At 36.9% G+C, this 134,953-nt stretch overlaps 16 protein-coding genes across 17 annotated transcripts; 4 read left to right on the top strand and 12 right to left on the bottom strand.

The window, feature by feature from the left end:
• Window positions 1-1,966: 1,966 nt before the first annotated feature.
• On the bottom strand, window positions 1,967-2,644 carry LOC113769446 (germin-like protein 1-1). The gene has a single exon (XM_027313893.1). It carries the CDS (start codon window positions 2,642-2,644, stop codon window positions 1,967-1,969), a length of 678 nt encoding a protein of 225 aa, XP_027169694.1.
• Window positions 2,645-12,427: 9,783 nt separating this feature from the next.
• On the bottom strand, window positions 12,428-16,674 carry LOC113767319 (transcription factor bHLH79). Of its 2 annotated transcripts, none has more exons than XM_027311367.1 (6): window positions 16,061-16,674; window positions 15,403-15,609; window positions 15,253-15,318; window positions 14,824-14,892; window positions 14,671-14,742; window positions 12,428-12,832 (listed from the first exon to the last, which is right to left on the bottom strand). In XM_027311367.1, exons 1-6 carry the CDS (start codon window positions 16,349-16,351, stop codon window positions 12,713-12,715), a joined length of 825 nt encoding a protein of 274 aa, XP_027167168.1. In that variant the 5' UTR covers window positions 16,352-16,674; the 3' UTR covers window positions 12,428-12,712. The 2 variants fall into 2 exon arrangements, with proteins under 2 accessions (XP_027167168.1, XP_027167169.1); XM_027311368.1 differs by having other exon boundaries at window positions 16,112-16,673.
• A 2,401-nt stretch (window positions 16,675-19,075) lies between these two features.
• On the top strand, window positions 19,076-19,825 carry LOC113769445 (U-box domain-containing protein 40-like). The gene has a single exon (XM_027313891.1). The coding sequence runs from the start codon at window positions 19,076-19,078 to the stop codon at window positions 19,823-19,825; it is 750 nt and encodes a 249-aa protein (XP_027169692.1).
• Window positions 19,826-22,363: 2,538 nt separating this feature from the next.
• LOC113767408 lies at window positions 22,364-24,452 on the bottom strand. Its single transcript, XM_027311491.1, has 2 exons — window positions 23,173-24,452; window positions 22,364-22,967 (listed from the first exon to the last, which is right to left on the bottom strand). Exons 1-2 carry the CDS (start codon window positions 24,031-24,033, stop codon window positions 22,812-22,814), a joined length of 1,017 nt encoding a protein of 338 aa, XP_027167292.1. The 5' UTR covers window positions 24,034-24,452; the 3' UTR covers window positions 22,364-22,811.
• A 3,106-nt stretch (window positions 24,453-27,558) lies between these two features.
• LOC113768243 (probable WRKY transcription factor protein 1) lies at window positions 27,559-31,139 on the bottom strand (the record flags this gene model as incomplete). The annotated part of the gene is made up of 4 exons (XM_027312516.1): window positions 27,559-28,147; window positions 28,283-28,567; window positions 28,696-28,809; window positions 30,492-31,139. Coding segments are annotated over 4 exons (1,245 nt in total), but the record flags the coding sequence as incomplete, so codon positions are not given.
• A 757-nt stretch (window positions 31,140-31,896) lies between these two features.
• Window positions 31,897-33,802, bottom strand: LOC113769444 (transcription factor MYB35-like). The gene is made up of 3 exons (XM_027313890.1): window positions 33,661-33,802; window positions 33,391-33,520; window positions 31,897-32,704 (listed from the first exon to the last, which is right to left on the bottom strand). Exons 1-3 carry the CDS (start codon window positions 33,800-33,802, stop codon window positions 31,897-31,899), a joined length of 1,080 nt encoding a protein of 359 aa, XP_027169691.1.
• A 2,969-nt stretch (window positions 33,803-36,771) lies between these two features.
• LOC113769443 lies at window positions 36,772-38,840 on the bottom strand. Its single transcript, XM_027313889.1, has 3 exons — window positions 38,827-38,840; window positions 37,820-38,224; window positions 36,772-37,075 (listed from the first exon to the last, which is right to left on the bottom strand). Exons 1-3 carry the CDS (start codon window positions 38,838-38,840, stop codon window positions 36,772-36,774), a joined length of 723 nt encoding a protein of 240 aa, XP_027169690.1.
• An 8,888-nt stretch (window positions 38,841-47,728) lies between these two features.
• LOC113769539 (hydroxyproline O-galactosyltransferase GALT6-like) lies at window positions 47,729-51,775 on the top strand. The gene is made up of 7 exons (XM_027314010.1): window positions 47,729-48,900; window positions 49,260-49,492; window positions 49,566-49,856; window positions 49,957-50,085; window positions 50,165-50,338; window positions 50,886-50,993; window positions 51,196-51,775. Exons 1-7 carry the CDS (start codon window positions 48,021-48,023, stop codon window positions 51,403-51,405), a joined length of 2,025 nt encoding a protein of 674 aa, XP_027169811.1. The 5' UTR covers window positions 47,729-48,020; the 3' UTR covers window positions 51,406-51,775.
• Window positions 51,776-52,733: 958 nt separating this feature from the next.
• On the top strand, window positions 52,734-54,812 carry LOC113767680 (AAA-ATPase At3g28580-like). Its single transcript, XM_027311854.1, has one exon. The coding sequence runs from the start codon at window positions 52,934-52,936 to the stop codon at window positions 54,500-54,502; it is 1,569 nt and encodes a 522-aa protein (XP_027167655.1). The 5' UTR covers window positions 52,734-52,933; the 3' UTR covers window positions 54,503-54,812.
• Window positions 54,813-55,252: 440 nt separating this feature from the next.
• On the bottom strand, window positions 55,253-69,116 carry LOC113767679 (DDT domain-containing protein DDR4). Its single transcript, XM_027311853.1, has 12 exons — window positions 68,195-69,116; window positions 67,936-68,046; window positions 65,199-65,285; window positions 65,067-65,104; window positions 64,872-64,953; window positions 64,287-64,393; window positions 63,965-64,121; window positions 59,016-59,108; window positions 58,628-58,751; window positions 56,769-56,811; window positions 56,497-56,676; window positions 55,253-56,390 (listed from the first exon to the last, which is right to left on the bottom strand). Exons 1-12 carry the CDS (start codon window positions 68,855-68,857, stop codon window positions 55,625-55,627), a joined length of 2,451 nt encoding a protein of 816 aa, XP_027167654.1. The 5' UTR covers window positions 68,858-69,116; the 3' UTR covers window positions 55,253-55,624.
• Window positions 69,117-78,651: 9,535 nt separating this feature from the next.
• On the bottom strand, window positions 78,652-83,479 carry LOC113768624 (HIPL1 protein-like). Its single transcript, XM_027313061.1, has 7 exons — window positions 83,220-83,479; window positions 82,963-83,120; window positions 81,536-82,333; window positions 81,233-81,449; window positions 80,264-80,442; window positions 79,416-79,657; window positions 78,652-79,208 (listed from the first exon to the last, which is right to left on the bottom strand). The coding sequence occupies exons 1-7, from the start codon at window positions 83,314-83,316 to the stop codon at window positions 78,812-78,814; spliced, it is 2,088 nt and encodes a 695-aa protein (XP_027168862.1). The 5' UTR covers window positions 83,317-83,479; the 3' UTR covers window positions 78,652-78,811.
• A 4,363-nt stretch (window positions 83,480-87,842) lies between these two features.
• Window positions 87,843-96,326, bottom strand: LOC113768725 (protein EARLY FLOWERING 5). The gene is made up of 9 exons (XM_027313184.1): window positions 96,064-96,326; window positions 94,799-94,892; window positions 91,831-91,916; window positions 91,024-91,073; window positions 90,848-90,920; window positions 90,684-90,765; window positions 90,174-90,601; window positions 89,380-89,898; window positions 87,843-88,281 (listed from the first exon to the last, which is right to left on the bottom strand). Exons 1-9 carry the CDS (start codon window positions 96,142-96,144, stop codon window positions 88,066-88,068), a joined length of 1,629 nt encoding a protein of 542 aa, XP_027168985.1. The 5' UTR covers window positions 96,145-96,326; the 3' UTR covers window positions 87,843-88,065.
• Window positions 96,327-97,046: 720 nt separating this feature from the next.
• Window positions 97,047-102,850, bottom strand: LOC113767400 (protein NUCLEAR FUSION DEFECTIVE 4-like). Its single transcript, XM_027311481.1, has 2 exons — window positions 102,229-102,850; window positions 97,047-99,045 (listed from the first exon to the last, which is right to left on the bottom strand). Exons 1-2 carry the CDS (start codon window positions 102,715-102,717, stop codon window positions 97,843-97,845), a joined length of 1,692 nt encoding a protein of 563 aa, XP_027167282.1. The 5' UTR covers window positions 102,718-102,850; the 3' UTR covers window positions 97,047-97,842.
• A 2,983-nt stretch (window positions 102,851-105,833) lies between these two features.
• Window positions 105,834-111,902, bottom strand: LOC113768392 (protein NUCLEAR FUSION DEFECTIVE 4-like). The gene is made up of 2 exons (XM_027312732.1): window positions 111,309-111,902; window positions 105,834-107,462 (listed from the first exon to the last, which is right to left on the bottom strand). The coding sequence occupies exons 1-2, from the start codon at window positions 111,804-111,806 to the stop codon at window positions 106,266-106,268; spliced, it is 1,695 nt and encodes a 564-aa protein (XP_027168533.1). The 5' UTR covers window positions 111,807-111,902; the 3' UTR covers window positions 105,834-106,265.
• An 8,787-nt stretch (window positions 111,903-120,689) lies between these two features.
• On the top strand, window positions 120,690-133,928 carry LOC113767351 (zinc finger protein BRUTUS-like At1g74770). Its single transcript, XM_027311410.1, has 13 exons — window positions 120,690-121,083; window positions 121,968-122,186; window positions 123,384-123,578; window positions 123,651-124,000; window positions 124,428-124,659; window positions 124,891-126,551; window positions 127,250-127,468; window positions 127,557-127,694; window positions 129,107-129,341; window positions 129,422-129,481; window positions 130,604-130,675; window positions 130,771-130,884; window positions 133,841-133,928. Exons 1-12 carry the CDS (start codon window positions 120,802-120,804, stop codon window positions 130,870-130,872), a joined length of 3,765 nt encoding a protein of 1,254 aa, XP_027167211.1. The 5' UTR covers window positions 120,690-120,801; the 3' UTR covers window positions 130,873-130,884; window positions 133,841-133,928.
• On the bottom strand, window positions 133,428-134,931 carry LOC113767352 (LOB domain-containing protein 27). Its single transcript, XM_027311411.1, has 2 exons — window positions 133,652-134,931; window positions 133,428-133,531 (listed from the first exon to the last, which is right to left on the bottom strand). Exons 1-2 carry the CDS (start codon window positions 134,440-134,442, stop codon window positions 133,429-133,431), a joined length of 894 nt encoding a protein of 297 aa, XP_027167212.1. The 5' UTR covers window positions 134,443-134,931; the 3' UTR covers window position 133,428.
• Between the last annotated feature and the right edge of the window lie 22 nt (window positions 134,932-134,953).

Genomic DNA, 134,953 nt, shown 5'->3' with positions numbered 1-134,953 from the left:
GTACTGCTCCTTTTATTTACTTACTTATTTTTGGTAAATCCCTCTTCGTGTTTCTTTTTGTTTGTACGCATGAATTCTTTTTGTGGATTTGGTTTCTTTTCAATAGATTCTCTTTTCGTTTCTCGCAAAGCACATTTGGATGCATGACACGTGTCTTCATTTATTAATTTATTAACGAAGGTAAAATGATTAGTCAAATTTAAAATAATCATATCAGAGTATTGGTTTCAATTCCACTGGTACCTACCATATCTGTTGCTCTGTCACAATCAAAACCTCATTAATTATCACGGATTCACAGTCATAATCTTTAAACTGTTTGCCCCGTGACTCAAAATCTTAAAAATGTTGTTCTATCACTGATTCCACTGAGTCACAATCTAAAATTTTCCTCGTGATTTAACACACATGTTGTAATACGTTTTCATCCCTTTCTGATTTACTTTCTACTTATCACATAGTTTTGACCTATAGCCAGCTCCAGTCATTGGAAAAACCAGGAGCCATGCATATAGTATATAGCATATGTATTATGGCAGGTCATTCATCACATTCGCCCGCAGGTACACGTATTTTTAAGAGTTGTGCCAAGTCGATACTGTGACTATGTCCGCTCTTGCTACGTTGGAACTTGAAGAAGTGTTAAATTTTTTATGTTCAATCATCAACTTTTGATCCCTTATTCGGGGGCGGAGTTAGAAAAAATTTTCAGTAGGGGTAAAAGCAACTCTAAAATTTTTTGCCTACTCTTTTTTTAGTTTTTTAAGGAAAAAAAATACTCGCCAGCAAGTACAAAATGATGCATATATTTCATGAAAAATATCAAAAAACAAACTCAAAATTATTAATGTAATAATAATTTTATTTCAAAAGCAAACGAAACCATATACAATTGCTCATAACGAGTTTTCATATTTTGATAACGGTTTACAATCTTTTCATTTTGAACTTCACGAAGTATATTTTTCTTAATATAAGTAACTAAACAATTATTCATCCAAGTGTCTTCCATTTTATTTTGTAACCGATTCTTCACTATATTCATTATTGAAAAGACCCTTTATACGATAGCTGTAACAACAGGTAAAATCAAAGACAACTTTAAAAGCATATAAACCAATAGATACACAACTCCAAAGGGCACACTTGAAATTACATCAAATTTTTATAGGTATTATTGAAATTTAAGAGGGACAGTGGAGGCCTATAAACCAATATATATATATACAAAACTCCAGGGAGCACAATTGAAATTACATCAAATTTTTATAGGTATCATAGGAATTTAAGGGAGTCAGTAGGGGCCCATGCCCCCAGTGTAAATCCGCCACTGCCCTTATCTATTTCGAGTTTCAAATTGGTCCTTTGACAGCAGAAGGTATTAAATTTTGACCCTTTAATTTATTTTACCGTTAAAATTGATGGATCCAAGGGCAAATTTTGACTGATTTAACCGTAAAAATTAACCGAAGAATCAAAGTTTGACATTTTTATTATTGAAGGACCAATTTGAGATTTGAAATAGATAAGAGGCAAAAATTTGTCAATGGTACTAGTTTAGGGACTTCGTGGGTAATTTACCGGCTATAAAAACGCGATGTATCAATATACCTTAATGTATATATATTAGCATCCTTTAGATAGTTTATATAGCAATGACTTGTTAGGTCTCATGCAAAGAAGATTAAGAGTAACACATGTCCATTTGATGTAAAGCACACTCATTCCATCTTCAAGAAAAAAGAAAAAAGGTACAAACTTCACAATAAATTTATCCATACTTTCCATGTGGTGAGACGAGGATTATTTCATGACTACGAACATCTGACTCCTCGGATGTTTTATTTTATCCATCTGCAGATGGTTTATATATTGCAAAGAAAAGACCAGACTTTAGGGTGAATGATCAGAGTATCATTCTTGTTTGGTAGACGATAAGAAGCAACGGCAATTAATTATTTGGAGCTTATGGAATCAGCACAGAGGCCCTGGACTTGATGAGGTCGATGATAGTTTTATTCACATTGAATGCTGTTGTGAGCACTGGATCTGGAATCAAAGGCGTGGAAGCAAAGAGTGCGGGGGCTAGTTTCGAAATCCCTGGATTCTGACTGTTAAAGAAGGCATAAAATAGTGCGTTTCCCTTTCCAACATTAAGCTGAAAGTGCACTAAGCCTGGAGGAATCACGAACACTTGTCCTGCGGTCAGAATTTTCCAGTACAGGATATATGCAGTTGATACCCATCCCACAAACAGTTTCCCCTCCGTGACCAGGGACAACTCGGTAGCACGAGGGTGGATATGAGGTGGGTTTTCTCCTCCGGGATGAAATTGAACTCGGTTCATGGACATCCCCAAGGTGTTCAGCGCTGGAAATGCGAAGACGTCTACTTCAGTGAGGTTCACATTAAGGAAATCGAACACTGTTCCCAGTTTTTGCAGCCCATCAAAGAAGAAGTCGTTGGAAGTTACATTCTCTGGTTTTTTGCACGGAAACCCATTGACAAGCAACGGGGAGTTCAAATCCGCAACACAGAAATCCTGCAATGGACCAGGATCAGCACAATGGGAAGGCATTGGTAGCTGCACAAGTGACAAGAATGTCAGCCAAATGACGAGGTGAATAACATTGTAGGAAGCCATGTTTTGCATTTGCTAGCTAGAGGGTAAGTAGCCTAAGGTAATTGAGGTTTTGTATGCTTGCTAGGAATTAGCTTGTACGATGTGATATCCCAAGGAACGAGTATGGCGGTGTATTTATAGAAGAACTGAAGAAGAGGCCCTCGTGCATTGCATGGCACCAGTACTCTTGGTTAGGGTGCAAACGAGTAGAGTCGAATCAACTTTTGATCTAATCGAATCGAATCTTCAATTAATTTTATAAAACTCGAACTCGCACTCTAACTCGACGAGGCCAAAATATCGAGCTTGAGCTCCAGTTTAAAAAATAAAAATAAAAATAATTATTTTTTTAATAAATAATAAATTATTAAAAATATATATAATTTTATTATTAAAATAAAAATATATATATAATCGAACTCAGGAGTTAACGAATTTAATGTTTTTGAATTCAAGTTTGAATTCAAACTCGACTTCATTAGCTCGATCTCAACTCAAATTTGATATTAAGCGAGCTCGAGTCGAACATATATCCGAGCCCATCGCGAACGACATGGAGATCAGCCTTAGCCCTTAGGGTTGGGGACCCAAGTGACACATCCATGCACGGTGCTGGGCAGCTGTTAGTTGACGGAAAAGGAGGATCGGAAAACTATGCAGATGCGCCCACTCATTTTGTCTCTGCTATAGGCATAACTAGGGATGGGATTTAGGGGACGTGGGCATGGGCAGCCGCCCCCCAAAAAAAAAAGAAAAGGTTTAGGCTTTGCTTGGATTGCTATTTTCCGTAGAAAAATTTCGTCATTTTCCGTGAACACATTTTCCCATTACCTTTTTTCCTCACATACATCAAATCGCTACAGTAATTTTTCAATGAAAAATGACGGAAAATGCAATCCAAACGGGACCTTAGGTCTCGCAAAAATTTCCATAACTTATATATATATAGTCTTAATTTTAAAATCAACATGTTTATCATTGCCATTTTTAAGAATCAACTAATGAATCTCGTTTAATTTCTCTTTGTAAAACATGTCATCTATCAATTTAATTCTTAGTTTCCTTGTATTAGCATACGATGTACAATTAATCCAAAATTAATCTTGTTATGCAATTAGCATTTTGTATAACTGCTGAGTATCAACTAAGCAATCTTGTTTAATTTCTCTTCGTGAAAATGTCTTATAGCAATCCAACTCTTGGTTTTCTCGTACTCGTATAGGGGATTAGTATCACTTCAATGTTAGTATACAATTACTTAAGATAACTCTAAAATAGCAACTAAGAAAATGCTAATTTCTTCATTAGATGTGATTATTAGAACTTTGGAATAATAAATAACAAACGCGATACCAATAGGAAAACAAAAGACAAATAAAAGAAACCACAAATAGGCAAAAGAAAATTCAACCATAGATACAATTTTATTGCTAATAAATATTGACGTGAACTAAAAAATAGAGAAGTATTAGTAAAAATAAAATAAATGCCAAAAGTTTTGACTTTTGTTTTTCAAAAATTAATTTTTCAAATACAATAAAAAATTTTAAAAAATACTCTAAAAGGTAATCTAAAAATTAGTTTAAATTTTTTTAAAATTTTAAAAATATCTTAAAATATATTCTAGAAACTCTTCTATTCTTAAATATCCCAAAATATTTTCTGAAAATAACCCAAAATATAATCTAAAAACTCTGCTACAGCAAAATTTTTCAAAAACACCCCAAAAAACAACTGATTCAAACGGTTGTTAATCCTAACTCTTGTGTAATATTTTAATCTATTATTCAAATAATTATTCTTATTCAAACAGTTAAATACCAAGTTAATGAGGTGAACCTCAAGCAACATTATAATTTTTTTCTTTGCCAAACGATAACAGTGTATGTATTGCATAAAATAAGAAAGGTCTACATATTTGGAGCCAATTGCTTCTACATCATCTTTGGCTAATCTAACCAACCAAAGGAAGAAGGGATTGCTTACAAGAAATCTCACTAAGCAAGCTAATGGCAAACTTTGTCAAATGATGACCAACTGATCAATTACCCTCCCTTCTAACTTGTGTCAAAAAATTATTTATGGCGCACATTATATCTGGTACAAAGGAATTAAAATATTTTAAAAAAAGGGGTTCTCCCTCTCCCTGGCAACGATAGCAATTTGGAGGTAGAATTTTCAACATGGGCTGCTGTGTGTCCTAACTGATTGGATGTTTTGTGGTCCAAACTTCTGCTCCTTCCCAACGTCGCACGTCAAATCACAGCAGAAAAAGAGACTCCGCATTATTTGTGAATAATTTTACACAACATTTTTGAAAGCTACCCCGCTTTAAAAATTTTATGGTCAGAGCAGATGAACCAATTAAGTTGCAACACGGAAAAGCACTTTATACATAAAAAAGCTAACAATCTTTAACAAGTTGGCCGAAAAATTGTTATTAAATCATCCACAATCAGCAACGTTATTAAATGCAATTGTTTGGATAGTGTATTATTTGAAATAATTACTGTAGAACTTTTTGTGACGTGATGTATGTGAGATAAAAAGATAATTGAAAATATAAAAAGATGGATTGAGAAATGTGTTTATGATGCAAGCGAAATATAATTTGAAATATTTTTGCTATCCAAACACTCGAATCGGATAACGATTCGGCTGAATTGCTAGATTAAGAGTCAACTGGTTGGATGGATCGGATCGTTCTAAAAAATTCGTTGATATTGGCATGATGTCATAATTATTTTATATTGAAATTAAATTCCTGATTATATTACGTCAATTATAGAAAATGTTTCAAAAATATTAGACTTGCAATCAAATATACACCTAATAATTTTATATAAAAATCTAAATTCATGGCTAAATATGTCAATTCGCCAAAACTACTTGGAAAACTAAATTAATATAAGTTGGAATCACTGATGCTAAATTGATAAGATTATAGGGACGAAAACATCTTGATTTAGAGATCATTCAAGAAAGCGAGTGATTTTGGTATTTACACTAATTGGGCGGCGTTTTCTTATTCTTATTAATAAATGAAAGTGTTACAATTTAACTAATTCAAATTATATTTGGAGAAAAAAAGAAAGAAAATTTTGAGAATCGGATCAACCAATCAAAATCGGATCACTGGTTTAACCGATTTTTGACCAAAACAGTTTTGTACTACAAATCAATTCAAAAAAAAGGACAATTCACGATCGGACCGATCAAACCGACCGATTTGATCCGGGTCTAACAACACTGCAAACACGTACACAGAGACCATGACATGACAAATTAGAGTTTTTTTTTTTTTTTTGGCGAAACCCCGTACACGAGATGGGCAGCCAGCCCAGTTATGTTATTAATTTGAAAAAAGTAGGAAATTGAAGGGGACATAAACTTGACCTTCAAACAACCGATAAGTAAGGAAACAAGGAGAGTACTGTTCCCTTATCCTAGAAACTCGGATATATTATTGTAACCTATGCTATCTAAACGAACTAAAGGCTTCATTCTATGGGTTTAAAAGAAAAAAAAAAAGAAAAAAGGAGGCCGCCATGCCCTGTTAAAAAAATACTAATAAAAGTTGGCCGCCTTATTTACAAACTGGCCTCTGCTGTGTAGCAGGGACCTGAAAAAAACAAAGGCAGCCCACCTTGTCCAAAATAAAATAAAATAAAATAAAATAGACACTGCAGGCTATTTCAGATTAAAAAAAAAAATCCACTAACAAGAAAACCCCCTCTACTCAATCATTTTTTTTAAATTTTATTGTACCAATATTCAAGAAATTTGCTTTGTCTAGTAGCTTCTTCTAGTCCGTTCTCAACAAGAAGACAAAAGAAGATAATATTTTAATTACTACGTCATACTGGTATTATTGCTGCCACACAGCCAAGCCCAACATGACAAAAGCAATTGCAAATGCTCAATTATTAGAAAGGGGAGAGTCAATAAATTAGACAGCATATGGGACAAGATCACAAGAAAACTTCAAATTTTACTTCAGCTTGCAAACCTTTAGAGAAAAAACAAAAGCAATAGAAAACTCGAATTTAATTTGCTGCCAAATGAAGCCAGCAATTTTATCTGGCAAACTTGCTAGTTTCATCACTAAATTAGCCAGTTTATGACTATGGCTCTTAATTTCTCTCAAGAGTCCACGGTCGATTCAAACATGCTCAAGTGCATAGAAATCACTTGCATTCTAATCCATCATTTGTTATTTTTTTTGGGTTAGAATTTAGAGCATGAACTAAGAAATAACACTAGTAGTTACTATTGCAAAAAAAAGAAAGAATCATTATAGAGTTTTGTATTGAAGGATTGGAAATGATCTTAAATTCTTCATTCTTGATCTCTTTATTTATAAAACATACAAGTCTCCTAACATACAGGTGCTTATGATGCTTTGATTGAAGGGGGATTATTTTTATTTGCAAGTGCCTTGGTACAAGGTTGTTTGCCTCAAAGCCTTCATTCCTCATTTTGCTTATATTACTTGGTTAGTATAATTGTAGGGACAGATTCTCTCCTCTCACTAGACCGATCGAGTCTGGTGAAGCATTTTATTTTTTCCAACGTTCTCATCCACATACACATATATATAAGATTTGGATTAAAGAAATTCAAGCCTTGCGCCTAATTAGAGGAGAGCTCAATCCTGGTCCGGTGAGAATAATTGGTGGTGCAATCATTATTGTAATCGATGTTGATCATGCTCAAACGATTAGCAGATGATGATGATCTTGCAGGTTGTCACCAATTTGCGATAAGTCTTCTTTAGATCCTTCAGTAGTAGGGTAAAGGACGTCAGAGGTGATAAAAAATGGATTCGGGGCTAGAACGGTCGTCAGAGCAATCGTTCCGAAAGGTGCAACACCATTTGCACACGGTATAACATCATATGTACAACGTGTAACAATAGAACAAAGCGAGTAACACTAGAACAATATTTTTGTGGGTCTCACACGGCGTGAAAATCGAGTTACAAGAAGTGATCTGAGCCTGGCCTAATCATGACCGTGAACCTTTCGAAACAGTTGTCAGAGACAACCGTTCCAGCCCCTCCTCCATAAAAAATGGTGTGGCTTGTAGTAACTGAACATGTTGGAGTTGCGGGAGGGCAAACGGTACGGTGGAAAGCTGTGATAGTGAATCCTTTGCTGATCAGATCAATAATATAGCTTGAAAATGATTTCATGTCCTTATTTAAAGCAAATCTCTTGAGGGAGAAGTTCTCTTATGACATAGACGGAATTTTCCCTCAAAGTAAAAAAGAAATAACAAATGCAGCCATCAGAAAGTACTTAGTGGACAGCGTCATTGCATATGTCATTGGTATATATAAACTGTTGTGTGTTTAAAGATGCAAAATGACGAACTGGATCCCCCAATGATAAGTAGCTAATAGGAAAAGCTAATACATTGTTTAACAGCAAAGTCAAGTGCTTAGCCTGAACCCTTTTGGATCTTAATGAATTAAAACAAAATTATGACATGACTGGATTAATTTGTATACCAGCTCAGAACTTATACCGCCTTAGTTATGGCTCCATCAGAAGAAGGAGGTTCAATATTTGGGCAAAAACTGACCAACCTCAGCAATGCCTAACACCTAAACCAGATGATGAGCCTCCTTCTTGAACATTTTTTCCGATCATATTGGAATGATCACCCGCCAAGATCACCTTTAAATACATCCCCTTGTTTGATCTCTTGCAAGCCTACTTCTTTTAGTATAAATATTACTAGCAATTAACTAAGAAGTCAGCCTGTTGTCTCCCCTAGCAAAATAATTAAAAACATGCATGACCTCCCACAATGTTATTATCTGCTTTGGTAATTTTGTCACTCGTGCCATTATTGCATGCCTTCTGATTGTGCTGATCCAAGTCCAGTGCAGGATTACTGCGTTGCGGATCTGCAACTCCTGTGGTAAACTTAATACACTAAAAAGTCCCCCGTAATTTCAAAACGTACAACATGACATTTTATGTTTTGAACTAAATTATAAAGATGACGGAATCCGTTAAACTTAACGGAAATGACTTATTGGAATCTAAAAAAAAAAATTTTATACCTAATTTTTAACAAATATACCTGTTCTATCCCTTAAACCTCAATTCTGTCTATCTAGAGAATAAAACAAATGATTTTTTTGAACTGTCTTTTGTTTAATTATATCAGGACATTTTGGTCATTTCGTCCATTTCCGTTAAATTTAAAGGATTTCGTCACCTTTATAATTTAGTTTAAAGTATCGGGTATCATGTTGTACGTTTTGAAATTACGGAGAGTTTTTTTCTGTATATTAGGTTTACTACGATTTTTTTTTTGTTTTTTTACCCTTTTTATTATTATTATTATTATTACTTCTTTCCTATGTTAAGGCTTGTAGTTCCCCTTAGAACCAAAAAAAAAAAAAAAAAATTCTTTGAAGGCTGCAAGACTGGGGCAGCGAACTAAATATTCGACAGTCTCAACGTAGGACAGTCAATGAATCGCATCGAGTTCCTCCGTCACCCTCGTGCAACCGAGTCGTCCCTCGTCATGGAGGGGAGACTGTGAGTTGGCTGGGTATCAACGGTGAATGTTTTGTAGTGGAAATTACTTAAGTTGTGATCTTTCTGGTGAAGAGTTTGTGATCCCACCAGGATTAGTACTGCACCTCCAACTCAAAGTCGGGAAAGAAAATGCAGTACGTTTCTTCACTTCTTTTAACAGTCAGAATCCTGGGATTGATCAGATTATTGCACCAGCTTTATTCGAGTCTATGCCTTTGATTCCTGATCAACTGCTGTGCTAAAGCAGTATTCCACGTGAATGAAACTATCAATTGAGCTCATCAGGTCCCCAGATGATCTTGTTACGTACTAATAAAAAGACTAGCTAAAAATAAACCAGTAGTACTGCTACAATAATGTTATTAGGTGACAATTATCCATGATGCTGGTAAGGTAAGAGGAATGAAATATTGGTTAGAGTCTTGTAAGGTCTAAATCCAGTCTCTCCCACCCGATGAAATTGGTGGATGTGTTTACGGGTATGCCTTTATCTCCCTTGCGATAGCTTTAGAGTCTAGAAAAGATGAAAAATATGGAATAGATTAAAGAAGAAGACAGAGCATGAAGGAGAGGGGAAGAGAGAAACGGTCAAACACCAGATAGAAGGGAGAAAGAGTCCCAGGAAGAACGAGAGGACATTGTTTCGATGAACATCAGGAAGAAAGAAGTGTGAAAAAGATGAGATGGTGACAGATAGGAGAAAGTTAAGGGCATTAGGTTTTTTAGAAGGGCCACGTATCATGAGTAATTTTATAAATTCAAAAAATATATACAATATATTTAATTTTATAATCCTCTATTAGGCTCGTAAGTACTCTGAACTTGTAATCTTGGAACTCGAACTCGACTTGATTTGCTACTCGAGTATCTTGAACTCAAGTTCGATAAAATCAAGATGAGTTGAGTTTCTTCTGAATTGAGCATCGAGTTGCTTTCAAGTAGATTCGGTTCACTTACATTCCTAGTAATCATGCTTTATGATACATCACTATCAATAAAGTTATACCATATAAATAAAGCAATTCTTTCATGTTTAGTATCTACTAGACAAGTTACTAATTCTATTTTTCACCTATCTCAAAATTATCATAATTGGAAAAAAGTATATAGCTGAGTTTACGCATAATTGCTCTTTCACTTTCACTCACTTATATCTTGGAATCGTATTGGACCATATTGAGTATATTCCGTATTGGACCATGTTGATTTTTCTGAATTTTCTGTTTGTGCTTATCGATAAATATATCGTCGTCTTCTTGTCAGCTTTAAAGTCATGCCAATATACGGTCAACCAAGTTCAGTAGCAAGTACAACTACAACCAATTGCATCCACCGCTATACTTCACTTCTAAATCAAGCTCCTTACAACCGATTATCCCGCTTTCTATACTGTCCTGGTACGAGGGTATCTATGATCTTTTACCTGCTTAATATGTTTAGTTTATAGATGATCTTCTAAAAATAAGTACTGCTTCGAAAATAAAGGAGAAATTTCATGATCATCCTACCATAGTGAAAATTAGTTTAATTCAATGTATGGTAAGGTTTGTTGTTGATCTATCTATATATTTGTACCATTGAGTGGGTGGATCATAAACTTATGCCACCAATTCAACGGTTTTCCCTGCAAGAACCCTGCCACTGCATCTTCACACAGGACTTCTTCTTAATTTCATGGGTTCCAACAAAGTCTCGGAGCATTCAACGTTTACGGCGTCGATCAATGTCACTCACGCATGCAGATGTTTATGAGTTTCCAGGCCTCAACACTCTAGGACTGTCAACGAACCGAATCGTACGTGTTCCTAACATTTTTATTTTCCTCCTATTCAAGTTTTGCGCCAAGCCAAAGGAAGCTCTAAAAGGCCCTCCTTGACCACTAGCATGAGGTTCAAGAACCTAATGTAATACCTTCTTTCAATTCAAACATGATGTATCCTCTATGTGCAAGTGTCCACCCATGTTTTATATATATATATATATATATAACAATTTTCTAACTCACGAACAATGGATTACAATTTTCAACATCATCAACTTCTTCTTCTTTTTTATTTTTTTAATTTCTTATTTTTTTTGGGGTCAATACTTTTTTTTTTTTTTTGGTCAATCGTCATCCCTACTCCTACTCTATTCTAATCTAATTAGGGAGAGGCCCAACTGGATCTATGGGAAATCGATGGGAACAGAACTACCACCGGATCAGACAGATGCACCACACACCCGTCTGGATTTTTTGAAGAACCACAATGTGACAATTTGGTGGAAGGCAAGGTTCGAACCGTGAATCCTTTGCCTCCCACCCCATCAAAGCCTTTAGAGGCTTGGTGGTGGGGGCTGGTGGTTTTTTGGGGTCAATACTAGGAGACCTGGTAAATTAAGATTCTGCTAGTGCTAGTGCTAGTGCTAATGCTAGTACTAATATTCTTTGAAAGTGTCCTTGTTGCATGCATCTGTCTCGTCTCGTCAGTTAATCCTTGTTTCTGGGATTTCTTCACCTGCTCTCCCTCATGAAACGAAAAATTGAAAAGTTGATCCCCCCAAAAATGTCATTTGAAGAATTATACGGTACTACTTCTTAACCTGTTCACCACCGCGACAAAGTATTTCAACTAATAATTCCAGCAAGGTTAACCATCAGAGTGGCAAATGTGTTTGGACAGCTCAAGTTTACCTATTTCGTTTGTATCATAAACACATTTAGTATTTATTCCAAATAATACTCTATCCAAACACTATTGTATTCGACTGACTATGGCTGCTAAGCTGGTGTTCTACCAAATGCTGTTTCTCTCAGTTTTCTTGTGGCCTTATTCCCAGTCTGCTGATCCCGATCCACTACAGGATCCAAGACCCCACCTCTGTGAATGGTTTCTCTTGCAAGCCTGTCTCTGATGATGGACTCAGCAAAGAGGGAAATACTACTAATGCCTATGGAGTCAGCGTCGCGCAAGGAAATGTTTTTGCGTTTCCGGGGCTAAACACCCTGGGAATCTCCATGAATCGAGTTGACTTTGCTCCTGGAGTAGTAGTCATTGAGGGGAAAGTCCTTGTAGGTCTTGTGACCACTGGAAATGTATTCTACTCAGAAGTGTTAGACCTCAGGGCAGGCGTTTCATGTTTGTGATTCCCAGGGGGCAGAGTACCAGGAAATGTTTCTTCCATCACGGGGATTTGGGATCTAGGATTGTGCCACTTCAGATGCTGAATTTTCGTCGACTAATGAAAGAATTGCAGTAAGAGTCCATTGCATCTTCAGAGGATAACACATAAATTACACCACGTACTATTGCTACAATTTTGTCCTAGACGTCAATACAGGAACTAGTCGGATCAGACAGAGATCCAGTTTTCTAATTGGACATATGGGCATACTCACAGCAAGTTCAAGAATGTCCTTCAATCTGCGAAAGGGTTACATTAGGTGTAAAATTAAATAACTGAAAGTCTCCTTGATTTGATCAAAGACAATGAGCTGGAGGAATAAAATGCCTGCTCAACTTTCCTATTCACTGAAGAGCAGCTGTATTTGTCACGTTGCTCTTTCAAAGCTGCTACCGACCTGCATATGAAGCCATTCATCCGGAGCATATTCCCTTGGTGCTTGTTGGCCGAAGATCATTGCAGCAGCATCAAATTGTGGAGCTGCAAGCTGGAAAGCGGGATAACCGAATCAAAGAAATAACTCAAAAAGTTCTGAGGTATTACTGGACATGATGAACTTTTAAATGCATGAATAATAATCACTCACTAATCAACAATGGGCGTGGATCATATTTAGGGTAAGTCACATAAACCAGAACGAAGGTTACAACTGATAGATCTTAAAAACACATATATTTACACAAGACAAGGGGAAATGAAAGATGTAACACATGTTCAGCTGGCAGAAGCAAAACTGAAGCTAGCAACAGTGCTTAATCTCAATACAAAAAAGAGGTAGCTGTAACTGTATAAAATCAGCCAGAGGCTGTAAACAATGACTGCTGCAAATTCCTTCCAACAGAGCCATATCACCATTCTTGCACTAGTTATGCAAATACGTCACTGCATCTACACTCATGTGAAATGACGAGCAGTTCTGATGCATGTACTTGCTTTGGACAGAGCAGAATTGAAAGAAAAACCAAGGATAACTACACAAAACAAGGAAACAGAGGAGAGATAATATGGAAGCAGCAGGTACATATACTTGATAGGGGATGAAACATGAGGAGGAGGACCTAGCAGAAAAGGCATGACTCATTTGTTTTAAAGTTAAGCAGTCAAACATAGTTGTAGGCACCAGTACGAGAACATAAGAAGATAAAACTGCAAATTTAAGTCAAAATCCAAATACAGATGAACTTTTCTTTATCTACAGATGAATATTCACCTTCGAATCATAATCAAATGTTATAGAATAAGCTAAGAAGCTACAGTAATTGATCAGGAAATACCACTGTTACAACATCCTTACTTTGTGAAATTTAGTATATTTATGTAGCTTGATCACTCAGAAACCAATTGTAATTCACGTGGTACGTTGGGCCCCCAGTATATCATGTTTAGTCATTCATAAGATCTATATGTTGTAGCCAAATAATTGTTAAATATCAATTCCAGGAAGAAAAGAGTTAACTATGCTGATATAAAAACTACTACTAGTTCACCACCGGCATGGTGACTGCGGTGTCAATCATGGGACCATTTCCATCTTCTGAACAGGAACTCCAAGAGGAGTAATATTAACACAAGGACTATACCTTGTCATTCGAATTTCAGTAAGACATTGCTCACACTATGAAAGGCAATTAACTGTTTCCTTTTCTTTTTCTTACATGTTCACCAACCCGTCAGATTCCCAGAAGGACATAGAATATGTGAATCTGGAGTCAAATGCTTCCTCAAATCTTTCAAGTTTTTCCATGTGTACTTGCACTCCATAAAGAGTTGAGAAATTGCCACAGGCAAAATGGCACGCAACTCTTCATCGAAAAACGAAAAACTGCTATTTTGGAATAAAAAGGGACAAGAATAAACAAACAAGAACTTTTACTGAATTTAATTTTTTTTTGTTAAAAGACACGGATAAGGAACAAAAGGAATATGCATCTTTCTGTCAAACTACAACAGGATGCTGAACTGTTTGGTGGAGCGTGGAGCATAACTAACTTGTCACCTCTGCTTTTGATCCAAAATATGAATCTATATGTTATTTCGTTTTCGGTCAGTAGCTAGTCATCAGATCAAAACTCCACAAAGTGTACCATTTCATGATCCTATAACAGAAACATATTTCATTTTTAATGTAATTTACTACCAAGGACGTCCTCCCAAACACTCGATGAAACAGATTTCAACAGTTTCTCTGTTCATACTTATAACTAGTAAAAAAACAAAGCAGCAGCACCAAAATGACAGTAAGAAAAGAACTGACAATACAGATTGACTGATCAAGAAAGGATTAAAGGCGTTAAACTAGCTAGCATTTCAAGCTCTGTAACTTACTTCCTTGGAAGGAAATCCTTCTATGGCTGAGTTCATCCTTGAATTAACTGCTTCGAGCTTCATGGATAAAAACTTTGACATGCAATATATTAAGGACAGAATGAGATTCAAAATTTTGGATGTGAATTAAACACGGAAGACTTCAGTAACTACCTCAACTTGTCGCTGAAGTGACTGGATGTAGTTAATAATTTCATCAATTACTAGAGCTTTCCCAATTACCTGATCAATACATAATAGTGCATTAACTGGACAGAATTATTTTAAAGAACAAAAAAGTTCAAGTGGAACCCCTAAAACATGGAAGGATTAGTGTGAACTAAGGGCCTCTTCTCTTTTCCTCTTGCACTGTAGAGCTTAGGTAAAACAAAATTCCAGATAGCTAGTCCAACTGACATCAAAATTTCAACTTCCAAAGTGCAGAAAAGCTAAAAATCCATCGAGAAAATGCTGCAAAATATTTTTTGAAAGCTAAAAGCTGGTGAAAATGAGAAAAGACAACACTCTCCTGAAGTAATAAAGCACAAATTCCACAACAATTTTTGGTCTAATGCTATACACAAGAAGAATGCGGGTGCGGACCTTGTTACAGCCAGGAACCAAATCTTGAAGAATTTTCATCCGCTCACTGATCTTTTCTCTCCTAGCCTGATGAAAAACAGAGCTCAGTCATCAGAACTAATACTCGAAATGAATGGCCAACAAAACAAAGGTAAGCAAGGCGAGAATTACTCTCTCGGCAAGACTGTGGCTATCAGTAGCTTGACCCCTTCTGGCTCTGACATGGATATAGTCTTTAGGTGGCTGAGGGTTAGTATCGTCATGATCAGCAGGCTTGTTAGTAGTGTATGAGCTGGTCTGCGGTTCTGCTTTGGATTCATCAATTTGTTCTCCGATTCCTCCTTCTGATGCCTTCATCCGCTTTACATTTGCATTATTCTGTTGAGTAAAATCAGTATCACTCAACCAGTGGAAGAGAAATCTGGCTTCCAGGTTTAGTTATGGGGAGATAACAAAATCTCAATCACTTAAAAGAGTTAGAGATGAAACAAAAATTACAATTTTTTTTTTTAAAAAAAAGATTGGAAATGTTTTGGGATCAATATCTCCGTAGTAAAAGTATTTCTTTTGCAAGTAGAAATCTAGGAATGCCCATCAAGAAAAAACAGTAAAAGTGGAAATCTTAAAAAGATTTACTAGCATTTTGTATAAGAATCCAACATGCAAAAAAATGTGTCCATTGACCAAAATTGAGAGCAAGCATCAAAAAATGAACTTGAGAAATGGGAAAAAAAGAAGAATTGTTGCAGGTAGAATTGAAGTGGAGCAAAGCAAGATAACAGAGAAATCTATCCATCAACCGGGGGAAAAAAGGGATTTATATAATAACGGAATGAACGGCACAAGAAGCGGAAGCAAGAAGGTGATGTTGAGAAAGGACATGTTTGCGCTTGTTGGTGGCATTGGTGCGGCAAGCACTTAGGTCGGTGACGGTGGATTCCTCAAGGGAAAGCGCAGCAACAGGAGGAGGAGTGGCATGTGGTGGTGGCAAGGCGGGGGGCATTGGGAGACCCAAAACGGCAGGTGGTCCGATGGGGAAAGGCCAAAGGTCAGTGAGAGTGTAGGAGGAGGAAGCATGGGCAGGTGAAAAAGACGAGTGGCTGACGATTGGCGGATCCATTCACCCCCCGGGGGGCCTAACCAAACATTTACTGATCTAATTCGTTGAAAACTTCAACTTAACAAAGCAGCAGCAGCAGCAGCAGAATTTTGCACATATACATGTCAAAGAAATATGGGCAACATGAATGGTAGTACTAGTAACAGCAGCAGTAGTTGAGGAGGACGCAGGAGTAAGATGGAAAGTGAAATGGGGAAATGTAGTAGCAGTCGGACTGAAGTGAGTGGAAATTGAGGAGGAGGAGGTCAGAGAGATGGAGATGATGGGGGCCCCCGGGGGCTGTTGTCTGGTGATATTAAATAAAAATGATTCATCAATGAAAAAACTAAGTAATTTTGACCCCCCAAAACCAAAAGGCAGGAGTAGAGACTGTAGTGTACAGAGATGGAGTGGTAAACTACTAATTTACAAAACTGAAGACAGACCGAAGAAGGGAAAGTGAGACTTGAGAGAGACCGGTGAATTTGTGAGATTGTGGATCAACTACCGACTAACGGGCACACACTTGAGACTTTGGACGAGCGAGAGAGAGAGTAGTGTCATCACCATTCTTTTTTTTTTTTTCGGAGACGATAACTGTAGTATATTCTAATCTATTCTATATTAGGAGAAGAGAGGTCCAGAAATAATACGGAAGAGACTGAAGCATCACCGAATCAAACAGGTGCACTACTACACATCCATCTGAATTTTTTGAAGTAAATCCACATTTTTAATATGATAATTTGTGGAAGGCAAGATTAAAGGTTTGATGATGGCCACCAACCTTAGTTGAGCAGTGTCATCACCATTCGGCACTGACTGATGTACTGCTACTATTACCTTCTTCTACTCCCCACCGCAGTTGATTTCCTCTTTTTGGTATAAATTCCCTGTGTTTCGTGACTACATTAGACTTTGACACCCAACACAAGTTAGACAATTGACAAGGATGGGACACAGTAGGGATGTATTCGAATATCTTATTCGCTGTTAATGCAATGGCTGTATTGATGGATTATCTGTGAAAACTCTATAAGCAACTTATATTTCGTGACGGTGATCGAAGTCGAGCCAACGATTCATAAGAACTCTATAACTGGATTTTCCAAAAGAAGAAGACATGTTACCATTTTTTTGATGTTAGCAAACCGGACATCTTGATAGCGCAACTGAGGGCGTTTGCTACCAGATTCATAATGGTTGCGTTGATGTCAAAAAAATGGTTCAATGCAATTTTCATGTCATTCAGCTTATGCTTTTCTAGAGTCTGGAGACGAAATTTCAATGCCTAAAACTGGATTATTCTCTAACACTCGCTAAAATTAGTGCACGAAGTGGACCTTCATCATGGGCTCTTTTTTTATCAGCGCTGCCTAACATTGCCTGATTTCAACATGATTCTATTCTATGTGTAGTGAAGCAGGAGCATATTCAGTCACTGCAAAGTTCAAATTGAACCATGCCATAGATGGTAATATTGAGCATGTGGCTCTTGTTTGCTGGCAATTTTGGTTCAGCTTGAGAGTGACCAACTCCTCCTCCTCTAGTTTCTTTCCGGCCGGGGGGGTATCTTGCACATGCCCTCTACTTGTGGATTTGTTATGGAGCTCTTTTCACTGTCCTACATCTAACACTTTCCTTATCCCCATCAATCATATATATACATATATATATGGTCCACGACCTCTTTTCTTTTTTTTTTTTCTTAAGAAAGACACATATGCACCACCACCAACTAGGGGTGTACTCGAGCCGAGTCGAGCTCAAGTATTGCTATACTCGAGCTCGACTCGGCCTATATATAATTATATTCGAGCTCGAGTTCGATCGAGTCGGAGAATCTCAACTCGAGTATGACTCGAGAAAATCCTTAAAAGTTCGAGACTCGACTCGATAAGGCTCGACCTTGAATCGAGCCTTATCGAGTCGAGTAAACTGATCAATCGAGCTTTTTGAACAATCTTGTAAATTCAGTATAAATTATACCCATAACGATCATTTTATAATTATAATACATATATATTATTTAAATTATACTACTCGATTCGATGAGTAGCTCGCCCAACCAACAACAACCCTATTGTGTATGTGTGTGTGGACTCTGGAGGTCTGATGGAACTGTTTTTGTGGTTAAGCTTCAGATGACAGTAGTGTGATCATATAGCAATAGCATCGCCTTCCAAAGTAGTAAAAGCTTAATGCATGCATGCGCTAGCTACTCCAGTTACTTTTTGTCACAGCAAAAATTCTGCAGAAAAAATAGGAAAATTTGCCAAATTGGTCCCTAACATTTATCAAAAACACTTTTTTAGTCCCTAATATATAAAATCAGCCAAAATTGTCCTTCACATTTAAATTGTGATCCAATTTGGTCCTAATGCTCATTTTTGCTCCTTTCTCCGGCTAAAAATAGCACGCTCCTCTCATGTGGTCATATTTTCAAGGGCAAAAGTGGAAAACAAAAGCTTTACTCAACTGGCTAGTCTTTAACACTGTGTAGCAATTTGTGCACCGAGAGAGACAAAGAGAGAGAGAGATTCATCAGCTAGCAGTAGAATCTTATCATCATCATGTCCCCAATTGTAATAGCAATACAATTCCTCTTTCAAAGTTGATAAGATTACTGCTATCATCATTATCATCATCGGCAATACCTACCCGATTTGAAATCTCCCAATCGATCCGTAATATCCCTCACATATGAAAACCTTTTCAGGATCAAAACAGCAATGGAAAAGGGAGATGGGTAGTGGCGCCAAGCAGAAGCAGCTACCCAAGTGGAAAATCCACTTTGAGAAATCCCCAAAGCAAAAAATCCAACCTCCTCTGGAATTCGTCTGCCCCATCCCGGCTCCCTCATGGTTGACCCCATTATTGTCTCCTCCGGCCACTCCTTCGAGCGTAACTGCATCGATGCTTGCAAGTCCCTCAACTTCAGGCCCACCCACCTCGATAGCTCTGTTCCCGATTTCTCCACCCTCATCCCTAACCTCGCCCTCAAGTCCGCTGTTCTCAGCTGGTGCCATTTTACTCTCTTTACCCCTCCTCCCAAACCCTTCGAGTTCTGCTCGTACCTTATTGCTCGCTTCCCGTTCCCAACAGAAGCCTAATCATCAATTATCAAAGTTCTCTTCCCAAGAAACCGAGCTGACTCGGACGCCTAGTCAAGTTTCCGCCAGCTCCAAGGAATCCGTGACTGCCGCCACTGTCATCAACAGGCCCACCACTCCTCTACCTTTAACCACCCGCCCTTATTGTTGCTATTGTTCTTCGTCCTCCTCAGATATTGAGTCCTTGTGTCACTCTAGCTCCCTCGAAGAAGACAAGTTCATGACCAAGCTCCGAAGCTCTCAAGTGTTCGAGCAAGAGGAGGCTCTGCTTTCCCTCCGGAAACTAACCCAGACCCAGGAGGAATCCCGGGTGAATCTCTACACTGCGTGTCTACTCTCGGCTCTCCGGCCTCTGATCACCTCCAAATATGCTTCTGTTTAGGTGAACTCAGTCACCGTTGTGGTGAATCTGTCTTTAGAGAGTCGAAGCAAGATAAAGATAGTGAGGTCAGGGATCGTCCCCAGTGGATCTGGGATTTGTGTTTTCCAATTTTGCCCTTGAAAATATGACCACGTGAGAGGAGCGTGCTATTTTTAGCCGGAGAAAGGAGCAAAAACGAGCATTAGGACCAAATTGGATCACAATTTAAATGTGAAGGATAATTTTGGCTGATTTTATATGTTAGGGACTAAAAAAGTGTTTTTGGTAAATATTAGGGACCAATTTAGCAAATTTCCCGAAAATATATATATATAGCTCAAAAGACAGAGTGGATTCCCTGGCAAGCACTTTCTCGGAAGCGCCAAAAATCAGGCAATTCTTTCACACATATTCCTCTTATCGGAAAAAGATCTTAAAAGTGGCTGCTTGCTTAGATTCACAGATGATTATAATAAAATGCTTCTTCTGCTTCGCAATTGGCATCTATACTGTGGCTGGTACTTTAAATAGCTTCCAACCAAAGAGCAGATGCTATGCTCTTTGGTTGTGCTTTTTGGCTAAAGATCCCAAGTGCCTACTGGTTTCGGACTCTCCGCATACTCTGCCACATAAACCTCAATTAAAAGTCTCATCAAATTAGAAATTAGATGGAAAATATTTCACACCACCAAACAATCCCAAATGAGTAGGGGTTAGAGATTTTTTGCTAATCTCTTATTTTTAACCTTATCAAACCAAGTAAATCGCCATGCAACCGAAAGTTTGAACGACAGAAAATATAGGATTGAATTGATGATTTTTTTTGGGGGTTGGGGTTGAAATGGTTCCATTGCTCCGGTACATACAAATATTGGTAGTGATATGGAATTTGCATAGCCACCTGCCCAGCATAAAAAGAGGCAAAGTTCGAAGAATAAGAAAAAGAAGATCCTGGTCCAAAAATCTTTAGGGAGTGGCCAGCAAGTTTAAAAGCTATCCCCGACGGGCCGTGTCGTGTGAGCCCAACTGCTTCAATCGTCGTACTTGAACCAACTACACACTTTGTTTTGTTTGGAAGGTGGGGGACGGGGGGGGCCTGGTTCAAACTTTGGAATTGGAAAGGGAAATGGAATAATGGATAGAATGAGATTTTTGGTCAATTTCTCTCAATTTCGTCGGTAATCATAAATGGCCAAATTTTAAGATATGATTTCAATATTTCAATTCCCATTACACTAGACCAAGCGATCCCTTACTTTTCCCAGCCCATAACTTTTACTGCTACTCAGTTTCATTTCGGGATTTGATAAAAAATAAAAAATCTAAATTGAGAGCATGGTTCAAAGTCACGGTTGCAGTCCAGACAATTCCACATCGATCTCAGCATATTGATCACGATTTCAACGAGACGCAAATTTTAAAGCATTTAATATTCTAAAAATTGTGAATAATATTAAAAAATATGCTAAACAAAAATAATAAAAAAATTAACAAAAGAAAATCTATAAAATATAAATTTGCAAGTCAAATTAGGGTGACTCGGACCGACTCGACTGAGACTATTTGTATCGGAGACTTCTCAACCGTTTTCGACGGATCAAATATCTCGAAATCATCTCGTTCCAATATCATATCGGAGGAGTTCGTTCCAATGTCGTCTAGGTCTCAGCTGAGACTTTGAACCATGATTGAGAGAGACACAGATGATATTTGTGCGCGTGAGTGTGTACCTGTGTGTGTGTGTGTGTGTGTTAAAGCAAAAGAGAGAAAAATACATACTTTGCGTTATAGCATATCTGAGATTGTGTTGTATGTGAAAGAAAAATAACATATTTGATCAATTTAGAAAATTAAGTGAAGTAAAAAAAAAAATCACTTAAAATTTTGAAGACAAATGAAGGAGTAATTATTTTGAGTGAGAAGCAATTCTATTATCAAATATGCTTTTAATTCAAAAAGGTTCTGAATGAATTAATTTTCAACATTAAGTAAAATTAATTATCAAACAGGTAAAACTCCAATAGGAGTTCGTTCATTCATCAGTTCTCTTCCCCTCCAAAGTTCCAAAATGCGAAAAAAAAAAAGTTTCATATGATACTTTGGATGGATTCAGAATAGTAGTTGGGCCATTCCAACAGGGAACCATAGATGAAATGAGGCAACAACTAGCAAGAGATTAACCCAGGAAGGATACATAACAACTCCCTTTCCAAAAATATAATAGTAATAAATCTATGGAAAAGAAATGATCAGCAATGAGAGATTTTTTTTTGTTGGTGGGACTGGGGCTGTTTAAGGTGGGGTGTGGTTGGTTTGCGGCAAAACAGAAGGTACTAGTGGTACGTTTTATCTCAACTCTCAATAATGTCAAATTTTTTGCTTAAAGCAACAATTGTTCAGACTAAGAAATGAAAAGCACCACTCATTGATCTCCAAAGACCAGGGCAGGCAGGCAGGAAGGGGAATAGGGGAGGACCCTAGCTGACCTTACAAGAACTGTTTGTTCCAAGCCCTTCATTCATTCTTTTTGATGGTGGGATGCTAAGTTGCCAACCCGACATGGAACCAAGAACAAGAAATGCAGCCTCATATATCATCTCATCCTACACTTCGAATTTACTTAAATCACCATATGCTGTCCACAAAAATCAGCACTATCTTCAACAGTTTCACCGAAACCTACATAGAAGCATAGTAGAAGAGGTATACATATATGTTGATTGTTGGGCTATCTTAACAAGTTTTCTTGAGATACTACTAGTCAATGTACTAACATCTAAACAAAAACCCCCCACAAGTTTAGTGGAGTCGAAAGTATTTCTTTTTTGTGCTGTAACTACTTCAAAAAAGAGCCTACCGACAAGGTAACTAGTACGAGAGAAATATCCATGGGAGAAAAAGGCTGCTGACATTGTACAAAGTTGGAAGGGGGAGAAAAAGGCCTGCCTTTGTGAGTGCCGAATTTCCCCTATATAATAGTAAGAATAGTTTTCAACCTTCAAATCATTCAATCAGCTCTCTGTACAGTTGTTTTGAACAAGAGGATGTATAGTTTCTGATCCATTGAGAAGTACATGAAGCCACCTACTGAATGTGTCACAAAGGAACCAAAACTGGTCCCTACGATGCAGTGCCAGGCTGGTCCATAAACCCCATCAAATTCCTGCAAGCAAGAAAATCAGAACTGAGACTAACCAATTCAAGAACCAGCGTGCCTGCTGACTAGCAAGCGAATTGATCCCCCAAAAGGAAAAAAAAAAAAAAACAAACAAAAAAAAGGAAAGCCCCACATCACAGAAACCTAAACCAAAAAGCCCACAATGATTACTGATTGCTCTTTTGACAGATGCTATAGCAGGCAGGAGTACCTTTTTGAGGGTAAAAGCAAGAGTCTTGGAAGTGAATTTTTCCAAGCTATCACGAGCTTTTCTGGCACAATCGACAGCATGAATCTGCATAAAGGGCGGCATGTCAACAGCCACAACCTTGACGCCGGTGCAACAAAAGAAGTCAGCCAACTCAGCTTGCGAGCAGCAAAATGACTTCCTTCTGCCATTCACCGCAAGCGAAATACATGGTCTATTCATTTCACACGACGGCGTGGCTTGATTAGGTTTCTCCAATTCAAGACTCTTCGACATCAAGCCATACGCTTTCTTCACGCCTCTCCTCCCGTCATAGAACTCCTCCTCCTTTTTCTGGGCTGCTCCTTCTCTTGCTCCTGACGATGATTTCTTGATTCTAAGATTAGATTTATGGCCGTCTAATAAAGCCTTCTGAGCTGGAGGAGCATCAGCCAGGGGCTTTTTCTTCTTGACATTAACAAGAGAATACTTCCTGTTGTCCTTTTCTTTAACCTTGGTTTTCGTGCGGTAGCTTTCTTCATTTCCCGAGGCCAAATCAGCCGGTGCAGCTCCAGGATGAATTCTTCCGTGCTGGCTACTTGACTTGGTCAAAGCTACGCAGGAGCTGTCTAAAGCAGAGGAATCATCTCTGAGACCCTTTTCTTCTTCTTGATGAAAATGAGCGTGTGGATGTGAGGAGGCTTTTAAGGAAGCAAGAAACCTGTGATTCGCATACAACTTGGCGAAGTGGCTGGATATGTTTTTGATGGTGGTGGTCGTGGCGGTGGAGGAAGGGGAGGCAACAAGAATGGGATCCGGAGGAGGCATTTTTGAGGCGGCGGTGGTGGATTTTGTTGGGTGCTTTTTGAGGAGTGTGGGATCCATGGAGGATACTACTTTTGGCTTTTGGTTGCCTTAGTTAGAACTTAGAGCTGCTGCTGATGATGATATGTTGCACCTTTGGGTTTGAGTTTGAGAAGTGGCGTTTAGTTGTTGTTGTTTTGGGGGCTTTTTGCTGGAATTGTTGGGGTCCTAACTCCCCCCTAAGTCCTAGTAGGATAGTGCAATACTGCTATCAAATACTACTAAAAATATGATGATGAGGCTATTGGAAGAATATAGAGGCCGCTGGTCAGTATATGAAGAATGGGTAGAGTGGTAGGCTGGGATGATGAATGGATAGATGTAGTTTTCTTCTATCTACAAAAGAGAGGGAATGGAAGGGGATAGTGAACAGTTTTTGAGTTGGAGAAGTGAAGGATATATGGTGCGTTTTTGTTTTTGTGGGGAGTGGTGTTATTAGCGGCGGGGAGAGTAACGTAGATGTAGGAGTTTGGGGGTATATGCAACTGGATGGGAGCTTTGTGGTGAGCCTGCTGAGATGTGATTTACTTTTGTTGTATTGTGCGGCGAGTGCGGAGGACGAGGGGGTGGGTTCCCCTTGACTACGGAAAGGAATCATCTTTAGTAGTAACTCAAGGGTTTTCTCATTTCTGACTATAGCACGAAGTTTTCCTTAAAATTTTAAAAATTACATCTACATTCCCTACTTTTACTGTAATATGTTAAGTAAAAGAGGCGTGTTCGATAAAATTGAAGTTTGAAAATCGTAACATGAAATATGAAGTTTGAATTTATTAAATTGTTGAATTGTTAAATAGTAAATTTAATATTCTGAAGTGTGAATCCGTTAAATTACTGAATTATTAAATAGTGGTACATTTTAATATATATCATGTTAAGTAATGAGTGAAGTACGATCGCTTATTTTTTTTTAAACAAGTTTTGTCTAAGAGATTCAAAATGTCACCCATCTCATATGTTTTATAATGAATAATAATTTGATGATGCGTTGATATTTTAGTACTTGATTATTTGCTCAAATTTAATTATAATTAAGTTATATAATAAAATTTTTTTAAACCTACGGGTGCTCCCGCGAGAGAAGCGGGGCGGGGCGGGGGAAGCAGGGGGCGGGGGTTGGGGGAGGTGTCCCCCGCCCCATTGCCATCCCTAATCTGAACGTGTTAAATTTTGAAAACATTAAGTTAAAATCTTGAATTGGGTTTAAAAAAAAACGCTAAGATACCTTTATGTTAGAAAAAAAAAAGAAAGAAAGAGAGATGAAGAGCTCACTCATCACTTTCATTAATATTATAGCCATTGCAAACGCACCATCGCCCTACCTAACTCATCAATCAAGTCACTTCAATTCAATCCTGAAATTTCCACAATTTTGATTGACATGCTTTGGAAAAATCTTTTCTTCTTTTTTAAAATGTCACACTCCAAACTCCAATACAAGATAGTCAAACTCACCACCAATACTAACTACACTTACTGATACCAGAGCAAAACCGAAGACCAAATCCCCTAAATCATTAGCCAAACCACCACCACCTATAAGTCTGCAAATCAAAGAAACCCAAATGAAGCTTTTAATAATAGCAGATTTTTATTCCTTATTTTTGTTGCGCAATTGGCATAACAATAATATTATGTAACCCTCCTCAATCCATCTTTGTTTTTTAGCCATCACTTTTATTTTCTATTCTCTATCACTGCCATCCTTATCACATTCATCCAATTCAGTAAAGAAATTTGCTCTGACAACTTGTGATTTGGCAATTGTATTTGCAAAAAAATGGCGAGGAAAAAGCTCAAGTGGTACGATAACAAACGATTTTTGAACGGAAGAAAAGAGAGAAGTAGGCGTTGGTTGAGAACGGAAGACTGATTGTAGTTGTAGGCTTGTATGATTTTTCTTTTTTTTTTTTTTTGGAGTAGGAATTAATTATAAGCGAAGGAAGTTAGTATAATTATTCAAAATTGAGAGGTGTTGAATGAAATTGTTAGAAACCTCGTAGCATAGCATGTTTCTGAAATTATCCTTAGTAATTAGCCATCACACTTCACCAGACTAGACCAGAATAAAAATCTGATTTGGACGGGTGAGGAAAATTTTAAAGAATCCAATTTTTCTTTTTCTTTTTTTTTAAAAAAAGAAAATATTTGTTACGCATTATTTTCTCATTTCTCATATTGCCCTAGACTATCGTTACTAGTGAAGTGAGCATGATAAATGATAAATACAAACAACCGAGCTCAGGGTATAGACTAGACACTAATAAATGCAGGTAGGTAGAAGGGGCTTACATCTTTTAAAACCTCGCGTTTAAAACTGATGAAAATAAAAAGGGACAATATTGAAAGAGTTTTCCCTCCGTAAAGAGTCTGATTCGATTCAAACATGATTAGTCACACATTCGTTTTACACCATCAACTTTCTCCGCCTCCTCCTCCTCCCCCACATCTTATCTTCTTTTGTTGAATCCACCAAAGGTCCAAAGTAGTAGAAAGCTGTCGTCGTTCAGATAAATTACACTTGTTAGTAGCAAGAAAACCCATTTTTCTGCCTTAAAAGGGAATTCTTCTTAGAATAAACAAGACATCAAACAAGGCTAAATATAGATATGCACACAAACAAAAGTCAATAATTTAGTCTTTTCGGCAATAGTATAACAAATAGCTTTGAAAAAGAAAACGGAAAGACATAAATAAAGAGGACATATGTTGAAGATATATATATATATATATATATATATATTGAGGGGTGACTTTTGCTAATGAGTTCAAGATTTTGTTGTGCAGCCCATGTATATTTATATAGTGAGTTAGGCTTAGGCAGGAGGGGTGAAGGGTTGGGGGATTGTTTGGTTGTTGCTGTCGTCTCATTCATCTTTCCCCAACCCACAATGCACGTTTGGAAGATCTTTGAATACGCTCCAAATGATGAAACTGATGCTTGTTCAATAATGAGGCGGACAGTCTAGTCTTAGTCTACCTGATTGGTTTTGGCACCACACCCTACAGCTGGTGGCACCTCTTTCCCCTATGCTATTTGTCCGCTGTTGTTTGTGGCAAGCATGTGGTGTAATTCATAACTATTGTTCTGGGGGACGCATATCTATGAACTTAAAAGCTAATGAACATGAGAATATTTGCACCTTTATGATGCATGTCATCCTCTTTGAATTTGGTTGCATCATTCAAAGCCAGGCTGTAGTAGTCAAGACTACCCCAGGAGTCGAGACACTATAGGTAAGGTAAAGACGATAGATATGCCGAAAATTCTACGCCGGATATTCAAACTGCAATAGTTGCTGGAGTGGAAATTCAAAGGTCCGTACGGGGGACTGATAGAGAAATGCCACCGGCCAAATGATGAAGCCAATCACCATGTTCAACTTCTAACCCATGTCAACTTTCAAAATTAGTGGATATAATAACTAGGGAAGAACTTTTTCCCCCCACAACAATCCACTGTTATCATTAAAGAACCAATCAAGCAGTTTGTAGCACGACTGCATGGGGATTCTAACAGAAACCATCAATGCATTACAGGCACCCTAAATAAAAGCTCATAGGCACATCTGGGTTTCAGATTAGAGAAAAAGTCTAAAAGGAATTAGCAGACAACTCAAGCTGTATGCTTCGTAGCACAAAGACAGATTACATTACATGACCCTTTATTAAAGAGCTGTTAACTTTTTATTTATTATCTGATGCACACACATGGACACGCAGTCCTTAACTATACAATAGTGCAAACATTCATTTCAACCTCTCTCTGAACCAAAACTGGGTCATTGCAATACCTTCAATTAAACTACTCGGATACCAGAAATGCCACTGACAAAGGCGTAGTAACTTACTCAAGCTCTAAGAACATTAAAGACAGCATATTCTAAATAATGTCTTCATGCTGTCGATACCTCTCCAGTTTAACAGAATATTGCTTCTAATTCCACGGACTTGGGACCCTACTCTCTCTAAAAACTGACGTTCCGCCCGATGCAGCAGGAGAGGGAGAGGAGGCAACATAATTGGTCCCTGATACCGAAACGGTTGGCAAGTTTGAAGTCGGTCCCTGCTGACCGGTTGGCGCAAAGCGTGATGGACTGGAGACCCCTAAACTGGCTCTTGCAGGGTTCGGAACCTGATCCAAATTGTTGTAAACATTAAATGTCAAGAAACTGAACTCCAATAAAATAACCTTTGATGGATATAAAATCTGATAATGAGAGGCTTGAAAATTTCATAGAAGCTTTCTGAAACAGTAGTGACAACTTACCACATTATAAGCAGGCTTCTTGGGTTGAGAATCTGAAGAAGGGGAAGGGGAGCTGCTGCTCATACGAAGCAAATGGCGAGCATCGGGATTATGGTTCAACATGCCATCATTTTCCCCTCCGTCCACCTCACCGCCAAGGGTTCCATCTGAGCCAACTCTAGGAGTGTTAAGCCTAGTCATTGACCCGGTATCAGTTGGAATGTCTACTTGAAGTGGAACAGATGGGCAAACCGCCATGCCCTGTCCACTGCTTCGCCTCTTAAGTTCTTCTTCTGCATTTTGGATCTATTAAACACAATGGATAACAGCATATTCGATGAATATAAAGTCATACTCAAAAAGAAGTTTAAAATTGAAGAGTTTGATAATCCATCTAGAATATCATACAAGTGAAGAAAAGAACCTAGCATTACCTGTTTTAGCACCTGCACCAGACCATGCTTTTTTTCTTTCAAAATCTTTAGTTTCTCCTCAACCTCCTTCTTTCTTTTGTATTTATCACTTTCTTCATCCTCTTTGCTGGTTGTCTGTGAAAAATGAGAAAAAGAAAATGTTCAGCCAAAGTTAATCATGAATGGCAAGCACAAATAAGAGAAAAATAAGATCACTAGAGAAGTGTAATCCACATCAGGACGTCTAATAAACTGTCGGCCACCTTCATGTCACACAGTTGACCTTTAAAAGACTCATTTATAACTGGGTCCTATAAGAGGCACATATATGCAACAGTTACTCAAAAAATCTTGGAATGCACAACCTTTGACCAGCAGGGTCCATCTGCTTGAAAAACACTAAATCCCACCACCCATAAAGCTCTGTCAATTACATTTTTCCCCCTCCACAGCTACATAGCCAAGACAGTGTGTGCGCGCGCGCGTGTGTATATATGCACATATATGGGCCTTAACTAACTAGGCATTTATTAAGCTTATGAGCTAGACTCCGGAATACATTCAAGAAATACACTATCCAGCCAATTTTCTTTCCTTCTGAGCAAATGATAAAATATTCATACTTAGCCCTAACAAGCAATGGTACAATAATCTGCTACTTGCACACGATTCAACAACCAGATTAAAAATCTTGAATCTGAAGTTCCCATAATTACTTGAAATTGTTGAAAATTTTCTAGACAAGAGATTCTAAGGCAGACTAAGCAGATATCGTTAATAAATGTGCAATGGGAAGGTTAAACAATCATTTGAAACCAGGTACATGAGATGGAGAAAACTTCAATATCCATTGTGGTTTCTCACCATTGATCAAAATTCTAAATCAGACTTGAACTCGTAATCCCAGAAAAGATGTGCAAATCTTGAGAAATCGAAGTACGGAACGCAGGCAATCCCAATCTTACACCAGCTGATTCAAACCTCTGATTTTAAAAAGTACAAAGAGAAGCAGATTTTCCCATCAAAATGGTAATGCATCTATTAGAGTTTGCAAGTAAAATCTCCTGGTCATGTATTCTGTGCCTATGGATTACATTTGCTCTCAGTTATTAATTAGTATAGAGATAGAATCCTACACGGCAATGTTTGATAATTGGAATAGGGAGATGTAAGCATCTAATAGAGCTATTTAAGACACTTAGAGAACGAGGAAAAACAGATATTGAAGCATTGAAGAACAACAAAAAGAGAAGGTGAATGAGGATTGTTGAACTCAAAAAGATAGTCTCACTAAAAGCCTCATTCAATTGGAGCCTTAAGTGAAAAAATCCGTTTTTGTAAATCAGAACACACATTAAAAAGAAATGATTTTGGACGCATAACTGTTTACCAAAGCAATTGTCTCGACCAAGATGCCAATAGACAATCCTTTTCTCTCTTTACAGAAGTGAACCCAGATGTGGGTTCAAACACCAAATTTTTTCCGTGGTCACCAACATCCATGAATCAAGAAATCAAGTCATATGAAAGCGAACAGAAGTGCATTCTTTCGTCACAACAACATTCTCAGAATAATTCACGGGACATTATTGCTTTCACTGCAAAGAAAAAGAAGCCCATACACATATCATATCGACAAGAAAATAATCCAAAAAGGAAAAAAAAAGGAATAACTTGCAAGTATATTTTCATATCTTCGATAAGTTAAAGTTGCTGAAACATAGCGGAGTAGGCAAAATTAACTGAACGCATGAAAAATCATGAGATGCAACCGAGATCGACTAGCTCACAAATAGATAAAAAGGAACCCCAATTACCTGAGGTGCGGTAGGGTTGAGCAGCAGTGGTACCTCCTCCTGCTGCTGCTCATTCTTCTTCTCGTCCTCTTGTTCTGTGACCTCATGCTGCTGCTGCCCCTGTTCCACAGCAGCAGCAGCATTCAGGTCATTTTTCTCCAGGGCAACCTCATCAGATAATACTAGCGTTTCAGATGCGCCAGATCCGATTTGATCACCTACTAACCCTTCTTGTTCAACCCTGATCTCATCTTCGTCGTCGTCCTCCTCCTCCTCTTTATCATTAGGCGCCTCCTTCGTTTGAGCTATAATAATCTCAGCGCAAGCATTTTTATCGTTATTATTAACCATTTCATTGTCGCTGTCATTATTATTATCATTATTATTGTCATGAGCAGCACTTCTGAAATTAGGGTCAGGGTTAGGGTTAGGGGTCGGAGACAATTGGGGGAGGCGGGAGAGGGAGGCGCGGGAACGACGTCGGAGAAGGGTTTTGAAGTCTTTAAGGGAGATTTGGCGGGAAGGCATGAGCCATTTGCGAGGGACGTCGGTGGGAACCTTGTGGAGGTTCCCTTTGTACACCGCCGATATCGCCACCATCTTTTCTTCTCCCCCTTGCGACGGACTCTGTCTTTGTTTCTTTCTTTCTTCTTCAGGTGTTTGTAGCAGTTAAAAAGTTACTAGTACTAAATAGTAGTAATTGGCTTTCAAGAATTGGTGGCAATTATTTATCATTACTACTAAACATGAAATTGACATATTTGTAAAAATAGCATACACTATATTTTGATATTATAGAGACTAATTCTATTCACCAATATTATTATTTTTTTAAAAAAAAATTGTTGAAACACCTTTATTTTTTTTTTTTTTTTTTTTTTTTTTTTTGTCGACACTGGGGTGTTCGGGTCAAGACCCGAAGGCGGCCCGACTAATCCCCAGCGGCCTGAGAGGAGAGGCCCCATCCCCTCAAGCACGGTAACCCTGCACGACTCGAACCCCTGGCAAGCGCTCCTAAGGAGGCGTGCGCTGCCAGACGAGCTGCCCAGGAGGGGCTTGAAACACCTTTATGCACCATTGGTTTTTGTGATTTTTTTTTTTTGGTGGGGGTTGGGGGGGGGGGGGGGGTTAATGTAGAAATGCTCAAAATATGAAAATTGTTTAGTATTTGTATTAAAGTAGGTGCATGGCAGTTGATGACTTGCTCAACTATACATCAAGTTAAAGCTTTTCAGGATTTTCTATTGCTTCCAAAAAAAAAAAATCAAAAATCAAAAGATGTCACCAAGAATTATTGAAAGATCATATTATTAGCCCCTTATGGACTCGAAAGCAAGCAAGGGGTTTGAAATCAATCATCCTAACATGATTCATGCTACTCCTTGGAAATTTGCAAGGCACATATAATATGGTACGTATCATTGAGCTAGTAGTAAAATGGATCTTCCAAGAGGCCGTGGAAATCTGACAGCATTTCATTTTCACCTTCAAGCATTGCTTCAACAAATGAACCGCAGGAGATTGCTGAAGCTTCAACTGTCTTGGCTGATATATCCACTTCTTCTTCTTCTGCTGCAACAGAAAGTTTCATTTCTTTTGACTTCGGATCATAACTTAGTGGGAGCTTCATTTCGTTCTCTCTCTCCTCAGTATATGTGGTGGGCACAAAAGCGTCCTCAAGAAGAAAATCACACCAACTGAAGCTTGGAGATGCAACGGCTTGGTTGGTAGCTGAGGGCGGAGATTCCGGTGATGATGATGCAGATGATGAGTAGCATTCGGCAGGGATTTGGGCTGCAGTATTGGTGTAAGTTGAGGCTTCTGTAACCATTGTTATGGCCTGAAGCTGAGAAAGAAGTTCAAGGGACTGATTGCGGGCAGCCGAGATATGGCTGCAGTTGCTCATAAAATGGTGTTTGGATGGTTCCACTGCGAGTGGTGAAATTGTTGTTCCAAAATGGCTGTCAAAGTGCGAAGACCTCTCTGGAAGGCCACGAGATTGTTCAGATTTTAGCACAAATGCATTCTTTATGTCTCTGCTGAGACAGCCAGATCGATTTCTAGCTTTTGGGAAGCCGCCAAGGTTTCCATAGTCTGCAAGAATTTGGGAGAAGGGCCTATGAGTTACTGGATCAATTCCTATTGCAGAGAGCTTCTTCTTTAGCTTAGTGTTCCAGACGTTCTTCACATCATTATCGGTTCTCCCTGGAAGTTGTTGTGCTATTATCGGCCACCTGCACTGCAGAAATTACATGAGACACACACGCTCATGTTCCTTCCACCAGGCAAAAGTATCAAAACAATCGTAGCAGCTAAAAGCCAAACAAGTGATCACCAATACATTTGTTATTACGTAAACTTATAAAGCCAGCTCTGAGCAGGAGCTGAGACAATTCTGCCATTTTGTTCTAGAACTTATTCAGTTAGTGATGAAAGTTGATCAACTGCAGATATCCAAATCTTGTCATGTCAGTTTTGGCTTAAACCACAATGACCCAGAGATGACAATAGCTAAGATGACAAGGGTAGGTAAATATCAAAATCAGAATATGCATAGTCTGCATTGCCAGTCATATTTTTGGTAGAACCATAGGAAATTTTGGAAGTTGGATGTCAATCAGAAGATAGCATCCAGTATGCTGAGGAAATACTACTACTATATGAACAATGATGATTGGTAGAATCCAGTTCCTTCTCCAGACTGTTATATTATTAAGGGAAACAACTTAGTAGCAGGGAATCAGATTCGTGTTCTAGCCTGCCAGAATATTTACAGAGGAGCAGGGCAGGCATATATCCCAGCTAAAACTTCATTCCTGGGAAAAGTTACTAAACATATTTGGTAAGTCTGATCGGCATCATCAATGTAAAATATGACCTGCGAATGCAAATATTGACAATTTTTACGTATAGGACTCACCTGCTCCCTATTGCAGCATGGAGCTTAATGATTAAGTCTTCTTCCTCGGGTGTGAAGCTTCCATGCCCAGGATCGGGCCTTTGATTACCACTCCACCTTATCCTGCAACTCTTCCCACATCTCCTGGCTCCTGGTAAACACAATCATGCACAGAAGTACATTACTCATGAAACAAAACAAAATTCGATTAATTAATTATTCCATCATGAAGACTTTGATCCTTCTCCTTTGGTTCTCTTAAACAGCCACGTTAATCATTTATCACGGTACCTGACTTCTTCGGCATGGCTGCTGCCCAATTGCCTGTGCCTTGCTTTGGTGCATAGGCATGGGCCTTTGCATCCTCCTCTTCTGTCAAATGAACCTCCTTCATTTGCATCTTAATCTTGTCACAGTAAGGAGGCTTCACCATATCTTACATCTAGCAATCTATATAATATTGCAGGAAGGATTCATGGGGGACTGGCACTGAGCTATACGTGAAAGCAGTTTAAAAACGTTTCAATATAGCTGTTGACAAGAAAAGCAAGAAATGCGTGGGGGGACTCGCACTGAGCTAGCTATTTTCGCATGATCGGATGCATCCTCTATTTGTTATTAGTGAAAGACTCGAAATAACTCACTTGCACACGTACCTTGCACTCTTCGCCCAACGAGCTGCAGATCAGGTTCATTTTGGGTGATTAATTTGGTTAAATGTAGATTGAAACTGAGAACTAAATCATAATTGAGATCAAATTGCTCCTCACAAACAATCACGCGAAAGGAAGTGGACATTGGCATCGCTTTAAAAATGCTCACGAGTTTGATGATACTACTACTATAATCACATTCAACCAGTTAATTAAACAAACCTACCTACATGGGAAGGCCTTCATGAGCCTCAGAATCCACCGTTTTGGTGTGGTACGTACTCAACAGCAGGAGCTCTGTGCAAAGTTAACAATGCTCTTAACTTCGGCCTTGGAAGCTAATTATATCAAAGAGCATTACGGCTTTATTAGTTAAGTACATCCACCTATCCATTATCCTGGCTAACTCTTCAAGAATGATGTACAATGCTATTAGATAACTGGCTACGTATCAGGCAATTGAGGCCAATTAATAACCATATTTTTGCTGGGGAGATTATTTGCGCTGTGTTCGATGCCCTCCATGAGTGCAAGTTGCAATCTTTCTATGATTTCTTTGTTTTTCTCCTGTTAATTGGTACAGTTTTGAACGACAAACTCCACTCTGCAGCAGTGAGGTGAGGGGTTACAAAGGCAGTTCCAACTATCAGGGTCCTGTTTCGATTATGCATGTATGTTGTTGGAATGGAAAGGTGAGGTGCAGTTGTAGCAAATGGCTTTAACAAGGTTTATATACCGTAGTTTTCTTTGGACAAAACCAGTCTGATTTCTCAGATGGACAACAGGAAGAAAATGGCTATGGCATGTTGACACAGAAAGTAAATCAGGCTCTTCTTGGGCCCCAAAAATTTCCACCCCAAAATTTATACCCATTTAAAAGTAAGTTAATATTTAAACTCGATTTTTAGTGGATGTTAAACAGAAAATTTTGAATTTTCTACCAATCTGATAACAATAAAATGTCATTATTATTTCTTATCATACGACATGCGAAAAATAAAAAATAAAATAAAATAAAATTTGAAGTGAGTCATAAATGTTGTGTAATTAGATATATCCATACTCATTGATATAAATGGGTGACTCATTTTGATCTATTTATTAAAAGGGTGCAAATGAATTGATCCAATTATACCCATCATCTAATTATAACCGATCCAAACTCACACCATTTTGATGCTGGAAAACTAGCCTAGCTACCTAATCAATAACCATTCATGCTTTGTTGCACCCCATTTATAGCTGAACCCACCACGATGGACCTCAAATATGTATGTAAGAATATTTCCATACGACGTAAACTCCCAAGTGTGTGGAAATAGAAGTACTAGATTCCGAGTGTTGATACCACACGGTCTGGGCATGAACTATGAACTATGAACATGATGATATAGAGCAGAAAAATTTGGCCCAAAAATTAAGGTACGATGATTAATCATTTGCTCAAAAATCCGAAGACGAGCCCAAATATTTTTTTTTTTTTTTTTTGTGAGTACAAGAGTAATTTCATATTAATAATAATATATTAAAGAATTAAAATTAAAAAAATTCAATAAGGCTCGACGAACTTTCGAATCTTGTCATTGGATACTCGAACACGATTTGGTAGCCCTATTGAACTACTCGAATTCAACTCGAACTTGATCAACTTGAGTCCAAGTCAAATTTTTCACTGAACTGCTCTTGAGCAACTTGGTTCGATTGCAACCCTACAACCTTTGGTTAAAGCAATGCAGTAGATTGGAAACCGGACGGAAAAAGGCAAACAATGGAAAATTGACTAGTTGATCCGGTCTTCTTGAGCCTAGCAAGTACTTACTACTTAGAGATAGCAATTGTAACAGATGCAGGGCAGGCCATTCCTCGCAGGTACGATGATTAATCATTTGCTTAAAAATCCGAAGACAAGCCCAAAGACTTTTTTTTTTGTGGGTATATGGATAATTTCATAATAATAATAATATATTAAAAAATTAAAATTAAAAAATTCGATAAGACTCGACAAGTCTTCGAATCTTGTCATTGGATACTCGAACCCGATTTGATAAGGCTGTCGAACTACTCGAATTCGATTTGAACTTGATCAACTCGAGTTCAAGTTGAATTTTTCGCCGAACTGCTATCGGGCAGTTTGGTTCGATTGCAACCCTACGACGTTGGAAACCGGAACGAAAGAGGCAAATAATGGAAAATTGACTGGTTGATCCGGTCTTCTTGAGCCTAGTAGCCGTAGGTACGTACGATGATTCATCATCAATTCATCTGCTGCAAAAATCTGAAGATTAGATGGGCCCAAAGAATTTTTTTTCTTTTCAAATAAAAGTCCATACAACAACATTCAACAATAGAATAGAGAAAGAATCAAAGCGGTGTGAGCAGCAAATAGGCCATAAGACAGGTCAAAACGCAGGAGATGTGACAAATGCCAACTCAACTCCGAGTCGGAGATTCATACATAATATATTTTAGGGAAAATCGCCAATTTAGTCCCTAAACTTTTTTTTTTCGTCAATTTAGTCCCTATAAATTATTTATAGCCAATTTAATCCCTAAACTTATATTTCGATTCCAATCAAGGAACTTAGCGGCGGCGCCACCTCATAATTTCCATCGGCTTCCAGATCTAGGAACCCAGAAGGGGTATTTTAGGGACTTCCATATTTTTCATATTTCCCTTTGACTTTCATCTTATTTCTATATGGTCTTCACCTTCAACGACACCTCCCTCTCCTCTATCACATCAGAGCGTCTACTCCGGGCTATGCAGAGCGTCTACTCCGTCCTCTGCTCCCTCAACCTCCAGGACAAGGTCTCCATCACCACTGCCCACTCCCTCGCCGTCCTCCAGACCTCCTACCTCCCCTTCGCCTGCAGGTTCCACCCGGACCTCACCCCCTGCTTGACTGCCATCCTCAACTTCCATCTCAAGACCGGCTCCCCTTTCCTCATCAATGCCTACCCCTACTTCGCCTACAAGGCCAACCCCAAGCAGGTCCCTCTGGAGTTCGTCCTTTTCCAGCCCAACTCCGGGATCGTCGATCCCGCCACCCCTACTGTATTTATTCCAGTGTAAACAATTATAATAAACCCCAGTTTCCTCGAAACTTTGTAAAAAAATTAAAGAATTTCCATCTTTGCCTCCTCATCATCGGGATGAATTATGCAGAGTTATCTCCTTCAAAAGCTTGTTAAAGTGCTGGGAAGAAGATCAATGGGGTGCGTGCCATAGCTGCTTTGGCATTGTATAATGTATAGTTCTAATATATAGTATATCCAAAGCCTTACTCATCATTACGCACCACATACAATTTGTCTGGTGCTCAGCGAAGAAGGGCCGGCTTAGATTATGGGCGCACCAACTACGAATGCTTTGCAAAGTTGAATTCCTTCAGGATTCCGCTATAGGAAACCCGCAAGCGGGTTTCAGGCTATTTAACAAATTACTTAAAAAAAAAAATTTTTTTTTACATGCAAGCTGCGTTGAGTTGCACATGCCCATCGGAGGGCCCTAGGATGCCCAGCAAACCTCCCCTCTCATCCTCACCCTTCAGGTGAGGGTTTGAGAGTATGTGTTTGATATAAATAGAACAGAAACGCAGCTTTTAGTCATTTTACATAAGGGGGAAACCCGCAAGCGGGTTTCAGGCAGGCTATTTAACAAATTACTTAAAAAAAAAAAAAATTTACATGCAAGCTGCGTTCTTCAAAAGGGTATTTTCGTCTATTCACTCAGGAAACCCGCAAGCGGGTTTCAGGCAGGCTATTTAACAAATTACTTAAAAAAAAAAAAAATTTACATGCAAGCTGCGTTCTTCAAAAGGGTATTTTCGAGACCGGCTGGCCCTCCAAGGGGGACACCGACGAGGCCGGAGCCACTCCGGAGAATGCCAAGAAGTACAACGGCAACCTCATCAACAAGCTGGTGTGCGGGAAGAAGGGGACGCCCATGAGGCCCAACGCCGACTTGAACATCTATGTCTTCGCCCTTTTCAACGAGAACATGAAGTCCAGCCCAACCTCCGAGAGGAACTACGGCCTCTTCAAGCCGGATGACTCCTCGGCCTACTACATTGGCTTCAACAGCACCGGTCTCCTTTCCACTTCCTCCAATACCTCCACTACTCCTAGTAGTACTGGTAGTAGCAGCAGCAGCAGTAGTAGTGTTCCTCTTGGCTCCTCCTCCTCCTCCGGTAGCACCACTTCTTCCACAGCAGTAGTAGTATCATAAGATGAAAGTCAAAGAGAAATATGAAAAATATGGAAGTCCCTAAAATACCCCTTTTGGGTTCCTAGATTTGGAAGCCGATGGAAATTATGCGGTGGCGCCGCCGCTAAGCTCCTTGATTGGAATCGAAATATAAGTTTAGGGATTAAATTGGCTATAAATAATGTATAGGGACTAAATTGACGGAAAAAAAAGTTTAAGGACTAAATTGGCGATTTTCCCTATATTTTATTTTGTTGTTGCAAAGTATGCCGAAATCATTTACTACTACTTCGATCCTTTTTTTTATTATTTTTAAATGCTAGTAATATAATTTCCTTTCCTGGTTGGGAATAGAGGACATGTGGCACCCAGCGGTGACATACTTCTTGTCTCAGCAATTATTAAATTTAAGATTTCCCATAACCATTTTTATATCCACATCTACATAGATGATAAATGTGTGTGTGTTAGTATATTACTAAGCGACATTCTATTCATATAAAACTAGTAAGTAATACTTATTAAACTGCTCAGCTAATTTTCACCTGCATAATATCTTCAATTTATTATTAGTCCTAAAGGTTAATCGATAAGAACTCTGAAAGTTTCATATCTTCTGGATAATGTCCACCTCAAACTACTTGAATGAATCATAAATCTACACTTTGTTTTTCTTAACTCTACGAGTATGATTTGGCTGTTCAAGCATGTGCATGTTGCAATGTAGTAGTAGTGCTATCCAAGAAAAGGTAAAATAAAATACATTAAGCCAAGCCCCTTCAGTTTCAGCTAGGAGTGGCAATTTTCGACACGACCTGAAAACACGATACGAATCTAACACGAAATTAATGGGTTTGAGCTCAGGTTTTGCGGATTCAGGTCAGAATCGGGTCGAACTTGATAAACCCGAAAAGAAAACCGGTCGAATTCGGATCAACCTGTGGGTGACCCGATAACCCGTTTACGAATTAAAAATAATTTAATAAACATAAAAATTATTTTATCTAACTAAACTAAGTTATTCTTTTTTTTCCAAAGGCATTAATCACTTAATCCTAAATGAGTTTATTTAACTTGTGTGAAGTTGAAATTATTATATTTGGACAAATAATGTAGTATATTATTTTTTACTTTTACACTGTTTTAATTTATTTTATATTTGATTTGGGATAAAACACTTTTACGGTGTTTTAATTTATTTTAGATTTGGTTTGGGATTATTTATTTTAATTTTTATTACTTGATTATGTAATTAGTCTTGTGCAAAATTGGTTTTATTAGAAATTACCAGCGATAAATTAATAAATTAAAATTAAGTTTCGGGTCGACCCGTCAACCCGAAATTTTCGGGTTCGGGTCAAATATCTTGACCCCGTTTCGGGTTGACTGGTCAGGTTCGAGTCAGCGAATTTTCTGTTATACCTGGGTCTCAACCCGACCCACCAACTCGATTTGGACCCGATTGCCACCCATAGTTTCAGCTGTCTCTCTTTTTCCGCTTTTTTTTTAAATAACTCGAAACATGTTTCGGTTCGAGCCATTTGAATCCGAGCAAGTACACCAAACCAGAGTACATCGTCACGGTCCTACGCAATGTTTACCTGAGCGAGTCACGGGTGCTCCAGAAAGTAGTTTCGATTCCAAAACTTTTGTGTTCCAAAAAATCCGCACTACTTCTGAATCAACCTTGCGGGCGTCTCTTTTTTTTTTTTTTTTTTTTTCTTTTTTTTCCCTATTCTTGACAATGCATCAAACAACATTTAATTTTCGATGTGACTGAAATGAACTCCGTTGTATGAGTCTTCTTTCAAGTTTCAAGTAACTCAGCAATTGGCCTTTGACACCAAAATTGACCCTCCCACAGAGCTCAGACTGACTGACTTTCGTCGACGTCGTTGTTGGGTCCCCTCCTCCATTAAAAATCTGAGAACCCCAAACAACCCCAAAAAAAAAAAAAAAATTTGCATTTACTTCTATTCTATGAAGTATGAACCTCCATAAGAAAAATTTGCCTGAGTTTATATTCCTGGGCAGTCTCCAAGAAGTTAGGAATTAGATTTCAACCATTTGACTAGACAAGGGTGAAATTGTTTTTTATGAAAAAATTGCTCTGGCAATATCGCCACCCCCTTGCATGCCCTTGTAGTATCTGTGCCTGCAATTGATAGGTGTTAATAGTAAGTTAGTAACTCAATAATTTATCCAATACTAATATAAAAAAAAAAAAACCCCCTATTTGATGAGATAAGATGAATGTTGTTTCATTGAGGGATAAGTTTATGGTCATAGTATTTGTTAGGGAGAAACAACTCGAGAAAATCCATCAAAGAATCCAATATATAAGTCAGAAACTCAATTCTGATTCAAAAACTTAAACTATTATATTTCGAACACTTATTTACATATTAATCGCTCTTTTTTCATCTCTCAGACCAATGTGAAACATAATTCTTTACTCGTGAACCTAACAATATTTCCATGAATGCAAACTAATATCCCCACAAGACAAGAGTTCCACTTAAAAAAAACGATGCCAGAATAATACGAGGAAGTTGCTTAATGGAAACATCGATCCTCCATTTGGGAGTGTCTAGACTTTCTTTTAGTTGTGGCTGTTTTTGTATCTTCTGTTGAGTGCATAGTTTTCATCTGCATTTGTTGCAAGTAGCAATTGGATTTGGGGTAATAATCCTATAACCTAGGACGTAGTATTTGAATCCTCCCAAACGCATCATTACACAAAATACGTTAGCCCAGTACCTTTATTTATTTATTATTCGGCTCGACCAGCATTATTGTCTTGTTAATTAACTGACAAGGACCTCTTGGCCAGCTTGAAATTTTATAAATCAAGTTTGATCATCATGTTCATCAATTTTTTTTTTCTTCTTGTTATGTATTTTCAGCCACGTTATAGATGGTTGGAAACTGGATGGTAACTTACTCATCTTGCCATTCATATATATATACATATATGTATGTATGTATGTATGTTACAAAATATAGAGGAACTATAATTTTGTTCATGATCCAAAAAAGAAATCTAAAATCTAAAGAAAGCATTGAGCTTACTAAAAATCCACAAGCTATACATAAGAAGCTACTCTAACCAATTTCTCCAGTTCAAGGCGACAAGAGATTGAAATGTCTAGCATTGACGTGATTTCAACTGTGATCTTTGAATTCATGATATATATACAAAAGTTGAATATCAAATTTAACTTTTGCATACGTTTGCCCTTTTATCTTAAGAAAATATTGCGCAGCTGGCCAACTCCTTCGGCTGTTATTTTGAGTTGGATTTGATTGTAATGCGAGATTTGAGATGGGAATTAGCAATAATTTTAAAAAAAATTTGTACTGGTAGAATTTTTTTCCACACAAATTTTCTATTCTGTTCAATTTCTTTTACAAAGAGAAATCAATCTGCAGAGAATTCAATTCTTAATTTCTAAATGTCTACAGACCAATTATATAGTATACACAAAATTGTCAGCAATGATATTTTTTGGTGGCTCTATTTTTCTTTTGATCTTGAATTCTTGATAACCCAATTACAGGAAGACGAAGAAAGCCTTGAAGAATTCTTGATAGCCCAATTCTTGAATTCTTGATGTAGTACTATACTACTACTACATTTTTCTTCATGAAGCATTTGGAAGAATCTCTAGTACAGATACTCAAGTGACTTTAGTTTGTATGGTAATTACAAAATGCATCCAGAAAGAATACGTGATTCTTACTTTTTTGCCCCCTCATTGTTTAGTCGGAATATTCCATTACTAAAATTCTTTAATTCAGGTTAATATTATATTTCTACAACCGTTTATTCTTTTTTGCATGAACTATTATTAACTTGAAAACAAGTGTATCTATTTTGAGCTTTTGTTAGAATCTTACGATTTGAGGATCCTCATATTGTGACTTGCAAAAAGATCCGAAATAGGAGCATAATTTTGAAAACCATTTTTTATATATATTGCTTAGTATTAACTTTTTTTATACACTGATATAGTATAGTGTTTGTTTTTTACATCAGCGGCTACAAATATATGCTACATATGCATGATTTAACTTTTAAATTTGAATTCGTATTATATGACATGATCTAAATCTGTTAGTATAAAAAAAAATTACTCTATTCCTAAAAGAGTAAAATGCCTTTAACCTTTAGAAGCAATTGCTCTATGCTCATACAACTTTTTAAAATGAAAACATTGCTCTAATTTTAATGATTCTTGATCAACATATACCCAAATTTTAGAAACATTTTATTTTTTTTATTCCCCAACAAAATTTTCATTCTCTATTCCTTCTCCTTCTACTCTTCGTTTCTACACACTTCCCCTTCCACCAAACCCTTACTTTTCCTTGAACCCATCTCAAAAATAAAAATAAAATAAAATAAAACTAAACTAAACACCAGATATTAGCAAAACACCTAGTATTAGGTCATCAAAAAATCAAGGAGTCCAAAGTACAAAGAAGAAGATTATGTAAAAAGAAATACTGTGGAATTAAAAAACAAAAAACAAAAAGAGCATCCACACTTGAATGCCATTCTTGTGCAAAGTCGGCATAAACAAAAGTTTGGATGGGCAAAGCGCAACATTTCCCCGTATATAGTGCAATTAACCCATAAAATATAATCTTGGATTTCCTAAAATATATATATCCTTATACTATATAAGATTGAGTTTTGGTCAAAGAGGGAGCTGAATTTCAACCGCATGGGCGGAGGCAATTTAGAAATTTGAAAAAATGTGTTACTTTTTTCAAAGTTTTGATACAACTGATTGCAGCATGTGTTTGGGTGTTTTTACATTAAAACTCCCATGTTTGTACATTTAAAACTTGTATTTATAGACATATCTGGGTATTTGTGGAATGTGGGCTTATTTGTCGATCATTTGTGCATTTGGTCCAATTCATATAAGCGTGTGTTTTTATGCAATTACTGAAATGGGAATCAATGCTGTAATTGCTGTATAACTCCATTTCAATTATCTGAAACACTCATAATTGTATTAACACCTGCTTTGCTTTCCTATGTCTGAAGCTCAGCCGTTTAAAACAATTTCTCTATCAGCAATAAAACACTATTTACATCCCAATTAAATGACCAATAAATGTGGGTATGCTGCTGAGTTATTGTCTGAGCATCAGTTATGGCTCTTTTAATTCTGCCTCCTTCACATTCTTTGGTTTTCCCCTTTTGGCTTCCAAAACTGCTTTATTTTTTCAGCCTTTACACTCAGCATTTCATAATGGTTTTCAGTAGAAGTTATATTTCCTTAGTATTACTTAATATGCGCTGTTATCTTATGTTTATCTTCATTTACTTGCTCACCACAAACACATAAAAAATCCGCTTTAACCACATGTGCCAAACACCCGCGACATTCCTCCTAGTATATATAAATATTATATATATATATATATATATATATATATAATCTTGGGTTAGAGTAATAATAACGTTCATTCCCGTTTGCCACTCTCCACAGACGCAAGTTTTCATTAACGTGTGCTGATTGCTGACTATGATCAACCAACCACAAGCTTTAATTAATCTATGGTGACTATGAACTGAAGTCTGTGGTCAAACATCAATCAAATGCTATTACCAATTTTTGGAATAAGAAAAATGCAAAGCAATCGATTCATTCCATAACAATGCCATATTTAAAGGGAAATTATATCTTTTGGACCAAAAGTCATCACAAGTTAATGCAACATATATTACCATACTTGTCGTTTTTCCCTTTCTATTCGGTGATATAAGGCCGCTGATAAAAGACACTTCACATGTATTATTGACAAAAAAAATGCATATCCTTTCGTCCTGAATTCAAACACTTTCTATATCAATGTGAAATTGATGCCCCGAACTTATTCAATAATCAATGAAGTCTTGCTAAAGATGGCAACGGGTCGGGGTTGGGGCGGGGGACCGCTGCCTACAAATTCCCCCCCACCCCTTCCCCCGCCTTGTCCCCGCTTTTCCCACAGGGTTAATAAAAATTTATTATATAATTTTATTATAGTTAAATTTTAACAAATAATCAAGTACTAAAATATCAACACATCACCAAATTATTATTCATTGTAATTTCATAATTGAAACTTATAAAAACAATCAAACAAAAGTTATTTGAATACAATCCAACATGATGAAATAAATACAACTAAAGTAGTCAAGTTTTCACTTTTGGCACAAATACAATCACTAATTTATTATTGTGTTTATGCTTTGTTTTTGAGAAAAAAATGTTATTGTATTAAGTGTAATTAGGGATTTAGTATAAATGTATTAGTAAATTTAGTATAACCAATTAATAATTTGTATTAGTACACATATATAATTATTAGTATAATTGATAATATCAATTATATTACATGTGCTAATATACATTATATAATACACATAACTAATAATATCATTATCATAAGTTTGTAATTAATTATATTATATATTATATATAATTATATACATATATATTTTTTATATATTTATTTCTAAGCGGGGGGGAAAATCAATTAAGCATTGTTTCAACAAAAAAAAAAATTAAGCGTTGTTTTGTATTAGTATTTGAGACTTTCACGGCTCTAATAAAATACTATTTGTATTCTATCGTTTTAAATTTTAGGGATGCAGATTGAGTTTCGTACAATAGCTCATATTCCTTACATAACACTCGAATTGAAGGAAAAGTTCATTTACTTCACTGTCCAATTAACTTTGCAATCTGTTCTGTCGATATTTATTTGCTCTAAATATTGATGTATTTTTTTGAATTGTACCTCCTTTTTTTCTCATTTGTTAAACCCAACCCCGCCACCAATCCGACAATGGACCGGTTCAGTGGGTTTATGGTGCAAGTTGATCGGTTGAATCAAGTTGACCGGTTCAGCAGTATCACTTGTCAAAGAGTAGATGTTTGGTATACTGAGAAATCATCTTCGAGCATAGCAATCCCTCGCTGGCCATTTGGTTTAGTGGTCATCACCATTAAAGGTGATGCTGGAGGTCAGGGGTTCAATCCCTGCCTCCCACAAATTTGCCATAATTTGTGGCGGTCTTAATTGACCTTCATCGATGGAGTCTGTACTCACATCGAACCCCCTCCCCTTCCCCTTAGACTAGGCTAGATTAGGTTATAGGACATCTATCGTTTCGACAAAAAAAAAAAAAACCCTCGCTGCACATCTTTCAACTGTGTAGAATGAACAAGAGCTCATGACAATCACATAATGCTTTCGCTCTTATGCTCATCAATACCATTATTTTCTTTCTCTGCCATTTCTTTCTCGCAGCCCAGCAGATGAATAAAAGAAACCTGAGGCTAACACCAATCTTCCCTTCAAAATAAAAAACACCAAAATCTTTCAAGTTATCCAAAAGGAAGAATTTGGACAATATGATGTGTATATCTTTGACAAGTGCATAATGTCATTTTTTTCACTCCATTCTGAAAAAGAATCAGCCAAAAACAAAACATAAGAAATCTGGTAATCCTTTAAAATACAAACTATTGTGAATTTATCGGATAACAACCCACAAAACTAAAACAATTTGCATTTTTTGACACAATTTTATATGACATTCTCTCCACTGCCTAACATAGCTATCAATCAACCTGTAAAGACCTTCACAACTCCTCTTGAAAGAAGTTTGGTCCTTGCAATGAAAGTGAAGTTGGAGTTTGCATCTCTAACAGCCTCCTTAATTGCAACATTAGCAAATCAAAGAGTATGATGTGTAACAAGTATTACTCAAAGAGTTAATCCCATAATAAAGCACATGACATCATTACGAATACTATAGAATAAATAGAATGATCCATTAACACAAAAGAGTATTGTGATTTAGCGGTTGCTACTTAAGTTTGTTAGTTCCAGCATACTAGCAAAGTCATGAATTGTGTGTTCGAATTTTATTATCAAATACTAAGAAATTTTTTAAAAAAAATTGCTGGTTTTTAATTTATGAATTGTGTGTTCGAACCTTATTATCGAATATTAAGAAATTTTTTAAAAATTGCTGGTTTGTAATTGATGATCGGCAAATGGTTAACTTTTATATGAGAAGTCATGAATCGTGTATTCGAACCTTGCAACCCAATATTAAGAACTTTTTGCAAATTGTTGATTTTTTTTTTAATTTTTGACTGATGATAGTTAATATTTCAACAGAATACTTCTTGCAGTCCAACTCGCAACCCAATCCAATTAAGTGTACGGTTCATGTGGTTGGCCGATTGGATTGTCGGTTTAATCAAGTTTAATAGTAAAAATCTTTAAATAGTAAAAAATGAAATGAGCAAAGGTGTTTTCTACTTTTAACAGCTATTTTATTTGTTGACTTAACAGACTTAAAACCTGATAATTTAAAGTATCCTAAAAGTAGAGTTGACTTGTTGTCAAATGATCTCTCAATTGTGCGTACCAAACTTTTCTTTGGGCCTTCTTTTTTTTCTTTTTTTGAAGTCAGTGATATACATCACTTTTTGATCATAGTAGGGAGGGTCATGTTTGGGCACCGCAAATGCAAACACAGCAACAACACACACTACAACAACATACATTTAAAAGAGTATGATGTGTAACGGTTGGGTTGCATACAAATTGAATTGCTCACGAGCAGTTCGAGTCAAAACTCGACTCGAATTCGGTATTAATCGAATTCGAGTCGAGTTCGAACCGATCAAGTCGAACATGAGTTCGAATTGAAGTTTAAAAATACTTAATTTGCTAGATCACGGCTGACTCGATATATATATATATATATATTAATAGTGAAATTACATGTTTATTTTTAATATTTTATTATTTATTAAAAAATTATTATTTTATTTATTTTTAAAAATAAAATAATTATTTTTTAATTTTTTAAACTCAAGTTTGAACTTTATATTTAGAGCTCGTTGAGCTCGAATTTGCTGAAATTTACTCGAAACTTGTCTCGATTAAATTAAAATTCTATTCGACTTGATTCATTTGCGTCCATGGTAACAAGCACTGCTGAAAAAGTTTATCACCAAAACTATAAATTTGAAATCCGAGTAAGATTACGTGAAGTCCAGGTACAAAAGAGAATACAGATGATAAATAGGGTGGATATATATTCGATTACTTCAAAAAAAAAAACCATAAATAAGAGAATTGTGATGAATAATTACAAGATTAAGTAAGAAGTAAGAAGAAGAAGAGGCCATTCCAATTTGAATGGGTTTAAAGAGCAAAAGATAAAGTTGGCCAGTTTCCTCGTTACTGTAGTCCCACCGCCCTCGAAAGCCTCCAGCACTGCACACACACACGCAGCTTTTTTGTCCCACCCGAAGGAACTCTCTCTCTCTCTCTCTCTCTCTCTCTCCTTCTCATGCTCTTCTTCTCCTTCCCTTGTTCACTTCCTTTCTCTCTCTAAACTCCAGTTTTGTAATTTTGTGTTGATGACCTACCGCTCTCCCCTCCCCCCTAGCCCCACCCCCCAACGGGCAACCTCTCTTTCTCTCTCTCTCTCTCGCCTGGCCTGGCCTATTTAATTTTTTCTGTTGCTTTCCAAACTTGAAAGAGTTTCTTTCTTTTTTTCTTTTTTTGGCAAAAAATTTCCTTGCTTCCGCCATTTATTGGTTTCTGCTCTTTGGAAGCCTTGTTTTCTGGGTTTTCTCCGCATTCGTGATCCCCCATGCCGTTGATAACCCATTAAGGAAAAACAAAACACTTTGCTTTCTTCATCACTTCAACCCAGAGATTAAAACTAATTACAAAGAAGTAGAAGAAAAGATAGGATGAAGAGAGCAAAGTTGGACTTGTTCATGTCCTTGAGTCGGCAGAAGTCGGTGCAGATTTTGATTTTCATAGGGATTCTGTATATAGTTCTAGTGAGCTTGGAGGTCCCTTTTGTTTTCAAGACTGTGTCCCAAGAGGGAATTGGCGGAGGACCTCAATTCATACCCCAAAATGAAGAATTGAACTTGGAAGAAGAACAAGAATCTCCAATTCGCCCCGCTCTGGATTTTCGTCGGCTTCCCAGTAATACTAGTACTACTGCTAACGACGATTCCAAACCCGAAAGGAGGATTCAAGAATTCACTCATCCCTTGTCCACCTTCAATTTTGACGGTGCTGCAAACTCCACCCAGATACTCAAGTCTGCAAAAGAGGCTTATTCGCTGGGCAGACAGCTCTGGGACGATCTCTCCTCCAAATCGTGGGAGGATGGTAATAGTCTGAATCCGGCAGCTGCTTTGGACAAGAAGAACAGGACCAAAGAAGAAGCCTCCTCCTCCTCCTGCCCGCATTCGATATGGATGGCAGGGGATGAATTTTGGGAGAAAAAGGGGAGACTGATGGTGTTGCCCTGCGGGCTCACCCTGGGATCACATATAACCATTGTGGGCAAGCCCAAAAAGGCTCATGCCGAGCACGAGACTAGGATTTCGTTGCTCAGAGATGGGCAGTATGTGATGGTTTCGCAGTTTATGATGGAATTGCAGGGTTTAAAGGCTGTGGATGGAGAGGACCCTCCCCGAATTTTGCATTTCAATCCCCGGTTGAAAGGAGATTGGAGTGGAAAGCCCGTGATTGAGCAGAATACTTGTTACAGGATGCAGTGGGGGACCTCCCAACGCTGTGAAGGATGGAAGTCCAGGGTTGATGAGGAGACTGGTCAGTAATTTTTGAAATCCCACCTTCCCCCCCACCCCCAACATTTCTGAGTATATATTAGATTGCTGCTTTTTCTAGTATTTGATTTTTAAAATTGTTACCTGATTATAGCCGACTGATCTTGATTAGCTCTATGAGGTTGGGGAACTCATTAGACTGATTGGATTTCGGTATGGTGATCAGTCGTGTTCTGAGTGTCTATATTCCGTTTTCTCTGTTTTCCTAGAAGCCGTAAGGTCAATAGAAAAAAAGGCATATTTGCGTCGTTCTTGGGATTTGCTAATATATCTTTATCAATTGAGTGAATGTATTAATTCAGTGATATTAAACATAGGTACTATTTGGACATCTTTTTGCAGTTGATGGTCAGGTGAAATGTGAAAAGTGGATTAGAGACAATGACAATCACTCTGAGGAAACAAAAGCATCTTGGTGGTTAAACCGGTTGATAGGAAGAACAACGAAGGTCTCTTTCGATTGGCCTTTCCCATTTGCAGAGGACAAGCTGTTTGTTTTAACTGTAAGTGCTGGCTTGGAGGGTTATCATGTCAATGTGGATGGGAGGCATGTAACATCATTTCCTTATCGAACTGTAAGTTGCATGTTAGTGACATTTGTGTATAGGTTTTGTGGTAAATGTCAACCATTTATAAGGTTCTTAATAGGGTTTTGCGCTCGAGGATGCAACTGGATTGACTTTGAATGGGGACATTGACATACATTATATTGTTGCTGCTTCCTTGCCCACATCGCATCCTAGCTTTGCTCCACAGAGGCATCTAGATATGTCACCAATATGGAAGGCTCCACCTCTTCCAGATAGACCTGTCGATCTGTTTGTTGGTATACTTTCTGCAGGCAACCATTTCGCCGAGCGCATGGCTGTGAGGAAGTCTTGGATGCAGCATATGCTTATTAAATCTGCAAATGTTGTTGCTCGGTTTTTCGTGGCTCTGGTATGTCAATTAATTGTAGTATGTGTTGTAAATCCAATTCATAGTGTAGTGAAGCTAGCTTAGCCTGATGGTATTTGTTTGTTTTATGATGTCTGGACAGCATCCAAGAAAGGAAGTGAATGTGGAGTTAATGAAGGAAGCTGAGTTTTTTGGTGACATGGTCATGGTTCCTTACATGGATCATTATGACCTCGTTGTACTGAAAACAGTTGCCATCTGTGAATACGGGGTGAGTAGCATTTTGTGGAAGCCTTAATCTTTCAAGTTCCATTTTTACTCTGCTGTAAGCGTATCAGTTGCCTATTTAGGTTCGCAAAGCTGCTGCAAAGTATATCATGAAGTGTGATGATGACACATTTGTGAGAGTGGAAACAGTTCTTAAGGAAGCAAATAAGATGCCGGAGAATAGGAGTTTGTATATTGGCAACATCAACTACTACCATAAGCCCCTGCGGAGTGGGAAATGGGCAGTAACATACGAGGTGTGTTTCAACATCTGGTTTTATTTTCCATACGTGTGGTTCTTATTCAGTGTCATAACTCCTTGTTATTGGATGAGGGAAACTTTTGGAATTCATTCAGCTATAGTTAATTCTAATTGCAAGTTAAAGCCCTTGTGGTTTTGTGTAGCCTTAGATTGATCCAGTGGTTGACTAACGACTATGAAATCCGTAATTTTCTTTATCTAATTTAATGAAGCAATTTTATTTCATTCATTGGTGTAGAATTGCATTAAAGGGCATGCCACCTACAAGTTGGAAACACCGTTTTTGTGGAGATGCTGTAAATAATAATTTGACTAATTGGATATCTAGTGGTGTTTATAATCATGTTAAAAAGTTAAATCTCTGCCTAGAAATTGCAGATGATAATCATGATCTGTTAAGCCTGGTTACTTCTATCAAATTTTGGTGAAGTCTTAGTTCGCCTTGTTCTTTGAGATCTGCGTTGGAAGTGTCAATTTGTCAAGTTTTCATCTATACAATTAGGACGCTTTTATTACCAGTTTTGTCTCTTGGGATTGTGTAGGAGTGGCCAGAAGAAGTTTATCCACCTTATGCTAATGGTCCAGGCTACATTTTGTCATCAGACATTGCGAACTTCATTGTATCTGGTTTCGAGAAACAAAAATTAAGGGTAAAATACTACTGTCATTCCTCTTTCTCTTCCCCCCCACCCCTCCCCCTCTCTCTCTCCACACACGCCACATTTTTCACTTGCCACAACAGACACAGAGACGCCCAAACCACATGCTCACAAAAGCAGATATCGAGCTGATGAATTGCATTACTTTTATTGAGTTATAGCAGATGTGTTTAGCTAGTTCCTTGATGTGCAGTTGTTCAAGATGGAGGATGTGAGTATGGGGATGTGGGTTGAGAAATTCAATAGCTCCAGGACAGTGGACTATGTGCACAGCTTAAAGTTTTGCCAATTTGGATGCATAGAAGATTACTATACAGCTCACTACCAGTCTCCAAGGCAGATGATCTGCATGTGGCACAAATTGCAACAGCTCGGGAAGCCTCAGTGCTGCAACATGAGATGATGAAACTGTTGAGTTTTCGTTTCGGATGACGTGTGCAGCGGAGAATCTCGGGATGAACTGAGATGATGAAACAAGTTTTGCAGTCATATGATGATGTTTTGTAAATTTTGGGAGGCATGCTTTAGAAATGTCTAGAAGCCCATCTATATTCATTAATTTTTTTCCTGTATCTCTTTCTTTGTTTCTCCCCCACCCCTCCCAAAATATAATAGTTCCATCCGAGGATGGATTGCAATTGCAAAGGAGGCTGTTGTTGCATAGATAATGCAGGTATCTCAGTTGACATCTACTATACGCCTTCTACTGTAATTTACCATACCATAGAATTAGTTAGAATCGCAACCAGATTGCTTGGCTGAAGCCATCAAAACGGCGGCTTCTCTTTTGGAATTTTCCTTTTGAGCTAAAAGACGAGTATTTTGTCAGCGGTGATCAGTTCATCACTGGCAGGCTTCCTGGGAGGGTGGGAATGTGGATGTATGGGATGATGTTAGTGGGTGTATCATATGGAACGAAATTCATTCTGGTTGTTAATGAGCTTGTTTGTTGGTGTTACTCACAAGAAGAAGAAAATAAGTCGAAAATGTCGACGTGGGGTAGCCATGGTCGATGTTCTTGAGATGGACAGAACTTTTGTCCAGTCATAACGGAGAAAAAGATACGTTTAGAATACGGAAAAAGGAGCCCATCTACTTTTTTTTTTTTTTCCAAACGACAACAATGATTCCATCTATTTATCATATTTATTCTTCTCCGGCCAGTGGCACTGGCGAGGGACAGTCTATACTATATTATTAGGGGAGGAGGCGGACCTAAGAAGGCTCAGGGATAATTCGGAGAGAACTGAACCACCACCGACCGAATCAGACGGGTGCGATTTTTTGAAGCAAATCCACTTTTAATGTGGCAATCGGTGAGAAGGAGAAGAAATTTGAACATTTTGCAATTTGACATCGCATAGGCTTGTTAACATCGCACCTCGCCGGTGTGGATGTATGGTCAGAAACCTTAAGAGTTACTACAAGAAGAGCACTAACATGGAAAGATGATTCGTTAGCAAAAGGCACTATCTTATTATTGTGGGAGAAAATGACATTTTATTGAAGGAAAGATGAATTTTTTGCTTTCATCACACTATCTTGTCCCAATTAATTCATAGACGACAATGACATTTTGTCTAATCGTGGAATTGTGATTCAAAAGTGAGTAGATGATACCCTAAAGATATGAAAACACGCAGAGACATGGTGGCTAAAAGTTGCAGTTGCATTGTCCTGATTTATAGGGTCGGTCATATGCTGAAGAGTCTTCAAAACTTTTTTGTACCGATCCATACATACACAACACAACTCTGATGTCATCAGTCTTGTCACCTTTATTCATTCATTGCATTTTTTCCCCTTGGTTACGGATTTTTAGTCATCTTCGCTCAACTCACCCTCTTTTTTCTTGCATTGCTGCTGTATATATTATCTAGACCCCAAGAAGACCGAAAAAAAAAAAGCCATTAGAGGAGAATTAAGGAAGAATGAACACCTCCAAAATGATACCACCAATGAGGGTTCCAGAGCAGTGGGCAGGTGCTGCTTCCACCATCCTCAGTTTCTTCTTCATTTTGGACATGATCCGCCGGTGGTGCCCACCGGAGCTCTATCGCCGTCTCACGAAGTTCTTACTAAAGCTGGACACATACTTCTACCCTAGCATCCAGGTTTCCATCCATGAGTTCACTGGCAGCAACCTCAGACTCCACGAAGCCTATCCTGCTGTTGAAGCATACCTCAGCGTCAATTCCTCCAAAACCGTCAAGAAGCTCAAAGCTGAGATGGTGAAAGATCGCCATAAGTTAGTGTTCACCATGGATGAAGATGAGAGAGTGATTGATGAGTTTCAAGGACTCAAAATGACGTGGATTTCCGGCAAAACTAGAACCCCTCAAGGTCTAGGAGGGCCTGGAACGCAATTCTCTGGCAACCCGGAGCCGGAAAGAAGACATTACAGGCTGGTCTTCCACAAGCGTTATCGGGAGCTCGTGTTTGGACCATATTTGGAGCATGTCATCAAGACAGGTAAAGAAATCTGCCGGAGGAACAGGCAGAGGAAGCTTTTCACCAACGGCCATCACAGATCAAGTTGGAGCTACATCTTGTTTGATCATCCAGCTACGTTTGAGACGTTGGCTATGGAGCCCGAGAAGAAGGCAAAAATCATCGAGGATCTTCTGACATTTAAAGACAGCAAGGACTTTTATGCCAGAATTGGTAAGGCATGGAAAAGGGGATATCTTCTTTATGGTCCTCCAGGAACTGGAAAATCAACCATGATCGCTGCAATGGCCAACTTACTGGAGTATGATATATATGATCTTGAGCTTACTTCTGTTGCCGGCAACACGGAACTCAGGAGGCTTCTCACAGAGACGACAGGTAAGTCCATAATTGTCATAGAAGATATTGATTGCTCGCTTGATCTTACGGGACAAAGGAAGAAAGTTGCAGGCAAGAATCCTCCAGATGTGAAAAAAGATACGGGAAAGAGCAGTAAATCTGGAGACAAGGGAGAGAGTAGTGGAACTGGAACAGGAAGCAAAGTCACCCTCTCAGGGCTGCTGAATTTCATTGATGGGCTCTGGTCTGCTTGTTGTGGGGAGCGAATCATCGTCTTCACAACTAATCATGTTGATAAGCTGGATCCAGCTCTCACAAGAAGGGGTAGAATGGACATGCATATTGAGCTTTCCTACTGCAGTTTTGAGGCATTTAAGGTTCTTGCAATGAACTACCTGCAACTTGAGGACCATCCCTTGTTCCAATCGATTCGGAACTTGATGAAAGTGACCGAGATTACGCCAGCAGACGTCGCGGAGAGCCTCATGCCAAAGTCTCCAGACCAAGATGCTGAGAGGAGCCTCCGGATTCTGATACAAGCTCTTCAAGAAGCCAAGGAAAAACAGGAAGCCGAGGAAAAACAGGAAGCGAAGAAAGAAGTGAAGGAGAATGAGTGCGATAAGGTGTCTCTGTGGGTCTTGCTTAGCAAGTACTTGACTCCCTATACAGTGTTCCACCTGGATCCAGCTATCGGTGTCCAGAGAGAATGAGGGCAAAGAATCAAAGAGAAAGGTACCAACCAGGACGATGACAAGACAACCCCATAGGAACTAAATGATTTGAAAGTACCAGCAAAATTAAGCTGAATTTAGAGTTATGAAGTCACCACTCGAGGAATCAGCATCGTGTCCTGTTGCTTTGTAGGTTGAATTGAATGTATAATTCCTCTAGACTGTTTTTATGTGGAAGTAGCCACATCTTGCCTTAGCCCCTTCGGAGCAGCATCTGCAACTTCATAGGCTTTATGTTGTTGCTCTTTTAAGGAAGTAGTAATTCGCACATATTAAAGTACCCTTTTAATATAATCTTCGCGTAGCCACGCCAACAAAGTCTGCACCAAGCACAGTCCTGTTGCTTATACAAAGTTGAAACACCATTTGGTTTTTAACCATATATTTTCTGTACTTTGCCGATGCAAATGGTTGAAACATATTCTGCACACACTCTATAACTTGCACTAGATAACAGAGAAAAGGCAGATCGTTACTAGAGTATATTACAACGTAGCTGCTTCCGAAAGAATCAATCCATCAATCCACCATGTACGAGAGGACTGCACGATTATGTTCACTAGCAACAAAGTCCAATCTTAGATTTCGCATAGACCACCCAAAAAAAAAAAAAAAGAACCATCTCTAGAAGATCTATATGGGAAGTGAAGCCTAGAGAGCAGACCAGACCGAAGGGTCCCTTTTGAAGAGAACTTGGGAGCACAAAAAGATAATGGAAACAGGCTATCCTACCTAAATGCCAAACTCTTCCATTACAAATATTAGTTCGAAAAGTTATTGTACACAGACTGGATAAGAAATAGTACAGAACTTGCGACAAGCTTCTCATCCACATCCTATTCGTTTTCTGGAATGTAGGCGTTCTAAAAAAATTTGACTACTGAATCTACATGACTTTTCTCAGCATCATGTTGTTCCCAGCAGGAATACATAAATAACTGCATTCGGGTGGCAATTGCTTAAAAATTCCTGAGGAAGCACCTCTAATTGTTGCTTCCGTCATGGAGTCGACTTGCCATGTAATCTATGAGTTATCTATATCATACAATCAACTTTTCCAGGTGAACACCAAGACCCTCCTCTCTGGTGGAGACAGTAACTTCAGAAGTCATCGGTATCTTCATCTTTCATCATCGAGTTGGGACCATCATCAAAGCCAGAACCTGGGGCAAGCTCATTTAGATCAAGAAAACGCCTTTTTCGAACACCCTCACCTTCATCTTGCCGTGGGCTATTTGCTTTCTCCAGCATATCGTTATCCTCTTTCTTGACTGTCTCAGGCTCCTCATCCTTCACAGGTTGATCCGCCTTAATTTCCTGGTTATCTGTGTTATTTTCCTCAGAATCTTGACTCACCATTGAGAACTCTTCTGCATTTTCACTGTCATTTGAGTGCTCCGACACATTTGACTTCCCGGGTTTCATTGACTCATTTTCTGATTCTGATAGTTCATACTGTCGATAATTTATACGGTTCCTGGTCGCCCTTTTACTACGCCGTAAACCTAACTGGAGCTCATCAACTGATCTCAGTTTAGTTTCCCTTCTAGTGCGGCCTGGCAATTTCTTAAATTTTCGGGGCCCATCACTCTCCTCACTTGCACTTAGCGAATCATCATCATCGTCCTCCTCCTCCTCCTCCTCCTCTTCTTCCTCTTCAGGATTATCATCATCCCAATGGTACTCGTCATCTCCTTCTGAGCTGCTAGATATCTTCCTCCTTTGTTTCCGTCTTCTTAAATATTCATCATCATAGATCACCTCACCAACTATATCGTCATCACTATCAAAGTCCGCTTCATTATCTGAAACTGCTTCAACGAACTCTCGTGCAGAATACCGCTGAGGTCTCTGCCTTCGGCGATTGCTATACACCGCAAGATTATCAGCAAAGAACTATAAAAGTATGTATGCGTGGTGTGCTGTTGTACGAGAATAGACAAACAAAGAAATCAAAGCAGAGAAGAGAATACCTCCGATCCGTTTGATCTGCTCTATTATCATCATAGAATCCATCATAATCAGGTGATTTTGGAGAAAGTGCATTGAAAGGTTGCGAAGGACCACCCCATCTACCATTTGTAAGAGCTTCCACTCTGACACCAGCTTCTCTCCTTGTGGCGGTTGGCTCCGGGGAAGAAGCTTGCTGCTTCCTGATGTGAGGGCAAAACAAAACTTAGCTTTAGATTGTGTTAGATGAAGAAAGTAAAGCATATAAAGATTTTCAAACAGGCAAATCTCATACTTGGTTATCTTGATAGCCTCATTGATTGATCTATCATAATCATCTGCAAAATTCACCCGTACAACAATCAGAAAATCAGAATTTTACCTTGCAGGAGAACTTTTAAAGCTATATTAGGGTCACAACTGAAAATATTTGAACCACCCAGGAACAGGATTATGCAGGAGCACCAGTTCCAGAAAGAACAAATTCAAAAACACAAATTGACCTAACACCAACCATATAACCACAACTATATAAAGTATTGGCACAAGGGAAAAAAATTAAATTAAATTAAAGAAAAAAAGCAAAAACTTTCAGAGACAAACAAGTAGAGACCTTGCCAGACTCCTTTCACGTCAATAGATAATACAGTAAACTAGGCATATCTAATTTTACTTGCTGCTACCATTTGCTTAAAACGTTTCTCCCTTTAAAGCTCTGCAACCACACACACACACACGCCCCCTCCCCAAAAAAAAAAAGGTCTACCAATGAAAACAAGCTCCTTAATTGGAATGCCTCTCCTCATCATCCGAAATTCTAATGATAGAAAGCAATTGGAGGATTTTATTCCTACTCGGGTAAACAGGTCTAAGATCTGATTGCTTGGTTCTGTATCAGTCTGCCCTTCCTTTTACCTTCCACGACATACTGCATCTCCCTGATTCCATTCTAGCTGCATACATACAGAATCTACCTTCCTAAACTATTTGTCATCCATGTTTTACTTTCCTTCAAAGGATTGCTCAGGCAGAGCTTTATTATGCATCTTGCATTTTACAGGAGCAGGGGAGAAAGTATGAAGTATCTTTTCTTGAGAAGTAAGGAGTATGAAAAAAAGGCAAATCACAAGCATAAAAGAAAATGAAAAAGAAACAAAAGAGAGGGGAAGGAAGGGGGGGGGGGGGGACACTGCAGGGGGAAAGATGAGACGACTGTCTCTCTACTGCCTATTCAATCTCTACCAACAGTAGCTTTCTACGCATACATACATAAACTAAATCCAAGGTAAAGACCATCTTACATGTCCTTCAAGGACTGTTACATGTCTTCTGAAGTTGACCACTTGGGGATCATTGAATAACCAAGATACTTAGCCTAGGAATCTAACGCATCAACAGTTTAGAAATCACTTCAGGCGTCAAGTACATCTTGAGAATATAACCTACAGAAAGCAGGCAAAGCATCTAATATCGGCTATTTATCAATGAAATTAGAGCCGTATTAAGTTAGGATCATATTTGTGCAGGAAATTTTCAAAATTGAACACCAAAATACTAGACAATTACAAGTTCAGATTCATGATTTGACAACAAATGCTTGTACAAAGTTGTGAAAGAAAATTTGGATATTCCCCCCATGCAAAATGGGGAGTAAAGCCAAAAAGTCACCATAATTACATTCTTGACTCTTCGGCTATACATACTTCTTGAAATCATTATCCTCACCTGGAAAGTACCTTGCACTTGGGACTTATGCTACATTATCATAAATCCAAGAGTAGAAAATTGAGCAACCTTCTTCAGGACGAAAGGATTTCCAAGTCTATCCAGGACAGTCAGTTTTTGTAACCATTTTGATTCTGCCCCAAAGATAACTAGATTACCCACCCAAAAACAGACTTTTCAAATTTATTATGACACAACATAATCTTTCCACACAACTACCAACCCAATACACACAATGTATGCATCTTGTAGAACCATCAGAATGACAATACTTGACACATTTCAAGTCAAAAGGAACAGATTCCTTTTCTAATACCAAGGGAAAGACCGTGACACACTCTGTAATATCTTGTCAGTAGTATTAGCCACAACACATAGAGCCAAAATAAATAAATAGATAATAAGCAAGGCACCCCATGGAAACTTTACCAAAAGTGTATGTGACAGGTTTCCTATCACGAAGAGAACGCCCAGCAGCAAGGCCATCCATATTCATCATATTATCAAGCATAAGAGCTTGTCTGTGTTGCTTCTTCAGCAGCTTCTCTTTTCTCTGCACAGAAAATAATTTCAGCGTCAATCCTCCAAAGTATTAATAGCCACTATATCTATCTGACAGCATTTGCCTTCATTATTATGACTATCTATATCATTCTTGATCATTGTTTGCCATTTTATCTCTTACCAGGAAAGAAAGATACAGCTTTTTGGAGGGGAAATACACAAATAATCCACAAAAGCAAAACATCTGAACAGATACAGAAAATGTCTGAAAAAAATATAGTGCAGGTCCTGCTCAGTCAATAAATGGCAATACCTTGTGGACTTTCTCAATCTCAGGAAGCATATCGTTTTTCAACTTCTTTCCAAGAGAAGCCTCCGTTCTATTTTTACTTGAAAATAGTTTTTCCTGCATTGAAACATTCAAGTTCTTCATATCCAAAAGAAAGGCAGCTATTAACACGAGCACAACTACAAATGTAAGCAACACAAGTTCATATGATAGTGTCTGTTACTTTTCCACCCTGATCATTCAAACACTAAAAGCGAAGACTGTATACGTATACACGCTTAGACCATTCTAATTGTGCTTAATTGCCATAGGAGTCTATGGAATAGAGAAGACTGCAAAGCAAGCAAAAAGTAAACTCCTTAACCTGTCTCCTTAAGTCTTAATATAGATGCTATAGTTAATATCCAAAGACTGGGTTTTGGGAGAATTTTTTCCACTATCTCATGGACGTTTGTTTGAAAATTTCCATGTGGTAAAGAAAAGAAAATATTTAATAGACTTTTTTCCAAGAAAAATTCCCATTTGTTCTTTTTGCCTTAGTTATGATCAGTATAACCATGTTAATGGCCAGTTGATTTAATATGTACTAAAGCAGGATGTTTTTGTGGCTAGCAGCAACCCCCCCCCCCCCAACAAAAAAAAACAAAAAAAAAAAAGAGGGCAAATAAAAAATGCTACATTGAGCGGCTCTTTTATGAATTTGGGACTCGTGTTCGCCCATTTGCTTTGTCATGTGTCTGAACCATATTTGATAAGAACTACACTACTCTACCTGACAACAAATTGCACTACTGTTTAAGATAACAAATGATTCAATGTGAACTAAATGAAAAAATTTCCAAAGTACAAAGGGTAAATTGAAGTCCATCGAGAAGTCTTCTACAGAGTAATTTTTTCAGTACTTTTGTTGGACGCGTATATGAATGAAACACAATTAAAAATGAAATTTTTTTAGCAAAAGCACAATTAATGCATGAGTTATAAGGTAGATCATAGTGCATTTATTTTTTCAAGTGCACTCTTCCAAAGTTTAAATGGTAGTGTTCGGTACCCTTTTTTCCTATGTCATGATTACTATTGTATCTGTCACAAAGTTTTTGCCATGATTTATATAGTCAAAGAAGTAAAAATTAATCCGTCATTCCAACCCTCCTATAGAATTTCCAAAGAAAGAACCTTAAGCAGACATCAAACCATTAAAGCCATAACTAACTAAGTCAATCAAGGGAAGAAAGAAGCTTTATATTGTAAAATGAAGATCTTGGTCAAATTTAAATTTGCTTAAGCCCTTTTTACAGTTTTGACCATGATAAAGAAGAAAGACAGAGGGAGTACAAACCATCACGCAAATATGTAACTGGGTTTATTATACTTTCCCGTCTCATATGCATCCAAGACATTCTTATGGTTTTAAAGAGATTCATGCAAGTCTCCCACTTATATGCGTTCAACAAAATCGGGTAAAAAAAATTAATATTTTTCTAAAACTAGAATTGGGCGATACCTTATGGTTGTTAAAAAGTTCGCTTTACGACTACCAATTCTCCTAATTTATAATTATGCAAACCAGTCAAGAGTCAGATGTGCGTCTAAATGTCATAATTCATTGTTCAAAATTAGGATAAGGCAACCTGCCGGAGATTTGAACTTCAGCACAGGGAAATGCAATTTAATATAAATGTGCATTGCTATATTAGTTCTTTAATACTCCCTCCGTCCCATTAAAAGTGTCATACTTTCCTTTCTGCTATGTACCAAAATTTGTGTCACTTTCTATATTCGACAAAAAAATTTTCCTACACTTTCACCATCTAACCCTTGTTGCAAGCCCACCAACTTGATTTATGACCATTGCTAGTGGACTCTAATATAAGTGCACGTATCCCACAACTAGTAATATACAACTGAGAGTGTACTTACACTTTAGTTTTCAAGTGGTTGTCCACTGACATGCAAAGTTCCTTTGGCCCCACAACATGAGCTTTTGCAGTTTTGAAAATTTAAAACACTAATAGCCTTGCCCCACACACTTGTTCAGAGCTATAAACATAGGGTAATGAAGGAAAAAAACAGATAAATTTTTCGCTGTTTGGGGAAAAAAAAAAAAACACGTGTCCCCAATAGTGATGAAAATTTTGGGACGGACGGAGTATATATTAACAGCATTCTTGGTCATAAATTATCAAAAATGTAGTTACTAAATTCTGCAAAGATAATGTAAAATTTTCTAAACAAAGGCTTTGTACACAGAACTCCATTTATATTTTCTCAACGAATTAGAAACAAGTTCAGTTTGATGCTAAGATAGACTTGCAAAATGACTCTGAAGTAACAATCAGAAATCGAAATTTGTCCACATATATGATAGCATTAACAATTTTTGTTATGCTTTAAATATCACGGAGAGGTGGTCTAACTGGACTAAACACACTGTCCTTATCCCTAGCGTTTGAAATGCTTATCTAGCCTTAGTCACTGTCTATTTACTCCTCTAAATTGTGTAATCTTCACTTTTAACCTCACTCACTACACCAGGAGCCTGTCTCATCCCTTTCTTTAATTCTTTTTGTGTTCAAAACACCATTGACGCATAGACTATTCGCTGCATGGGAATCTTCACCAGTGATGTAAAAACCTTCATTCCTTTATGAAGTTTCACTCTATTCTCAAAAATCAGTAAGCAAGGACCACAAAGAACCCAACCCTCCTCATCTTCCTCTCCTCCCCTTCACCATCAACATCTGTGGGGTAGAATTTGTTGGGCATGTTAGCATCCATCAGATCCCTTTCTCAAACAATCCATTGCAGCCCTTCCTCAAAGTCATCACACAATTAAATTAGCCAGATTAGCATCCATCAGATTCAAAGTCAACATGCCCAATTAAATTGGATGAAATTTGGTACGTATTCTGATACACAACTTTGTTGTTTTTTCACGTCATGTAATTCTGTGATTTATGGTCAATGGATCCATGGAAAGTATGAGTTACATATTTCCTAACTTATTTCTGCATTTTACATTGCTACATATGTGCATAGACATCTCTAGCTATTTCCAATCTCATACCCTTCTGCTCCCCCTTCTACAGCTTTGTAGGAAACAGATTTTTACATTGTGACCATTTTCAAAAGCATATAAGATTACCATACAGATCTTGCAAAAACAATGAGAATACTGGTTTGCCACAAAACACAATAGATCTTCCCAAGATCTACTACTGGTCAACCCAAATGTTCCCTTCTTTTCTTCCATTATACAAACCCCTCAAAAGATAGAAGTTCAACAATCAAAATGTTGCATGCTCTTCTTGACTTATACAAGATCCCAAGTATTCCCAGAGACAAAAGTTCAATCCCACAACATATATATATATATATATATATGCCAAAAAATTAAAAATAATAAATAAAAGAACAAAAAAACACACACCGCAATTGCTAAAGATCTAAATAAAGAAAGATGTTATCCCACAGGCGTAGTGTATAATAGGTAAGACAAGCTTCACCATCCGGTGCATATCATACTCCTGAAGTGCCAGAATAGAAACCTAACTACCAGAATACTGAAGAAGCCCATTGATTGAATGCATATTTGAAAACTTGACCAGACTATTAATCAAATTCCTAAAACAGAATTAACCAAAAGATTCCAGATCAAACTTGGCTCTGAGCCTAGGACAGGAAAAAACATACACACAAGCACAAATTTTTTTAAGGCTGCAAGGTTTTCAGAAGTTCTTGCATCTAATCACTTCTTAAAGTTATTTGCATTCCCTTTGTCCCAAGACCATATGGAAGTTATTGAAGACTCAAGCAAATTAATCGTAAGAGGACAGGAACTCTGGACCCTCTCAGGAGTTTCTAATTGAGAACGGAATTAGCATAATAAGAAGGCCAACCAAAATAAAAGCTTTCTTGCATGAATAGGATTACCGTATGCATACCCTACACAAATCACAATTTTGAAATGAGTTTATTCATCGCCAAAATGCTTCATATCCCTCGCTCGAGCTTAGGATTTACCTCCGATACATCTCTAACTCTATTTAATTATATTTTCAATGCCTGTACAATTTTCTTTTTCCACACATTTCTCTTTTTGAATTAATTTGGTGGAAGCAATTATTTTCTCTTTTTCAATTAATGTGATGAATGCTATATTTCAGTATTCCATCCCTTCATCTATCATTTGGAGTCTCCTTCCATGACAAAACAAGAAGCATAATACTAAATAGCCTAAGTAGCTCATTTAGGATACATATGTCATTTAACTTGTAAATCATGTGGAGATTAGAGTGACCTCCCTGGTATTTACCTTAATTGTAGAAACCTCCCTTCTAAATTCAGATATTGACCTCACCTCCCTAAAAGCCCATCCCATTTATATAAAATACCAGCAGATGCATTCCCTAAGAACTGATGGAAACTTATTCTAAGGGATAAAATGGCCAAAAAATATTCTACAACCTTCTTCCTTACAGTTTGCACAGAAGAAAACAAGTAAAAAACTGAATAACAGAACAGAACAGCAAGCTAGCATATTATTATTGTTACTGAAAAATTATCAATCTTCTCTTGGAATTTTGGAATCAGCTGCACACAAAATGACTTCTAAACCCAAAAACAAATGTAGAAAGATAAAGAGAATAAAATACGGGCAAGTATTCTTTTGTACAACTAGCAATATAAGAACCAACAAACACATGCTTAAAATGAGTAAAATATTCTGCATTTTGGAATCAGCTGTACACAAAATGACTCTTCTAAACCCAAAAACAAATGTAGAAAGATAAAGAGAATAAAATACGGGCAAGTATTCTTTTGTACAACTAGCAATATAAGAACCAACAAACACGTGCTTAAAATGAGCAAAATATTCTGCATTATAATCCAAAATGTTAATATCAAGGTGCAGGTCTTAGGAATTTATTTAGCAGACACTAGACTAGATTAAACGGTAACAAATAACTCACAGACACATCTTGAAATTCATCAAAATTAGTTGCAACTGTCTCCCACTGGTAAGATGAATTAGGAATGGGCGGTATGTTTCTCCCCTTTCCTTTCTTCACCTCAACTTTTCTAATCTCTCGATATAGTCGATGACCAACCATAGCATCATCTTCATACCTATATAAGAAAAGTGCAGCTAATAAGACTCTGATACAAGGAAATGAACAAAAGGTACAATAAAAAAAAAAAAAAAACCAAGTATCACTACTTAAAACTGAGAGAAAGTTTGTAGTACTCTGTTATGCACATGTAACCAGGAAATGCAAAGATAAGATGCATTACCAATAAGAGATTCCATGAGAATCACCACCAACTCGTTCTTTGCGAAATGCTGAAATATGGACACCATGCTTTACAGAGTTGTCTATATGGTTTCGGATATCTTCTTGCTGAAAATAAAACAACAATTACTTACAATTATCCATAACAGAAACATTAAACTTGAACAAAAAGATATGCAGATGACAAAGTGTTAACGTGCTTCTTGCATCTCAGCACTGTTCCTTAGGTTTTGAGGGAGCAATCAGCCTCCATGACATCCGAACACCAAAATTCTTATGCAAACTTACCGTTCATAACTGTTCTATCTTCTTTTCTAAAAGACCATAAGAATATAAGTCTTACTGTCTGATGGGTGTGGTTGAAATTGTCAGCCAATTAGCTATAGAAACACAAGATGTTGACCAAAAAATAGCACTTGAACATTCTCCCTCAAGGGAGCAGTAATAGGGATGACTGAATTTTTATGCATATGTACATCAATTACAAAGGGGAAAAAAAAGCCTGCTGTAAATTTTTCAAAGCCAGTACCTCAGGAACAGAAGCTATAGAAATAAGAAATAGAATGTCAACCATCATAAATGTTACCTCAACACGAATATCACATAGTGCTTTCAATATTACTACACGAACCGCAGGATCTAGAGCATTATATGCTTCAACTTCAGCCCTGAAACCAGTGAAGATTACATCTAAACACATGCAAATTCGTGCTTCTTCCACAAAAAAAAAAGGCAGAAACTCCTTCTAACCAAAGATTTTTACAGATGTATAGTTTCTTACCCATGAGATGCAACAATAGGTAGCTCTCCTTCTGCAACCTGAGATGAAATAATGCACTCCAAGATGTCAGAAAAAGGGAGGAATTAACAACTTCAGTATTTGAGTCAGCTCAAGCAACTAAAACCAGATTACCCAAAGCCACCAATCACGTAATTTTCTGCACAATACTGTAACCCATGTATTGTGTCCAAGGGCCATTCGAGTGATAGGAGGGATTGCCTGAGGAAATAAATTAAGAAAGTATAATATATGAGTTAATGCCATTATTTCACCAAGATTATCAAAGCATTTCATGTTAACAAGTAAAACTTTGTTGTGATCACATATACTTTTGACTTTGAAAAGTACTTTATCCACGCCCATGAATACTTATTGGACAATAAATGCATTTGACATCATGGAGGTTTTTAGGACACTTTAGGAGTCAAGGCTGGATGCTGCCCGGAAAAGGAAGAAGAAAATCATCAAGTTAATATTAAAAAAGAACAAAAATGACAAGAAAAGTCATGCCAGAAGAGTCAGAAGCCATTGATATTTAACCAAGAACAACTACTCAAAAGACAAACCACCACAACATTTAGGGATATTAGCAATTTTTAGCATTATGTACTTGTTAGTATTTAAACTGAACAACAGTTCCATCTCAAGCTGTGATAAACTATGTTCTGATGCTAGATTCCTAGTATATTATAAGAAGACACAGCAGATATGACATTAATCTAATGTCTCTCTAGGTATAATCATCTTCAACAACATAAATTCTCAATGCCCACAAGGGCAATAACAATCTACATACTGCTCAAGAAAAAAAACCAAATGAACAACGAGAACATAAACAAGTGAGTAGCCGGTAATGAAGTCCAAATTAAAGCACCAATTCTTTATTCACTTCCTTGTTTTGTATTTGCATCTGTTAGCTAGCTATTTGATCCTCGCAATACCCTTATTGCTTCTCAAATCATCAATGACTTACATAGCTTCTTTCAAGTGAAATTATTCTGATAATAACATTCTAGAATTCTATAAATAAGTTGAGATATAGACTTATCCAGGTCATCCACTACTTATCCTAACCAGTGGCACTTACTTCCTACACAAATATTTAAAGATGGTATATTCGCAGTTCTTATCCTGATGCTGCAGGAGGATGAATTAGAACAGGCAAACTGTTGTTAAAAACAAGATAGAAGTAGATAGATGATGCCCATAATACTAAAGATCTATACACCACAAAAGAAACCAAAAAGTCCAGTCAAAATGAATAGCAAGCAGGACAAAAGTCAACTATAACCAATCAATCTGAGGACAACTGAGCCCATTTAAATCTCTTATGCGCATAAACATCAACCAACTATTTCAGGCAGGAGGTAGGACAGCAAAACAATAAAAACAACTTAACAAAAGAAACTCAAGTTTGCCTACATTTTAGCCTGTAAAAGATTTAGGACTTTAAATCATGGTAGTTTGCTGATTGCAGTGGTAGCACACAAGTTGTGTGCCTGTTTGTAGCAGCCTTGGTTGGTGAAAATTTTTCGCTGCCTAGTTTTCAAAAGTACACCACAGTAGCAACCAAAGGTGAAAAACACGGGTCAGCCATGAATGGACACCAAATGATTTCTTTTTTTTTTTTTTTAAATTAAATACAGTGAATCTGGTGGCTAAGAAAGCAAATGATTTTAAGGGGCAGCCATGAGAGTTCAAGGTACAGCCATGCAGGAAGTCAAATGATCAGCAATTGGTGGAAGTCCAATGGTCAGGCACCATAGAAGATGCTCTGTGGACCACCTTGGCCACCATGTGTTTAAAAAGCTACCTACTTGCCACAGGATTGCCCTATAAGTAACAGCATCTAGAAATATATATAGTATGGAACTAGTGTAGAGATTGGAAGAGGAAGTCTAAGAAGGAGGAGAATAGGAAGAGAAAGGGAGAAGAGAACCTTAGGTTTCTCATGTAAAACAATCAAGCTCTAACTGAAACGTAGGAATATCCTGCATTAAAAAGTATCCAACTCCTAGTGGAATAAATTAGTTTCTAAGAATCCAAACCTACAACTGGAGGAAAATGAACAAAGCACCTTTAGTTCACACCCCAATTGTAATGAGCTGATAATTTATCAGGTTATTGTTTTCCACTTTTACCAGTCAATAAAGGTATTATGTAGATTTCCGTCCTATGTTGTTAAGCTGTGTAACAGGTTATGGAGCAGATTCTCAATATTATTCACCACAATGCCCTAGAAGAAAAACTAACTTTCCTATCAAATGTGCATTCCATTGTCCGTGTAACTGGCAGGAAATTTTTTTTGAGTTTGCCCCATAGTAGACCTAACCATGAGAGGTAATTCCAATCTGATTCTCCACATTACAGCTACATGCTAAGAAACTCTTCACCATACCTATGACCTCCACAAATTTAAAACTTCAAAAAAGCAACAAACTTTGTTATTCAGATGGCTTGATTTACCGGAATTGCAGTACTTAAAGAAGCAACTGAAATACCTCGCATTATTTATGCCCACACATAATTCTGAGACTTGATTGCTTATAAGCCATAGATATAAAGCTCCTACAATCAATTTGACTAGTTGCTACCCATCTTGCAACATTGCATTCCACCAAGGAAAATATTTTCATTCGACCAAAATATAGGTAGGGTAATGCATTTCTGAAACTAAATGAAGTATCCCAAAGACACCACTGGACGAATTTATACTATTAAATGTTACCAGAGTTCCAACGAAAAAAGAGGCTAGCAATTTTTATGCAAAATAAGTTCGCCACAAGGGCCAGAATTACCAGAAATTCACGCAAAAACTCAAGTTGGATAAAGGCACAAGCTTTTCATCCAAACAACAAAATGCACCAACCTTCAATAACGGAATATGAATCTCTCCAAGAGTATTATTCGGCGTAATGAGAGCTGTTTCGAACTCCTCTGCTGAAAACTCCACTTTAATATTCAATAAAGGCCTAAAAACCTACGCCAAGAAAAAGAAAAAGAACAGACAATTGTCACTAAGAGAAGCCAGAACCCATTAGCCTTGAAGGCACAAAAGCTTCACTTCTGGAAAAAAGAAAATCCAATCTTCTTTCAGAAAAACTTCAACTTTATGCAAGCTGACATACATTCAAAAAATTCAAGATAGAAGCCAACTGCCACATCCCACGAATGTTCCACCGCGGCAATTGCGAGGGCTCCGGTTCCCCCACTAAAGGGGTCACAATTTTACTACATTGCTGATTCCTCGATGATCCCAGAGGGGTATCATCGCCTTCCTCCTCTTCCTCTCCATGCTGCTCCACCTCCTCCTCCTGCTCCTCCACTTCCTCCCTCAGCAACCGGGCCGCCAGTCGCTCCTTCCTCAAAGCTGCCTTCTTCTGCTTCTTCTCTGCCTCGGCCGCAGCAGCCTCAGCAGCGGCCGCAGCCTGCATCCTGGCGGCCGCCCGCTGCGTACATGCCCTGGAGGGCCTCTCTCTCCTAAATACAACACTATTACTATTACCGTTATTGTTGTTACTAGTATTACTGGTATTATTGTTGTTACTGGCGTTGGGAGTTGCAGAAGAGTTAACAACTGTATCATTGTGGTGAGGAGGTGGGCTCTTATTACTTTGGGTTTTTTTGCCGTTATTTTGGGAAATTTTGTGGTGCTTTGGGGAATGGATCGGAGAAGGGGAGGAGGGTTGCGGGTCGGAGGCCATGGCTACGACTGAGGCGGTGGCGGAGAAGTGGGGATCGGAGAGGGGATTAGCTACGGAGGAGTTACATGGGAGATCATGGACTTGCATTGAACCAAACACTTGGGGTTTTCAAAGAAAGATTGTAACATCAAGAAAGATATCTGTATCAGTAAAAAAAAAAGAAAGAAAGAAATCCCAAAATAATACCAAGTCACTGTTGATATATGTTGATGAAGAAGAAGGCGGAGGAGAAGCTAAAAAGTACTAATGACCATCAGACATAAAAAGTGCTATATAGAAAATTTAATGAGAATGGATTAAAGGAAGGGGATAAACTAAATTTTTGTAATACTGGGTGGGGAGGGGAGGGGGGTTTTCTCCTGAGCTGTGTCTATATATCGTAGAGAGAAGAAAAGAGAGGAAAAATTGGAAAAGGGGGAAGAGACAAAGGCATCAAGGCAAAGGCAAGGGTGGAAAAAAATTGAAGAGGGCAATTGGGATTTTTTGTCAGTTTCTTCTCCTTTTGGTTTTTTTTTCTTGTTTTAAGGGTAAAGGGAACTTAGGGAAGGGTAAAGGGTAAGTAAATTTCAAGTATGCAGGGGGTAAAAATGGAATTTAGTGCGTGTTGTGTGTGTCTTGGGGGAAAGGGTGCTGTGTTGTGTCCTCTATGGGGGTTTTTTCATTTTTGTGGGTGGGGGCTGGGGTGTTTCTGAACTGTGAATTGATATCAGATTCCTTGGTGGTGAGAAATGTGGATGATTAAGGATTAAGGAGGTGAGAAAGACACAGAAAGACAAGAAGGTGAAAAGAAAGAGAGTGAAGAATGGGAACAGGATTAGGGACTGCAAGGGAAGGGCCAAGGCGTGGATGAACAAAAGATGGACTTGGAAGGACTCCTGCATACAAGTAAACGAGGTCGTATTAGTGGATGGAGGGGTAGTTTTAGTAGTACCGGAATTACTTTAGGAGAATTTGGACCTTTGGGAGTCAGACAAACTTGGGTCAGCAATTCCTTCAGTCAACCAGGAGTGGTCATGACATCTAATGGCATGTAGTACTACAGGAAGTAATACATACAGCCATCTTCCCACATGAGAGATGTAAACTGATATAACTATGTGGATGTAGTAAGGACAGACACAACCTAGGCAACATAGGTACTCATGATGATTGGAAAGTCTTAATTAATGTAATCCCAAATCTAGAGGGTAAGTTTAACAAATTTTCAATAATCGATATGGTGTTAAAATATTTGTGTATCACGGATATGTTTTTTTTTTTTTTTTTTTTGAATACTTTTGCATATGGCATCTTAAGACATATTACAGTAATCCACTCTAAACAAGTTTTGGAATGAATTTGAAGTTATGTCAATAGTTAAGTGTCATCAAAGAAAATACTTACTATGGATGAATGATTTTATGACAAACAAGCACCCAACTCGGATTATAAGGGGTGTCAGATGACGGCAAAGTAAGCACCCAACTCGGATTATTCATGAATGAGTTTTTGAATACTTTTGCATGGTTGTTTTTTTAGGAAAATACAAGATATATATACCTATATTTATTTAATAATATACAAGGTACGTATGCTTGTATTTGCTTATTCTTTTTAATTATATATGTGTTCGTGATCCTATTTGAACAGTTTGCAAACTAATTCGTATTCGACTCAATTATTAAATGAACCTAATCTTGTGTTCAAGTTTGATTCGTATTTTATATAATCAAAGTTTTTCGACCTCGAACCTAATTGCAAACAATTTTGTTCATTAAAAGCTTTAAGTGAAGAGAATGAGAGATGGAAGTTGAATTTTTTAAGTGGGACGGAGACACTAAGGGCATCCCACCTTATTGCCATTCATAACTATGATTTGTCCCTCAATTTGTATGCAAAGAAAACCTAACAATGTAGATGCTACCATCTTATGTTTTAGTAGGAAACACAATTGCACTTCACTCAAATGAAAAAATAAATGCCTCCTTAGTGATATGAAAAATAGAGTTATTTATTATTAAAAGCAATTATGTAGGTAATTGTTCAAGGCAGATAAGTAATAGAACTATAAGGTTTGAATGGAATAGGTATTTTTAGAGGTGTTTTTGAAAATTTTTTATTATAACTTTGGATCTTAAAAACTTTCATTGTAGATATATTTGGAAGTGTTTTTCAAATTTAAAATTTTGTTGAGATATTTTTAAAAAAATTCGTCTTTCATCCATGCCATCAGTAGTTCCTTCTCTCCTTTCTCTTTCTCTCTCCCTCTCCTTTTTCCTTCTCCCCCTTCTTGCTTCCTCTTTTCTCCCCTATTCTTTCTCCCTCCCCTTTCCCGCAGCTTTCTCTTCTATCCCTATCTCCTTTATATATATTTCTCCTTCCCCTCCCTCTTCTCTCCTTCTCTCTTTCTTCCTTATCTCCATTTTCCCTTCCCTTTTTCCCTCACCTCCCTCCTTATTCTTTTCTCTGCACCCTTCTTCTCCTTCTTCCTTTCCCCTCTCCGCATCCCTCCCCTTCCTCCTCACAATCAGATCTAATCGTAGGGAAGGAGGGAGAAGATGCAGGGATATTGTCATTTAAAAAAATACTTACTATTGATAAATGAATTTTATGAGAAATAAAAACCTAAAGCAAGCACTCAATCAGAATATAAGACATGTCAAATAAGAGCAAAGCAAATATGGGAGTTAAGTAGGTGGGAATAGAATTTTTAACGAGTCGAATCAAGACAAAATTTTAATGTTTACACTCCATTAGTATATTATATAAACAAGGATCAATTTTGATTGAATATTATATGAACTACAAGTGTATTGTCTTGGGCACATTGGCTTGGTTCAATAACTTTTTGAACTAAAATCACGACTTCAAAAAATTATTGGACCCAATAGGCATGGAGCACCACCAATGATATCAGAGTAAAACTCGCATGGTCTCTGTATAGGATGAACTTGGGACCAAGTGGTGTTATGTTATGGTTTTGATTACGTAAAGAAGTGCAAGAAATTAAGTGTGGCATACGGCTAAGCGTCACGTTCAATGGGTTTATCTCTTTAACCCATATGAGCCACCTCTAGAATTCATACACGACTAAATAGACAATTTGAATTACAACCGAACTTTGCAAGAATGTAAAGTTCCAAAGATGGGGTGAGCGAAATGTCCCACATATGAAATGAAGGAAGAAAAGGAATGAAATATAATCTTTGATCCATTAGGTTACTAATAACTTGGATTAACCATTTTGTTCTCGTGATTTCAATTCAAAAGTTACTTGGGCCAACTCATGGGTTTTGGGCATTACAATAAGTGGTGTTCGAATTTAATTCGTTAATTTGTATACATATTTGAGTTCAAACTAAACGAGCTGAATTCCTAGCTCGAGTTCAAGTTCAAATTTGAGTTTGAAAATGATATAATTATATTTTTTAAAATAATACATGATTTAGAATTAATTTAATTTAATTATTTTGTTTTAGAAGTATAAATAATACACAAGTTTCATGTATAGTTATTTTTGAGGAAAAAAAATACAAGATATATTTCCCTATATTTAATAATATATAAGGCATTTACGCTCATATTTATTTATTCTTTATAATTATATATGTGTTTATGAATCTATTTGAGCAGTTAACGTATAGGTCATGTTCGACTCAATTATTAAATGAGTTTAATCTTGTGTTCAAACTCGATTCATTTATTATATGATTGAACTTTTTTCAAATTTGAACCTAATCATGAACAATTTATTCATTAAAAGCTTTAAGGAGAGAGAATGATAGATGGAAGTTGAATTTTTTAAGTGGGACAGAGACGCGAACAGTACTCTGCCCTATTGCCATCCAAACTATATTCATACCTCATTTTGTATGTACAAAAATACCTAAAAATTGTAGTATCTAATTGTACAATCTCATTTTTATTAGAAAACACGATCACACTTTACACAATGACAGAATAAATTCCTAATAATATAAAAATAGTGTGTTTTTTATTATTGAAAACAATGACATAGTTAATTATTCAAGTAGATAAGCAATAAAACTATGAGATTCGTATGCACTAGATATTTTTACAGGTGTTTTTCATAAGTTTTAATGTAATTTTGTATGTTAAAGACTTTCACAGTAGATATATTTTAGAGTGTTTTTAACATTTAAAATTTTATCGATTTTTTTTTTAAAAAAAATTGTCTTTCTTATCATAGCCACCTACATCTTTTGTTCACTTGTCTCCCAACAGCTTCTCTTCTCTTATCTATCTTTCCCATTTCTATCTTTCTTTTTCTATTCCTTTCCATCTTTCTCTTCTCTTTCCCTCTTTCTCTTTCCCCTCCTTTTCCACTCCCGTACTCTTACCCTCATTCTCTTCTTCTTTCCTCTTTCTCTTGCCCCTCCCTTTGCTTCCTCTTCCTCTCTCTCCCCCCTTCCTCTCCTTGCTCTCTTCCTCTTTTCCTTTCCATCCCTCCTTCCTCCCTTTCTCTCACCGCATCTCTTTTGCTCCCTCTCTACAATCAAATCTAATCACATATGGGGAGAGGAGAGGTACGGAAGAAGGGGAGGAGAGAGAAGAGGAAAAGAAGTGGTAATGGAGGAGAATGGTAAAATGTGGGTGATGGTAGTGAAAAGTGGAGAGTAGTGGTGGAGGAAGAAATGGGTGCTGATATATTATTTTTATTTTTATTCTTTTTATCAACTTAAAGTGAGTTGTACTTGGGAGTTTTTAGGTTATTTTGGAGTGTTTTTGGATTAATGTTATTGTAGAATTGTATTTGAAATATAAGATTTTCCAAAAACTTAGAATCTATCAGAGCCATAGTTATCCCTACCCCTTTTTGAAATATTTTGAAAGTGTTGTAGGATGTTTTTAGGTTTTGTTACTATAGAAATATATATATATATATATATATATTAATAGGGCAAAATATCTGTTGGTTCTCGAACTATTAAATTTATACACTTTTAGTCCAATTATTATTTGTATATTTTTAGTCTTCCAACTTATAACACAGACATAGTTTGAATCATTTTTTGACCAATCATGTCTGGTCACAGTTACAATTACCAGCTGTTGGTCAATAGTCGTTGATTGATTGTCATTGACCAATGTTTGACAACTATTTTACTATTGTCAAAATTTATAAATGAAATTATATCTTTAGAATATATTTTTTGGCATACGTTCCAAATATGGGTTTGGTTTTCTCTAAATCTTGATAGAAATGAGTAGATCTAAAATCAAATGTAGTTTTACCACTACTCCACAAGTCCTTTATCAAATCTTTCAAACTTTATATCAAAATATTTCCTGGAGTGATAAGAGTTCAAATTGACAAAAATTTGACACAAAATCCTCAAAATTTTTCTCAACATAACTTAGCACTCTCACGATCATTTTTGGCCATCTTAAGATTCATTTGGTGTCAAATTCTATAATATTTTATACTATTCAACTTCTTATACCATGGTTATTGCAAAATATAATTTATTTGATCATATTTACATTGAATTAAAAACCACTCAATTTTGGACCATTCCTTTTACTATGTTAATTTACTAGACTTTCAATTTTTTTGCTGGTGTATTGTGCGTAATACAGTTTTCATGGGTTTTAACAGTTCAAATGAATGAAGGGTTAGAATTACACGTTTTTAGAAATTGAAGGAATAAAAATTTGTAAATAATAGTTGGACTACTAAAAGTTTGACAAACTTAATAGTTTGAAAGCCAAACATATATTTTTCCCATATTAAAAAACATAAGGCCCATTTAAATTAAGTGTTTTAAGGACGTTCTTATTAAACTTTAAGGATAGATGTGTGTTTTAATAAAATTTTTGACTTTATTTTTTGGATTAATCTTTTATACACTAACAGTATATACACTTTTACTATTAGATGCATGACACATAATCTGAATTTGAATTTGAAATTCAAATTTTGCGTATGTGTTGTATATTCAACTGTGATAGTGTATATACAACGTCAGTGCATATAAAATTTACTCTTATTTTTTAGGAGTTTTTTTAACATGCTTTTAGAGTGTGTTTTCAGAAATTATAGAAAATGACTTTTATGCCCTCCACCTCTCTCTCTCTCTCCCCCCCCCCTCTTTTCTTCCCTGCCATCTATCTTCTTCTCTTTTCATCTACCAGTTCTCTTCATTCCTTCCCCACCTCCTCTTTCTCTCTATTTTCCACTACATCCTTCTTCTTTTTCTTATCTTTTCCCTTGCTCTGCTCTCCTTTCCCTCTTATCTCTTCCCTCTATCCTGATCTCCATCTGCCTAGTCCCAATCTAATCTAGATGAGCAAGGGAGAAAAAAAGATGAGATCTATTGGGCTTACTCAACAATTGGAGTATACACAGTATATATGGTGGCCAAGGAACTAAAGAGAAATAAGGGGAAAAGAAATACCATAAGTGGGGACAACAGTAGAAATGAGAATCGAACAGGAATATGGAAAACTCTATGGGGGAATGAATGTAAAACACAAGTTGAACCACTTTATATGGAAATGCCTAAAAGGAATCCTACCTATAAATGGAGTAATCAAGACCAGAACAGGAAGAGGAGAACCAATGTGCAAATGTTGTGGCAACCAAGTGGAAACATTGGAGCACATGCTTTTCTACTGTGAAAATGCAGAGGCAATATAAAAATGTAATCCAATAAGATGGGATGGACTGGAAAAGCACAGGGACAACTTCTGGCACTGGTGGAATGAACTTATAGGGGTAACTCAGAAAAAAGATGGACATGATCATATTGCCTTAACAATCAACATACTATGGCAGATTTGGAAGGCAAAAAATGAATTCCAGTTTAACACACTGAAGAAGCAGCCAATGGCTCAAATCAATAAAGCTTTTATCAGAATGGCTAGAGTATAAGGAAGTGCAATCGTCCAATAGTGTCAATCTTGAAAGAAACCAAGCGACTCGGTCTACCTAGATTATTTACATCAAAATTAAAGGAATTTAAAATGAACGACTTGAATTGTTTGAAATGATACGGTATGATTTGGACTGTTAACTTGTAGTAAACTAACTATTTCTTGTCATTTTTTTGAAGATTGAAGCAATGAGGGGTTTCCAGTAAAGGCCCACGCTTGGGCAACGCCCAATTTCATCCTAAGCAGGAGTAGGGCATCTGCTAGATATGTAGAAACGTCCCACTACGCTCCAAGCTCGAAACAAATTCAAGAATCTGTGCAAGTTGTTGGGTCACTTCACAAGAAACAACAAAAGCCTTGCATGGCCAACAATTGGAGCCCATTTCAGTTAGAGTATCATTGCTCATTTGCTCTCTCTCTCTCTCTATGGATTTGGGGCAGGGAGCACGGTTAAGGGCCAAGATTTGCCCTCAAAATTTTGTGCGGCTGAGATTACACCATGTAATTCGATTTCCGCGCCAAGTGTGGGGCCCATCACTATCTGTTCTGAAAATACATCCTGTGAAAAAAAAGTTACACGATGTACAAAGAAAGTTACGCGCAGTTGATAATGATCAAAATTGCCCGGGACGGTTGCACCTCCGTGCCCCGAGTCCCTCTCTCTCTCTCTCTCTATATATATATATATTATGCAACAGTCCGAATCTTGCCGACTTAAAGCTCCCACTTTCGTTCTCAGTCTCTCAAGTCTTTAACCACATAGTGATAAATCAACTATTAACATAATATGCTAAGCTAAACCATTAGAAAAGCCTTTTATTATATCCTCGGTGAAAAATTAATTGTAGTGTTGCTGTTAGTTTTGTGAGACAAACTCTCGATTATCTGAATGGGGTTAGCGTAGCTAAGCCATTAGAGTAATAGGTTTAATTATGTAAAAGTGTAGAAGATCATAATAAATCTTTACATATAGATATACTTGTCGATTTCACAAATAAAAGATATATCATTTCCTATCTTTTGTGCCTATAATAACCCTAGAAGAAGTTCTCGGACTTGAAAAGGAATACGTGAGTTTTGAACGAATGACAAGCTGAGATGAATGATTCACTACTATTTGCTTGCTTGGAGAAAATTTCATCTCATGAAGTTCTTATCCAAGTTTGTGAAGTGTAAAAGTTATTAATTAGTCAAACCCTTCAAGATATTAGGACCCTGGAACTTCCCATTATTGTTGGATGTTTAAGAGAGCCATGACTGGCTGACTAGTGTATTTCACAAGTTGGATGCGAGGCAAATTGCCAAATTTGGGTTGCATGGTTTGTTGCCTGTTGGACGTGAAAGATTTCTTGCCTATTTATGGTCTAACCTGTTATGCACTATACTATACAGCATGATTTCCTCATCATTCCCTCCATCTGTGCGTGCTGCTGTTTTACATTGAACTTGGGAACATCATACAGGAGTTTATACACTTCTGATAACCTTATAAAAGAATAAAAAAGAAACAAAAATTAGAAGCCGATAATACATAAGTTGAAAAAGAAAAAAATTCAGGCAAGAACTCATAAAGGTGCAATATTCTCTTTATGCAAATTGCAAACAGTGAATAGACAATAATAATAATTGTTCTTTTGAGATACGTGGTACTACTTTTATCTGGTTGGAACTGTTGCATGAGTATGATTAGCATGCTTCAGTTAAAGCGACCCACATTTTTAGTGGCTCCTAACTTTTGCCAAGTGCCATTTTCGTTCCATCATTCTCAACTCAAAAGCTACCTCTGTACTCCATTCTGAATATGATCATTGCAGTAACTTTAGTCTTTTTTTGCTTCAGATGCCTCTCCTGAAACATATCTTTCCTAATTTTCTTTTTTTGTGAAGTAGTAGTTAAAACAAGATTTCCTGCATGGGTATCGTTCCGTACAAAAGTGTTAATACTGTAGCCAGCCAGCATGCTCAATTGATTTGCCCCCCTTTTCAATATTCAAATTGAAAAAGTTTCTCTTTACCAGGTTGGGCTAGCCAGCTGTCGTACGTGTTTCAGCCTTCAGGACAAGGACAAGAGGTTGCTTATGTCCTAAAACGGAAGATGCAGAAACAAAAGAAGCAGAACAAGGAAATTATAAAGGTACACCAGAAGGGAAGGGGGAAGGGAGCATAATCCAATTTGTAGTTGTTTAGCAGTACTGTTTCTACTTGAGGGAAATCTAGATGAGGTAAGGAAGAGTTTGAGTTCTGATGTCGCAGAAGAGATGGCACCTATTTTGCTAGCTGCTATTAAATTCAATTTAAGCAAGCTAGCTAAACAGGTATCATCTCTCTGCAACACTAGAAACTGCAACTTCAATGTCATCATGGCCTGACAACTCTTGTCGTAACAAGTACGCGCATATGCTACTTCAGGTACTTCTTCAGTAGTGTTCTTTTTCTTACTATGTTTTTTGACAGCTCCATACAACTCTGCAGGTCTATCTGAAAAGACTGTTTCTTCTGTCAATTTTGATAACTCTGTTGGAGAAATGACAAGATTACGTTGTTGCTCATTCTTCTTGTTTTTGTTTGATTGGTTCTGTTGGAGAAATGACAAGATTACGTTGTTGCTCATTCTTCTTGTTTTTGTTTGATTGGTTTAATTCGTCCCTCTTACTGCCTTGCTAATGGAGGAAAAAATTGACAATGATACCATGCAAGTTTGAGGCTTCTAGCCTCATCTGAGGCAGCACAGGAATTGGGGTGGGGGAGGACTCTCACCGGTTGAATTGCTCATTAGAAGTTAGAACAAGTAAAACAAGGTTTTGGCAACACATTGTGTTGATTGATATTGTAAGGATTTTTTTTTTTATACACTATAACATCTTGAACATATGCGTCTCAAGATATTAGTTCTGGATATCCAGCTTTGTGAATCTTCAACAATTTATTCTACTAGAACCATTACATGAAAAATTTGTGACTAGAACCTTTACTATAATGAATCTTTACTCTTGAAAGGATTGGGCTTTGAACCTCATAGAATAACTTAATTCCAATCAAACTCAGAAAAATGAATCATCCCAAAAGCAAGAACACAGATTAATCAAAGAAGAATCATAAGTCCTCTCAAACCAAAAAGCAGCCCAACTCATCTCTCCACGTAACACAAAAGATGACTGCAAATATGCTATAATAAGCAAAGCAACCAAAGGGATACAAGTAAGGACACCAAATTCACATATGGATTGGTTAACTTGGTTGCACCCGAAGGAGGGGATGGAGCAGGACCAGTAGTCACCTCAGCTGTGGTGTTTTCTTTTGAACAAGTGTACTTACACCGACTTGGAGGAACAACCCTGTAGACACCACTGCTTGCAAGGATATAAACATCCTTGCTGTTATCCTCACCAAAGGAATAGATGTATCCCAATGCCGGAAGTGTACTTCCAGGTACAAAGGTGCAACTTATAGGTGAATCATGAGCACAAGTAAAGGGGATCAGGTTGGAGGTAAAGTTCCCACTGTTTTCAGGGCTTTCAATGCCAGCCCACAGAGCTCCTGCATAAAGATCTGCATACAGATACCTGCAGTAACATCAAAACCATCATAAGAAGCCAATTGATAAGAGAGTATTCCATGAGGAGATTGTACTAAAAACAATTCAAACTCCCCTCTGTGATTGCAAATTCTGCATCAACCATGTCATACTGAACTCTTTGTTCCTTTTACTCTCTCAATGTGCTGATTTCAAATATATATTCATCTTTCCAAGACAAATTTGACATACTTACATTCCGTATGTGCAAGGATCAGTCTCTGCTCGGTAGAAATATCCTCCTGTGATTGATGCTGAGCCCTCATTCTTGTTCACAGCTGAGTGGTTGTATCCCATCACGGGGAAAATGGGGTTTATAGATTTTGCTGATGTATTTCCTCCGGGTGATTTTGGAGGATTGAAAAGATTAGGGCCCTCATACACATGCCATCCATAGTTTCCGTTCTTCATGACCAGATCCACTTCTTCATACGTATCCTGATATGAAAGAAGTAATGTATAGTAATAAGCTTCCAATGCTTTATATCCAAACACCAAGCTGTTAATATCTCAAGCATTGAAGAACGTATAAATATCAATTCAAAGTTGACTGGCTCAAAACCAGGATCATTACGTGATACGTTGATATAGAATATGACTGATAGCTCATCAATATGTTTCCACCAAGTTTGTTCGATATGATCTCTTAATCAATTTGCAGAAGGCATCAGCAGTTGAATAAGCATAGATTCAATGAAAATAAAAGAAATGCTTTACCTGATAGAAGTCAGAAATGATAACACCCTGCAGCAATCTTAGCTTCTTGGTTTCTTACTTAGTGTCGTAGGTTCTCATAAACAAAAATTTTTCTAACGGGAAATTATAAATCCAAGTGACATAAGGGTAAGTTTAATCAGTTAGATGTTGATAAACATCAGTATGCTGGAAAAAAGTTTTCATAGTATTCTTCCCTCAAGGTTGAATAAGAAGTTTGGAAAGATGCACCATTGTGCATCACATAGCACAAACAGGATTTGTAGGTACCCTTGACAATGTAGAGCAAACATAGAATTCCAGATTTTTTCTTCTTAGAATCGACAATACCTGGCCTACATCAGCACACATGAAATAAGAAGGCCTCACAGAATCAAAACTACAACGCCAAGGATTTCTGAAGCCTAGGGCCCAAATTTCTGGTTGCAATTCTTTATCTTCAGTGTAAGGATTATCTTTGGGGATTGAGTAGTTTCCCCATAGAGAAAGCTGACTGATTTCTGCAGCACCTGATGCACGGTAAAAAGATACGACTCAAGGGAGGCAGTAATCAGGTATTGCCTTCTATTCTAAATGTTCTTATTGAAGCATCAAAGGCTGAGTACAGAAGAATACTAAATAGCAACTTAAATTAAAAAGATTGTGATACTTTTGAAGCCAAATGAATTAATTGAAAAAAAATCTATACAACCTGAGAATGCCAAAAACAGCCAAATAGGAAGCAAAAGCTTTGAGGTCTAATTTCTGACTGGTAGGCAAGCATGCTGTAGATGTTAAGGTGTGCTATTGAAGCATGCATAAGTAATTTCTAAGTTACAAGAAGGCTTATGAAAATTTTGACTGGTGGGGGTGCTCATTACCTATACATGCTACGGATGTAGGCATATTGTTTAAGCTTGCACAGCTGGTAAATGTTAATAACTGATTATGAGGGAAGAAGAAGAAGCAAAAGTTAAAAAATAATCATGACAAGTGATACCATGTTGTTTCTGCAAATGTATAGGGAAGAACATAGCAGACAAAACTTCTGGTAACAACCAAACATAACAAGTCTGCTATTAAGACATTTGTATCAGACCTGGGACTAGCACTTCACAGTAAGAAAATGATTGATCCTCTTATGTTGTTGTAATTGGACCAATTGACATGGTAGATGCTCTTTGGCTAGCAATTTAGATATGGAGCATGTACAATGGTGAAAACTGATTTATCTTGTCCAAAGAAAACTGCTATGCAGGATACCCTAATGGTTGATCTTGATGAACTAAGTAACATGGAAATTGTATCATAACAACTTACTTGGTATGTTATCAACATCAAGCCGCATGATTTTCCCGAGTAGGGATTTCTTGTTTTGTGAAAAATTGTATGGATCGCCTGAATTTCCACCATCCCCCATCATGAAGTACAAATATCCATCTGTTGGTCCAAAAAGAATCTGGCCTGCATGATGGGCCGTAAAGGGAAGACCCATGGTAAATATCCTTCTAACTTCTGATGGTCGGGCAGTTTTTGCCTGTAAAAAATAAGAAGCATGACATCTAGTTAAATTATGGAGGAGAAGTGTAATGGGCAGAAAGCATAGTTATGCTTGAGACACACCAAGGAGGGCTGGGATGCGGTACTGTTAACTGTAAACTCTGCTACTACACTTTGATATTGGCATGGAAAGGAGCCACTATCAGGAGGTAGTTGTGAAGCATCACAGTTCACATCCGAGTTACAAGCACATCTTCCTCCACAAGCAGGCCACTTTGTCTTATCACAATTGAACGAAGCAAAGAATCGTCCATTTGTTAAGAAGTTTGGATGAACTGCAATGCCCATCATCCCAAATGCAGTATCAAAGGTAACTTCGTCAGTTAAATCTAGAAAGGGATTGGCCTCATCAAGCTGCATTACACCTCCTGAACCCTGTTTGGGTATGGTGGCCAACCAAATCATGCCTGGTTGGTTTGAGAAAAAAGCACGGTTGGAGCCGTCTGGATGAGCAACCATGTTTAGATATGAACCATTTCCAATTTTTTCGAGGCACAAACCACTTGGAGGGATTGAAGTTCCAGTACTATTAAGGTTTACAGGTTCACCAGCAAAGCATACTGAATTATCGTCAGAAGCTCCACCAAAAGCATTGCAGAAGTCTGATTGTGACTTCCAAATATCAGTCAACTTTGTAGAGTTGGATATTACTCCACCTCCAGCTTGACCTTGTATTGAAGCAGAAAAGGGTGAATTCATCATGGACACATTCTGACATGTAGTCCATAGTTTAGAGCAATAGTTATTTTCTGCTTGGCTTGTTTGGGTAAAATTTGGTAAGACAGTGGAGTTGCAAAGTACAGGAACTTGTCGAGGCCTGGAGTTGATCCTAAATAACTCTGCTGAAAATTGATCACATCTCTGTAAATGATGGAGATACCACAATTTACTGAGTATAGAAGAAGGTTAATGAAAAAGGTAAGCATATAGAACTTGGGAATTCTAAGATGAACCTATTCTTATTATTTGCATATCGCTTTAACTGGAAATTTGTGTTTTTGTCCTAATTTGTCTGCGAACAAGACTTAAAGGCTTTTAAGGGGAAAAAGCATGCAAATTAAGATAAGACAACAATATCTCTCCATGAACTGCATCAAGTATGCTAAACAAGACAACTTCAAAGAATGGCAACTCTAAAAATTTCAAGATTATTTAATAGAAATTTACAGACAAGACTCGAACTAAAACATATCAATCAGCTGCTGCAATCCCAAGAAATTGTTCCTTGTAAGATCAGCAATAACAAGAAAACCAAAGTACAGAATAAATGTAGAGACTCATCGATTTACTGTTACTGAAACAGCTCGCATAGCCTATGAGTTTCGAACTCTTGGCTTCGAGCAATAGCAGTATTTTTGGTTTAAGAACAGAATCTTTAAATCTCGATTTGGTTGGTCAATTCAATATGATAAGAAATCCCGCTTTTGAGAGAAGTAAAAGATAGCCAGGCATCGGCTTAAATTCCTAAGAGCAATAATACATGTTCTCACCGCACAAAGGATGGATTTCAGAAGGGAAGCACAGCTAGAGTCAGAAATGTTCATTGCTTTGAATTGATTCTTTATTTGCGAATCATCAGTAGAATTGCAGCATGATGTTCCATTGTAAGAGCAGAATGACAGAGGAACCTTCTGAGGAAGGGGCGCACCTATTCCATTCCACACCAGAAGAAGAAACAAACAAAATCATCTTAGAACTGAACAAACTCAATCCAGCTCAACAGGAGTGAATTACTAGCATGACATACTTGAATCTATGCATAAAGGAAGTGAGGATGAATGATGAAGAAACTGCAGCAAGCTCAGAAAAAGGAGTAGGAAACTCGAGTTCCTGCAGACTCCCATGTGTGATGCGTCCAAAAAACAAGAAATTAATCTTTTAACTCTTCCTTGAACAGCTGCAAATCTGTTTCTCTGCTAAATGACAACCTTCTCTAAAAATGGGATTTTTGTTTGTGTCTGGAATCTGCATATTCTGCCAAAATACCGAACTTTCTTGTCTCCCTCTTTGCAGCCTCCGTATTGCTATTGGCCTAATGTAGCTGTCGATCTCTTTGTACTTTGTAGGACCTAGACAGCTTCCGGAAGGGATAAGGGTCTCTCCCTCCCTGAACCTGTCATTTTCTCTGGGACAGCAGGAGCAATTGACCCTGTCGTTGGTCAAAATTGAGACGTAGGCAGTGAAAGGACATTCCTACATGCAAAGTTGACTTTTTGAAATCATTTTGTCAACCTGAAAATGAAGGGTACAGTTATCCTACTTACTGATTTGGGTAGTTGAGAAGAGGAGAAGATGCATTAAGCTCAGCCTGCCTGTCTAGACAAACCAGGCTGGATGCATCCTTCTTGGTTGATTCAAGAGCTACTTGCTAGACAAGTTGAGAGCCTACATTCATTCATTAACTGCAATATCATGAGATTTGATTGAATGCATTGAAAAACATTCTGCATATCATGATAAATAAATTGGCCAGTTGGACTTGCTACTAGTAGAGAAGCAGAAGTGGGGAAAATGACATAATAATTTATCCAACAAAGAAATGCATATGTTACAGGGTATTACTACAACCGTACAAGTCGGGGTCTAGTTGAGTTTAGTGCAATTTTTTCTTGATTAGTTATTGTATTTCTTCACAATTTCGTTTTCATTTACAGACCCAATCATATATATATATATATAGATATATATATCTACCGGTTCCCGGTGGAGTTGGGATCATTCTCATCAGTCCACTTCTTCTATATACAACTGATCTTCCCCTTCCACTGTCCACGTGTCGGTCCGAGCGTCGCCGAGCATTATTCGCTGTTCAACCCAATAGTCACTGTTCATCCTGGTGGGCCGCCGTATTTTTTTGCCACGTGGCCGAAGGCCACTGGCCGCTCGGAAGAGCGCGACCCTACCGGCATGAACAGTGGCTATTAGATTGAGTAGCGAACAGTGCCCGGCAGCGCTCAGAGTGACACGTGAACGGTGTAACGTGTGTCCTCATGAAATGACATGTACATTAATTTATATGTACATTAATAAAATTCATGAGTACGATAAAATTTATAATTATATAAATGTGCATTATATTCGGTAAAAAGCACAACAATCAGTTAGTCAGTCGCACATAATTCCAATTGTCGTTTCTATTATTAAGTCAGTATATATCATACCTATGCGCTTTATCCAGATTTTATGTCCACACGGGTACTACTGTTGGGTAAGAGACAAATAAACGACAGGTCATGACATGCTCATCAATGAGGCAAGAAGTTTACTTTGTGGTGTAGGTAGAGGTGGCAATTTTCGACACAGCTTAAAAACACGACACAAACTTAACACGAAATTAATGGGTTTGGGTTGAGATAACACGGGTTGGGGTCAGAATCGAGTCAAACCTAATGAACCCGAAAAAAAAAAGGTTGAATTCAGGTCACCGACAGGTTGATCCGATAACCCGTTTATGAATTAAAAATAATTTACTAAATATAAAAATATTTTATCTAACTAAACTAAGTTATTCTTTTTTCTCCAAAGGCATTAACCACTTAATCACAAATGAATTTGTTTAACTTGTGTGAAGTTAGAATTATTATATTTGGACAAATGATATATTACATTATTTTCTATTTTTCTAGTATCTTAATTTATGTTAGATCTGGTTTGGGATAAAATACTTTTACAGAGTTTTAATTTATTTCAAATCTAATTTGGGATTATTTTATCGAGATTTTCATTACTTGATCGTGCAATTAGCCTTGTACGAAATTGGTTCTATCAGAAACTACAGTAGTAAATTAGTAAATTGAAATTATGTTTCAGGTCCAATCCGAAATTTTCGGGTTCGAGTCAGGTATCCTGACCCGTTTCCAATCGACAGGTCGTGCTCGGGCCAACAGGTTGTCTGTTATACCCGGGGGCTCAACCCGACCCGCCAACCCTAATCTGACCCGATTGCCACCCCCGTAGTTGTAAGGTTGTAGCAGTCAAGATGAATGAATGAATGAATGTATGTCTGGAAAATTTGATGAGTGAGGCTCATGAGACTCATCACTCTTTTCCCCTTAAATCTTTGTCACACACACATTGAATTCAGTCAAGTTGACAAAGTCTTTCGTATATGAAACTTATTATAAAGATTTGAAATTGAAAACATATATCTTGTCACTTCAAAACCAATTGTAAAAATACAAGCCTGTGAAATTGATTTTTGAACACAAGTATAATAATCTGCTGACCAATATAAAGCTGACAGCCGTATTTTTTCACAAGTGTAATTAGTAACAAATAGATTGAGGCAGGAGATGTTGTCTGGACCTACCTGTTTTTAAAGCTTCAATAAGTAGGATATAATTTAATAAACAGATAAATGAAGACTAGATGGAATGGAAGGGAACCCAACCAGAAAGAATTAAAAAAATCTCATAGACAAATTAAGTATTGTAAAATAGAATATATGTTTACTTATTGGAGTTTGGACTCCTTAGTATATGCTTATATTTGTTTTTTTACAACTTACTATTAAATTGTTCATTGTAGATTTTAAGTGAATAAAACATATTCATACAGGATACGCGGAGCAACAGGCGGAGTCAATTTGCACCTCACCCCTTCAAACAAATTTATTTGGGAATTTGCCCTTTTGACCATCCGGGTCTACTAACTTCGAAATTAACTCCATCGATCTTACTTGTAAATTATCTAATATACCCTTTAGTTACATAAAATTCACAAGTACGATGTTTTTTTTTTTTTGTTGATAGAAACTTTTTTTTTTTTAGGATAAAAAATTTTGAATATGCAGCTTCACTTCATTTTTATTTTCCAACCTTGGACTGTCTCATGCCACCGAAAAGCTTAGAAAATAAAATAAAATTTTTTTTATTGCTATGGGTGGCATGCTCAACGAATGAAATACTCCTCCATCCCGTGAATATAGACAGACATCTTTTTCATACTAATTAAATTAAGAAGCATAAGTTAATATAATTGATTAATAGTCGTTAGGGCTATTGACGAGTAATTTGATGTCCCACTTGACAGATCAGAGTTCAAACCTAACCGCCGAATTTGGCGATAGGGAGGGATTAGAAGGGGGGTTAGGGGAAGGAAAAAAGGGAAAAAATCCCTCCATTAATACTAGTTTATCGTTGTATCTATTACCATTATTGGAATGATTGATTAATGTAATAGTATATTAGATGATAAAGATGCACAAAGGCATAGTAGTAAACTGATGAATCCACAACCCTTTTAAAAGGGAATAAGCCCATAGAAAAAGCGAGTCTACAAAGGGCATAAAAAGAATTTGAAAGCATGGGGCTCTTTTTTTATTTTTTATTTTTTATTTTTGTCCTTTGTTTGGTCTAATAATTCTAGTGGGTCAAAGGAGGTATATACTTTTTTTTTTTTTTGTCCACGGAGTGGGTGTCCGAGTCAAGTCCGTAAAGGTGGCCCGACTAATCCCACTCCGGCCCGGCCCAGCGCCCCAACCAGACCTAGCACGTTAGATGCACGGAGAAGCCGATGTTGCTGCGGAGGTTCGGCCTCAGGATCTAACGGTCCTGAGGAAGAGGCGCCAATCACCAGCCCATTCACGTGGGGGCACAAAGGAGGTATATACCACTATGGTCTATTGGTCCCCTTGTGCTTGGTAGACGAAATCAACGTCTTTGTGACGGGCAAAAGACGAATACTACAAAATTCAAACAGCTGCGTTGAAATAAGAGATCTTTTTTCTTTTGTTTGGTAAGAAGGAAAATTCAATTAAGCTGAAATAGGAGATTGAGAAAGGCCACTTTACGTGAATGCATGTCAGTTGATAAATGAGGTGACCAAAACGACGACGAAGCTAGCCGGATTGCAGGGATTGCAGTGATTAGAGAAAATAAAAATTAATGGTGGCGTTTATTTTAAAATGATCCAAGTAAAAAAAAAAGAAAGAAAGGAGACATCATGAGCCTTCCCAAAACTTTTTTCATATTTCCAATGACCTTGATTTTGGCCTGAGCTTTTTTGAAATATAATATTTAGTAGTCAGACGATTCCAGAATTTACTTTAACTCCGAAACTCTTTTCAGGATGACTCTTTTGAAATATTTAAGTGTGCGTTGATAATTTCATCATTGACAGTTTTAAAGGCTGCATCATTTCTGTTAAGTGTTGCCAAGGTATATGAACGTTACAAGCACTTGTGACCAAAGTCATCCGTGACTTTGTTTTTTTTTTTTTTTTTCCCGTAACAGCACATCTAACTTAATCTAATCTACTCCTACTCTAGCCTACTCGGGAGGGAGACGTTGGCCAACTGAGCCGAGAGAACCGACGGGCTGTGATTCGATTTACCAATTTCTTATGGACTACCCCACAGGCGAGAGGAAAAGAGAAAAAAAATGACATTATATAGCAGCTGAAGGCATAGAAATGCACTATCATGAACAAGGTACTACTGTAGAGTAGGACAATCAAGGACAGATTAAATTAATGAGCATGAAGAACAATGAATGATGTCTTGCACCAAAGTGGTCTCAGAAAAATTAACAGCCCATGTTTGTCTACTCTAGTTTGTCTTCTTTCCTTTTGATCCCTTAAATGGCTGAATCAGGTCAACTATCTAGAGCACCCAGTGCTTTCATGTCTTCCAGGAATGCCATGTAGGAGTCGTCAATGCTCTGTGGTTTCGGTGCGGATGATGAGCCACTTGATTCTTGCTTTGTCTCGGCTGGAGCTGCCACTGCGTGGTTCACTGGTGTCGTATTTGATGGCTTTGGCTTTGCTTTTGGTGCTGCAGATTCTCTTCTGACGCGAACAGATGCAGGAACCTGCAAGTAGAACGCAGGAACATTCTGAGATAAAGGAAAATGGAAGAAAAATTGACAATTGATGTAAGTGGGGTTGCTAAACATCATCAGGAACAAGATGGCATATTCTTACACTGAAGACTGCAAGAATATCATATTTCATACAACAAGGTTGTTTTTTTTTTTGTGGGGGAACGCAGGCACTCCACTGATTAACCGACAAGGGCTAGATTATATGATATCAACTCAAAATTGTGTTTACAGCACCAAACTACCCTGTTACATATGAAGCTGTATGACAAGGAAAGTCAGACCATGAACACCCATTTATATCTTAAATCAAGTTAATTAGATGATGTGCAGGAGCAGACTGATCCACATTCAATTGACCAATGTTGACGAATAAAATTACCAGCAATAGCGTCACCACACATTTTTGCATTAGGAAGGGGGGAAAAAAGCTTAGCCAAAATTGAGATCGATCTCTGGAATACAGGAAAAGAAGCAAACACATAAGAGAGAGTTAAAAGCAACAAAATGCAAAAGCAAGCATAAAACGGCACAAGTGGACTAGATAGTTTAGCATGTTGAATTTCGACCAAATACATCATCTATGGGATGACATAAAACAGACTGCTAATAACAAGAAACAGGAAAGCAAGAGCCTGGACAGCTTTGACAAAGTAATACAAGGGAAACATCTGGCCTAAAAATGCAATGGCTTAAAAGAAGTTGGCTCAGTAACAAATTTCAAGTATTTTGGAGCCACATAAGAGGGAGATGTGAGTTGTTGTATCAGACAGCTCAATTAAAGATAGTTCTACAGATTGTGCCAAATGAGTGATTGCTACTTTATGGATACGATATGATTGGTTATTCTTACAATCTAGAATTTCGTTGTATTTCAACCTCTGTAGCTGTTGTTGTATCAGACAGCTCAATTAAAGATAGTTCTTCCATACATGGATTCTTCAATCAATTTGCATCAGGCAAAATTACATACTTATTCAAATATTAATAGATAAATAAATGGAGTGACATATCACCAGCGATCAATAATTACTTCAAAGCATATGCTGCAGATGCAAATGCACAACACAAGCAAAGATGTTAACTTACCATGGCTGTCAGCTCTGGTGTGTGCTGTGCTAGGGGTCTTTTAACAACAGTTGATGCAGCTGATTTAACATATGATGGTTTCTGTGGAGCAGGTAGTCTAGCACCAGGGTCATCTTGTGGAATAGGTGAGGGACCAGGTGGAAGTGGTGGTCTCATCATTGGTGGAGGTCCAAAAGAGGGTCTTGCAATAACTGGGACCATAACACCAGGTGGAGCAGGTTGCCCAACAATTCCGCTGCCAGGCAATGCAGGCCGCATATCTGTTGGAGGTGGCGGTGGGGGAAATCGTGAAATTCCTGGAGGTAAAACATCAGGCTGCAATGGTGGAGCCATGGCAGGTCCTGGCAGTGGAGGCTGTTGCCTCAGAGGTGGAGGTGGAGGTGGAATCATTTTTGACAGATCGTAACCAGGATTATTAGCATCAGATTCAGAAGATGTGCCTTCCAACTGATTATTGACCATCTTTGGTGCCAAACCCATTGGTGGAGGAGGGGGAGGTGGGGGAAGTGTTGCTGTTGCCTGCAAAAGGAAACAAATACTTCAAGTCAATAGACATAAACCACAAGAAAGCAGTCCATAAACATCAGCTATCAGGAAAATGAATGTAATGTCCAGTGTGACAAAAGTTCAAGTAAAAGATTACAATTTACAAATTTTTCTTCCATTCCACATTTCTCAATGAAATCGGACAAGCACGCCAAAACTCTTTATCAATGCTTTTCACAAATTTCAAAGATAATGGTTTGATTATGTTTCTAATACTTCCCCAATACATATTCTGAGAGAGGACATACCTGAAATGGATCCCGTGAAGCTTGATCATCAGATTTTGCAAACTGGCTTTTCTCCGTCTCACTTCCACCAGTTCCAGGAGGTGGAGGTTGAGCAGATTGATGGAGAGATGGGGGTGGAGGGAGTGATGAACGGATAGCCATTTGGTCCTTTGGAGGGGGTCCAGGAGGAGGTGGTGGTGGTGGCAAAGGTGGAGGCGGCAACAAAGTACCGGAGTCTGTTACTGGAGGCTTTGGTGGTACAGGTGGGGGAGGTGGCAATGGCAAAGATGCAGGCAATTCGGAGGCATCACCAGAGTCCATGTCACCAGTACGAGGCAGAGGTGGAGGTGGAGGTGGAGGAGGAATGGGTAAAGCAGCATCATCCAAGTCTGAGTTTGAAGAAGATGCAGCACCACTTGATGTGGCCGCAGACAATGGTATTCTAGGTCCTGTAGTTCAAAATATATAACTATTAGATGCACACAGACAGAGAGAGCAAGTTCATAAGAAAATAGAAACTGAAATACACACCTACAGATGATTTAAACATGGGAGGTTTTCCAGGTGGAGGAGCTCCTGTAGGATTTAGTGTAGGGTGATAGTAAACTGAATCCTGCACCAATTGACAGCCAAATGAGACAGATGAAGAGCTAAATTTTAACATATAAGATATTTTGGTTCAAGAAAGAAACTACTTCAGCTTTTGGGTGCTTCGCTCTTTCTTCCTCTTCTGCAGCGGAGCGCCTACGAGGAGGAGGTCCCAAATGGCTGCAGCAGAGATAATTCAAGGGATTAGTTTGAATAGTTTAGCATTCAGGAAAAATTCAAACTTCACAACTTGAATGTTAGGTCACGAGAAAAATGTCTTCACCTGAACATCACTGGCGTTTCACCCTTATCCTTTGCTTTATCCTCATATTCCTGCTCCAAGAATGTAAAAAACACTCTTCAATATATGTAAATCACCAGTCAAACAAAAAAGTTAAACAAACTACTCAGCAACATCTGCTTGACATGGAACGAATTGACAGTTTCAAATGCAGTGCAAAATAAATAACAAACCAATGAAGTAGTGCAACAAATCCGTAGATGACCATTTTCCTATCTTGAGTAAACGGTCAGGAGCATAACAGGGGGCTTTTTTCGTTATACTTTCTTCTCCATTTTATATTCTCGCGTCCCCTTTTCTTGTGCTGCTCAAAGAGTCTAAGAACAACTTAAAGGAACATTGACAACACTTGCCTAGAGACTGACCTCATTAGGATTTAGTTATCTCAGCCTTCCTTTTGTCATTCTTTTCTTGGAAGGAGAGTGCTGGGCAGGAGAGGCTGCAAGAGAAGTGGTGCCTAGCACCCCTGCCAGGCTTCCTTTTTTTTTTTCTTTTGACAAAAAATTTGTTATTTGCTTTATCATTGTGGGCGGAGAGTCGGAGACAAAAGGAAGGGCAAAAGAAACCCAGGCCAAGCAATTGAATGAAAACATAGCTATAGAATTTATCATGTAATGACTATATCAAAAATCAATATTTACATACTGAAGCACTTTACTTCGTATCCATGTTTCAAACAAATATACCATCTTCTGTCAAAGAAGAAGATTTATTGCTCGGAGACAAGATAAATGCTCCAATGAACAGAATAATGGAAAACTACATATGCTATGCCTAAGGAAACATCACCTTTCTCTTCTTCAGAACAAGATTTAGTGTATCTTCAAGTTGTCTCTTCTTGTGTTTTCTTGCTTTATCCAGAGCACCTTCTGCTTCTGCATTGAGTACAGTAAAGCATTTTAGGGCACTGCCAGGGCACTTAATCAATCAAAAGCTATTAGGACTTTGAAATACACTGACATGGCTAAAACAAAGACCAACACTGCATACTTTTTCAAGACAAACACTGAAAACCCCAGAAATCCAAAAAGGAAAAGGCAAGGAAAAGAATATCAACTAGAAATTGCCAAGAGTTTAAGAAGGATATAACTTCAAAACAAGAAGCACATAGGACCGAAAGAAACACAAAGTACTAAACCACCACAGCCACTGAAAAATGTGTTTTTGATTTGGGAGTAGAAGATATTAAATCCAAGTATGAACCAACAAGTGTAGCCCAATATTGTTTCATAGTTGCAGAAACAGATATTTCTAAACAGCAAGTCTTTATCAAAGGGCTTTAGTAGGAAATCCCAATGAAGTTTGTAAACTAGATATGATCAAACTTGTATCGTCTGGCTTTTCTTTGAATGAGTAATAGTGGCACGTTTCTTTAAATAATACTAAAAATATAAAAAGTTCTACAAATGAGGCAAATGTGGAGGTCGTTCTCCAAATAAAGTGGCCACACATCAGGTGTGCGGCAACAAAGGAAAATCTTCTTTTTTTTTAATTTTTTTTGGAAATAATAAAACTTATTTTTGCATTTCAGTCCTTAACTTAAAATATTTAATGTGAGAGCTGCAGCAAACTATCTCACAATTTTTTTAAAAAAAATCTATGTTAGAAACTCTCACAATTTAAAAAAAAATCTTACTGTTTTTTTTTTTTTTTTTTTTTTTGTGTTAAGCAACCAGGTGACTGAATAATGTTGGGGAAATTTGAAATGAGAAATAATCCTCCTAAGTTTCTGCCATTTGGCAATACATTTTCATAAAAAACGAAAGTATGTGAAAGAGTTTAGATCTTGCTCTGGTTGCCGTTGGCCTGAGCCCAAATCTTGTTAAGGCTTATCTAATTTGGAAATACGAAAAATAGGGTATATACTATGATTATAACACTGAATTTACCAAAAACTAAATACTTAAAAAATATTCGAGCATCAACAATTAAGGACTATTCCCATCCACGAAAACTGAAAAAAAAAAAAAAGAGGTCAACACTCTAATTGTGATATTTTTTGACGACCCTATCACAATTTAAGCCTTACCTTACCTTACAGACCTCTCATCCTGCAAAAAGAAATCAAATATGAGCAAGAAATGCTCAGCAAAATTACTGCACGAACTCTGAATAATGAGCTCTGTTCTAGTGTGTTTGTGTGGGTTTAAAAGAGAATTTATGTATTGATCAAAAATTGGAAGACGGCCTGCAGCAAAACTATCAACCCTGAATAATGAACTCTATTCTAGTGTGTCTGTGTAGGCTTATCTCGTCCCACTTTTAATCCACATAAGAACTCAGATTGGAAATATCTGATATCCATGTTGTAACATGTAACAAGTAAAACGGATTAACAATTGGTTATCAACTAATTAACAAGAACCAGAGTTTTTGAGCCTGGGTAAAATTGAATGACAAAATGATCCATATGTATCTCAACTGGCTAGAAGCTAATAGCTGACTTTGGACCCAAAAATAATAATAATAAATATATATAAAGCGGGGCCGAGGTCTTGTTTGCTGTTAAAGACATATACTACCATGTTGCTACAGGTTGAATCAAGGTAAAAATGTAAAATCAAAGAACCATAAAAGATAGAAAATCACATGAACCTTTATTGGTATTTGGAAAAACTCTAACATAGATATTTTTTTTTAAATAGTGAGAGTTGCTGCACGCTACTCTCACATTAAATTTTTTAATAATTTAATTGCATTTCTTGAAGGACCGAAATGCAAAAATATGTTTCCTTAGTGTCTATTTCAAAAAATATATATATTAAAAAAAAAGATTTTCCTTTGTTGCCGCACACCAGGGGTGTAGCAACTTTATTTGGAGAACAACCTTTACATTTGCCTCATTTGAGGGACTTTTTATTTTTTTTAGTATTATTTAAAGAAATTTGCCGAGTAATAGTCACACAAATAAAATTTATTCCCTCTTATCCTTCCGCCACTCTCCAACTTTTCCCAGACAATGACAGTATGGCATCATGCTCTGCATTACTGCAGCACCCTACATGAACTAGAGATTGGAAGACCTTGAAGAAGAAGTGAATATCTTAACTAAGAACTATGACCTAAGTAGTCAATAGATATGTTCTACTCTTCCAAATAACCTGCATCTGACAACTCAAAAGGTGCACTTAATATGTTCTTGATGTTAAAATTAGGGTGTGTTTGTAAATTTATGACAGCACTTTCCTTTCTTCATCTTCCTGACATGCATAGGAGTATAAACTTGGTCTAACTTATCCATTTGAAAGATTTAAACAGCCCAAGTATTTAAATTGCAACCAAAACTTCGACTGATGGTTATCAAAAGCTCAGAAGTTCCAACCACCACTCAACCGAAGATGTTGAAAGGGGAAAAAAAACCTTCGAAATGATTAAAATAAAAGAAACTAATAACTCAGCATGTATTGTCTGTGAGGAACCAAGCACCTGCAATGTTCTTTGTTTCTACATCAACACAATTTTGCAGGAAAAGTTACTTGTCAAACAAAAGCCCCTCAAGTCACAATAATTTCAATTTTATTGAGAGGATTGCATTAGTATTTACTAGACGTCAATACTATAATTTGACTTCTTCTGGATAGTCATTTTAAGGACTAAACAACATGGAAAACTAAATGCAGTTATTCCCACATCCATTAAAATTTGCTGCAAAAAAAGAAGAAAAGACATGACACCAAAATCCCCAGATGAATTGCACAGAAAATAAGAAAGTCTCACTCCTCAAGATCAATTCCATTTCAAGAACAGTCAAACTTACTCATGGCTTCCAGCTTGGATATCTGCTCCCTTAGTGTCTCAGGATCTTTCTTCAAAATCCCCACCTCCCGCACCTTTTTCCTTTCTTTTTTGTTCTACATAGGCATCAAAATTAGAACATGAGTTTCAGAAGATAAAATATTTAAAAGAACAAGTTACAGAGAAGAATTTGTGCGCCAGCACATAGATGGCCATTATTATGCATGCAATTAACAGGTGTTCATAATCTATAGCGAATCCTATGAGGTCTTGAATAAAACTAGAATGCTACATTGTACCGCATAAAACTGAACTTTAGAAAAAGTTGAAGGAACACTACGTGCCAGAACATTACAGTTAGCTTCTAGCGGCAAAACAATCCACTGCATCCTGCAGCTTAGTTGTTTTGACCACTAAATCTTGCACTTCAAACTAATTACCTCTCGCTTATGTAGTTCGTGAACCTATCAAACTGCCTAATGAAATGCACCTCTAGAAAATTGAACCCAACTTGTCTTCTATCCCTGAACTCTGATTACTCCTTTGCTATCCTTTCTATCAAGATTCTGGGACATCATATCTACTGTTGATCTTCACATCACCACTTTAGCAGTGCACAACAATTAGATGCTAGTGATAGTCTAAAAGGCCGGCTTGTCGATACTCTCCACAAGCAGCAGTCCGCCCTGCCTGGCCCACTAAATAATATGTACTGTTTCCACAGGATGATCAACTACAAAACATACCCTCCCTCCTCACACCTTCTACACCTCTCCCAAATATCTAAGGAATATTTTAGCTTGATTTATGCCCCATAAACGTCTACAAAGATGAAAATAGTAAGTTGCTGTCATTATAATCCTATACAACAGTGATTAAGCAGCCGTACAATACTAGAGTCCCACTTTTATCACATTTTTCTAAACCAACACGGCCATTTACAGCTTTTCTTATCTAGTCATAATTCAATTTTCATACCAAACCAAATGCACTATCACCTCCTAAACTCAAATTAACCCCAACTTCCCAAAAAAATTAAGAATAAAAAAATAATAATAATTAAAAAGGTAGCTTTTTTTTTTTTTTTACTCTTTGTTTGCCAATTCATATCCTCATTTAAATAAAAATTCAGCATAAATCACCAAAACCCTAAGTAAGCACAAAAATCTAAATTTGATGCATACAAGACGAGCGGACAACATTTAATACATAGGAAACTATATCAAAATTACACAAACGAATTACATGAAACCAAATACAGAGAATGAGATAAATAGTATAGCATACCCGTTTTAACTCCTTCTTGCGAAGCTCTTTCCGGTAAGCATCGGTAGGGTTCATAACCTTGCCTCCTTTTGTCGTCTTCATTGTTACGCGCCGGCGTCCCCTTCTCTCTCTCTCTCTCTCTCTCTCTCTGTATATTTATTCTGCAAGTTTCCTTGCTACTGGTATATGTATACACTGCCCAGACGACGTCGCTTCAGAGCATGAAAGTTGCAAAGCCTTCTTCTTCTTCTTCCTCTTCGCTGCTACTTTCTCTCTCTCTCTCTCTCTCTCTCTCTCTCTTAAATTCTGCTTCTGCGATTCTGATCGGAACATTAATTTACTACTAATAATTCACTTTGCCTGCCCAGATAGAGAGGTCCAGTCCATATTCTGTAGGATGCCGACTTAAAGTGGGCTTGGACACTGTTTCAAAAAATTTAAGACAAAGAGTAATAGTGGGTTTGACCGTGGACGGACAGGTATGTGTCTTGGGCTGGTTAGGTCAGGATGTTGGTCTTTTGATCAACGAATGGTATCTCTTATCTCTTATTTATGATTAGTGGCCCAACACATGTGATTAAACGGATAGGCAATCTTTTTTTTTTTTTTTTTGTTTAAGTATAAGTGGGAGGTCCATTAAACATACAGAAAGAAAATAAAAAGATCCCACCTTATCCCTTTTTTTGAAAAATAAAAACTCTTTTCGGTATGAATTCCAATTATTCTGGTATATAGTTTTATCAGTCATTATAGCTTAATCAAGCTAGACTTCATAAGCGCCCCTCCTGGGCAGCTCATTTGGTTACGACAGCCCCTTGAAAGTCGTTGTCCAGCTCCCCCACCAGGGATCGAGTCTCAAGGTTACCATGTTCGAGGGGAAGGGGCCTCTCCTCCCGGGCCGGAGTGGGATTAGTTAGGCCCCGTAAGAATTGATCCGGACACCCACTCCGTCAGAAAAAAAAAAAAAAAAAAAAAAAGCTAGACTTCATAAGCAGCAAGGCAGTTAATGGTATTAAAAGGAAAAATTACTTTGAGGTTATTTCAGCTTTTTGACAATAAAATGCTAGTTTAAGCTTAGCAAATATGACAAAACAGTCAATTTTCAAGCTCATCATGCAATGATGGTTCAAGCTTAGCAACATTCCATGCAGAGGCTTATCTTATCCAATCGAATATACTGCTCTCCCAGTGAAACCCGTGCAAACTTTGCAGCAAGCAATGTTCAAGCACTGCCAAATCAACTCATTCATCATTGGATTGCCCCAACATCTAGATGCCTCTCGTCTCGGACCAAAGACGAAATTCAGTTCAAAGAGAATGCATCTGATCCATCCCACAATTTCATTTATGATACTAGCAAAGATCCGCTTCTACTTGGGACTTTCAAATTTTGCTCGAAGATGGAACCAGGGTTCTTGAAGCAGTTTACCTCATTGATGCACATACGTACACCTTGAACAAATTCGCATCATCAACTGATCATGCACGCAGAACAGCCCCAGCGTAGCTGCTGCAACCGAGCTCTGTCGATGAATGAGCACTTCAACCTCATCAAAGACAGGTGCCCAGGAATGCCCTTAATTGCTTGGTGAAAATTTTGGGTCTATGAATTTATAATCACCAATATTTCAAGGATGATGCTAAATTTTTCTCAAACTCAGAAAACGTGAATTTCTAGTCTATAGATGAACCAGGGAGATCTGGCACAGTACCTTTTATCAGTGGACAGCAACAATGACACTAAATCCAAATGATGGATCATTTGAGACATCAACTTGACATGCCAAAGAACATCAATTCTTACTCCAGATTCCTGATGGGAATATAAAGTCTTCTCAGTATAACTTGTCTATAGAAGTTTCTAGTCCGAAAGAATAATATTAAACCAACAAGAGACGCCAGAACAGTAGTTGATGCCATAATAAGGAACGATAACATGAAGCAGTGAGTTCCAATGCAAGTGTTGTCACTCCCTGTCGCTTCTTTGTCATAGATGTAACCAACTACTCTAACTGAGAGAATATAAGTTCCAACAGGATTTGCAATACTGACAGTGTTAAATATTGCTCCCATATGTGCTGGACCAAATATCTCTGAAACAATTGTAGGCATCAGTGACCACTGTGAGCCATAGCCGATACCAACAAGAACCAAACCCGCATATAGAGCACCAGGCAAACCAGAAGCAATCACAGCATGACCAATGCTCATAGTTGCTAGAGTGATGGTTATGAACAGTGGCCTTGACCAACCTTGTGCATGCAAAAAGTAATCAGACACAAACCCAGATCCAAACCGCCCAATGAAATTCCAGATGCTCCACAAAGAAGTTAATGTACTTGTTGCTATAGTGGAGTAGCCAAAAGATTCTCCTATTTGGCTGACATTATTAACAGTAGCTAGTCCTGAGCCCATACCACATGCTGAAACAAAAAATAGCAACCAAAAATCGATGGTGCAGATAGATTGCAAAAGATTCAGATTTTCTCCCCGTTCTGGAATAGTCCTTTCATTATTTATATTCATCTCTTCATCAGCATCGCAAGAAATCTCTTGATGACCCTCAGGATCTTGTCTGGTCTGCACGAAATTGTTGCCCAACTGGTTTCCATCATAAACCAATTGGTTCTGCTCAAGCAAGGATCTTATAATCCTCCTTGCCTTCTCCTTTTCGGCTTTAATTGCTATGTATATAGGTGGCACTAGCAACAAAATAAGTATGACAAAAGTAGAAATTCGTACTGATGAACGAAATGTAAGGACATTCTCTAGGACTATTACTGCCATTAGATAACCAGCAAGAACTACAGCAGCCAACGAGAAAACATTAAGGTATTTCTTTTCGCCTACTTCATTAGTTGGAGTGATTCTTACAAACCACATTAGCAGAAGGGCAGTTATGGAGGGCAAGAGTGCCAACATCAAAATATATGTGGTTGGCTTCTTGTTGAGAATTGTATGGTACACCTGAATCAATATTGCACCGCTCAAGCCAAGAAAGCCCTACAAAGAAAATATGAGAGCAGAGTATTGTCTTGCAAGATGGAAAAAATATAGCAAACAAACAAAAAGGAAAAAAGGAAGAGAGAGAGGAGGAAAGGAACACGAAAAAGTAAATCAAGGTTTAGAGACCATTGGCGAGTCAACTTCTTTCCATCAGATAGACCACCAAACTTTCACAAAGTATATGTTTCTGGCCTTCTTGTTAATTGCAGATGTTAAAGTAAACCAAAAATAATGTCCACACATGGCTTAAGTTAATGGACACTTGCAGAAGCAAATTTTCAAATAATTTTAACATTTTATATTGCAGTGGCTTGTTTCATTAAAAAATAATAATGATAACTATAAAGATATAGTTATGGTACTCTGTTAAAGATCTAGTGTCGATATCGATTAACAGCCACTTTTGGTTTCTGCCCTAAATGACTTTCATTAGCTTTACTAATACCAGATAGAAGAAGTTGAATAGGTCTGCAATCCACCTTATTAATTTCTATCTCTGGTAAATAATCGACGAGAAAATCCTGTTGGATTAAAAAAAAATTTACTCAAACTGAAAATTGAGATATTATGCAAATTGGGAATGACAAAATTCAAGACCCTAATAAACATTTTTATTAGTTTGGCCAATAAACAAAACATTTTTCAGATGTAGTTTCAGCTATTAGGTAGTTGTCGACAAAAAAATAACTAGAAAAAGGAGACAACAAAATATAAGCAAAGCAGACATATCACAATAGTAGATTTCCACCCACATAATCATTGCTTTCAATAGAATCCAATTCAATTACCAATAAAACCAGAAAGTCTGTCCAAATAGATGTATCATGTACATTGTAACCGTAGCTAAACACTTGTTCCAAATCAGAAATATAGCATTCGAATTGCCTAAATAGTCCTAATATTTTCAGATATTGCTGAAATATTAAAATCCTTTTCATGAACAAGGATGCCTTATTCAATCAAATTTATCTTGCAAATTTATCCCAAGCACCTTTAAAAATTTCAATTCATGATAATGGGCTTAGAGTTACATCTTGTTTGTGAATTTGACCTCCGAAATAAATATGTTTCACATGAAATCGGTGGGTGGACATCAACAAGTGCAAGCAAGGAAATAAATATTTGAAGTTGACGTTTTCACATAAAGGAGACAACCTTGTATGTATCTAAATACAATAAGAAAGCACTAATCATTATTGATTAATTCTTTTTACCTCAAAAAGTGAAAATAATTAGAAAATTTTCATATTTTGTTTTGAAATATACAACCAAATTAACATTTGTAAAATTTCCCAATCAAAATGCAATAGCCAAAAGCATTATAAGCAGCATCAGAATTGGGAACTTTAATCTCATTCATTTTTGTTTCTAAACCAAGTTTCCATCAGCAAAAAATGATGATTTGTATGAGGGAATTTCTAATTGTGTTTAGGTGAAATGCAACTCCTTAAGATGTTCCATCGACAAGAAGAAAACCAAAAGATAAATAAATAAAATCAATGGCTCATTTCAAAATGAACTCTTACTTTTGAAGAGTATACAGAAATTTTAATATATCAATTCCATTTTTTTTAAAGAAAATATTGGGTTAACGATGGAGCAAATTCATCCCTTCATTTTGCTCATTATCAGTAACAAACAACTTAGAGATGAGGGCCTACTTTAGGAATTTCTTTTTCTTTTTTCAAACATATCCACATCTTGACACTTCACTAAATTTTGATTAGATCAAAATTGATGATAAGGCATAGATAGAGTCTGAAAATTATACCACCATTACCCTACGGACTGCCTACACCAGTGGAAGGCCCCAAGTCCCGACCCTTTTTTTTTAATACGTCTTAATTTAGTGTCATAATACCAACTACTCCTTTGAGAAAAGAAGTACCCCACTCAACTAAACATTAATCATGCCTAAAATTATAAATCCAAACTATCCGTAAAATGCAGAAAAAGTGGGAAAAAATGGGGAAAAGGGGAAAAAAATCATAATATTAACCAAGCATAATGGTGCATTTGCCCGCGATTTGGGGCATAAAATATAGACACTTGAAGTCCTCAAATCTAGAGATTTTAGCCAAAAGCTACCCACTCCTCAGTGGATGAGTACCTTCAGAATTGAAATTTTGCAACTGACTTTCCAATTCGATATAAGCATGCATTCAGGGCGTAATGCTAAATCCCTCCACCCCAAGCAGTCTGGTCTCATTCAACAGAATGATGCAAATAGCTTTTAATACATTGGTATGTTTCATTATCGACAGATACCTTCAATTCTTATCTAAACACTGTATAGTCTTGTAGTTGCCACCATATCAGCTAAATCTACCATGGGAATTATTCTTTTGTTTGCTTAAAATACAAACTCAAACTAGAAATGCGGTCCTTAACACACAAACTCAAGCTAGATTAGTAACTCTGGCAATTTGTCCGTTCATTTTGTGCATACTCTCATCAAATTTTAGGAATCACAAGCTTGGATACAAACCATTTCACCGAGAGTTGTATTGGTAAAATCTCCCAAGGCCAGATATAAGCAATGGGAAACTACACCAGTGTTCCACAAACTAAAACAGTATAAGATTTATATGCCATATACGGACATAAATTTGCATCTAAAATCACTCTCAGATATGAATAAAATCTGCATTTCTAGATTCCTGATGTAATGGGGCATAGGCTTGAAGCTCTGTATCTCCTCGAGGCTCAAAGTCAAAGACCTTCTACCATTTTTCTTTCCATCCGTCTATGGAACTAGGGCTGACTACTTACACAAACCAGAGATGGCCAGAAAAGATGGTTCAGAAAAGAGGCTACCAAATCATCCTTTATTCTCAATCTGTGTGTACAACAATATTCATTAGCACATTGAACGTTAACTTATCAGCAAACTGCATTCATAAAGCTCATTTTTTTTTTTAATAAGAAACAAGCAGCAGCAAGGCCCCTAATCCATTCGATGAGCTTAGGCAGGTATCCATCAGTAGCTTGGACACAAAAGCATCATGATCACTTACTCCATCATTGTAAAAATCCAATTCCAGTAACAAACACACAAATTGCATACTACTGCAGAGGTAACCAAACATTTTGAATGATAAGGTCCATGAATTACCCCCAAACCAATACCAAGAAAAAATAAAGCTGGTAACAATGAAGGTGAAAGAAGAAAATTGTTACCTTCATGATGCCAACAACAGTCCCTTTATAATCAGGAAAATTATGAACAGCAGTAACCACATTAGCCGTATTAAAACACGTCGTTGCGTTAGAAGCTAACAACATGTACAAGCCCATGAGCAGCACCGGCGGCCTCGGCAGATTCCCCACAACACTCATCCACATGAAGAAGTAGCCCACAAATACAAGGGCCGCCCCAGCTGCCAAAACCACCCAGGGCCCCCCAATTCTGCTGCTGCGGCGGGGGTTGGTAACGGCGGAGTATAGGAGGCCGGAGAGCACCCCGACGTTGGCACCAAAATCCTTGAAAACAGAAATGGTGTCGAGGGTCGACTGATTATAGCCTTGACTAGTTTTCAAGACTTGAGAGTAGATGGCGAAGGTGTACGCTGAGCCACTGGTGGATTGAATCCAGATGCTGGCCGCCGTGGAAACCCATTTATTCTTCTTGATTATGGTTTTGTAACTCGGATTGTAATCAAGCTCCATACTTCTTTTTTTTTGTTAATTTTCCCTTCCCCGTTTTTAGAAGCTTAAAATTTTCGATCCAAATCCATGCGAGCTTCTTTATTTGGAGTGGAGATTACTGGATAATGTATGTATTGTCGCTGAAACTCGAGAGTTTTAATAAATGAACGGAGGCCCGAGGAAAAAAAAAGGAAGGAGGAGGATTGGAGGTATACTAACACCTTCGGAGTTGTACATGAGTTGACTGAAGAGTGATGTAAGGGGGTGCGTTGGGAGGACTATGTTATTGACACTTGTTTTTTTTTTTTTTTGGTTTACCCCCAATTTTACCTTCAAAACCGGGATGATTGATGAATTGGTGAAGATGATGATTGATGAGATAAATTTGACTTGTCATGCTAGTAAAAGATACAAGTAATTTCAATTATTTACTTTATGGGACAAAAATAAATAAAACCAATTGAAGCAAAGATTTACTTTATATAAGAACGAGTACTAAAAAGAAAAAATAAAAAACCTTTGGAAGCCAAGTTTTTTGTCAAATTTGTCTACTACAAGTTTTTTAAAAACTTTAGTTACAGTAACCTCAAAAAACTTTTCAAAATTTTTAAACTATACACTTCAAAATATTTTTAAAAAAAACACATTTCAAAATTTTTTTTAAAAACTTCTACGGTAAACTGTAATAAAATTTTATACAAACACTCAAAAAACTCAGCTTCCAAACAAGTTACTGATCGGTTTGGATTGATTATTTTTTGAAAAATACGTTTTTAATGTATAATACTACAATAATACATAAATAAAAATAATCTCAAAAATACAAAAAAAAAATAACTTCAAAAATACCAGAAACAACCTCAAAAAACAACTTCATTTATGGTAAAAGTTTTTCATCTATATTATTACAATAAAATATTTGAAAAACACCTCCAAAAATAGGGATGGCAATGGGCGCGGTTGCCCGCGGGGTTAGAAATGGGACGGGGGATGGGACGGGGCAGGGGCAAATAGGGGTGGGAGCGGGGGAGGGGGCAAAATATTTATCCCCGCCTTAAAACAGGGCGGGGGATGGGGCAACATAGACCTGCCCCATCCCCTGCCCTGTCCCCCGCATAAAAAAATACACACACACACACACACATATATATACAAAAGTAACAAAACCCTTTATTATCCCCCTCAGTTCCTCCTTCGTTCCCTCATTCGCAGCTACTGCCGTTGTCTCCCATTCCCCTCAATTCTAATCACTACTCAATTAATCACAGGCACAAAGGAGAGAGGTGAACTGAAAGGACGTGTGACTATATTACTTAAGGACATCAAAAAGTCAGGTTCTTTTTGGTGCATTTGAAGTAAGTCATTTACTGTGGCTTAACTTGTTGTGACAGCATTGCAAGCAATGTCATTGTTTTTATTGATGAGGTCCACACACTTATTGGTTCTAGGACAGTAGGACGAGGCAATAAGGGATCTAGTCTTGATATTGCCAATTTATTGAAGCCATCACTTGGACGAGACGAGTTACAAGTAATATTTCTTCCTTGTTACATGCTTTAATGTGCATTATGTTACTGGATACTCATTGATACATGGACAAGAAATCATGTTACACTGGTATGATCATGATATTGTAAGCTCATGTTTCTAATCTTAACTTGGAATTAGTAGCCGAAAGTTTCTAATTTTTCCGCGCGGGGGACCGCGGGAAAACGGAGCCAGGGCGGGGGACGGGGGGAGTTATTTGACAACGGGCGGGGGGCACCCTCGGCCCATTGCCACCCCTATCCAAAAATAGTTAATCCAAACCGATTGTTTAGATTGTAATTTTTCACAGAAAAATGTTTATATTTTTCGTGAGCATAATTTTTAATCTCATATACATTAAAATCGTTATAATATATTTTATTGCATAAATTTCTAAAAATAGCAATCCCAACAGATTTAGACCATGTAGGAGCACAGACGGGGAATAATGGCATAACCCCGTTTGGCAAGTGAGTTTTTTTTGTGTTTGTCTAAAACTTTACTATAGCTTACTGTAGAAGTTTTTTAAAAAAATTTTGAAGTGTTTTTTTTATAAATATTTTGAAGCGTATAGTTTAAAAACTTTGAAAAGTTTTTTGAAGTTACTGTAGTTAAAGTTTTTAAAAAACTTGTAGCAGATAAACTTGACAAAAAACTTGTCTGCCAAACAAAGGTACTTACTGTGACAGACAAATATTGAAACGGTTAGCTCAAGACTCTGTTGCCAGCCCTGATTAAGCCCATTACATCGACAGAGCTGAACAGAACGAGCTATAGAACTATTTCCTTCCTGCAGCTCCGGGGCCTCTCGTGTCCTCCGACCATTTGTTTATAATTCTCATCAAATCAAGAAATTGGAAACATGCTTGCATAAACTACCTACTCAGCCTCACACTCCCCTTCAACCATCTCCCAGCTGATGATTGCAAATTCTGGATGGATCATACACTTGTTTTGCAAGAAAACAAATAGCCATGTGTGAATGATAATGGATCGTAATTTTCTGAAGTTTTTTGTGAAAAATATACTGTAGCGATTTATCATATGTGAGGTAAAAAGATACTAATTGAGAAATGTATTCATGGAAAACGTAGAGATTTTTTAGTGAAAAATCCCTTTCCAAACAAGCACCTATAGGAGAGAATCAAAAGTTCAACATGTATATATTTTTTACTTTCCTTTTCTTTTGTTGAACGGATGGATCGAATTTCCACATCATTAATTTGTAGTGCCAACTCTCTTGGCTGAGGCTGACACTTCAAGTTAGAATGGAGTTTAAGTTGGTCATGAGTAAAAGGGAAGGTTGTGCAAGCTTGTAAAACGGAACCTGAAAATCCTCTTTAAATTAATTGAACAGATAAAGAGGGAAAAAGCAAACAGCAAAACAAGTCACACAAAAAAAAAATATTTTTTTTTTGGTAAAAAAAAAGTCAAAGTCAAAAAATTCTTTGTTTTTTTTTGGTCATTCTGTCAAAATCCAATATTAAAATAGCCAAAAATAACTAAAAAAGGTACACTTTTACGAATTGGGTGAGTATTTTTTTCTGAATGGTTTTACAATTTTTTTTTTTTCTGAATGATTGATTGTGGGTAATTTTGTTAATAGATTGAAAAGCACAGTAGGTAAACTTTGTGAGACATTTCTGGATAAAATGCTTTAATGCAACAAATATGTGTAGTACAATTGGAGTATATTACATTAATTATATATAGAAAAAAAAAATATCACCCACAAAAAACCATTCAATGTGAAAAAAGGAGAAAAAATATACATGATTCTATGAAAACAGAGGCGTGGAGGATTCACATATTTGCCACACAAACCTGATTGTAAACGTTGAAGTGCCGGGCGAATTGCTGCTGTAAGCCATTCTTGAAACTCTTAAAGGTTGTGTACAAGAAACATTCATTGAAACAGCCTTAGTCAAAACTCGGCTGCTGCTAAGCCCTGCTCAACTCCGTATATTATTCACTCCAATCCCTGAGTAGAATTCAAAGAACCAGGGATTCTTGTCCAATACCCGAGACAGAAGAATCTAACTCTAGCGGGTTGCAGTGTGCCTCAACCATCGAACCACAAGCTGGGAATAAAACCTTCTCGTCCTGAAAAATAGTGCCAGTGCAACGAGGAATCCGAGGACAGTAACAGATGCCAAGATGAAGAAAGATGACATGAAGCAGTACTTGCCGTAGCATGTATTTTCTTCGCCTGCAGCATGTCTGTCATAAATGTAGCCAATGACTCTAACGGAGAGGACGTAAGATCCAATAGGACTGGCCACGGCAATCGTGTTGAATATGGTACCCAAATGTCGTACTCCAAATATCTCGGAGGTAATGGTAGGCATCAAGGACCATTGAGAGCCATAGCATACGCCGACTAACACTGAACCGATAAACAAGTTCCCAGAAAATCCAGAAGCAATAACCACATGGCCAGCGGTCATGGCTGCTAGCGTAAGAGCCATGAGCAAAGGCCTTGCCCAGCCTCTTCTGTGGAGGAATATATCCGATGCATATCCAGCTCCAAAGCGGCCTAAAAAGTTCCAGATGCTCCACAACGAAACCAGAGTACTCCTCTCGACAGTGGAGTAGCCAAGAGATTGCCCTATTTGGCTGATGTTGTTTATTGTGGCCAGCCCTGAACCCATCCCACATATCATAGCAACGAACAGCAACCAGAAGTTGACAGTTCTCATTGCTTGGAAGAGGTTTAACTCCGCTCCAAGGTCGAGCATATCCTCAGAGCCGGATTTGCTTTGAACTTCATCATCATCAGGATGAATATCCACGGGATTTGCAGCTCGAGACGACGTTGTCTCCTGCTTAATTGGCTCAGCCTCATCCATCAAAGGAGTCGTCCCAACGGACGATGTGTAGTACGCGAGGTTCAACGAGCTATCACTCTGAGCTTTACATGCAACGCCAAGGGGCGAAGACAGCAGAGACAGGAGAACAAGAAAGGTAATGATTCGAGACCATAGTGGCAAAGTGATGGCATTTTCCAAGATTATTAGGATCATAAGGTAGGCAGCAACGACAAGGGAAACTACAGAGAAACCATTCAAATATTTCTTCTCATCTTTGGTGCGTGCTGCATCAATCTTGACCAACCACATAAGCAAGATGGAAATGAGAGCAGGAAGCAGCGCGAGGATTAACAAGAAGGTGCTAGGATTGCCTTCAAACAAAGTGTCGTACACTTGAATTACTACTGCTCCGCTCAAACCTAAAAATCCCTGCCCAGACAACAATGCAAGAGTCTGATGACTTTTCAATACACCCTTTATTTCATTTTAACATTTTGGAAGAAAATCTACAGACTTGAACACAAAGAAAGACGTTGCTGAACCTTTTATTATGAAACCATTTGGTAAAGTAGTAGGCCTCAACATTGAGATCATAAATGAGATGTTTTGGTAATGCGTATTAAAAATGTTCTTTCATCTTAATATAGAGGCCATGATCAAGTACTGCCTTTATTCTACATGTTAGTTCCTCAATTTTCTGTCAATATATTTTACACGTTGGTTGAGGCTCACTAGGGCATAATAGATGCCATGGTCTTCCAAGCCTATCGTAGCTTAAGAAATACTTCTTTAAAAAAATTCGGTTTAGAAAAAAAAAAAAAAAAGGAGCTGTAAAACTTAACTTAGCATTATGGACCGATTTTGATTAGGCATGCTGCAAATTGATTTGTCTTGACAAAATTCCAGAACTTAATAAACATTTCCAATAGTTTGCCGTATAAACAGAACTTTGTTGAGACCAAATTTCAGCTTCCACGTAACTATCCAGCAAAAAAATAACTGGGAAAAGGAAAAAAAAAAAAGCAAGGGATAATTTAAAAAATCCTCCCTTGAGGTTTGTGATAATATCACTTAGCACTCTTAAATTTTGAAAAATATCACTTGCCTCTCCGACTTTTAACTTTTTATAACAACTCATTTCAAAATATATTATAAAAAGACTTTCTAGTGGACAGAAAATATGTTCACAACAAAAATATATCACTATTTTGGTTTTGTGAGAAATCTAGTGAACCCCTTAACTTTTGAAAACTTAGGCAATATGATTTTTCAATTAGGAATTACAAGGTGTTATATAACGTTGAAAGACCTATTAATAATTTTCGTGTCATTAGTCTACAACAAAAAATGTAGTAAAATTTTGAGATTTTATATAATTTAGAATAGCCCATAAAGGTTATCCCCAATGAAGAAAATAACATTTTGCACTTTAAAAGCACCTCAAATAAGTTTCTAAATATATAGTTAAGAATTCATCTTTTTCAGGTTTTCAAGCCATTAATCTACACAAAAATTCAAAAAACCTGTACACGATTCATAAAACCTTAAATTCATCCATAAGCACTTTTTGATTAAACAAGTAATTTTGCCTTTGAAAAAACCTTAATTGAGTTTGTAAACATAAACACTTTGTCTTTTTTTTAAGCCATCAATCTAAACAAGAAACTTAGAAAATTTGAAAAACTCGTCAAATTGACTGAAAACACTTTACAATAAAGGAATAATAAAGGGTACTTTTGAAATCAAAATACCTTCTTCATTCAAAAATGAGTTTTTAAATAATATATACTGCAACGAGTTAACAATGTTACAAAAAGTTAAAAGCAGAGGACTCAAGTGATCTTTTCAAAGTTAAAGAGGTGCTAAGTAAAAACTATCACAAATTTCAAAAGAGGTTTCTAAAATTATCCCAAAAAGAAAAGGATAAAAATAAGCAAAATCACATGGCATCAATAATAGTTTCCTCCCACGTAAGCCTTGGCTGGCAATGGAATCCAATTCAGTGACCAGTAATATCATAAAGTCCGTCCAAATCAATGTACCTAGACAGGATTTACACTGCCAACCATCCCAAGGACCTTTGACAATTTCAATTGACGATCATGGCCCTCGAGTTATAATTTATTTGCGAATTTGACCCCCGAAAGAATTGTGCTTCCCGTGAAACCAGAAATGTGCATTAACAATAAAAGGATACCAAGTCGAAGTTGTTGCTATCACATAAAGAAGACAATTATGTATTTAAAATACAATAAGAAAACACTCGCCACTATTGATTAATTCTTATTACCTCAAAATGTGAAAATACTTTGAAAATTTTTGTTTTGTTGTTTGAAATACATAAATAAAATTTTGTATAATTTGCTTTTTTTTTTATAAATCAAAATCGTAATCCAATAGCCAAATGCATGTTAAAAACCATTCAGAATTGGGGGACTTGCACGAGGGAATTTGCAATCCCAATTCAGGTAAAATGCAAATTCTTAAGCGGTCCCATCAATAAAATAAAAACTGAAAAAGAAAAAATGGGCTCACTTGTAAAAATAAAAATAAAAAACGAACAACTTAAAATTAATGGCTCACTTGTAGACGGAATTCCGATTTACTAAAAGTCAAAGACGTGGCAAAGTAATCCTCTTCATTTTTATTTATTTATTTTTTTGTCAATCATCAACCCTACTTCTACTTCTACTCTATTCTAATCTAATTACGCGGGAGACCCAACTAGACCTATAGGGGACCGATGGAGATAGAATCACCACCGGACCAGACGGTGCACCACGGTGCACCACGCACCCGTCTGAATTTTTTTTTAAGAATCATAATTGTGACAAATTGGTGGGAGACAAGTTTCGAAACATAATTCATTTGGCTGACACTTATCCCTAACAATCATCAATTGGAGCGGAGGGTCTGCTTTGGCAATTTCGTTTTCTTTTTTGTCAGACATATCCAAATCTTCACTCCTTATCACGGGCTTATTTTCGATTGATTATTATAATTGATTATAGATTTTAATTTTGAATAATTAATTTTTATAATATTCTCAGTTGATTTTATATTTTAATTATAAATTTTTAAATAATAAAAAATATTAAAATCTATAATTATCTAAAGAGTAAGGCTCCGTTTGGATAGGTCATTTTTTGAAAAATAAAATTTTTAAATACAATGCTATAATAATACATAATAACTCACAAAATATCTAATCCATATAATATATTAAATATTTCAAAAAAAATTTTGTAGTAAAAAATTTTCATATAGATTATTATAATAAAATTTTTTAAAAAAGGTCTTCTTTAATTCTAAAGACTAATTATTAAATACCACATGCACTCACTTTCTTCTCATTTTTTGCCTTTTATCAAGTTTGCGTCTCTGTTTTCTATTATCCTAACTTCCTCCAGATTCCAAACTTCTTTATATATATATAGTTGCAATCTCTAAATTTCAAAAACGTGAATTAAAAATTTAAACTGACAATATCTAATTCTCATAGACGTGAATTTTGTATAATTTTATAATATTATGACATTTTTGGGTCGGATATAAGATTATTTTTTGGTAGATATAATTGATATTGAGATGAAATTTATTTGTTACAACTTATAATTTTAATTTTTTTTTGTGAAAATCCAAATTCTTTGAAAATATTAAACTTTTCATCATATAAATTCTTAAATTAGTCCATTACATGTCTTATTTTGTAAATATATTTTTATATAAATTATTTTTAAAAAAAATTCATTAAACCAAGATTAAACCTGTCCAATCAATTAAACCTCGACCCAAACACCTCGCCGGTTCAATTAACTGAACGAGTTTCAAACATTGCCTTGTATATATATATCTCATACCGGTGCATTTGGGTCACAAAATACGGACACTTCAAAACCTCAATCCAAGAGATTTTCGCCAAAAACTACTCACTTCTAACATTATAATTTTCGTATTTATCAGCTCAAAAACCTTGTCCAGAATAACGTTAGCCACCTCGAATGTTGATGTTCGAAACTGTTCAACGATGGTTCCTGTCTGTTTGTGTCTATGTGTGTGTGTGTATATATATATACACATATCAAGAAAGACAACTCCAAAAATTGGTATTTATAGGAAGACAAATCTCTAATAAGAAGTAGAAACCTCATTTTAATGTAGAAGGAATATTAGTCAAACATAAATACTAGTAGTAGAATTTACCATGCAAAGGTAAAATGTAGTAATAGTAGTAATAAATTAATAATAATTGAAGACGTAAGAAAGACAATTTACCTTCATGATACCAACAATGGTCCCACTGTAATCCTGAAAGTTGTGAACAGCGGTTACGACGTTAGCGGTGTTGAAGAAAGTCTGAGCGTGAGCTGCTAAGAACATGAACAAACACATCAATCCCACCCCCGGCCGGTCAATGATTCCGGTCACCGAAGCCCACATCATGATGTAGCCCAAAAAGCATTGGATTACGCCCGCCAGGATCACCACCCAGGGCTGCCGTAACCAGCTCCGCCCTTGCCCTCTCCCTCTCCGGTCGGGTACCACGGCGGAGTAAAGGAATCCGGAGATGATCCCGACGTTGGCCCCGATGTCCTTGAACACTGACACGGTGTCCAACGTGGCTTGATCGTAGCCTTGGCTTGATTTTAGGATTGGTGAGTAGATTCCGAAGGCGTACGATGCTCCGCAGCTGCACTGTATCCATATGCTCGCCACCGCCGCTATCCATTTGCTGCCGCTGCCGCGGTGCTGATGGCGGTGGCTATTCTCCATTCAATTCGGGCTTCTGCTTCCGGCTGTGGCTTCTGAAAATTTTGAAAGGGCAGTCTAAAAGTTTAAATATGTGGTCCTGGACTCTTGGAATTTTTGTCCAGGTCTAATCTTAATCTTATACTCCGCTAGTAGAAAGGTTATGAGGAATGATTGCATTAGTTTCTGGCGGAGAAATGCAGCGTTGGTCCCCAATGTTTAATGTCTACAGCATTCTAATCCCTGAAATTTTGATAAAAATTAAATCTGGCCACCAATGTTTGGCATCTTAAGCATTTTAGTCTTTAAAATTTCGGTAAAAACAAATTTAGTCCTCAATTTTTTAAATTTGGAACCGATTTATGACAATTGACGAATTTTCTTAGTTACTGACGAAATTGGTCACGTGTTCGTTAATTTATTTTATTTTTTTTTTAAAGAAGTGACTAACTTAGAAAAATAAGAATAACTTCACTTGAGTAATTAATTAACTAAGAAACTAAAAAACTTTTTTTGTTAAATTATACCGGAAAATTGGGTGTTAGGGTCTTTTGCTTGGAGATGGAGAGTGAAAACAAGTTTGGAATGATGAATTAGGCGCTCTAATTGGTTTCCATTTTGTGTAACATAACAAAATTCATTTTTTTTTTTTTGAGCTGGTTAATCAATTAGCATTTGAGTTATTAGTCCTTCATCTCTATTTTTTTTTTAAAAAAAAATAGCTGCTATTTTGCTTCTTTACTTTGATACTCGACTTTATGGACAAATGATTGTACGTGATTAAATTCTATCTACAATTAAGAAAATTTTTCAAATGTTCTAGATTTGCTTTAAATTGTGTATATTTTGGACCAGATTTGTTCTTGCCAAAGTTTTAGTGACTAAAAACCAAAAGGTGCTAAACATTAGGACCGGACTTATTTTTGCCAAAATTTTAAGAACCAATTCTATATAGGTACTAAACATTGGAGACTAAAACTAGTTACTATAACTGGAAATATTAGGAGCTTGGAATAAGATTGAGAGATACCGGAATATATATATATATATATATCGAATATTTCGATTCTCTCCCGTGGGATGCCCTGCTGTCTACCCTTTCTCCGTCTTTAATTAATAGTATATTGGATCGAATGAAGATACTGAGACCTCAAGTGGGCTGTCTGCATCGGTTTTTTCTTTCTCTTTTTATTTTATTTTATTTTCTTTGTCAAAGGTCAACTTTTGTATATCCTTTCTCTTTCTAATTAGTTTACTGAAGATCTTAGAGATTCCCCGTTAGTTGTAAAGTTACAACTTTGCACCGTCCGGGGAAATAAATTGTTGGTCAAGTTTGTGTTTTATATATTTTTTAAATAATTTTATCTACAATAATCTCAAAAAATTTCTTAAAGTTATTAAACTATACACTTTATAATACCTAAAAATTTACACGTTTCAAAATTTTTTTTATAATTTCTATAGTAAATTACAGTTAAATTTTATCGCCAGTGGTGATGCCACATCACTTATTTAGTTCCTTGTTGTTTTCTTTTTTTTTTTCGCTTTCTTAAAATTTTTTTGACAAGTTTTGTTGGTCCTTTTGGGACTGATATTTATTATTCGTAGTACAGTGATCTAACATTCAGTCATTGACCGTTACACGCCTGATTATTAACCTAACCTTCTTCATCAATTGATTCACCTAACCTTCATCATCAATTCATTCACCAGACTCCATCTGGGGTCCTTCCTTCGTCAGACGTAGCGAAAGTGAAACTTTTCCTTCGTTTTTTGGCTGGCAGGCAATGATGAAATTTAACGTTTATGACCTCAAAAGCAAGAGTTGGGCGGGCCTCCCTCTACAAATTGTGTCCCATCCCTTCTTTTTTGATTTTTTTTTTTTTGTTGAAACTTGGTCATTATCATATTCAAGGTAAAAGGCCATCAACATTTTCGTCCTCAATCCCATTCCTCGTATTATTTTAAATAATTATTTAAAATAATTACTGTAATATTTTTTGTGATATGATGTATGTGAGATAAAAAAATAATTAAAAATAATAAATTTAAAAATGTGTTTAAGATAAAAGCGAAATTTTTTTTTGAAAAAATTTACTATTCAAACATATGGAGTCTGTCATGCTTTGTCAAGTGCTAACAGCCAGAGACAACTTTTTTTTTTAATCTAAAAGGAAAAAAAGGACATTTATGCGTATCTTACCCTCTTTTCAATTTCTAACTTTCTAAAATGAACGTGGAATATATGTAATTATGCTTTTCTTTAGCATTATGTTTTTACGCAAAAAGTGACTCCCAATAAAATTTGGGATCATTACTTTATTACTTTATTATATGAGGTCAATAGATTCTATGTGACATTTAAAAAAAAAAGAAAAAGAAACAAAGGAAGCGTAAAATTTAAGAAGTAAAGAAGAAGAAGGAAGAATTGAACTTAGATTTTCCAACTCTTAGAACCTCAGAGGTTGTATGTTATTAAAAATGAACGTAGCATTATGAAGTAATTGTTTACTTATTGCTAATAGTTTCATCTCAATGCACAAATTTTTCAAGGAAAGAAGTTAATAGTACTCTCTTTGACATTTTGACCTTGCGGATTATACATAATACTCGTATATTTCATTGAATTATTAACCATCCTTTTTATAAAGTTGTGATTGAAATGAGGAGTAGTTTACTTTTTTTTTTTATTATTCCTTTACACAAGGTTAAAAAAAAGGTCAAGGTAAGTGTCATTAACAAATAAAAAAAAAGTGTCATTAACAAATAAAGGAGTCCTATTAACATCTCTCTCTCTCTCCCTCTGCTTGCTTGAAGCCCATACAAATAAACGGGCTGAGGTTGAGAATGATACTCGTGGCTTATGGTGAGCCAGGCTGAGACCAACAATACTGCTATTTCATTACGATAGGACCATTTCTTTTTTTTTTTTCAAAAGCATGTTTCTAAATGAAAGACCCATTATGCAGTATCCCAAAAATAGTATGCGTAAAACTTAGAATTAATTTGCAGGCATGGATTTATGTGCATGATAAGAATTGAAATTGAAATTCAACTTGATATGAAGGAGTACAGGGTCATATCGACTAGTATATACACTATCAATGTACATAATTATAATTAAAAAACGTGTACTAAAACATCCATGGACACAACATATCAGGCATGTTTACCAAATAGTTGCACTGCCTCCATGGTTGTGTCTAGAGCTGTTAAGTCAATCGAGTAGCTCGAAAACTCGTTAGAGCTCGACTCGTTAAGGCTCGAGCTCGATTCGTTAATTTTGGTTAACGAGTCGAGCTCGAGCTCGAAACATGCTCGTTTAGTTAACGAGCCGAGTAAGCTCGGCTCGTTTGATACTCGAGTAGCTCGTTATAGCTCGTTAATGAAGGGCATATTTGTCATTTTAGAAATCAAAATTATAAAAATTAAAAATTATAGATTTTTATTAAAGTTAATTTGCACGAACTCGAGCTCGAGCCACATGTACATTTAACAAGCCGAGTTCGAACACATTTTAAAGCTCGTTTTCGTAACGAGCTCGAGTCGAGCTCGGCAGCTAAATACTCGGCTCGACTCGGCTCGATTAACAGCTCTAGTTGTGTCAAATTTATTATTGTTGGATCAGAATATTCTGAGGTGATCAACGCACTGGTAAAATTAACATGAATGACAAGTGACATTGCTGAAAATACATTGCCACCCTCGATATATGATAAAGTAATTAAGCTGAACTAATTGAAGATCCCACGGGGAAGCATAACAGGATGCAGCCCATGAACATTTATACAGATCACATTATCATAACAGGATGCAGTTCATGATATATTGTATGGATAAGATGTTTTTTGAATTGTTTTTATTTATGTATTACTGCAAAATTATATTTGAAAAACTTGTTTTTAAAAAATAGGACAATCCAACACACTGGTAAAATTAACACATGAAACTGAAGCATCTGCTTCAATATTTGAGCAGAAGAAAAACCCATGCTGGATGAAATCAAACTGCCATGAATTAATTAAAGATCCCACAGGGAAGCATAACAGGATGCAGCCCATGAACATTATACAGATCACAGTATCAAAGTATATATGATGATTTGGATCGTTCATAGCAATACTGGCGGAACCAGAGGTTGGAGTTTGAGGGAGCAAAACTAATGATCAGGAAAAAAAAAAAAAATTAAGGGGCCGGGCAACCTTACATTTTTGTAGAAGATTTCAGTGTAGAGTCTAATATTTACAGGTATATAAGTGAAAACTTTTAACTTTTAAGCTAACATAAATGATCTCGACAATTTGGGGAGGAGCAAAATTTAATTTTTACAAGGATATAAAAGATAACTATTAATTTTTAAGGGAATATATAGGAATATATTTCTGGAGTCTCCGGGGCAGCTGCCTGTCAGTCCCCCGCCCCTTAATTTGTTTCTGCCAGTGATCACTAATTATTATTCCATTAGCATACGTGGAGCTGAATAAACTACAAAGCATGCTTATCATAATAAAACTCGAGAGATCATCACGGTTTTAGATTTTGTACGGCTTATAAATAATTAAATTGGCAAATCTGATACGAATATCGCAATGACAATGACCACAGGCGTAATCACAAAGCTCCTAACGTAATACGACAAGTTCGTGACACATTGTATTGTGAGCAAATATTTTAAAGTATCGAGTAGTTTAACTCCGATCGACATTCAACTTTACTTAATGAGCCTTTTCAGTAGATGTTCGATGATGGGAGGTGTTTAGCGAATGTAATTTACATTTAGGTTCTCATTTAAAGGTATTCATTTGTATTTTTCGTTTCGTTGCATTCGGACATTATTCAAACTTATTAATCCAGTGTTGATATTCAGCAATTATCAGATTAACGTACCTCGATTAGATGATGAATAAATCTAGAAATGGATGATTTTACACAGTGTTTGATTGTTAATAGCATAACGAATGATTGCAGTCAAAATTGTATTTTTAACTAGACTCATGTGAACCATGAGATTTCTCTCATGTAAATTTTTATAAAGATATGTAAAAGTCTAATATTAAGGAATATTAACTAAAAAGATACTTGTTTGTACTTCCCCTTTCTTGTATTTAATTTGACTTAATTATTACGTTGACTTTGTTCTTGCTTCTTATTAACCAGAAATAAGAGTAAGCTGCTTTAACGAACTGATAAATTAGTAGAAGGTCAAGGTCCAAGTATTTGCTTTAAAGTTGTATTAATTGAGAAGAAGGTCATAATTATAAAGAAGAAAAATTAGACGGTCAAAGTTAAAGTATATGGGACACGTGCCAGAACGCGCATATGCGACGATTGCGCGTGCCTGTTGTGAGGTGCACACGTGCACATACGGTCAGGAGAGCTTTTTTTTTTTTTTTTTTTTTTCCAGAAATTTAGAAATAAGTAGTTAAACCTAACTCCCAAGTCAGGAGTTCTGAATTTCTGCACGTACGGTAGGGCTGCAAACGAGTCGAGTCAAGTCGAGTTTTGGCCTAATCGAACCGAGTCTCGACATAATTTCATTGAATTCGAACTCGAGCTCGACGAGTTCACAATTTCAAGTTCAAGCTCGACTCGACTTGATTCGAGCCGAGCTCGAAAAAAATAAAAAATTTATTTTTTAAAAAATAAATATTAAAATATTAAAGGATATATATGTAATTTTACTATTAAAATTTAAAAATAAAAAATATATATATACTTAAAATAAAAAAATAAAATATATATATACTTAAAATAAAATATATATATATATATACTTGAGCCGAGCTTAATATTTTGAATTCGAGTTTGAGTTCGATTTCGACTTGAGTCGCTTGCGAGCGGTTCGATTCGTTTGCAGCCCTAACATACGGTCAGGAGAGCTTTAACTATCTGAATTTCTGCTCTAATTCTTACTTCAAGTTCCACTTGCCAGAGGAGCATGTTACTTGGACGCTCCACCCCCTCCTTAACTCTCCATCATTCTTCTTTTTTTTTTTTTTTGATAATTCCTTCATAATTCCTGTTATATGATCCATTACTCACATTTTGAGGGTTACAATCAAATCGAGTTATATATTTCTCAAGGTCACCGTCAAAATACTAGCTTTGCTTGAGATGTAGTACAAGATTCAAGATAAAAGAATTACACCATTTAAATAAAAGACAATTTTTTCAATTGGTGCAACGCTCAGAATCCAATGAAAATCATTTCAATTATGAGTGGAATTGATCTAATGTTATCTAGTTAATTAAGAAGATTTGTAAATTGATTAAAAAGTATACTAGCAGAATCAATGCTTTTGACAGACATTATCTAATTAGCTAGCCAAGAACAATTTTCTCATTGATAGACTTGAATATTATATATTTTATTCATACTGTTAAACTTGCATTTTATTAATTTTGAACATCATTATGTATAATTCTCTCTACAGTGTTGTTCGCTAGTACAAATTTTGTCAAAGAATCCATATATAACTCAAATACATATTTTCAACATTACTTACAAAAATCTTATCATTTATATTCCTATTTTCCCTTGTTGCTTTTGCTTTTCCCAAATTGTCAATTTTATTTTTGTTCACAAGGATATTCTTATTCAGACACGCATTATCTGAAACAATTAGTCTTGTTTTGTAAATAAAAATAGAAGAAATTAATGATTACCTCATCTGTAATAACAAATATCCTAAAAATGAAATGCTATTGATTTTAAACTTTTCTAATTAATCACTCATTTAAAATCTCAGGTCTCTTGTGTTTGTTCAAATAATAAACCAAACAATTTACAGAAAATTAGTGAAATGGCATCAATCTAAATTATATTACCTGTGTTTATCAAGTTAGCATAAAATTTATGTTTAGCTCTTTTATCACCTCCCTTTCTTTTTATTCTTTTTCCATCCTTATTTTAAAAGAGAAAGTTCACATCTTCATAATGAACAAAATATTAACATTAATTATCAAATGTTTACTATTTCTTGTCCATATAATTTTGAAGAAACAGTTGAGTGAAATGTTAAAATTGTCATATTGATCCTATTCTGATAATCCCGTTCTCCTCTCCGTATAATTTATATGTTTTCCCAAAGGAAGGTGGAAAACGGCAATGACTGGAGAGTGTCTGCACGGCTTAGATTAAAACAGTGGGGAACTTTCACCGCAAAACTAAATGCAGTGGACATTGATGTGGCATGAATCCATTGGTGCAGGCGTGCCCATCTTTCTTTAATCCCTCCCGCGCTAATCCTATGTCACCCCACAGCAGGAAATGGGGCAGGAACGGTTGTCTGCCTCTCGTTCCTGGCAGTTGACGGCCATGATTTGATCAAAAAATTTTATGCGGCTCAAATTACATTTTGTAATTCGATTTTCACACAGTGTGTGAAATTCATAAAAATTTGTTCTAAAGTTATGTCGTGTGCAAAGAAAGTTACACAGTGTATAATCAAAGTTACGCATAGTAAAAAATGCACACAATTGACAGAAACGATTGCAGGTGCAACCGTTTGTGCCCCTTGTCCCACCACAGCAAAACACTGCCAAACAGAATGCTGACAAGTTTAGAACGGCTGGGAAATGGTATGTGGTCATTTCATTTGTTTTTTTTTTTTTGGGCACAAAAGAATTTGCCACGCTTTTACTTGACAACTCAAAATGTAAACGACGAGAGAATTTGAAGATTGAAAATCAACGAGCTTATACAAAAAAAAAAAAAGTGTTTACTAACCTTCTAATCTATTGAATGATTTCTTTTCAAAAATTGATAATATTTCAACAGCAAATCTCTAAATTATGAAAATTGATGTCTTTTTTGTTGCATTCGATGATTTTCATATATTAGATTTTCACACTTTTTCCACGGTGAGATTTGGTTGAAGAAGATCAGGGAGGTGAAAGGGGAAGGTTTGCAGTGGCTTTTCCTTTTTTCTATACATTTTTTATTTGTCTTCGCAAATTATTACTTCCTCTGTCCTACTTTGATAGTCCTGTTTCTTTTTTCACACAATTTAAGAAAAAGTAGTTAACTTTGTTGAAAAAGTAAATTTAGATTACTATTTTCCTAAAATACCCTCACATTAAATATGGTACAACTTTATGGGAACTTGAATTGATGGTAAAAAAAGAATCAACTCTCATTAAATGGGGTAGGTTTATAGTAACAACTACTTACATTGAATAAGGGTATTTTAGAAAAATTAAAATACAACTACGTTCTTCAATTGGAAAATGGACTACAATTTAGGACAGATGAAAAAGGAATACATGACTATTAAAGTGGGACGGAGGGAGTACAAAAGAGTGGGCTTTTTCCTTCCAAGAAGGGTTTTTTTTTAAAAAAACATTGTGCCTTTTCCCTCCAAGAAAGGTATTTAAAAAAAAAAAATTATCCAACCCGAACTTGCAGGTAATTTTGTCTATCCATTATTTTACCAGTGATACTACTATTGTCCTTTATCTGTTAACTAACTGTCACCATTATTACTACTTGAATGCTTTGACTACGAGTTAATGGGATGAATTGTCAAAAAGAAAATAATGTTAGGAAATAACTTGCAGAACACCACAAATGTTAGGTTAGGGGCATTTTTCACAATTCTTTCATTAAAAAAAATGATTGAAAAATTATATTTATGATGTCAGTTGAATAATATTCAATTTGTTTTCACAGATTATGCTAATTATGTGGACCATTCACACACACTCACTAGTTAAATTAGTTTGTCATAAATCATAATACATTAATATTTATTATATAAGTTATTTTTTAATCTGCAAATTCCATTACTATTAGATTTGTAGTTGTTTGAACAGAGCATTAAAAAAGGTTGAAGTTTGAACATTGAAGTGGCAAGAAACAGGCCTCCCTCGAACCAACAGGCAAAGAAAGACAGTGGCATCAATCAATCAATCAATCAAATAGTATAAGTAACTCGAACTTTGATGATTGAGCTTCCCCTTTGGCCCCTTTCGCCATTAATGATAGGTGGTGGCTCTGGAGGTGGAGCTGTTTTAGTCAATGGCCGGCGAAGAACCCGAAAAGGAGGATGGGGAGGAGGATGCAATAACAGTAACAGAGGCCTTATTACCTTGCCTGGATGGTGCGAAACTGGTTGATGCACCTATTCTTTTCTTTGTTCTTTCTCACAAGGCTTTTGTCAGGGAGCTTGAGCAGCTCCACCGCTCCGCCCTGGAGGTGGCTGACACTGGGTCCCCTGATCGCCAGTTTGTGGATGATCTTGGCCGGAGGTTTGACTTCTTTAAGCTTGTTTATAAGTACCACGCTGCAGCGGAAGATGAGGTGAGGACTGAGGAGGTGTTTCTATTAATTTCTTTTCTCGTTTCTTTTTATTGAGCAAAATTATATTCTGGGATTTGTTGTCATTGAACAAATGGTGTGTGTTGTTTTCCCTTTTTGGTTGTTGTATCATTACTTCATAAGAATGTCGAATGTGATTGTAGCACAAGGTTTTGGTTCTTTAGACAGGATTGAGGTGAAAATGTGGTGACTATGCTTGATTTTGGTAGTAGCTGTAATGATTAAAACTTTAGTTTTCGGTGATGGAGAATCAATAATGTTTAGGATCCCAGGAAGGGCAATTTGATGTACTATCAAAAATGCCAATCAAGTTGCTTCAGCTCCTTCCCTGTTATTTTATAGAAATGCCATCAGGTCATTAGGCAGAAATTCTCACGTCATTGGCAATTAAGATGCAGGGTTTGCTTAAGACTTCCCTCAAGAGTCCTCGAAACTGGCTTCTATGACAATACTCGCCGAACGAACTTCAATTCCTTAACCTGGTAATAGAATGATTGGCGTAGTCTATGTACCAAACTTACTGAGGCACCAAAGTTTCCCCAGAGGATTTAGACTATTTCAGTGTTTTACTCACTTGTGAAATATTGGAAGAAAATTTACCAAAACATTTTAGATATGTCCTGAAATGTATTGTCTTACTGAGAAGCTGAACACAATTTTGACTGGAAATATATTGAGCTAGACACAGCAAGTATCAAATAACGAGTACATTTCCCTTTCTTTTACTTTATTAGCACTAATCTGGTGAGATTCTCCTGATCAACTTGATCTTTTTCTATTCTTTTTCCTTATCATGCAAGAAATAAATTTGTTAAACGTTGAGTTCATCAATTATTGTGGAAATTTTTATCTGGAATTTTTGGCAGATTGTATTTCCAGCTCTAAATAGCAAAGTAAAGAACGTGGTGACTACATCTGCATTAGAACATAAGTGCATCAATGATGACTTCTGCTCCGCAGTCCAGTGCTTGGATCTTTTAAGAAAAGAGTGTGAAGATTTTACCCATCTGTTTCAAAAACTCATCTTCTCCATCAGCTCTATAAAGTCCGCTATCTGCGAGCATATGCTGAAGGAAGAAAAATTGGTATTGACTACTTCTCCTTTGTATACTTCCAATTTACATGTTGTTACTTCTCTGATTTTTATGCTTTGATCAACTGGATTCTGTTTCTCCTTGCTCTTTCCTTTTTCTCTTCCTTTCCTTCCACTATGATACTCCTACATTTTGAATTTCTGGAAATTATTAAACCATAAGCATAGTCACGCAAAATGACTCGCAATCGATACCATTCTAACCAAAAGATTGGCAAGGTCATACGAAATTTCTTCAGCATGGCTAGATTTAAGAAGGATAACGAGACATTCTCTTTGTTGTCTCCCATCAAAGAGAGCTCCAAACTCAGTTAGGACTTGAAACAAGAAAAAAAGAAGAACATATGTTTCACTACTCTCTCCCCATGCTCCTTGAGATCCATAGCTGAGATAAAATAGAAAATTTAGGCTATCTTTGGCTAAGATAAACCCCATTACAAGTTGCTAATGGTCCACTTCATGCAGAACTTTGTGGGATACTCGACATGATGCAACCTAGCTGTATCTGAAAACATATATGAGAGCACACAACTTTATCAAGTAAGCCATAAAATAGGAAAGACCATCAAAATTAAACAGTAATTAAAACATGTTCTCTAGTATAAATGAAAATTAAAGGAGTACATAATTGGTGAGATGAAGATTATTTTATATTGCATTGGAGTTATGATGATATTGTCTCTGAAAGGTATTTAAACAATTTTCGAATGCACTGACTTGTATGTGCATAATTTTAAAGAAAACCAGGAGGAAGTGATATGTGAGAATTATGCAATATCTGGGTGACTGATGAGACTTAAACACCATCTTCACCCCTTTTTAGCTGAGCCGATGCTTGATTTTAACCAACATAAAGAAATCTTAACATGATCTGCTGTCTTTATCTATGCTAAACTACATCCAGCTTAATATTCTTATATATTCAGACAAATGAAATGAAAGCTAAGGTAGAGTGTTTGAGTTGTGGGTTGCAGGAATAGATGGCCTCTGCAGAGTGTTATTTCGCTTGTTTTACTCTACTAGATGAAGTTTAATAATAGTTTTAATTTGAAGGTGCTTTTAGCCCCCAGAAAGTTATTGACTAATCAACTTATCAGTAAATTAGTCTTATTACAGTCAAATATCTCAGTTCCTTGGTTTCTTGCAGCTGCAGTTTAACTACACTGAATTAGCCGCATAATGGTTGCAGGTTTTTCCTTTGGTGATAGGACAATTCTCTTCTGAAGAACAGGCTAAGCTTGTTTGGCAGTATATCTGCAGTGTTCCTATTGCTTTATTGGAAGATTTTCTGCCGTGGATGGCTTGTTCTCTTCCTCCAGATGAGAAACTAGACCTTCTGGATTGCATGAAGATTGTTGTATCCAAGGAAGAAGTGCTTGAAGAGGTAGACAATAACATTTAGCTTCAAGATCATAGTCTATAATCCCAACTTGATGTATTGATTTCCATCTTAAAGGTGGTCATCTCTTGGCTTAATAATAAGAAACCTTCTCCTCCTGGAGCCTGCAATGTCTATGGACAAGGAGCTCAATTTTACAGTGGACACGTTAGCTCCATGGAGATACTCAAGATACATCCAAATACATTTGATTTTGGTGAAGAAGAAAAATCAAAGCTCTGTTCCATTTACACATCTATAGGACCAAACCCACTTGATGGCATTTACATTTGGAATACTGCTCTTGCAAGAGATTTCAGGAAAGTTCTGGATGAGTTATACCAAATAAGAAGCTTGAACAACATGTCAAACTTGTCTTCCATAGTAGTTCAGCTACAATTCCTTTTAGATGTCCTTATCTCCTACAGGTAACCTCCATATTAATTGATAGTTCCCAATAAGCAATTCTGCTCAATCAGGAGTGGTCTCCAAGTTATTGTTATATCTTCTTTAAATCAATTAGACCAAGAAGATAAGCTTAAGTTTGGATGTTGTTGGCTGTTCCAAAAGTATGTCAGTCCTTTGCTTCAAATATTCTACTCAGCAGCGTGAGAAGCTGTAGTAACTGTCACATGCAGTATATATTCTTTCTGAATTGAAGTTATGCTGAAATGCCCATTTACCTCAGAGGCCTTTTTAGTTGCTGAAACTTTTCATGAAGAACAATGAGATGAAAATATTCTTTTGCATTGTGACAAAACTAAAATTGTTTGCTGAAGGTTTGACGCATGTTCAGAAATACCTTTTAATCTTCAATGACCAGATATTTTTCTAATACTAGAGTTTAATCTGCAGCAACGCATTGGATCAAATATTTTTTCCCCTGGTAAATGACCTTTCCAAGAATGTCCTACCATTATCTTGCACACGACTTGTGGAGAAAGGTCAAGTCGAAAGGCTTCAATTCTTGCTGTACGGAGTGCTTCAAGATGGAGCGCAACCAAGCAATTTCCTGAAGGGCCTTTGCAGGGAAGTGGAGTTGCTTGTGAGAGGAATTAGCAAAAACCTGACACATATAGAAACAGAGGTATGATGTTGTGTCAGTTCCTCTAATGTAAAAGCCTGAAGATGGAGGAAAAAAAATCTTGGAAAATAATATTCATCTTCTCCACTTATTTCTAGCACTGGCAGATTAGGGCATCAGATACTGTACTAAACCATATCTTTTTGGACAACCAATAAACTTCTGCCTGCTTTTGTTTGTAAGAAATACGTTTCCTCCTTTATGAATTTAACTCTTGTTTTTAGTCACATACAGGTATATTCTTCTATTGGCAAGAAGTGCAGCCATAATATGCTGCTGTGGCTGTTATATGCAGGTCTCAAAACTATGCCTCTTGGGTTGTTAAAATGCACTGTTCTTTGGTTTTCTGCTACTTTATTGGATGAGCAGTTCAAGACCATGCTGGACGCCATGACAGATGCATGCCCTTTAGGCAACAAGCCAATTTTAATTCTGTTGCATAGTTGGGTTCGCATGGGTTATTTAGGTAAAATATCCATGGAAAGGTTTGCAAAAGATCTGCAAGAAAATTTTATCAGAGGAATCTATTTCACATCTGATCGAATTGGGGAGGATGTTGGGTTTGCTAATTTAAAGTTTGATATACAAGCCTGCACTATATTTAACACCCTAGAATCTGAGCCGAGCCCTGCTGTAAAAGATAACAAGATGGTCTGCAACCCCTCATCTTCTCATTCCAAAACCAATGAGAAGCCTGAATCTGGTGGAATGACTCTTCATAAATTCTCCCCTCAAATGTGGAGCAATATTCTTTCTGTTGTGAGACATCCTGCTGAGAATGGCATTGCCAAAAAAGTTTTGGCTCTAGAATCAAGACCAATGGATCATTTTGTGTGCTTTCACAAAGCTCTCATAAGAGATCTGGACTACATTGTCTTTCTTTCAGCTAACATGGCCAAAAGCTTTCAGTTTATCCCTGATTTACGTAGACATTTTGAACTTCTAAAGTTTCTGTATGACATTCACAGTGCTTCAGAGGATGAGGTTGTCTTTCCGGCTCTAGAATCAAAGGGGAAACTCAAAAACATTACCCAGTCTTACACCATTGACCATAAATTGGAGGAGGAAAACTTCGCCAAAGTTTCATCTCTGCTAAATGACATTGCCACCCTGCATGATGATCTAGACAAACCGGGTGAGGGAAGTCTACAATATCGACAGATGTGTTTGAAGCTCCATGAGACTTGCCTGTCTATGCAGAAAATAATCTCGGGGCATATTCATCGTGAAGAAATTCAACTTTGGCCTTTATTTGGAGAATACTTTTCCACTGAGGAACAAGAAAAGATGTTAGGGTGTATGCTTGGCAGAACTAGAGCTGAAACTCTACAAGAAATGATACCCTGGTTGATGTCAGCTTTAACCCAAGATGAACAACATGCCCTGATTTCTCTGTGGCGTAGGGCTACAAAAAATACCAATTTTGAACAATGGTTAGGAGAATGGTGGGAAGATATGAAAGATTATTGTGTTGCTAAGGATGAAGAAGAATCCTCTTTTCCTCCTTCCTTGGCTGCTAACCCTCTGGAAGTTGTCTCAGTGTATCTGGGGGAACAAACATGCAGAGAAAGCAAACTTTCAGGAAAAGAAGTTTCTGATAACAATGCTGAGCATTCTGGGTATATATGTCCATATTCAAAAGATTTCAAAGGTGGTCAAAACAATGATAAATATGAAGATCTAGTCAACTGTGGTGAAGAACTTGATAAGAAAACTGATCAGCAAATTGTTGATGATCAAGCTGATAAAGCTGGACAAAACATTCAGGCGTGCCATGATGAGCATCCACTGGAATTAAATCAAAAGGAGCTGGAAACTGCAATAAGAAGAGTGTCCCGTGATCCTACATTGGATTCTCAGAAGAAATCACATATCATCCAGAGCCTGATAATGAGGTAATCATGTGAAAGTTATCCTGTTTTCTCTGATCAACTGTTCTTGAGGGAATTATGGGACATCAAAAGTTAGGTCAACACGTATCTATATCCTATTTGTGATTGTGCATGTGATAAGAAATGATTATAGAATTAGATAGGTCTCAAGTTTATTATGCACATGTACTCTAGCATGTTTAGGCCCCTGAATATTGTACAAGATTACAACATTTCAATGTAATTTCTGCAATCGGATTCAGTCCTCGGTTCCATGAATCATGTGGCATCTGCTAAATTTTAAACTAGAAAAGCCGCATCCTGTAGGGTAAATGGGATATCCAAGCTATCAAATACGAAAGCTCTTGCAAGATTGATTTCACTTAGGTCAAAACAAACTTTGTCGTTCATCAAAGGAACAGGTTTTGATTTCCTTGAAGTTGGAACTAAGTAGCATCTTCAAATTAAATGGCATGACCTAAGTATACGTGGTACCATCAAGGTACAACATTTGTTTTCCATTTAGATTTGATGTTTACACGTGTTGAAAGTAGCCAATCAGCTGAACTATTTAAGCTTAAGTTGCTATATCCTGGAAAGTTGTTACTATAGGCTAAAAACTTTTCTTGAAAGCATGCTAAAATTTCTTCTTCTTCTTGATAATTGGAATTATTCTGCTTGTTGATATCACAATTGACTGAGCTTGCATTGTGTGTTTCAAGCCGTTGGATTGTAACACAACAGAATTCGAACACGTTGAGTGCTGCGGCTAATGATAGAGAAGAAGATTTTGGCCAGTATCCATCTTATCAGGATTCTCTCAATGAAATTTTCGGCTGCAAGCACTACAAACGCAACTGTAAACTTCTTGCTGCATGTTGCAGCAAACTGTTTACATGCATAAAATGTCATGACGAGTTCACGGATCATTCTATGGAAAGGTTTGAATTGTTTATTTATATATTTGTACTTCTTCATTATTGGTTTTTCTTACTGTATTTATTTACTCTTTCTATGTCATGCGTGCAGAAAAGCTATTACAAAAATGATGTGCATGAAATGCTTGGTAATTCAACCAGTTGGCCCAAAATGCTCAAACAATGCTTGCAATAATTTTCCAATGGCAAAATACTATTGCCCAGTTTGCAAACTATTTGATGATGAAAGGTGAGATAATCAGAATGACGTGCTTCTAGTAGATAAGATCATAGAAAAAGTACCACATTGTTAGTTGTGAATGACTACAGTCACGCGTTGTGTTTTGATTGTCAATTGCAGAGTTGGGCCAACAGTTATCCAGTACCTTCCAGATTGGCTTAACTTGAAATCACTCAGTCTTTTTCCTCTCATTTTCACTATTTTTTCTGATGCAAGTATTAAAATGATATCATTTTTTCTTATTGTAATTTACCAATTGGGTCCAAAAAGTTCATACAATCTTTTATCCAGCATGCTCTTTTATGTGCATGTTAGCATCTACTTCTGTATATACTATCTATTCTTTTCAAATCTTTTGTATGGTAGGGGCCAGGGGGAAGGTGAAAGTACATCATACTTGTAAACAATACACTGGGACAAGGAATTATATGTTCTAACTGAAGTAATTCTCCATGAATTATTTGTTATTTTAAATATTTTTTTAATAAATTGAATTTCAATAGGTTTTGCCTATATTTCCAAGTGCTTCAGCTATTAGCAACTTGGTTTTGGCTTGTCAGTCGTTAGTAACATTTTGGGGGCAATGCAAACTAAAATTGGTACTGATTTACTTTGCTATTGTAGTTTATATGCTATAAGTAACATTCAACATTTTCCTGGAATTTATACATATTAAAATTATATTTATTTTGTTAGACTCAAGTTACTAACTTGTGTCATTTTAGTAGGTTCTTTAATTTATGTTTCTTGTCACATTACATGAATGTCTCACTCATGAGAAGCGTAGTCAATGGATGGAGCATGTATGGAACTTTGTCGTGATCATCATAGCCTCGGCGTTTTTATACCCGATTCTTTTCATCTTGATTTATTCCTTGACTTTGTTAGAGCTGAATTATGGGTTATTGAATTTGTGAGATTCATTGCCTCTTGATGATTTTTACCTTGTTCCTTCTATCTTTTTCTACAACACTCTTGCTTTCTGTTTCCTTTCCTTTTTCCTGATTTATCACCTACCTATGATTTTTGATAGATATCTATATTACCGTACCATGGCTTTGATAGCTAATCACTTGTAAATGTCATAGGATAAACTTGCACCATATTAGAATGGATCTTGAAGCATTTTGTTCTTTATTCTATCGATTTTGATTTCATGGAAATTTTAGTTTCTTGTTGGTTAAATTTACAAACCAATACAATTATGGAGTAACTAAGGTTTGGAATTTAGAGTTTCTAAGATTTGTAATTTTAGGACAACACATTGATGCCATTTGATGAGTAGTTTGAAGATGCACCCTCTCTTATTCTTAGCTGATATCAGATCTTGTGATCGTGGATCATTATTACATATCTTTTTTTTTTTTTGTTTTGTTTATGTCTTGTTTGTAATCAATACTGACTTTTACAGATTCGGACAGGAAAATTTATCACTGCCCTTATTGCAATCTGTGCCGAGTTGGGAAGGGATTGGGTATTGATTACTTCCATTGTATGAATTGTAATGCTTGCATGTCACGGTCTCTTTCCGTGCATATCTGCAGAGAGAAGTGCTTTGAGGACAACTGCCCAATCTGCCATGAATACATTTTTACCTCAAGCTCTCCAGTCAAGGCACTTCCATGTGGTCATTTAATGCACTCAGTATGTTTTCAGGTATCTGTCTCATGTACAGAATTCTCTAAAGATCAATTAAAGATTCTTCACTGCTGAGACGCTTTTTCTGTTGAATCAAGGAATACACATATACTCATTATACCTGCCCAATTTGTAGCAAGTCACTTGGGGACATGCAGGTTAGTAGTTATTTCCATGTATTACTTCTGCTAATGCAGTTTCCTTTAGCTCTGGTGCTTATTAGGAAATCCATTTTGGAGAGTATATATGGTCCTTTTCGGCATGTTGTGTCAAATTCTACTACATGCAGGTGCATTCATATAGGTTACTTTACATGGTAGACTTGTTACACTAAATGACACTGATCTTGTCCTGTTGACCTGGATATATTCTAATAATGCTTTAACAGTTCTAGAATCCAAGATGGATAAGAGGACCAATGTTGTCTTTCAACCAAAAGTTGATCTCTACTAGAACGCTTCATAAGTGGTACCCTTGTTTAATGAAAACCTCGAGTTTTTATCTAACCCATTACAAAGCAACAAATCTTAAAGGCATAGCACAGTCCTGATTTTCGAGTAAACCCGTACTGATGCATACAGGATAATAGATGTGTCACATTCTGTGAAGTATATAACTTAATTAGTTTCCATTGAGTTGGAGGATTTAGCATACTAGCATCCAATTATGGTCGATTTAAGTAACAGTAATAGGCTTAATAACATTTTCCTACCTTCTGTTTCGAAAACATCTAGTGTTACTTTGATGCTCTTCACAAGGTAATGCCACTTTAGGAGTATGGGTTTGCATTTGTGATTAAGTCATTGGTTACCACATCTTCCATTTACCTGCTTTTAGGTTTATGACAAACCTGATGTGTTGTCATGATAATTAGGTGTAATTCAGTAAGCATACAAGAGTTTCATGTTTTAACATCATGATGATTGAAATTTCTTATTGATATGCTACTAAATGTCCTTCAGTGGACATTGCTTTACAGCAACTGTTGACCAATATACAATACCTTGTGGTAGAGCGTCAGTATTTCCTACGCTTTGGAACACTTACCAATCTGCTTGTTCCATCTCCAATCTACATTAGGTGAATATTTTACCTTCCGAGTGTCTCTTCTCTTATGCATCTTTAGGTCACTGTTAGTTAATAATTTGGAAGTGATTGACTGTCAGGTATCACAGCCCTTGTATGCCAGCCTTAAGCACCAGAATGATCAACCTATGACTTTTATTTAAATGAATTACAAGTGAAGAATCAGGAAACAACGTTTATTTGTTTGCATTCAGGTGTATTTTGGAATGTTAGACGCACTATTAGCTGAAGAGCAAGTTCCGCAGGAGTATTCAAGTCGAATTCAGGTTGATCATCTATTATCTTATTCAAGATGCTAGTTTATCATCCAAACGTTGCCACGTTAGTAAGTCCTGATATTGAAATTTGTTATGATTCACAGGTTATTCTATGCAATGACTGTGAAAGGAAAGGAAATGCTTCCTTCCACTGGCAGTATCACAAGTGCCCTCATTGTGGTTCATACAATACCAGGCTTCTATAAGCCAAATACACAGTGAGTGTGTGACAACTGATCTGACAAAGCTGTAATACAATTTAGCCCGTTTTATACAGATAAGAAATTATTACTTGCCTTGCATTATTTTAATAGCTTGAAGAAACTAGGAATTGGCACATACTCTGTCTTCTCATTTTCCTAAAGAAATTTGATACTGTCCTAGACTTTGCATCATCATCATTTCATAAACAATAAGTAATATTTTAAGTTTGAAATTCCTTATTCTCTGAAGCTACCAATAGCAAGACGTCAACTCCATTAGTGATGCTTTTCTGCCCATACACCTCATTACTGCTCTAAGCTGAATGTTTTGCTAAAAACAGTATGAGCATGGGCAGGGGGAGCAAAGATATTTTTTCATTGGGGACAAAGCTAATCTAATGTATATTTATGTGTTTATACACATTTTATCAGTAACAAAATATAAAAGTTTAATAATGAAATACTTGTAGGAAAATGAAATGTATTAATCACTTGAGATGAACTAAACAAGTATGATCTTCACAAAAAGTAAAAGTTAAATAGCTACTTGTAGAATCTGAATATTGAGAAGTTATTTTGTTCCAAGTATTTTTTGTTTTATTTTTGGTCTATGAATTGACTGGAGAAAGTGAAGTACATCGGAGATAAAAGAATAGAAAAGACATTTCATGCTGGGGGAAGTAATAAAAGTTGCATTACACCATGGTCTAGTTTTCTTGATTTGAAGTCATTTGGCTGTTACTAGTGTAAATGTTCAGATTCTTAAGAGAAAGCATAAAAGTAACTAACTCAGAAAACCGTCTTGTATCATCATCTCAGAGCAATAGTTTGATTCTCACCATGTCCATACTCTCTTCTCACTTCTGTTACCCCAATCCCCTCCCCTTCTAGAAAACAAATTAAATGACATTGTAAAAGAAGGAAACAGTTTTAATCCACCAAGCTCATAACTTCTAAGAACTATCATGAGAAACTTCTTTTCGGGTTTTCTTTTGCAATGCAAACTCAGATCAAATGCATTCGCTGGCTGCACTTTTAATCACTGGCAGGGATTTTAATGTACTTTTTAAATTATCAAACAGCCAACAAAGTATGTGTAACAGGAGGATGCTAAGTGGATCAGTAAACCTTCAAATATTTTACTTCACAACAGTAGGTGAACCTGATATATTCAGCAATTTAAAATGTAATTCTAGAAGAAAGAAACAGAGGAAAGAAATAATTGGAACAGTGAAGAATGACCGACCTATTAATCTCTACTTGTGAGTGCTGCTCTCCTTCAAGGACTTGGTAGCTGGGGCAAGTTAAAATCTAGTGCTTTTTGAGTGTTTATTTAGGTAAGGGTCATCATTTGATTGACCTCAAGCGTGAGATGCAGGTTTAATGAATAGCAACTACCTTACACAAAAGTAATCCCAAGGTAATAATCACCTTCTTGTATTTTAAGTTCCCCATAATACTTTAAACCATACTATGATCTTCCCTATTTACCCATTCTTAATTTGTGTTACTGGTATTCTTTGACTACGTCAATCTATCTCAGTTAAATCTTCTATTCCTAAGATAATTTAGAGGGTTAATCATCCAACCTAAACCTCTTAAAGTTTAATAAATTGGATTATTTTCAATTCAAAATGATTTGTTATAGATTCTTGGATCCTGTATGGGGATTAAGACCCTTCAGATTAAGGCTTAGCTGACACTGTAATTGAATAGTCTTAGAATTTTAGGTTATTTTCAACATTTTTGGTCCAGTTACTTTCAGTAGCTTTGTCAGCTATAGCCATATTACAGAATTATCTGTAGTTGGTAGGTTTTTGCTGCTCTAGACAACATTTTTCACAGTACATTTTGATGACATTCTACCCGATATCAGCTATTATGTGCAGGCTTCATGATAGGAACTGAAAGCTTTTAGCAGTAATTAATCTTGAAGAAACACTAAACTAACAAAGAGCAGTGATCACATGTCCTAGCTTTCATAAACGTTGGGTTCTGAGAAGGTTCATACCTTTATCTGAAACTCAAATCTGTATTTTGTTGTCTTTTTTCCGTCCGTTTGTTTTTGTGTTTAAGTTTGCTTTGGCCATCAGGAGTTGAAAAGAAAGAGATCCGCTTGCAATTCAGAAAAGACCTAGATAGTGTACGAACTAAAACATTGAAGCTCTTTATCAGAGCTACTAAAGTGATTCATTTGGATTTGGGGTGGTTGTTTAAAACTAGAACGGTGGTTTTGTCCATTCAAGAGTTCAAATATACATCGTCATGAATAATGGCTTCGCTCATCATTTGCAAATTAATCTGCAGAGAGTTGATCACATTCCTAGTTGAGGGGAGGACACAAATACTCCTCTGTTCTGAAAGTGCAGGTTTACAGAATGAAAGAAACAACTATTAAGTATTCAAAAGAAAGAAGTTGAAGTAAAAGAGAAATGATGCAAATTTAACAAAACGTACTCTGTGAATGTGTGAAATAACATGTGCAGAATACAGGCACCATAGTCACAAGTCTACTCTCTGGTACCAGTTACTCCACACTTTCCATGGTGTTCTGCAGTATTAATTAACGCTGGTAAGACTGAAACACACCGCAGCACTCTTCAACTCATTCTCAGCTACATGCTCAACAGATTGTGTTGTATCCTTCAATGATGATTCAGAGCTGCAAATTCATAGACACCTCATGATGAGACCAAATAGAAATGTTCTTTCTTGTAAAATCTGAATCATGCTCTCAAAATTGATTGATAAAATGACATAGCGATTCAGTGTGTTTATTTACCTCGACTCATATGCTTCCTTTGAAGCAATATAAGACTGTCTATCATCAATTGTATCAAAGAATGGGTGCATTTCATCATAATCTTGTGTGCCACAATCTTGTTGGATTATTAAGGGCTGCGAGTTTATCAACTGGGATTGCATAACCATTGGATTGCTATTATTAATATTACTACTGCTATTGTTGTAGGGCGGCTGTTGAACCCATAAAGAGTTTACAGCATTGTTTTCCTTGGAATCCATGTAAGTTGCATTGTAATTGGCAGCGTTGGCACTATCGGAGGAGTAATTGGGGTGTGATCCAATGGGCAGTGCGGATACGGTATTGTCATAATTTTGGGGAGCATCCTGGTGAAAATGCGACAGGGCATTGCTTGGAGGCGCCATTCCTAAGTGCAATTGCGATATAGAATCACTCAATCCAGTTGACACCTCTTGTTGCTGATGTTGTCGATAGAGAGCCAATTGTGCATGAATAGCTTGAAGTTCCTCCTCGGCTAGTTGAATTTGGTACCACAATTGTTGTATGATTCCTAAACATCCGTGGACAGGATACTTATCGCGTATATTTGATTGATAGATGATGGACTTCATGGCAACCAACTTCTGGCTGGGGTCTAGCTCTCTCAGAATCTTCAAGATGTTGCTCACGCCAAAAAGCTTGTGAGCATTCTGGAACATCTTAGGCTGATCAGCCGGGAAGTATGGCGCGAGTGGGCAGTCAGCCGTGCACCTCCTCCTCTGATACTTGCAGGCAGCGCAGGCTTGGCTGGTGCCACCTTTGAGGGTCATCTCATCTCAAAGAAATGTGTGACAAAAATAAAGAGTATTCATGTAAAAAAAATATTGGAGGTGGGCTGAGCCAAAAGAGATGGCAAAAAAAATAAAAAAAAAAAGAAGAAAGGAATTGCTCTGCTTAGATAAGATAAAAGGAGTGTTAGTGCTGGTGTTCAAAGGAAGGAAGACAGAAGCCACAAATGGCAACATTGATCTCAACTGAACTAGTCTGCTGATATATGCGGATTTTGCTGCAAGACTTGGTAAGATAACAGATTGAGGGAGGGAGACCCGAAAATGCTGGGGTGTTTCTTTCAACCGGTTAATTACATATACCTCCCTTCAGTTTTTACCAAACTACCAAAGAAACCCTGAGGTTTGGCTAAATAACCAACACCCCCTTTAAGTAACTTCTGTCAAAGTATCTTGGACGGAATCAGTGAAAAGATCACTTGCCCACAAGTGTTGTAAATTTGAAATTCTTCAATGCCATTTTATAGTTTTAAGAAATTCATTTTTCTTTTTC

The sequence above is a fragment of the Coffea eugenioides genome, chromosome 4 (assembly GCF_003713205.1).
Source record: "Coffea eugenioides isolate CCC68of chromosome 4, Ceug_1.0, whole genome shotgun sequence".
NCBI classification, from domain to species: domain Eukaryota; kingdom Viridiplantae; phylum Streptophyta; class Magnoliopsida; order Gentianales; family Rubiaceae; genus Coffea; species Coffea eugenioides.
The sequence above is the reverse complement of the archived record's forward strand: the minus strand, read 5'-3'. Positions and strand labels throughout refer to the sequence as shown.

Coding starts and splice junctions, on each gene's coding strand:
- LOC113767680 (XM_027311854.1), top strand. CDS start 52,934: ATGAACACCTCCAAAATGATACCACCAATGAGGGTTCCAGAGCAGTGG.
- LOC113769446 (XM_027313893.1), bottom strand. CDS start 2,644: ATGGCTTCCTACAATGTTATTCACCTCGTCATTTGGCTGACATTCTTG.
- LOC113767400 (XM_027311481.1), bottom strand. CDS start 102,717: ATGGAGCTTGATTACAATCCGAGTTACAAAACCATAATCAAGAAGAAT. Junction 99,046..102,228: donor CTGTTGTTGGCATCATGAAG/GTAACAATTTTC, acceptor TTTTCTTTGTAG/GGCTTTCTTGGCTTGAGCGG.
- LOC113767679 (XM_027311853.1), bottom strand. CDS start 68,857: ATGCAAGTCCATGATCTCCCATGTAACTCCTCCGTAGCTAATCCCCTC. Junction 65,286..67,935: donor TTCATATTCCGTTATTGAAG/GTTGGTGCATTT, acceptor TTATTTCCTCAG/GCAATCCCTCCTATCACTCG. Junction 64,122..64,286: donor TCTCATGGAATCTCTTATTG/GTAATGCATCTT, acceptor TTTCTTATATAG/GTATGAAGATGATGCTATGG.
- LOC113768392 (XM_027312732.1), bottom strand. CDS start 111,806: ATGGAGAATAGCCACCGCCATCAGCACCGCGGCAGCGGCAGCAAATGG. Junction 107,463..111,308: donor CCATTGTTGGTATCATGAAG/GTAAATTGTCTT, acceptor TTGTCTGGGCAG/GGATTTTTAGGTTTGAGCGG.
- LOC113767408 (XM_027311491.1), bottom strand. CDS start 24,033: ATGGATCCCACACTCCTCAAAAAGCACCCAACAAAATCCACCACCGCC. Junction 22,968..23,172: donor TTGCTTTTACCCTCAAAAAG/GTACTCCTGCCT, acceptor TCTTGCTTGCAG/GAATTTGATGGGGTTTATGG.
- LOC113768624 (XM_027313061.1), bottom strand. CDS start 83,316: ATGGGAGTCTGCAGGAACTCGAGTTTCCTACTCCTTTTTCTGAGCTTG. Junction 82,334..82,962: donor TGAAATCCATCCTTTGTGCG/GTGAGAACATGT, acceptor CATCATTTACAG/AGATGTGATCAATTTTCAGC. Junction 81,450..81,535: donor CCGCATCCCAGCCCTCCTTG/GTGTGTCTCAAG, acceptor TATTTTTTACAG/GCAAAAACTGCCCGACCATC.
- LOC113767351 (XM_027311410.1), top strand. CDS start 120,802: ATGGCCGGCGAAGAACCCGAAAAGGAGGATGGGGAGGAGGATGCAATA. Junction 129,342..129,421: donor TGCACTCAGTATGTTTTCAG/GTATCTGTCTCA, acceptor TGTTGAATCAAG/GAATACACATATACTCATTA. Junction 129,482..130,603: donor AGTCACTTGGGGACATGCAG/GTTAGTAGTTAT, acceptor GTTTGCATTCAG/GTGTATTTTGGAATGTTAGA.
- LOC113769444 (XM_027313890.1), bottom strand. CDS start 33,802: ATGGTGAAGCCTCCTTACTGTGACAAGATTAAGATGCAAATGAAGGAG. Junction 33,521..33,660: donor AGCCATGCCGAAGAAGTCAG/GTACCGTGATAA, acceptor TGTGTTTACCAG/GAGCCAGGAGATGTGGGAAG. Junction 32,705..33,390: donor CATGCTGCAATAGGGAGCAG/GTGAGTCCTATA, acceptor TCTGCAGTGCAG/GTGGCCGATAATAGCACAAC.
- LOC113769445 (XM_027313891.1), top strand. CDS start 19,076: ATGGGTAGTGGCGCCAAGCAGAAGCAGCTACCCAAGTGGAAAATCCAC.
- LOC113767352 (XM_027311411.1), bottom strand. CDS start 134,442: ATGACCCTCAAAGGTGGCACCAGCCAAGCCTGCGCTGCCTGCAAGTAT. Junction 133,532..133,651: donor AAGGAAGCATATGAGTCGAG/GTAAATAAACAC, acceptor ATGAATTTGCAG/CTCTGAATCATCATTGAAGG.
- LOC113769443 (XM_027313889.1), bottom strand. Junction 37,076..37,819: donor TTGAAGAACGCAGCTTGCAT/GTAAATTTTTTT, acceptor GAATAAATACAG/TAGGGGTGGCGGGATCGACG.
- LOC113769539 (XM_027314010.1), top strand. CDS start 48,021: ATGAAGAGAGCAAAGTTGGACTTGTTCATGTCCTTGAGTCGGCAGAAG. Junction 49,493..49,565: donor CATCATTTCCTTATCGAACT/GTAAGTTGCATG, acceptor GGTTCTTAATAG/GGTTTTGCGCTCGAGGATGC. Junction 49,857..49,956: donor CTCGGTTTTTCGTGGCTCTG/GTATGTCAATTA, acceptor ATGTCTGGACAG/CATCCAAGAAAGGAAGTGAA.
- LOC113768725 (XM_027313184.1), bottom strand. CDS start 96,144: ATGAAGACGACAAAAGGAGGCAAGGTTATGAACCCTACCGATGCTTAC. Junction 91,917..94,798: donor ATCCAAGCTGGAAGCCATGA/GTAAGTTTGACT, acceptor TACTCAATGCAG/AAGCAGAAGGTGCTCTGGAT. Junction 89,899..90,173: donor CTTCACGGGATCCATTTCAG/GTATGTCCTCTC, acceptor TTCCTTTTGCAG/GCAACAGCAACACTTCCCCC.
- LOC113767319 (XM_027311367.1), bottom strand. CDS start 16,351: ATGGATCCGCCAATCGTCAGCCACTCGTCTTTTTCACCTGCCCATGCT. Junction 14,743..14,823: donor CACTTCAGCGACAAGTTGAG/GTAGTTACTGAA, acceptor TGCATGTCAAAG/TTTTTATCCATGAAGCTCGA. Junction 12,833..14,670: donor AAGGATTTCCTTCCAAGGAA/GTAAGTTACAGA, acceptor CCCGCTTTCCAG/CTTGCAGCTCCACAATTTGA.